The 133,443-nt window shown below is 50.5% G+C and overlaps 10 protein-coding genes across 11 annotated transcripts; 5 read left to right on the top strand and 5 right to left on the bottom strand.

Moving 5' to 3' along the window:
- The first annotated feature begins 14,766 nt into the window (after window positions 1–14,766).
- SCNN1B (sodium channel epithelial 1 subunit beta) lies at window positions 14,767–24,921 on the top strand. Of its 2 annotated transcripts, none has more exons than XM_074158387.1 (12): window positions 14,767–15,077; window positions 16,016–16,432; window positions 17,640–17,867; window positions 18,727–18,830; window positions 19,302–19,465; window positions 19,928–20,035; window positions 21,839–21,956; window positions 22,696–22,771; window positions 22,961–23,018; window positions 23,313–23,374; window positions 24,277–24,352; window positions 24,556–24,921. In XM_074158387.1, the coding sequence occupies exons 1-12, from the start codon at window positions 14,767–14,769 to the stop codon at window positions 24,919–24,921; spliced, it is 2,088 nt and encodes a 695-aa protein (XP_074014488.1). The 2 variants fall into 2 exon arrangements, with proteins under 2 accessions (XP_074014488.1, XP_074014489.1); XM_074158388.1 differs by having other exon boundaries at window positions 16,016–16,436; window positions 17,674–17,867.
- A 3,161-nt stretch (window positions 24,922–28,082) lies between these two features.
- COG7 (component of oligomeric golgi complex 7) lies at window positions 28,083–47,985 on the bottom strand. Its single transcript, XM_074158589.1, has 17 exons — window positions 47,634–47,985; window positions 46,871–47,019; window positions 46,262–46,378; window positions 45,919–46,087; window positions 44,375–44,457; window positions 43,473–43,595; window positions 42,298–42,496; window positions 40,090–40,217; window positions 39,358–39,512; window positions 38,094–38,210; window positions 37,499–37,564; window positions 36,553–36,739; window positions 35,402–35,542; window positions 34,852–34,935; window positions 32,760–32,874; window positions 30,357–30,500; window positions 28,083–28,893 (listed from the first exon to the last, which is right to left on the bottom strand). Exons 1-17 carry the CDS (start codon window positions 47,797–47,799, stop codon window positions 28,727–28,729), a joined length of 2,310 nt encoding a protein of 769 aa, XP_074014690.1. The 5' UTR covers window positions 47,800–47,985; the 3' UTR covers window positions 28,083–28,726.
- A 536-nt stretch (window positions 47,986–48,521) lies between these two features.
- Window positions 48,522–62,787, bottom strand: GGA2 (golgi associated, gamma adaptin ear containing, ARF binding protein 2). Its single transcript, XM_074158586.1, has 17 exons — window positions 62,728–62,787; window positions 61,874–61,958; window positions 60,893–60,968; window positions 60,306–60,404; window positions 58,353–58,476; window positions 57,058–57,161; window positions 56,487–56,567; window positions 55,533–55,670; window positions 54,380–54,461; window positions 53,333–53,452; window positions 52,920–53,087; window positions 52,607–52,662; window positions 52,179–52,330; window positions 51,201–51,370; window positions 50,129–50,298; window positions 49,572–49,682; window positions 48,522–48,951 (listed from the first exon to the last, which is right to left on the bottom strand). The coding sequence occupies exons 1-17, from the start codon at window positions 62,759–62,761 to the stop codon at window positions 48,841–48,843; spliced, it is 1,881 nt and encodes a 626-aa protein (XP_074014687.1). The 5' UTR covers window positions 62,762–62,787; the 3' UTR covers window positions 48,522–48,840.
- Window positions 62,788–63,020: 233 nt separating this feature from the next.
- Window positions 63,021–71,493, bottom strand: EARS2 (glutamyl-tRNA synthetase 2, mitochondrial). Its single transcript, XM_074158587.1, has 9 exons — window positions 71,388–71,493; window positions 70,685–70,840; window positions 69,717–69,906; window positions 68,957–69,429; window positions 68,016–68,124; window positions 67,380–67,533; window positions 65,868–65,998; window positions 64,370–64,505; window positions 63,021–63,785 (listed from the first exon to the last, which is right to left on the bottom strand). The coding sequence occupies exons 1-9, from the start codon at window positions 71,491–71,493 to the stop codon at window positions 63,702–63,704; spliced, it is 1,539 nt and encodes a 512-aa protein (XP_074014688.1). The 3' UTR covers window positions 63,021–63,701.
- Window positions 71,494–71,589: 96 nt separating this feature from the next.
- UBFD1 (ubiquitin family domain containing 1) lies at window positions 71,590–82,678 on the top strand. The gene is made up of 7 exons (XM_074158588.1): window positions 71,590–71,693; window positions 71,918–72,184; window positions 72,278–72,486; window positions 73,684–73,749; window positions 73,953–74,058; window positions 76,461–76,543; window positions 77,834–82,678. The coding sequence occupies exons 1-7, from the start codon at window positions 71,663–71,665 to the stop codon at window positions 77,942–77,944; spliced, it is 873 nt and encodes a 290-aa protein (XP_074014689.1). The 5' UTR covers window positions 71,590–71,662; the 3' UTR covers window positions 77,945–82,678.
- A 1,302-nt stretch (window positions 82,679–83,980) lies between these two features.
- Window positions 83,981–97,212, top strand: ERN2 (endoplasmic reticulum to nucleus signaling 2). The gene is made up of 22 exons (XM_074158473.1): window positions 83,981–84,076; window positions 86,817–86,934; window positions 87,264–87,297; window positions 87,904–87,976; window positions 88,279–88,351; window positions 88,520–88,642; window positions 88,729–88,830; window positions 89,109–89,370; window positions 89,477–89,555; window positions 89,645–89,795; window positions 90,493–90,614; window positions 90,817–90,993; window positions 91,286–91,535; window positions 91,804–91,894; window positions 92,531–92,720; window positions 93,484–93,583; window positions 93,779–93,978; window positions 94,678–94,825; window positions 94,946–95,073; window positions 95,309–95,432; window positions 95,740–95,807; window positions 95,878–97,212. Exons 1-22 carry the CDS (start codon window positions 83,981–83,983, stop codon window positions 96,067–96,069), a joined length of 2,901 nt encoding a protein of 966 aa, XP_074014574.1. The 3' UTR covers window positions 96,070–97,212.
- Window positions 97,213–98,163: 951 nt separating this feature from the next.
- On the bottom strand, window positions 98,164–104,085 carry PLK1 (polo like kinase 1). The gene is made up of 10 exons (XM_074158617.1): window positions 103,678–104,085; window positions 103,404–103,572; window positions 103,144–103,288; window positions 101,916–102,009; window positions 101,160–101,379; window positions 100,676–100,834; window positions 100,396–100,473; window positions 99,742–99,896; window positions 99,095–99,277; window positions 98,164–98,370 (listed from the first exon to the last, which is right to left on the bottom strand). The coding sequence occupies exons 1-10, from the start codon at window positions 104,083–104,085 to the stop codon at window positions 98,164–98,166; spliced, it is 1,818 nt and encodes a 605-aa protein (XP_074014718.1).
- Window positions 104,086–104,709: 624 nt separating this feature from the next.
- DCTN5 (dynactin subunit 5) lies at window positions 104,710–111,702 on the bottom strand. Its single transcript, XM_074158251.1, has 7 exons — window positions 111,632–111,702; window positions 111,437–111,505; window positions 110,821–110,939; window positions 110,243–110,354; window positions 109,509–109,611; window positions 108,696–108,787; window positions 104,710–106,115 (listed from the first exon to the last, which is right to left on the bottom strand). The coding sequence occupies exons 1-7, from the start codon at window positions 111,677–111,679 to the stop codon at window positions 106,095–106,097; spliced, it is 564 nt and encodes a 187-aa protein (XP_074014352.1). The 5' UTR covers window positions 111,680–111,702; the 3' UTR covers window positions 104,710–106,094.
- A 63-nt stretch (window positions 111,703–111,765) lies between these two features.
- Window positions 111,766–122,805, top strand: PALB2 (partner and localizer of BRCA2). The gene is made up of 13 exons (XM_074158250.1): window positions 111,766–112,021; window positions 112,126–112,207; window positions 112,539–112,564; window positions 112,679–114,601; window positions 115,323–116,134; window positions 116,760–116,843; window positions 118,482–118,643; window positions 119,132–119,217; window positions 119,498–119,659; window positions 119,823–119,939; window positions 120,301–120,388; window positions 121,387–121,535; window positions 122,403–122,805. Exons 1-13 carry the CDS (start codon window positions 111,766–111,768, stop codon window positions 122,632–122,634), a joined length of 4,179 nt encoding a protein of 1,392 aa, XP_074014351.1. The 3' UTR covers window positions 122,635–122,805.
- A 424-nt stretch (window positions 122,806–123,229) lies between these two features.
- On the top strand, window positions 123,230–126,291 carry NDUFAB1 (NADH:ubiquinone oxidoreductase subunit AB1). Its single transcript, XM_074158539.1, has 5 exons — window positions 123,230–123,400; window positions 123,469–123,591; window positions 123,788–123,875; window positions 125,183–125,294; window positions 126,079–126,291. The coding sequence occupies exons 1-4, from the start codon at window positions 123,257–123,259 to the stop codon at window positions 125,272–125,274; spliced, it is 447 nt and encodes a 148-aa protein (XP_074014640.1). The 5' UTR covers window positions 123,230–123,256; the 3' UTR covers window positions 125,275–125,294; window positions 126,079–126,291.
- The last annotated feature ends 7,152 nt before the right edge of the window (window positions 126,292–133,443 follow it).

Genomic DNA, 133,443 nt, shown 5'->3' with positions numbered 1-133,443 from the left:
TAAACCAAGTGGTGCCACATTCTGCAAGAAAGTAGGCATATTGACTGGTCAAACTATACCCGATAACTGCAGTTCTGATAAGGAAAATATTTGATTGAGAGCAAAGCGTAGCGTTCCCCTGCACCGTGCCTGTAAGGCCCCTCTGGGGGATAATACGGGACTGTGTCCTGATGGGTGCTTTTTGGCATGAACAGTCACTTTAAACTCTTTGGAAAAGCACAGATTTTATGCAGGTGCTTTTTGCATTTACTTCTCAGGGCAGGCACAGCACCTTTTACCCTCGTATGAATAATCCTTGGAAGGCAGAAAGGCATGGGGTAGCTACAGAAACGGATTACTCCATTTTGAATTAAATACCAAACTCTCTTGAACTCCTGAGTCATCTTAAACACACAAAACTACTTGGGACAGTGTGAGAATCGGGTCTGACACACACTAAACATCATAAAGCGTTTGAGAAACTCAGCTTGGAGTTTATGGGAACAACAGGCAATAAAATGTGTGGTTTGGTGATATCCCCTCCTCCACTGCTGCAGCAGCTGCTCCGAGTGTCAGGTGGGGACCCTGGTCTCTTCCCATGAGGACAGTATTCCCAGGAGACTCATGGTGCCCTGTGATAACTCGGCCAGCCCCAGGCAGGGCTCGGAGCCAGCAGCCCCCGGCTTGCCAGCAGCTCACACTCACCTCCCAGCCCTGGGATAGAGCTGCTTCTTGCTACTGGTCATGGCCATGGTCGTGGCGTCCAGGCGTTTGGGTGGGGATGATGATAGCCCCAGCTCCACAGACCCACAGCTTCGGCTTCCTGGCACCACGGGGCTGCAGGGGAGAGGCTGCGGTACCCAAAAACGCAGTGAAGGTGCAGGCAACTGAAGGATGGGCTGGGGAGAGGTATTGACACAAACCTGCAGCAGGCAGGTGCCGGTGACTCACAGGGAAAGGCTGCCTGCACGCCGGGACCAGCCCTTTGGAGCAGAGGAGGTGCAGCAGGAGAACCTCACTCAGCTCTTCCGCAGCTCCCAGCATCAGCCACTGCCGGAGGGGAGAAAGTTGCAGGTGGCAGAGGAGCTGCCGGGTGGTGGTGGGGGTGCTGAGGAGGAAAATCCGGTTGCACAGAGAAGGTTTGCCAGATGGCAGGAGAAGGCTGGTGCATCTCCCAGCAAGTGATGCCCAGACATAAATGGGCTTTGAAAACACACAGAGCCTGGTGGTCCTTCTCTGTCCTCCTTGGGAAAGGACACCTCGAGACATCACATTACAGAGTCTGCTGGACATACCCAGGACTACTTTTGTTTCACTTAATACACAATTGCCGTGTAACAGCCTTCAGGGCATGGACCAAATTGTTCTTTTCAGCTAAATCTTCCCAGCCAACCCTAACCCAAATAGCTCAGACGTTTTGCTTGTGAGGGTGCCCGATTTCTGCAGCTGCCCTGAGCTACCCCCCCAAAGGAGCACTGCAAAGGCTACACGGGCTCTCCTCCTGCCCCGAGGAGTTTGGAGACCGGTTTGTCTGAGCTGTTGTGGAAGCACTTACAGAGCAGGCATCACTCCTGCTGCTGGCCCTGCCTGCTGGTGGCTTTCCCCGTGCTCCCAGCTCCTTTGAGTCAACATCTGCCATGAAAACCATGGAGAGAAGGGCGAGCTGTGCAGACAAAGCCCAGTTGCAGTAGCAGAACTTGCTGCTGTAGTACTTCTGAGAATCAAAACTGCTGGGCAAAGGCTTTTCCTGGGTGGGAAACAAGACTCCCACCCTGACTCCTCCTGTTTCACTGCTCAACATGAACAGCCAGCACAAAAGTGACTTCAAGACAGGACAGCCTAATCTGGGAAGGATGCATGGTTTCCCTGTCAGACAAAATTTCATCTGGCAATCGAGAAAAGTGGGAGCATCCAGTCTCCTAGTCAACCGGGATGAAAATCTTGCCCAGAATGTGACAATGAACAATAATAAGTCATGGATTCCTTAGAAAACACATCTGAGACACAGCCCGGCCCCCTCCCGATCCCAGCTGGACAAGCACCACCGCCCCCAAGGCCCATGGGGTGCAGCAGCCTCGGGATGTCAGCCTGGAGGGGCAGCTCCAGCCTCCTCCAGAGCAAAGGGCTGGAGGCTCCAGGCTGCTCCCAGCAGATGCAACCAGGGAGCACCAATAGGGTTAAAGGCTGCCTGGGCCCCCTTCCATACTGGGTGACATTGCAGTGGTCCACAAACAGGTTTGGGACTTAAATGCCTCATTAATGTAAATGGGGCTGGGCTGGGGAAAGGCATCTCCAGCACATGCCTATGGAAAACCCTTTCAGGCTCTGAGCCTCCACTTGTGCCCTGCAATAAGGTGCAGCTCTGGGGAGGCTGGGACACAGGGCTGGAGATCTTGGGTGTCTGAATTTTACCCGCTGGAGATTGTGGGTGTCTGAATTTTACCCTTGCCCCTTCAGGGCAGGGTGAGCCAGCTCCATAACTATCAGCATCAAGAGGTTTCTCCTCCAGACACCCACGAAGGGACTCGTGAGGCTACAGCTGTTCACTAGTCAGACCACCCAGGAAACACCCGACAAGAGCCCACCCACCCATGCTTCCCACCATGCCAAAGCCCGGTGGGCCAGGGAATCAGTGCTACCTCACCTGCAGCAGCCGCAGCTGCCACCAGACCCCAGGCAGCCTATGAATGACACACTAAAGCAACAGGAGTTGTCAACACACAGCAGTGACTTCCCTTGGACTGGGTATGGAGGGTGCCAGCAGGAAGGTAATTTATTGTACAAAATCATTGCCTTGGCTTGAAAGTCCCACTGCCCATGTCAGGTGACACCACAGCGGTGAGCACCACATGGACCTGGTGCAACTTCCCACCACCAGACACCACCTCTGAGCCATCCCCACCAGCCCAGCCTGTGCTTGGTGCTTTGCGGACACATTTTCCAGCAACTGGGAGGGCTGATGACAGCCGGAGCATCCCAAGCCATGGCAGCGGTTTCAGGCAAGCGTGAGTCAGAGGCTGACCCACGATTGCAGCAGCTGCCTTCTGCGGTGACGTGCTGTGACACGGCTCTGGCACTAATCCCGACGCCAGCATCTCCCTGAGAACAGGACAGACCGGGAGGTGCGGAGTCATGACCGATTCCCCCCACTTCCACCGGCACACGCAGGTAACGCCATCGGCGGGGCTGGGCAGGCGGCGCTGGTCACGGCTGACGAACCCCAGGAAGAGTGAGAGTTGGGGCTGAGTGACCAGTGCTGGAGGAGGGGAAGGAGAGAAGAAATCCCAGGCCAGATTGGGCAACCCCACCAGAGAAATCGGATTTCCCTCCTGTGCTGGGGGAGCCTGGAGCAGCCGCTCCAGCCATGGGGTAGTGCCAGTCCCAGCTCTACCCACTGCTCCCAACATCTCCTATGGCTCAATGCCACGCTGTTCCCAAGGGCAGCGCCAGCAATGGCCATCTCCTCAGCCAGACGCCCACACACACCCGCCCAGCTCTGCCCATATGCCAGCGTACGCTTGCCAGCCCGGTCTGGCCGGCCCCGTGAGCCCCACGAGCCCTGGGTACACACCGGGCTCTGTCCAGCCACTCGCTAGGTGGGGGCTGCCAGGCATCAGGCTGTGCTTGCCAGCCCGCAGGCTCCCAAAATGAACTCTGGTCTGCAGCCCTCAGCACAGGACACTCGATGCTTTCTGGAGCAACAGCACAATTATCCAACCACATCACTCCTGAAGAGCTTTTCTCTTGGGACTGACACTTTCCAGCAGCAAAATTACCCCAATCCCTTGGGGGTTTTTTATGAAATCTCTTTCTCCATCTGTTCCCCTTCTTCCCCAAAGCAAAGGCTCTTCTCCCATCCTGCTCATCCCACCCATCCCCTCATCCCACTCCAGAGAACATGAGGGGGCATCCCACTCATCCCACCCATCCCATTCCTCCCTCTCCCTCTCCAGAGCAGCGGGGGCTCAGGACACCCCAGCCCCGGGGTGGAAGTGGTGGCAGTGGTGGGGGCAGTGGTGGTGGGGGCTGTGGGCAGGGGCTCTGCCGGCTGTCCCTGCGGCGCAGGGTGGAATGCTGTACAGCGGGTTCCCGCAGTCTGGCCATGCTGCACCGGGGCTCTTCCCCTCGGCCCGGGCGAGAGCAGCCGCAGGCTCGGGGCACTGACCCGGCAGCCGTGCCTGCTCCCCAGCCCGGTTACAACACAGCCCGAGGTATAAACAGGGAAACGCACCCGCCCTCGGGGCCGCGGACAACATGTTCCTGGGTTTTGTCCTCTCTCGTATCATCACCTATGCTTTGGCACTTTCCCGTAACACTCCTGCACCACCTTGACTCTCCCAGTCTTACGGTCCTGCTTCAGTTTCCCTTCCAGAAGGAGCTGGGTGGGTGCCGCATCCCCCCAGGGGGCCACATCCCCCCAAGGTGCCGTATCCCCCCGGCTGCCGTGCCCTGAGCCACCACAGTCGGCATTTTCACCCTGGCAGCCTTGCCGTCAGGCGGCGTTCTCAAAAGCAGCGGGATGCGAAGCGCAGGAGGGGACACTCTCCAGAAAATCCCCTGTCAGGCCAAGTGACACCAACCAGTGTCATCCCCAACCTGCCTGCCTCCTGCCCATCTGAGAGCAAACCTCCAGGCAGCTGAACGAGCCCGGCCCCATCCAGCATGCTGATACGGGATGGCCTCTGTCGCCTTCCACCTTCTACTTTGTCCAAATATATTTTTAGAGATGGAAAAACATGTGTGTTCACTAGATTTATTCACCTGCAATTTAAAACGTGCCGCAGTCCCAGGGAAGATGCGATCATGGCGAAGCGTGGCTGAATGCAGGTGCCGGCCCGAGCCACAGTGAATCACACTGTTTTCACAACGCCTCTTGCTGCAGCGCCTTCCTCCCTTGTGTTTTAAGACCTTCTCACCCAAGTTTACATAACGAATCCTGAAAGGTACAACCTGTTCCCCTGGATAATCACAAAGGGTAATCATCCCTGCTCTTGTTCTTGTTATAAAAAGTCATTAGTCAGAAAATATTTCACATTTCCCCCAGAACATGGGAGAGGACCATAAAGCACCGGTCCATGGGGATCTTTACAGTGGTCCGTCCCAGCCAGCGCCGTGCTGGCGCTCGCTGGCTTGTACTGGGACGACGTGGCATCCCCAGGACCTCAGCCCACCCACTGCTACCGCATCTTTAGATGCTGGAGTAATGGCAGGCTGGTTATTTCTCCCAGTAAACTTCTACGGCATAAAAGGCAAATGAGTGCAACTAATTCCCTGTCACACCAATTAGTTACGGAGCAGGCCTGGGGAAACCCCACCGATGACAAACCCGCTGCCTGCCGTGGTTCCACACCGAGATCCTGCTTGGATTCACCCCCCTGGAGGAGCGCAGCCTCGGCGGGAGGAGTCGGGACACGATGATCGATGCCATTAACACTCAGGCTGAAGGGAGCTGTGCCTGAGCTGGGGTTTGCCCCATCCCTCCCATTCTGGAGCCGACAGCGTGGCTCACAGAATGGCACGGAGCGATGGTACCCACACCCCAGAGACGTCGGCCCTGGCACAGACCAAGCCCTGCTCCCACTAGCCACGCCGTGGCCACGGGCTGACAGGACTGTGCCAGGCGTGCGGGAGCAGGGCCCATGGGGGGCCACTTCCCTCCCCTCTTCTGCTGCTTGTAAAACAAAACCAGTCTCCGTTTTACTGCCTGATCTTTGTAACGCAAACAGAGGTCAGTTAAAAAGGTTTTATACGCAGCGGTTACTGGTGTAGGTTGGCTGGTGAGATGCTCGCTATCGTTTGACTGTGATTTTACTGGCTACAACTAAATTACTCTATTTTGTTTAGTGACACCATGTCTCTGAAAGTGCAGCTGATAAACCCAGCAATTAAAGTGCTGCATGAGCCTGTTTGCACCCCGCATGGAACGGGTGATGGAGCAGGAACAGCCTCCCCTCTGCCGGGGCTGCAGCGCCGGCCACCAGCCCGGTGTGGGTGATGGCCATGGGGATCACTGGGCTCCTCCCTCTCAGCAGGGCAGCCGGCAAACCCCAGAGCCGTCCGACTGGAAGCCAGGCTGCAGACGTGACTAATATTTAGCACGTACATCTTGCAGCTCCTGCTAAATGGCAATCTAATTAGCGGGTGAGTGTGCGCTGGTGGTGCCTATCATCAGCCATAGGCAGGCTGGCTGGCCACCTGTCCCCTGGCACCAGAGGCCAGGCAGGCAATGCGGGACAGCAAATCCATGGCACCGCTCCCATTTCTGGAGCCCAAAGAACCTTTCCAAATCCTCATGAAGTCCCTGAGCACTGAGGAGTGACCTCAGGTCTGATGGCCACCACCATGGCTGCGCCAGACTGGGGCCTTCCACCAGGACCTCAGCCACCCACCATGCCAAGGGGCATAATTGGGCCAAAAGCAACGCAGATTCACACACAAACAGATATGAACCAGTCATATGGTTTTTCCCAGTGACCTGAATGCAGTCCTACCAACCGGGTTATAATTTGGGGGTGATTTTCTCCCCTCAGAACTGTTCTTGGGGACTCCATGTTGGGCTCCGGCACAAGCACTTCCACTTGTCTTCACCTAAAAACCAACCCAGAAACCTCTTCAGCCTTCTTTGTGTCCACTCCAGGCACCATTAAATATTTTCATTTTACCAGGTCAATTTAGGACTGGTTGATGTTTTCAAAACACTACAAATCAGATGGGTGGTGCCATTTTCTGGGCAGATTTACCCCGCGTATCCGATTTCTCAGCTGTATTTACCCACTCTCAGTGGTGCATCACGCCAGCACAACACCCTGACTCGGAACACAATGCCTGGGATGCAGAAGAGCTTTCCACAGTGTTTTTCAGCTGTATTTTTAGCAGGAGGTTTTTGCTTATGAAATAAACTTTCTCGTGAAGCAAGTGAGAGAGACAACGCAAAGTCAAGCCAAACTCAAGGTCATTTGGCTTCACCGGCTTCACAGCCGATGTTTCCAACCACTGAACAAGTGCAGCCTGCTCTATTTTCAGTGTCAGAGCTGCCAGTGCTGGTAACAGACATTGTTCTCCGGGGAAATAAGTAGCGATAGAAGGGCAATTATTTTGACAGGACAGCGGTTAGAAACTGGGTAAGTCCTGGTACTCACCATCAAACCTGTTCGTTCTAGCTTCACTTGGAAATACTATTTAAACGCAATCCCGCATTCCACTTCTGACATAATGGTAGGAGGTACACTTGTGCAATTTAAAAATAAAAATCCCTTTTGTTCCCAAACAACGAAACACGGGGACATTTGGGAAAGTCTGACTAAGTCCTGATTGAACCTGTGATTACTTTTCCTAGTAAGAGGCAATCGTTACCTTTTACAATGCTTTGTTGCTCTGTGGTGATTTATAGTTCCAAGGAGGTTTATACATGTTTACTGTTCTGTTGTGAGGAATTAACGTCTCCCACAGTCACTCAAGATGCTCAAGGTGTTGCCTGTAAACCGTGTTTATACAGTGTTGAATTCAGGGATCCCACCCCACAGCAGGCATGCGGTGCGCTGGCCCCAGTGTAGGAAAACACAGAAAATTGGGGTGGTGGTGGGCATCTCTCCAGCCTTGGAGATATTATCCTGTGGGATAACTGTGTGATCAACAGGAATCAGTGTGCAAGACACCTAAGATGATTGAGATTAAATCATAAAATGACTTAGGGCATGCTAATCACCATGAAAATCACAGACAACCGGGCTACGGGGCTGTTCATGAGGGCACCCAGCCGCATCTGAGCCACTCACATCCCATCCTCAGAAGCAAATAGAAGAGCTGCTTAGTCCTTTAATTCCCTCATCATTTTATGAAAGCAGAGCTCATTTCTCCTGGGAAGAGATCGGCACCTTTCAGGCTCAGGCTGCCACTGCCACCAAGGCAGAGTTCTGCCCCTTTTATTTAAGCATCAACATCTTCTGTAGTCTGCACTTGAAAGACACACAGTGTACAAAACACAGGCAGGAAAGTGTGCCCAGCAGCAGTCTTGATAGTAAACACAGCTGCTCAGGGAGACTTTTTTTTTAGGAAAAAATACTTTAAAACAATATTACAAAATCTTTTTTTAAAAAGGATGACAAAACTGTTTCAAAATACTAGTGCAGTTCACCTGCAGTTACTTCATCTGTGTCCAAGGCCTGTCATGGGTGATGGTTGGCACGAGGGAAGCCAGAGCAGCGAGGTGATGTCCTGGTGCCTAGGGCATTTCATAGAATCATAGAATCATCCAGGTTGGAAGAGACCCTTGGGCTCATCGAGTCCAACCATCTACCCTACACTACAAAGTTCTCCCCTATATCATATCCCCCAACACCACATCTAAACGGCTCTTAAACACATCCAGGGATGGTGACTCAACCCCCTCCCTGGGCAGCCTGTTCCAATGCCCGACCACTCTTTCTGTGAAAAATTCTTTCCTAATGTTCAGTCTAAACCTACCCTGTTGGAGCTTGAAGCCATTCCCTCTCGTTCTGTCATTACCTGTGCGGAGACCAGCACCAACCTCTCTACAGTGTCCTTTCAAGTAGTTGTAGAGAGTGATGAGGTCTCCCCTCAGCCTCCTCTTCCTCATACTAAACAGTCCCAGCTCCTTCAGCTGCTCTTCATATGATTTGTTTCAAACCAGAGTGAGAAACACACAGTAAGTTGCCGCAGCACAGGGGTCAGAGCAGTGGCCACAAGACCTGGTCCTGCTGTGAAAGTCTCCCTGCGCCTTCCAAGCGACTGCCTTGCTATGACTCAAGCGCTCCTTTCCTCCTGTCTGCCATTCTAATAGGACTTTTCCTTCTTTTGGGGAAAAAAAAAAATTAAAAACCCCCAAGACCAGGTGCTCATCTCTTAGCAGTGGGATGGAGGCACAGCTTCCTCAGCATCATGTGAAATGGGAGTGGGTAGTGTCATGGGGAGATTTGTGCCGCTGTGACCCCACGCCTCCTGTGTCCCATGGTCTTTTTAGGACCAGGACAGGAGCAGCAGAAGCGGCTGCAATTCTTTAGGGGAGGGGCGTTAGGAGAAAATTAAAATTGCTGGGGGAAAATCAAAGCAAGACTTCAACGGAAGCTGGACGAGCCACGACTCAACTGGGAGCGACTCCAGCCGAAGGGAGGGAGGGTTCGGATGCACCGTCGTGCAATGACAAGGGGCGGGATGGGGCGGGACTGGGGCGGGGGAGGCGGCGGGGCCGGTGCCGCTCTCAGCGGGGAGCGCTGCCGGAGCGGCGCCGGAGGCAGGTACGGGGGAACCGGGGGGACCGGGGGCGACCCCGCGGAGGGGGAGAGGGGTCGGGGCTGGTCAGTCCCTTCGGCCCCGAGCGGCCGCCGGAGGGATGCGGGCAGCGGACATCGCTCCGGCGGCCGCTCGGGGCCGAAGGGACCGGCTCGGTGGGGCAGGACCTGTGTGAATTAGATAAAACGTCAGCATTTAAATGTTATTACAGTTTTTTCACCCTGCTGTTTTCAGCGGTGGATGCGTTTTTAAGCCATGTTTATGAAGGGAGAAAAATAAGGGGAGCCCTTTGTTGACACTTTGTTTTTTGGAGGGGGAGAATTGGAATGTAATACTTCACGGTGCCTTTCTGCACTGATACAGACGTGGAGTCATCCGATCTTTGCTTGCTTTTGCAACAGCGGTGCAGGTTTTCGGGCCAGTCAGGTATTCTGTGTGCAGTCTGGTGTAGTTGTTCTTATTTAACCTCTGTTTACACAGGCTTTTCTTTAATCTCCCTGCTAAAAGGTGTGGAAGCAAACCGCAGCTTTCTGAATATTTGTGGGAAATGCGGCGTCCACCCCAGGCTGCTGCCTCCCGGGTGAGGGCAGAGGATGCTCCCTCTCCGGGACACTGGTCTTATTGCAGAATAAGAGATCTGTGGGTGGGGAGGGAGCTGCTGGGGGGGGGGTTTAGTCCTCTTACGCTCCAGGATTCACGTTTCTCATTGCACAAGCTGCAGAGTTAACTCTCAGCAATGTGACCTTACTGGCACACGAGGAGTAAGGCATCGTCCTGGGAGACAGGGACATCACAGGAGACACAGGCAGGGGAAGAAGGGACGGAGCGTCTAACATACAGTACAGAGAGTCAGGCAAATGCTATCTAAACTTTCAGACTGTAAATACTCTTTGAGTGCTGTACGCGTGCCTGTTGGGATTAGAGACCCGAAGGCGCCTGCGTCGGTCGGGACGGCCGTGGGTGTCTGAGCTCTCGTCACACAGAACAGCAAAGCAAAGCATCTGCTGGGCACTCTGTGACCCTGGGCTCAGGGAGGGCTTTCATTGCCCGCCGACACGTTACTGCTCCACCTCTTTTTCAACTGCCAGCCTGTAAACTGGTGATGTAATAAAAACATTTCCTCTAATTTGCAAAAATACCACTACATAGCATAAACGTCTTCCCTAGGAAAACAAAGTCTTTTCATCAGGCATTGGAGGAGATGGCAGATGAGCAGCATGTGATCAAAGAGGAGTGACTGTTGTGTGTCCCGGTAGAGAAAGTACTGAATAATTGCAGTATCAGGCCTGGTAGTGCTGGAGTGGTTTTGCAGCTGACGTACCACCCTGGAGCTTCCAGGAACGTGCTGAGTTTTGCATAGGTCTTTATTTCCTTTAAGTGGCAATTGCCCTAGGAAAACCCCAGAGGAGATTCAACACAGTCAACACAATCATTTCGTAATGTGGGAGTCTGATCTCACCCGTGAGGTGGAGGAGTTTCACCTGGGATGATGCTGGGATGATGCAGGGCTGGACTCATGGCTGCTGGGGGAAGGTGAGGACACATCCTTCACAGCACAATGCAAACCATGTTAGAACCAGGAGCAGGTTGCTTTTAGGACTGCTTCGGTCATCACTGGGATGCAAGTACAGCCAGGAGAGGGGTACGTGGCACCTGTGCACCGCAGGGGTCTCGTGTCCCTAGGGTCAGCTCCTGACAGTCATTTTAGATGACACCAGTGTGTGCACAAGGGGCAGCCCAGAGCAAAGCACAGCGGTGGGGAGGTGGCAAGGGAAGCAGCAGTGGTTCCCTGGAACTGTCTGCAAAGGAGACAAAGTCAGTTCCTATCTGCACAGTAAAGACCGGTTCTGCAAACAGAGCAGTGCGACAATAAAAAATGCCAAGAAGAAAGAGGAGTGAAGGAGCCTAACAGACATGTGTTCCCCTTCCCTGGCCGGGGCCTTGGAAATGGAGCAGCCAAACAAGAAATAAAACCAGTGAGTGGCAGCTGGGAGCTGCCAATGTCCAGGCCCTCAAGCATCACACGCTGTGGCAGCAGGGACAGGTTTTTGTAACCGTGAGACTGCCCTGCATGCCACAGACCAGCAGGAGCTGGGCTGTCTGTCCATCAAGGGGGAAGCACCTTCTGAGTCCCCAGCCCTGATCCCCTCCTCGGCCCCTGTCCCACCACAGCCTCCGCTCTCTTTCTCTGGAAAGGGTTTTGGGAAGAGGCAACGGTTGTCTGTGTACTGATGGGGGGTCGGTCTTGTCATCCCTCATTTGTCACTTCTCTGCTCCAGGTACAGCCTGCTGATGGGGGAGAGCAGGACAGGTTCCAGGCTGGCACCAAAACTGGTACCAAATCCCCTCCGAGCAGCTACGGCATCCAAGCACTGAGCCTCTGCAGCCCCCCCATAACGGGGGTTTTGGCTTCTGATTGGGGAAGGCACTTCGCACAGAGTAGCTTTCAGCGTTGAGAAAGAAACAAAAAGTCTATTTGGAAACATTCTGGGAACAAAGGTAAGAAGAAAACTATGAAACGGATGAAAAAAGATTGGGAAAAAGTCATCCAAGTATGGTCAAGCACAGCTTTTACTTAATGTCATTTCTTTTATAAAATGACCTGTTTAAAAGCACAGATAATGCCTAAAGGAAGAGTAAACCTGAGTCCTTCACCCTGCTGCTGTGTTAAGATGTCCCCAGCAAAACCTGTGACTGTCTGCTTGGTTGTATTGCCAGCACACCTTTGCTAGCTTGGCTTCTTAATTTTGGGATCTGTGTGTTTTCACAGCGCAGCGGGGATTCTGCAGGTATCCCACCTGAGGATGCTCTTCCAGCTGACCCCGTCCCCATCCCTGTCCCCATGCCTGTGTGCCTGCTGGCAGGTGTCCTGTGGGGCCACGGAATGGAGCAGCGCTTGCAAAGAACAGATCCAGTAGCTTTGACATTGGGGAAAAAACATTCTGAATCAGTTTAAAACATATCTAAAAAATAGTTTAGCCTTATTTTCCACAGTGTGGCCTGAATCTAACTTAAAAATGTGAAAATGCTGCCCTTTAGCATGGTGTTTTTACGGTTGTTGAGGTGAAGAGATAAAGCGAGCTAGAAGGCACTCCAATCTTTTCTTAAAAGTGATTTGGAGCTGGTCTTTCTTTCCAAGCACAGCATCTTCCCCTTGCTATCGCTGGCAATCATGCCATGACTTTGCAAAGACCACTCTCAGGTTAGGTGGTTAAATGGAAATGAATTCAAGGTGGAGAACAAGTGTGTTGATGACTCCTGCAAAGCTGTGAACAAAGATAAAACAGCATCAAAATTAGCCATTCAGTGTCTTTAGCTTCACTCAGATATGAGAGCAGAGCTTTTACTCCATGTGTGCTCCTCAACCTACAGGTATGAGTCTCATCATTGACATCAGGGAAAATAAAAGCTAAAATTCAGCCTCAGGAAACAATTTAAAAAGAAACAATAACTTCTTCCAGCAATGTCCTGTTGATGAGCAACCCACACAGATCTGTAGGACAAACCGGGATCCCCCCGTGGCAGGTCTCAGCCTCTCAGTAGGAGCCCACGCTCCGTGTTTGGCCGGGGTGGTCTGTAAGCAGCCGAGCAAACAGAGCCTGCAGGGCATGCGGCCAGTCAGGTCCAGCAGGGCTGGATTTTACCCAGTGCAGTGTAGGTGTGTTTTAAATTTTAATCTAATCTAAATCTTTTATTGGATTTCTTAAAAGGCGGAAAATATTTACTAGTTTGCCTTGCTAGTCTCTCAGGATTTAAATGTATTTTGTCGATACTGTCCTGAGGCTGTGCCTTGAGATGGGTTTGTGTTCACAGCCGGCAGCAGAAGGCTCAAGCAGAATGGTCGTGTGTGTGTTTCACATCTTCCCTTCAGCCGCCCGTAACTAAGCGGAGGCTAACAGCGTTCCTCCTGATTTCATTGTAGTCCTGCCCAAAAGGCAGCAAGCATCTGATGCAATGTAAGCTGCTTCTGTGAATAAATCCTTCTGCAGGCAGCTGGGGGTGGGAAACTCCGTGGCACAAGTTCACGGAGGATGAGCCAACGATGAGCTGGTGGGTCAGGGGTCCAGGAGGTCCATGAGGTTCTTGAGGTCCGAGTCCCAGGAAACGCATTCCTTGGGGAACAAAAGGCTTTCACCCGAGAGTGGAGCCTGCCCTCAGATCTGGAGTTTCTTCTTTCCAAAGCACTCTCCCATCGAGACCTCATGGTGTTAGGCTACAACTAACATCACATGCAATAGGGTGTGCAATGAAAATCACCGTCTCTCTTTGCGTCACGGAGTGAGACATCACAAAATCCATTGGTTTTATACTTTTATCAAACTGTATATACTACTCAGGAGATTTTGCAGATCTGGCCAATAAATCAATGAATCGGTATTACCTTTTTTTTTTTTTTTAATTATTTCTTGAAAAGTAAGAAGGACACAGTTGCTCCCACTCCGCAAGAGTGGGACCCTTCAGCTTCCTTTTGTACCTTTGGTAGTCGATCTACAAGTAACTCCATGTTAATCTAATTTCTGCATTGCTGAGCGCGGCTCATTATTGAAATATCGCTGTATTAGTTCAGCACTCTTTCTTCTAGGATGCTGAGTTACACGCAGCATTAATCTTTAATTCTGCTCTCCTGCAGTTTAAATCTGAAAAATGTTCTAAGCAGCTGACTCGGGTTTGTTTTGAAATCCCGCCTCAGGATATTAAGATTTAGTAACACAAATTCTCACCTTAAAATGGCAGCACAAAATGTTCTATTTACTCACAATATGAATGTAAAATATGCAGCATCCCTCACATGAGCCGCGGAAGCATACCGATAGTATCTGAAAGACAAAGGAATTTGGTGAAAAAAACCAACAATCCCTTTTCCTTCCTCTGGCGAGCAGCAGCAGCAGCTGCTGGTCCTGGGAAGGTGCTGCTGGTTCCAGATTCTCTTCTCCTGCCCTCTCTGATAGCCTGGTGCACTGTAATACTTTTTATTTTTAAGAAAAATTGTCTTAAGCCCTGTATTAACTTGAAACCTAAACACTGTTAGCCTGAATTCTACCTGAAACCAGCTCGTGTGTGTACTGCTTGATCCATCTAGCGTTGGCAAAGGTTTCAGATGATGTTAGAGATCTACCAGCTTGCACACAAAGCACCAACTTCCTAAAAAGTTGTCTTGTTATTTATTGCAACATCTGCAGGGCCCAGGGGCCAGTCCTCAGTAAGTCATGTCCAGCAGGGCCATGTCACTTAATTCCCATGAGGTCCGAACAGACCCCAGAAGGGATATGATGAAAAAATCTACCGCTTTTGGAACTGCAAAGCACAAACCTCCCCCTTGTACTCTCTCAGGAGGTGAGGGGCTCCATGTCCTTCCACTGCCATGGTGTGACCCTTCAGAACATCTGCTCTGAGTTTCTCCTGGCTTACAAAACCATGGTCGTACCATCACATAACTACTCCAGCTTTGCTTTGCTGATGATACAAGTGTACGTGGCGTAATACAAACACTGCCTCTCAAAATGTTTGATGTCTTTTCTCCCACCTGCAGGCAGCAGCATGAACCTGAAGAAGTACTTCATTCGGGCACTGCACCGCCTGCAGAAGGGCCCTGGCTACACCTACAAGGAGCTGCTGGTCTGGTACTGTGACAACACCAACACCCACGGCCCGAAGCGCATCATCAAAGAGGGGCCGAAGAAGAAATTAATCTGGTTCTTCCTAACGTTGCTCTTTGCGTCTCTGGTCTTCTGGCAGTGGGGTATCCTCATCAACACCTACCTCTCCTATAACGTCACGTCATCTCTCTCTATTGGCTTTAAGACCATGAAGTTCCCGGCAGTCACGGTCTGCAATGCCAACCCTTTCAAGTAAGTTTTTCTTCGCCTGGTTTACCCAGTCGTGCGTTAACACCCTCAGTTATATTGCTGGCATAAGGTAGCGTGGGTCCGTTCCCGTCTCGGATATCACATTAGGAGCATCAATGAAAACGATCCTTTGGCTCACAAAGTGGCACTAAAAACCAAATAAAGGAGAACAACGTGAGGGTGAACGGCTCAGGATCAGAGGAGGGTTCACGTGACTGTGAGTTTGCCTGGTTTTCCTTACTGTATCAGTTAATCTAATGATGGTTATTGCCTCCCTGCAAACTCTCCCTGGCTCAGGGAAAACTCGAAGTTCAGCTCGCTTGTCACCACCAAAATCAGTCTTTCGATCTTTCCCCACAATCCCTTTCTTCCTCCTTCCTCGCTGTGAATGTACCTCTTATCACTCACACTCTGGCCATTAAGAGCTGGTTAAACACTAGTATCTGCTGGGAGCTGCGGTGATATAACTCGATTGTAATTTCAGAGGTAACTGATTTTTGTTAGAGTTGCTTCAAATTTCCATGCAATATTGTAGCCATGGATATTCCAAATATCCATGCAATAGCATAGCCCAGGGCAAAATGCTCTCGACCAGCACACAGGAACCTGGTTCTTTTTCTCTCTGCTTGCTGCAGATATTTGGCATAAACTACAGTGAATTACTGAAATACAACCAATTCGGTTCTGCACTGACAGAACGCTGTTCACCACCGCAGCACTCTCTGTTTGTCCTCCTGCTGGTTCTCCACACGGTTGGAGACTACCGGGAAGCCTGTGTCTGAGCTGGCTGTGCTCTGCATGGGGGCTCCTGTTGTTCTCCCGTAAATCTTTAGGCAGCAGTCCAAGGTCCCCAGGAAGGTCCACACCAGTGGAGTGGCAGATGAGTTGTTGCACGTCCCCACTGCCTTGACGCCTCCTGGTAACTGCTCTTTGTTCTGCAGATACTCAGAGGTGAAGCATCTGCTGAAAGAACTGGACAGGCTCATTGAAGCAGCACTGGAGAGGATCCTGCAGCCCACACCAGGGAACAGCAGCGAGAACATCTCCCCGCCACTTGACTTGGAGCTCTGGCACCAGATACCCCTAGTCCTCATTGATGAGCACGACAAAGACAACCCCATCATCCTGGACATCTTTGAGAGCAACCAAAGCACTGTGGGCAACCAAACCACTGTGGGCAACCAAACCACTACAGGCAATGAAACCACTGTGGGCAACCAAACTGTTGCGGGCAACCAAACTGCTGTGGGCAATGAAACGGCTGTGGGCAACGAGACCACTGTGGGCAACCAAACGGCTCCTCCATCTGCCCCAGCCAACGTGACGTCAGAAGAAAAGAAGTACAAGCTGGCAGTGAAGCTGGTGAGAGGGGTCCTGCGGGAGGCAGCCGGTGAGGGGTGAGGGATGGGCAGTTCTGGGTGCTCCAGCAGGGATGCACCATGGAGATCGGTGTCTCTTCCCCACCAGCTGCCCATGGCTCCCCTGCTTCAGGGCTCTGCTCTGGCTGCATCGGGCCAGGGCTGCCCGTGCTCGGTACAGGGCACGTGGAGCCCATGGGCAGTTCACAAGTTACGGTGTGTTATTTCAGTGCTACAGAGCTGTTTGCTTGGTCTTTTGAGGAAGGCAGCACTGAAGTATTTTAAGATTTTTTTTTAAATTTCAGAGTGGTGTCTGATCCCCTGCAGGATACACAGCCAGACACCCAGCTGAAGCTGCTGGATTTCTACGTATGGGGCCTGCAGCAGGATCATACCCTAAATATACTTCCCTAAATGAAAGGAAACCCAGCAAAGAGGCGCGTTAAGTTAGTCTGTGATGACTTTTAGGTAGCTGCATAATATCAGTATGGCCAGCGGGTGCCTCATGGAAAAAGGGACCGACAGGGCATAGCAACCCAGTGCTGCATCAGAGGAACGGAGCAGATCCTGCCAGCAGGTCCACCAGCCTCTGGTGAGAGGGATGCTGGAAACGCTGGCTGGCAATGGGCAGTAATTGAGCTTTGCACAGTGTTGGTTGGTGGAGTCTGCCCGCAGAGCAGAGGACAATGCCGTACATCCTCTGGGGTCACCCAGCACAGCCAGGGCAGAGGTGTTTCACGCAGGCTCCTTGTCGCCTTCACCTCTTCCTTAGGTACAGCACCCAAAATTCCGGGGAGAGGCTGCGGCTGCTGCCCCTGCCCCTCTCCTGCTGCAGTCCTCAGTGCAGAGGCACATGGTCGTCTCACAACCCCACACCCTCTGCCCTCACAGAGGCTTCAAGGACCCTGCCTGACTAGATCTTGGAAGCTGGGGCAACTCCAGCCTTAAAGAATTGGCCAAAAAGTATCATTTTCTATAAGGTTGTGGAGGTAACGCTGGGACCGATGGAGAATCTGCCCAGCTGGGAAATCTCCCTGGGGAGGGACCCATCTGTAAGCACATACAGATGTGACAGCCGGCTCCGCAGATCCCATCTGGCCGTACCTCCTTCATTCCCCCGGGAGCAGCAGGCAGGGCTGGCACCAAGCTGAGCACACAGGGAGAGGGGGTGCACACCATATGTCCCTCCTGTGGTCCCCCCCCACAGGATGGGCTCAGACCCACCTGCTGTGTGTCCCCAGTGCAGCCATGAGGGCTCCGACAACTGCACCTACAGGAACTTCACCAGCGCAGCGCAGGCGGTGACCGAGTGGTACATCCTGCAGTCCACCAGCATCCTCTCCAAAGTCCCGCTGCAAGAGAGAATCAGGATGGGCTACCAGGCAGAAGACATGATCCTGGCATGTCTCTATGGGGCCGAACCCTGCAACTACAAGTAGGTACATACCAAGCTCCCTGCCCTTTTTTATCCCATCAGGAACGGTACAGGATGCTAAAGGCATGACTGCCTTTTTTCTTTTCTCTTTTCTAAGGTATATATCAGTTAATAAAGAGATTTCTGCTGATCTTTAACATTTCCCAGAGGGTTTCTGGATGTGATCATGGATGAAACGGGTTATTTTGGGATAGTGCTGGCTTGAGTTTTAGTTTTGGATGAGCTGTTTTGCTCATGACATATTGAGACTAAGAGCATCCTTGGGACCTCCCCATGGTATATTTAGTGATAAGCAGCTGCCAGCCCAGGTGCTGCATTAGGGTACCCCAGCACAACAGTGCAGCCTCCAGTTACAGCCCCCCCGCGCCTCCACTTTTTACACAAGACTGAGAAATGCATTTTAGCCATCACCATTTCTTGTGATCGCTCAATTTATATACCCAGTTTTGAGAAACGTGAGTGCGCAGCAGCACCCCAGGCTGCCCCGTCTGCAAAGAGAACAACAGAGAATTATTATCAAAGAACGAGATATAACACCAGCCAAAACCTGTTACCATAGCTCGGATCAAGCAATTATTTCTGTCTCATCCGTGTGACAGATGATTCCTTTACGTTCCGACAAAGCGCTGTCTCCAGTGGCTGTGTCTCAGCACACAGCAGTACCTTGCTTAGCTTTTTTTTCAACAGCAGATTGATTGAAATTATGTCAGCTGAAATTTCTATACAGGCATTCAACAAGCGAAGCAATTTAAAGTGAATCCCAGACCTACCCACCAAGCACTGGTCCCACCAGAGTAATTCTTTTATAACCCTTTAGTCCTGCTCCAGAGTCACATTTTTATGTGCATGATTCTTCCAGGAATTTCACTCAAATCTATCACCCAGACCACGGTAACTGCTACATCTTTAACTGGGGCATGGATGAAGAGGCTTTGAATTCTTCCAACCCCGGAGCCGAGTTTGGTGAGTGAGAGCTCTGCTGAGGAGGAAGGAGCTACAGGAGCAGAAGCGCTGGGAGTTATTCTGTCTCTCAGCGGCCATTTCTGTCAGATATAACAGATTTATGATTTCTGTGTCTCTGGAGCACTACAGCAGGGAGTACCCTTTCCAGGAGGGGATAAACCCCCGAAAGGGAAACGTGCCACGTAGAAACAAGTAATGTGACTACAGAGGTTATTTTGCAGAAGTGCAACATCTGGATAGCTGAAATATCTGAGGCAATGTCTGAATATTTAATCAGGTATTCCTATCCTGTGCATTCGCCATTGTGTGTATTTACGCACATGCAAGGCTGCTGTGACAGCCAGACTCCAGCTCTTCCTCAAGGAACACAGGTTTCCGTGCACAGAGAGAAGAAAATATACTCAATTTTTCTTTCCAAAGACTCGCATTTTGATACAAGTCCTGTTCTGAGTGGTTTTTCTGGTCTCCCAGGGCTGAAGTTAATTCTGGACATCAGCCAGCAGGACTACATCCCCTACCTGTCATCTGCTGCCGGGGCCAGGCTCATGCTGCATCAACAGAAGAGCTTCCCCTTCCTTAAGGATCAGGGTATCTATGCAATGGCTGGGACGGAAACCTCCATCGGTGTGTTGGTGGTATGTGTGGCATTCCTCTAGAGCAGATTGTCTGAGAATAATGTTATCTGATGGGACTGCAACCAAGTTTGTTTTAAGTCTTGGCTGAACTGGCTCAAACCAAAAGAGTCAAGGTATATGCTAGCTGTGGGCTGGAACAGTTTATGGAGACTTTTATGTAACTGTCCTGGCAAAGGGCTTTATTGAAGCCAAAATATTGAGCTCAGGTCATTGTTCCCTCTTCCTTTAGCCTGTCAGAAGGTGCCTTGCTAAAACATACTGCTCTTGAACACCCTCATCTGCCACGATCCAGCCCTGGGGAAGGGGCTGCATCTCATTCAGCTCTGCCACTTGTAATTCTTTGATATTTTTTTTTCAAAGCCAGCAGGGAATACAGGAATTACAGAGTCTCTAGAAAATGGGCACCAGGGACCTGGGGAGGAGCGTTAGCTACTGAAGTTTGCTGTTTCGGTTTTCTTTCAGGATGAACTGGAACGGATGGGCTATCCCTACAGCGACTGCACCATGAACGGGTCTGATGTCCCCGTGAAAAATCTCTATAGCCAATATAATACTTCCTATTCCATACAGGTAAAACACATTTTATTTTTTTTTTAAATCAAACAAGGCTGTTTAGGAAACATCATCAAGGCAGTTAAAATCTTTGACTAGAGTGCAGGATTACTGGAGCATCAGCAATGATGAAGTAGAAAGCATAACCCAAGTACAGGAACTTTCTTTTCTGGTAATAAATCGGCACTCGAGTCTGAACACTCAGTAGCCCCGGGTTTGGAAAGCAGCTTGTATTTTGTGTACACAAGTAATATTTATCCCTGACAGGAGAGGAAGATACAGGAGGGATTCCTCTCCTGAACACTCCTCTTTTTAATCTTTTTCTAAGTCATTTTTTCACCCTGAAAATGCCTGCCTGCTTTGCATAGGAAATGAAGCCAGACCTTTGCCTTTTCTTCACTTTAAAATTTGGATGAGAAAGTTGAGTGTTTGTAAACCTTGAATCTGTAAAAAAATACGGTGTAAACATTAAGCACTGGTTAATTTGTAACAGGCTATACCATAAGGGAGATGCATTTCTGGAGGGTGAGATCTGGCAATAAGGAAAACATCAAAACCATTTTGGGAGTTATTTGCAAAAGCCTGAAGAGTACACCCCAGACAGGGGTGGGAGGGCTTTGGTCCTAGCAGGGTTTTTTTATATATTTCTGCCTTTATATAACAATCGGACCACTTTACCCTACTTTTTAAGGTGCTTGTATAATGTTTCAGCAAATACTTGAAATGATTGCATTATTACTTAAAAGTTGCTAAATGCTGACCGGGGTTCTATGTCCACATAATTCACATCACTTCAGAGACCTCTCAGCAAAATCAGGCTTTTCCCTCCCTCCCTGATTGCAGCGAACTCTGTAAGCGTTTTGTATCACAGAGAAATTCTCTGGTTGTTCTACCTAGCTGGAGCTGTTAAATTTAATTATCTTTTCATAGACTTTGTTATTGCTTTGTGCACTGGTTCATCCAGAATCCCACTCCAATCTCAGATGATTAACTTCATGCCTCGCTGAGCTAATGGCAGCGCTGCAGCCCGGCTCGCACGCTGCCGAAGCTGCGCCTGCAACCCTTTCAAGGAGAGAAACAGATGCACAAATAGGATCATTCAGATTTCTAAAACCTGCTCTTTATGTTGAAGTATTTCTAGAGTCCTGGCTTCAAAGTGGAAACCAGCCCTTTTTTGGTATGCCATAAAAGCCTGGAGACAACAGCAGCGTCTATGGGTGTAAAAGAACGTTTTTATTCCTTTTTGGAAACTCCACATTACTTCCATGAATCCCTATATAGTTAAGAAATGAGCAGTTTCTTGTGTGACTGGGAGCAGGCACTGAGTTCCCTTCTGGTCCTGCGAGGTGACTTACCCACGGGCAGCTCACAACGGGGATGTACCTTAAAATCTGGAGGAGCAGCAGTAAAAATGCATCATAAATGAAACCCTAACTGCAGTGCAACTCTACACACGGCAGCTTATCCACCCGCTGCCTCTCACCGTTGTAAAGTCAATGTGACTTGTGCCAGGCTTCCAGAGCCCGCCATGTCACCTGGGATGCTCGATGCACACTGGAGGATGGGATCATGTCATTGCGCAGGGATGGGATGGGATGGGATGGGATGACATCATCCCATAGGGATGGGCTCTGGCAGCACCCGCTCCCTCTGTGGCTTCAGTCTTCTCTGTGAGCAGCCACAAAATCCTCTGTTCAATGCTAAAGAGAGAAAATACCTTGGAGCCGAGTAATTCTCATAGCCAGCATAGACTCCGGCAGCACAGAGGTGGGCGGGGGGGGTTCAGCCCGCATCTAAGCAGCTCCCTCTTCCCTTTTTCAGGCTTGCCTGCGCTCCTGTTTCCAAAATCACATGATTGAAATCTGTGGATGTGGTCACTATATGTTTCCTTTACCTGAAGGGGTAAATTATTGCAATAACGAAGATAACCCAGGTTGGGGTAAGAACATGAACAATTGCAGACCCTTCCCAGGGTCCTGGCAGGCAGGAGGGGCGGGAGCAGGCATGAGCTTTAGTGCTATTGTAAATGCAACAGGTGAATGGTTTTGGCCTATGCACAGTCTCCCCGTGGCCGCTGGGGTCATTTTTGGGGAGACGGGGTGAAATATTGGTCCTGGCCATGGGCTGAGGGGCCTCAGCTTCCGTGCTGCCCCAGGGCAGGTCTCTCCAGGATGGCTGCCTCCAGCCGGGGAAGGCAACGGGAGCCTCTGGGTATCAAAGGAAGATAAAAAGGGGTGATGCTCCAGGCCTCTACACCTGAAGAGTTTAGAGACAAACTGGCCTGAGCAGAAGCAATGGGGTCCTGTGAGGATGAGCATGGCGGGGGGTGATGGTGTTCCCCAGGCGAGCAGAGGTCGCAGCTCGGCTCTGCGCAGGCAGCTCCGGCAGCAGCCGCCCTCCTGCCCCTGCAGCTGGCCAGGGCTGTGCCAAAAACACTGACACCAGGCAAGGTGACTCTATAGAAACTGCCCGCAGGAAATTATAACGTATTTTTAATTTATTATTAAATTGTCTGGCCGCTTTGCCCGAGTTTCTCAAGGAGAGGAAGGTTAGAGGGGAAGAGAGCAAACCTGTGGAGCAGCCTCATACCTAAGCATTTATTTTATTAAATGAAATTGATATAATCAAGTAAGTGGTTATCTAAACAGATGCTTTGATTTTTTGTTTTCGCCAAACAGCATATTGCTATTCATCACTGAGATCAAGTATAAAACACAGGCAGATTTGTATTGACTCTTGTAAGGAAACGTGCAAGTAAGTACATACGGCATTTCCGGCAGCTGTAAAGGTGGAGGGGATCCTGCGTTTAATCTCCCATCAATTCTGACCTTTCTGAAATGGCAGCAAATCACGTGGGGCTGCTTTTCTGCATAAGAACTGAAGTTCCAGTGACTTCAGAGAAGGGGAAACTTCTGTACCAACGCTCTCCTTTCCTCTCTCCAGCGACACACAGTATAAGATGACCATCTCCATGGCAGACTGGCCCTCTGAAGCTTCGGAGGTAACACCGGGTTCTTGTTTTGAAATGTTCATTAGTAACTACCTGTTCTTAGCCATGTGAATCACTCGGTATTTTCAGAGCTAATGCCCATGTAGCAAGTGCCTCTTTGCTAAATTACACATTTTCAAACAAATGCTAGTGCCCGGGGACAGGAGGAGGGACACGGTGGTGCCTCCTCCCCAGGAGTCCTGCACCAACACCTGCATCTCCCTTGCAACTCCCTTGGGTTCCTGCCCCAGCGGGTACCCAGAGAGGATGCTTCTGCTCAGTTCTGAATAAATTTCATTTTCCCAGGACTGGATTTTCCATATTCTGTCTTATGAAAGGGATATGTCAACAAATGTGACTCTGGACAGGTAAGTGAAAGGAACAACCACTCCATCTTCTCTATTGAGCCTGTTAACATTAGATTAACATGAACCTTGGCGATGGGCCAGAGCACACGTGTGCTAATCCAAAGGGAGGACAAGATTTGGTGCATGTTTGCCTGGAAGATACATAAAGCAAACCTGAAACGCACTTCATGCATATCCTCTGCTCTCCGGAGTGACAAACTGGGTCAGGCAAATTCAAACATGCAGTTAAGTTAAAATCGACATTAACCGCAGCCCCCCTAATCAGTTACATGTAGGAGTCTGGAAGCTCTCGAGCTACGAACCGCCAGGGTCCAGCTCCTGGATCATAACGTTCATCCCTTCATACTTCTCTGGATCTGCCAACAGCAGTGGCACCAGGGGGGGTGCACAAAAATTAGGGTAACTGCTGAGAACCTAAACCCTGAATTAGGGGGGAAAAGCAAAGGTTTTTTCCCCCAAGGAAAAGAAAACCCTAGAGAAGCAGGAAATGGTTTCACAGCTCTTGGCTGATCCGTGCGCCTTAAGCCCCCTGTAACGTGGTCTGTCGCAACGCAGCCACTCTGTGTGTGCACACAGGAACATGAGGCGCAGAGCACTGAGGAGGGGTGATGGTCCCTCTAGACCAACCAGGGCAGTTGGGAAAAACAAAGCAAACAGCCCCAAAGAAGCCCCCAGGTGCCCAAATGCTTCTTCAGGAGGAACTCCTGGACTGCATCTCTCCCCTTTGCAGCCAGTGGCACTTTTAAACTTCTTCCACGTGCCCGGCAGAAGTTTGAGGGGACACCCATGAGCAGCTCCAGCTGGGCTGTGCCAGCCCTTCCTGCGGGCAGCCCTGGGAGCGGAGGCGCGGGATGCCTGTAGCCTGTTTGTCCCTGCACTGAGCTGCCATCTCTCCCTTACAGAAACGGGATCATCAAGCTGAACATTTACTTCCAGGAGTACAACTACCGCACCATCTCGGAGTCTGCCGCCACGACGGTGAGTGCCACCTCCCATCCCTAATTGCCAGTGCGGGGCAGGTCACTGAGAAGCAGCACCAGGGAGCACCCCAAGGCGAGGGAGTGAGCAGGCAGGTCCCGGGGACAGGGGCAGCACCCAGCTCCAGCACATCGGGTGATCGGTGGGGGCTGATCAGGGACCGGGCTCCACCACCTCGGCTCACTCTGCCCTCCTCCCCGCAGATCGTCTGGCTGCTGTCGAGCCTGGGAGGCCAGTTTGGGTTCTGGATGGGGGGCTCGGTGCTGTGCCTCATCGAGTTTGGGGAAATCATCATCGACTCGCTGTGGATCACCATTATTAACGTGATCGGCTGGTGTAAAGGCCTGAAGCAGAAGCGGGCGCAGGCACGGTACCCCGATGCGCCCCCGACGGTGTCGGAGCTGGTGGAGGCTCACACCAACCTGGGCTTCCAGCACGAGGATGAAGGGGCCCTCCCCAGGGACGAGGCGCTGCCCCCCGAGCCCGGCACCCCCCCGCCCAACTACGACTCGCTGCGTGTCCAGCCCCTCGACATCCTCGGTCCCGACAGCGACGCAGAAACCGAGTGAGCAGCGCACCCCGTTACCGCCCAACGGCTGCCATCACCGTGCTCAGTTTGGCACTTACTGAGCAATTTTATACTATCAAAATTAGGAAGGAACTAAGAATCCCTGGCTGTCCCCCCTTCCCCTCCCCGACTGCCCACTGTGAAGAAGCTCTGTCCAATAAACCCCGTAATAAACCTCATTAAGTCAGGCTCGGGCTTTAGCGTGCAGAGTTTGTATACGTCAATATTGCTATATAATCATTAGGCACCATTTCTTTTTAACACGTGGGTGGGAAAGCACTCCTTAGTGAGAAGAGTGGGGTGGTGGCAGCTGTGGGGGGCTGCGGTCGCGGTCCGAGGGAGGGCTGTGGCCACGCTGGCAGGTGGTGGTGGGGAGAAGCCAGGGCATCTTGACGGTGGGTGCTGAGACAAGGCACAACGTGTGCTGCACCGAGGGTCGGACCCCGGGGTTGGGACCCAAGCTACTTTTGACTTCTGAGGTCACAGTAATCCCACCCCTAAACAACTGCAACGGAAAAAGAGTGAAAGAAAACCCTTCCTTTGCTTCTGGAGCCCTGGATGCTCTGTTTGCGTTTGCTGCTGAGGGTTTGTTAACGCTCACGCCGCAGGTGGGCACGGGTGTTAATGTGCTGGAGAGAAATACTCCAGCCTCCATAGGGACTCAGGTGTGGGGAGGAAGTGCCCGGCCGTTTGACAGTACCACTCTCGGCGATAAATAAATTAAAAAGTTGCCTCTAAGTTTCCTGTTGGCAGCAGGTGCGGTTCAGCGCTGGCAAGAGGCTGATGGCAGCAGCTCGTGAGGAGGAGGTGCTGCGCTCGCCCCAATGTAGGGGTAGGTGTGGGGGTGGAATTCGGTGGTCCCCGTGGGGCTGGGCTGAGCAATGCAGTGAGCTCACCCAGCCCCGGCCGGTCCCGGCCCCCAGCTTTCCCAGGAGCCCATCACAACCCACCCGGACCTGCCTTAGTGAAGTACTTTTGCAAAACTTCAAGAGGAAACACGATCGTGTGGTTCAATCATGCGACCGGGAACACGATGTTCTGGGCACGGGGCCCAGCGTGGCGTGAGCATGGGGCGGCGGGGGCAGCCACGGCAGTGAGGGGGTCCCCGCTCCTTCTCTGCTTGAAGGTCCCCAAGTGCACAGTGCTCTGGGGCAGAGCGTGCCGAGGGTCTCTCCATCTCTCCTCAGTGGCGGTGGAAGTGGTGAGCCTAGTTGCTGGTGACCACCACAAGCAGGACCAAGGAACTGGGGGATGATCTGCCAGATGACACGCCACCAGCACGACCGATGCTGCCCCACGCGGGGGGACTTCTGTGTTCAAAACTCACTGAAAAAGTCAAACCCTCAGGGACCAGCATATAGCCGCTCTAACGCTGCCGCAGTAGCTGCGAGATAATAACGCTAGAATATCTGCAGCCTTAATTTTATGACTTGATTCATGAATTTTTTAAAATTTTATGACTGGCTACAAAAGTAATGGCAACTTAAAAGTTTTGGTTTTTTATTACTTCTGATACCTGAGTTTTTACTGACATTTTCCAATTTCACTTGGTGATCGTAAGAACAAGAAGCTTAACCACATTTTTAAAAGGAAATTCAGATTCTTAAATAACAAAATAGCTTTGGAAATCACATTCTGGTTGGGATGAAGAGAAAAATAGGGGTAATTTACAGTCATCTGCAGCAATACCTAATTTTAAAGAAATGTGGAATAAGAATCCAGATTCATGGAGCACCTTCTTAACAAGTCCACATGCTGCCCCCAGCCCCTTATCCCTCAGCTGGTTCTCGTTTGCAAGAGCAAACAACCAACAGCCCACGAAAACACTGCTCTGTAACAAAACCATCTAGCCCTGGGTACGGCATGAGCTCAGCAAGCACGTAAAACCAGCCAGAGCAGCGACAGGCAGTCAGGATGCTCGTAAAGAGAGAGGAATCCAGCTCTTACAAGTCATCCTAGACTTTTCCTGCCTGACTCCTCACTTCTCTTCTCCCTAAAGGGATGCTTCCCTCCCTGAGCATCACAAAACCTCAGCGCAGCCTCCTTTACCAAAAAGGAGAGTTCTTGTAAAGTGACAGCACTTCATCCCACATCGCAGCAGTCGGAAACAAGCACCTGACACCCTCCCCTCCCAATTCAGCGTTCAGTGTATGCATGAAAGCTAACACGTCTCTTGACAAAGACTTCCAAAGGATTTCACAACAGTGAAACAACACTGCTCCCTGCAAAAGACACAATAGAGCAGTTGCTTAAAACACTAGGAAAGCTGAGAACAAAAACCTGGGCCTCTATTCCCACGCTCTCACCATCAAACGCCACTGTCAACATCACTACCAATAAGTCCGGTTGTGCGGGAACCCAAATAGCTGTTCAAACATAAAGATACTGCAGAGACATCAGATGCTTTTCTGTGTGGCAAAATAACCACCCTGAGCCTGTTCCTCGTGCTGATGAAATAGCGAGGAGCTTGCTGCGACGAGACAGGCTGCGGAGAGAGGGGGAAGGCAGAGCTGTTTTCCCAGGACAGCCCTCTCCAAGGGTTTCTCCAAGCCCTGGGGGTGGGCTCCGGTGTCTGCTGCCACAGAGCTGGAAGGGACAGAAAGGGCAGCAGCAGGTTTCAGGCAGCCTGCACCTTCCAGCTCCTCAGACCTCCAGCGGGGTTCCTTCCCCGGGACCATTCGCCCTCGGAAACGCAACAGGAGCAGGCAAAGAACAGCATCAAAAACCCTCACCTTCTAGCGACGAGGCAGGGGGAGGATGGGAGAGGCACAGACAGTGAGATTCACCCGTCTCACACCAAGGGTAAGGTGGAACAGCATGTTCTTTGGCAGGACACAGACAGTTTACTGTTCCAGTTACTGCTGGTTTATAGAGGGCGTCTGACAACTAATAAAAGTGGAAAGTGTCTCCAGTACTTGACTGCGGCTCTTTACTGGCTGGGCTCTCTCCCCCAAAGCGACCGACTGCAGGGAAGTGCGTGTGCGCAAAGGGCTGAAGAGGGGAAAGCTGCAGAAGTAGATACAGATAAGGGGAAGAAAGATGTTTTTTCCTTTCCAAACCAGAAGAGTTCTGGCATTCCAGTTTTGGGCCCTCTTTGTATTTTGTCCAGTTTTCTCCTAAGAAACAGGCTGTGGGAGTGTTGGAAGCACACTCTGGCTGGACGAGTTGTTTTACAAGATCTATATACGAAGCTTTAATAAATTTACAAGAAAACAACGCTTTCATTAAATTTCTTACAAACTTCATAGCTTTCAGTAGAATACATTAATCGCACAAGGAACAACCTACAAAACTGGTTTTATTCTCAAGGCTGAGCTTGATCATGCCTCATCTACTAATTGATGAGACCCTCTTCTTGACTTTGTGAATAATGACAGACTTGAGCGATAATGATTGCTTCCAGGTAGAAGAGCTTCCAATCAGTCGATCTTTGTTGCACCTACCCCATAATTTTAGATTCAGAATTGATTAAATTTTCTGAAAAAGACAGTCATCTCACTGCCGTGAAGCATGACCTCCTCAGCAACAGGCAGAACATTTCTAGTCAGAAGCCAGCACTGCTCAGCCAACTCAAGGTCATCCAGATAGTTTTTGGTAAATTTGGCGTAGGACATCTTTCCTCATTTCTAAAGATGGAAAAAGGGAACAAGCTTTTCCTAGACAAAGACATTTATTAAAAATTATTGAGAAATAAATTCCCCTAATCCCCAGAGACATCTTCACTGTCCTTGCAAAGTTTATAGGGAAATAAAGCCAACCCAAACAGTTCGGCCCTCGACCAGTGTCCAGCAGCAGAGATGTCACAGCTAACACTCCAGGCCCCTCATTGCCGCGATGCTGCTGGCCATCCTGCGGGGGACGCTTTTTGCGGCTTGCCGGTAATCCTCTGGTTTTGCCTTCAACAGAGTTACAATATTCTGCAGTGTTCTTGATGGCTGAAGGCCAAGGGCATCCATCACGTTTATTAGATAATCTGTAAGATTAAGGATAAACACAGATTTGAACAGGCAACAGACACTCTTCATTCTCCATGGCAGCTGGAATCCTGTCACCGTTAGCTTAAAAACACAGAAAACGGCAGTGTGTTTGGAATTTAACTGTACTGACTGGTGTGTATTTTTGGCTTCCTGTGCACTGATTTAGACAACTGTCTGTTTTATTCAGAGGACTGAGAGACCTTCTGCCACGTTTCAGCACCTGCACACAGCACCCTCGGGGTGGTCAGTCACCACGGTCACAGAGAAAGGATCGCAATTGCACTTTCAATGGCTTGCAACAAAGCTGGGCAGTTCTGTAGAGGTGAACGGCTGTTCCAGCTCACCGAATCGAAGTCAGCTGGGGAATGAAGGATGGCAGGGAGTACGCTGAGCAACCAGCCTCTAATCCACTTGTTTGTTTTTAAATAATGCAAAAAAAAAAAAAAAAAAATCAAGCTGAGTTCCCTGGCATCAAAGCACACTTTCAGGTGAGCTGAGGAGGAGATATTGTCCGTATCCTTATTTTAAGCTTGGCCATAGGGAAGACAGCATCCATGATTTACAGCAGGGAAAGGACTAACTGGCACCTACAACAGCTGTAGCGGTTTCGAGGTGACGCTTTCATCAACTTTGGGTAAGAAAAACCCATCTCCTCCATATCATAGAATCATTTAGGTTGGAAAAGACCTTTAAGATCACCATGTCCTGCAGAAACACCTTCCCCAACACCTTCCCTCGGTCCTCTCTCAGTCACTCCCCACGGTGTGGGAGAAGGCAGAGATGACCAACGTGAGGCAGCTACATCCCACTTTGCTGCTGAAAATTTCTCCTTCTTGAAAGCACCTTCAGTCACCTTCAGAGCAGCAGGGCAATAAGTTAAACAGGGCAGGGGAGCTGATCCTATGCGTTATGTAAAAAAGGATGCTGGTCAAGTGCTCCACAACTTTTAGAAGGCCTTCAGTTGATCCTCCCTACTTGAGCTACCAAGTGAATGAAAGAAATCAACCAGCTGCCCCCTTCAGAATCCACTGGAGCACTTCCCAACAGGCTTGGTACATGCTATGTACCCCCTGTATGGCATATACTGGCAGTACACAGCACTCGATGAGAAGGGAAAGAGCAGTGCCACATTTGAAAAGATTATATGCGGATATTTCTTGCCGAGGCTGGCTTGTAAGGGAATTCTCTTAGTCCAGAAGAACTTTGACTTCTCCAGTCAGAAGCACAAAGCAGTAAAGGAGCAGGAGTCTACCAGACCATCACCCTTCCCTCAGAGAGGGATGTGACAGAACGCTGCAAAAGAGAAGCTGTGAACCACTGCACCGTGCCGGGTATCAGATCAACATGCTCATGATTAAAGGAGAAACCAAGCCTGCAGTTTCTCCAGATCTAACATAACAACAGAGGAGCCCGTGTGTTACAGCAACAGTTCTCAGGACAACGTGTGCATGGAGCTTACCAATGTCTGTAGCAAGCTGCTTTGTCGAATGTAGGGTGAGCTCTGGTATCTGCAGGATGACTTCGCAGTAAGTTTGCATGGTAGCTCTGGCGATGGAGCCCAGCCAGTAGTCAGCCATGTTGTCCAGCTCAGGCAATTCATCTCCTGGACAGAAAATTCTCATTAGCTGTCAGCAGTCTCATTCACCTGTGCTTGCTGGTTGGGTAACAAAGCATAATTCATAAGTGTTTAAGTGTTTCTTCAAAAAGACATTAAGGTATTCATTAGGAATCAGAGTTTATCAGCTGGTTTTGGAGTAATCAAAGCCATTACATATCCCCCCTGATCCTATACAACATCAAAAGTTAGCTCAAGACCCAAAATGCTTTACTTTCCTTTATTACTTCTCCAAGTTAAGTCATTTCCAAAGGGCTGGCAGGTGATCAGGGGCACTGCCTGGAGTGTTCTATAGGATCATCTCCCAGGAGCAGTTTACAAACTACTGCAACGACAACATGTTTTTTTCAAGCCTTAAAGGCATTCTGTGTCCATAAGTGTTTTGAAAATTAACAAGCTATTAAACATGTAAATGCTCTAAGGTGACAAAATAAGGCTATTCTCAGAAGAGCGTATTCTCGGAAGGCTACAGGAAGACTATAAATACCAAGTTTTACGCTTCCTTGATTGTCAGTGGAAATAAACACCAAGAAGAGATTAACCACAGCAAACCATGGCACGCTGCCAGCCTGTTGGGAAGCGTTATGTAGCTACTGTTGTTAACTGCAGCAGGATTAATGACACAACAGGTAAGGACAGCCACCTGAAGAACGAACATGAGCCAAAACTCAGCTTGCTGCAAGAAAATTAACGAACAACGTGCAGAAAGAACTCAGTGCATTCTGGGGAGAAAGTTCTGAAGAGGCACCTGGGCCGTGGCTGTCTCAGCAGCCACCGTCAGCAGCCACTGCACTTCCCTCAGCACAGGAGGTTTAATCATTGCGGCTGGGATCAAATCACTAAAGACTCCAGTGGCACTGGTAGTAGCAGTGGAGCTCTAATGATTTTTTCATCTGGAGTCAATGTATGATGAAAAAAGAACTTAAATGAAGCAGTCAGCATTCCAGGATTGTGTCCTTACTGAGCAAGAACCTGACTATGGAGACCACAAACATGCTTGAACCCTTAAGAAATTCCCAAAGATGGAAAACCTGTCCAAACCAAGACAGCCAACAGGCTAGTTTCTGGCCATGGGCTCCTAACCTTTGTCACAGATAGGCACAGGTTAGCACATCACACAGAGTGTAACAGTAGGTTTTCCTGGATTTACAGAAAAAAAGAGGCAGAGGAAAAAGTTGTTTACAAGAAAACAGCATTACTATCCTGCTTGAGAACAAATGTCTATTCCTGAAAAAAGGAACTCAGGGGCTCCTCTCTTTCTAGCAACAAATTAAGGGACTGTGATTCTCAGCAAGGTCATGGAGCGCTGCAGATTTTATACTACAAGTGATTAGTGTAAAATTAAGCTTATGAGACGTTCTCTCCGGATTTCACTAGGGTCTGAAGCTGGAAAGCTTCATGCTAGGTTAGTTCCTTGCAAGAATCCCAGCTTAGATACTGTCTGGGGATAAGAATACACTGTACGATCCCTGACGCAGGGCTGTTTCCTTCAGTAGATGGGGACATTACACGAGAGGGTCAGCCAACCAACAACTCACCGCTTCTAAACATGGTTACAAGCTTCCTCTTTGCTATTCCTTGCTGTGCACTCCCGCCAACCCTGTTGCATAGTAGACCTCTTAGGAAGTTGATTTAAATCACTTTATTGATAGAAAACTAGGCCAGAAAAAGTGAATACTTTTCTGTGGGGTTAATGAGTGGAAACGGCCCTACTATGGAATCAGCACAAAGGAGAGGGCAGGAGTGCAAAGCTGGAGCAAGACTCCCCCTTCAGCAAGCTGTTGAACAGTCCAAGCCGCTCCGTGAACTGTACTCCAATGGACAGGCTGACAAGGAGCAAAAGCCACAAAATCTAACTTGAGAAGTCTTTCAGGCAAGATTCTTCAACAGTTCCCTTCAGAGTTTGGGAACTGACCCCAGGTACCTCCTGTTCACTCTCTGCACCTGGATATTAAACGCTACTCCAACTCTGAAACAGTAATACTTGAGAACCTGCACCCCAAACCACAGCTTTAATGGACGCTAAACTTAAATAGACCAAGCTAAAACTTTTGGTTTGAATGAAACTGAAAAAGTTTGACTCATTATTTAGAGGCTCCTCCTAGGTATTACCAAGAGACTCCTGGAAGAAACAGCATGACTAGATGATAGGAAATGGATCTCAAACAGCTTTGTTACAATCACACCCATGTAATAGCAAAACATGAAGGTTTTCCCCCAGACACCTGGTCTTCGGTTTCACCCTACCTTGTTCTGGGGGGTAAGGCAGTTTTCCAGCGTGTAATGCCAGTTCCAAAGCAGAATCCTCTTGGGTGACAAATGGCTCAAGGTGAAGAGGAAGCGACATAATATATTGCCCAATCTAGAATAAAAGCACAAAGAGTTGAGTCACTGAACAAATGTAAAGCAAGTACTTTGCTAGAGAAAAAAAAGTCAACTGCAGCAATCCACACCTGAAAGCAGAAAGCTGAGCTTGACAGCAACTCACTAACCTACATTTATTAGAAACAAGTTGTCTCTTGCTCATTGTTACACTTTGTACAGGAAATAATTTTTCATGAGGTCAGAGAACCAACCATTGAAAAAAATCATGTAAAGAAAAAACTGTATAGAGAACTGTTACTCCAAGCAAATCTTTGATCTCTGGAGCTTTCCTGGCAATCTGTTTTCTAGAGCAGAATCTAACAGACTGAATCAAACACAACCATAGAAGAGGAAACATGGATTCAAGTGACAATACAATCACGAATTACAGAAATGTATTACTCCCCAACAGGGACTGTGTTCACAAATTCACACACATGAGCTACATAACTTAGGAATACAACAAATACTGCACTGTCTATAAAGTGATTACCTGCTGCTACAGAGAATCGTCCTAGGTGCAGCTACAGCTCAGAGTACTCTGCCTCCCCGTTATGGAGCGTGCTCATCAATAGCTTTTTTCCTGAGCTCACATCACCTGCCTTTTCTTCTACACAGCACATATGCCACATCAATTTCTCTTCCAAACTCTACTCTAGTTTTCAGTTTTCAATTTTACTGCACAATGTAGTAATGCTATTTCAAGACTACCTAAGACAAAGCCATGGCTCAGTCTTGGCCCCCCTATCTCTGAGCAGCAGGATAAAGGGTAGATCTGAAAAGATGTCAGAAAACAAATGCTTTGCATCTGAAATTTTCTGCAGTTCCTCTTTGCCTTGGACAGGCAGAAATGTCCTTTGATTCCTCACAGAATCAAGTAACAACCATACACGTCAGCTTTATCTTTCAATTAAAGTGGCAGAGGAGCACATTCAGCCTCTTACCAACCATGCATGTCTCTCCTAGTGAACTGTGTTCAGTAGAAAGCTACTTAGAAATTCAGTAGCAACCTTTCCCTGAAGTTTCACCTGATAAACGACCCATGAGCTTTCTAAACCTCACAAAAGTCTCTCAGTTAAATTCAAACTACCCATGATAAAACTATCCCACAAATTGAGTGACTACCTATTTCTATAAATTTATTTTTTAAAGCTTTAAAAGCAGAGTATAACAGTCTGTAGGCCACAAACCAGAGGAAACAAAAATATTAGAAGCTTTTGGTTGCAGCCTGTCCTTGAAAAATCCGTTCCCTGTGTGATGCCCAGAATGATAGTAATATAAAAAATTTGCTTATAAAATTATAGTTTGTAATGAGATAATAATAGCAGTTATTAATATCTGAACTGCAAATTTGGCATTGACTTGAAACACCAATGAGAACAATGGGAGAGCAATCTGAAGGCTGTTCAGCAGCACTGAACTGCGGCGTGCGTAGTCAGAAGGAACGAACAGCTCACTCTCCTTTTCTACTCAGACACCCCCCAGACACTGCCAGAAAGGTTTCATTGTTATTCCATCAGAAAGAGAAACCAGGGAGTCACATGGGGATTAGAAGGGTAAGAGCTGAAAACTTTTTAAACTTCACAGTGTGATTAAAATACTGCAATACACATTGCAGGAAACTCTAGGCTACACGGGCTGCATTATGAAGATATGGTCAGTATTCACCCCTGCAAACAAAAGTTGGCATTTCCCATCCTATGACGAGAGTTCCCACTGTAAACAGTGCAGTTCAATAGGGAAGAACCTCCCCTTGTGCTCCTGATGTTCTTTTGCTACTCCAGAACTTGACAGGGATTTCACAAAAGCTACAAAAAATGGCACAACCCAACTGATGAGGGCTGGACCACTGAGAGCATCTATCACCATTGTATAACAATTTTAACAAACACTACAAGTTTCCAAAAAAATGGGGAAATACAGAAGATATTCCCTCAGCACTGGGTTTCCAGTAACTACCCTCACATGCTCTTACATTGCTGATATATTCCAGAGGAGTCAGGCTGAAGTTTGGCAGGTCATCTGTCAGGGTCTCACCAATGCCACCAGAGCTCCAGCCCTGTAAGGCAAAAAGTGCAGAATGAATCTCTGACTTTCTGGAGCGTGAAGTGTATCCGTGTTCTAGGAAGGGATCACCCACAGACATGAACTGTGACTACCCAAGGACTTCTAGAAAGCAGAACACAGATGGTGAGAAAACTGCTACCCTCGTTCTCCCTCAGGCCCAAAACACTCCCCCCCTTTCCACACAGCTCCCTGTGGGAAATCCATGCTCACACAGGTTAGAAAAGCAACATCTCAAGCAAACATCAGAGCTTGCAAACACAGCAAACACAACTGCCTGTTGTGAATGCAGTGGCTGAAGGAAGGTAAACTTCTTCACTGACTGCAATTCCTGGAAGAAATGTGATACCAGAGGGAAACATTCTGAAAAGGAGAAAGAAAAAATCCCTTGTACTCCACCCCAAGGGATCCCGGGGGTAAACCTTGCCAGTTCAGAACAGGCTGATGTACCCATTACTCACCTCCATCTTTGGAACGAGTAAGAGTTGTTGTTTGATGCGAAGAAAAACCGAATCAAAAGCCAAGTGGTGTGCCAGCTGGTTGAGGCGGCTTAGGGCAGATCGAGATGAAGCCAACAGGTTGTGGTTACTCGTACCTTTTTCCTAACACACAGAGACACAGAAAAGTGTTTACACACAGAAGTCTGAGCACAGAGGAGCTATGTTAACATTTTTAAAGAGGTCTTTATTAGACCATCCTAATATAAAAGGGCTATCCCCTGCAATGGCACAGCTTGTTTCCTTTGGGATGCCCTATTCCAACCAGCTATTCAAGACAGAAACTGCGCACTGCTCCCCGAAACGTAGAACAAAGAATCAGCATCACATTCCAGCCACGCCAGGCACCAGTACAGGCCAGATACTGAGAAAACTTCAGGGAAGATGGCAAAACTGCCTTTTACTCAAAGGGCACAACTAACTGAGTCCCTGCATGGAATTAAGCAGAGGTTTTACATGAAGGGTACCAATGGAACTTGACTATTTGGCAAAGGTTTAAAGTCAAACATTTAACCCTGAAAGCAGAGCTGCACAAGTTGCAGGTAAATTAAGTGCAAAAGAAATCAAAACAATCTGAGGAAATAAGAGACAGAACTCATAACCTTGACTTCACTACTGCATGTGACCAACGATGGCAAACATAACTTAGATCCACAAGAAGATAACTAGAGCCATTCTACCCTGTTCACAGATGCATGCATGAACGATCTTGTAGAATTATATTTCAGAATGGATATGGCAGTAGAGCGTAAGTGGCAAAAAAAGTCTTTAGAAGCCAGTATGTGGGCTCCAGAATTTGAGACGGCTCCAACACAATCTTCCCAATGCTTTCTGCAACAAAATCTCCCTCACCTGAACTGATAAGGGCATGGTCACAAAACACAGCCAGGATCTGGGGAGAGATGGAATGAGCCCAGACTTCCTGGGTTTGGACATTTCATCTCTCAGCAGATCCACCGGTGTCTCTGTGGAAGACCTGGAACACAGCCCATCAAAAGGCTGCAGCTCAGGATGAAACGTAATCAGGCTGCAGGGGGAATCCAGGTCTCATCTCCCAAACGTAGGCCCAACAGCACCCTGTGACAGAGACAGGCTCTCGCAGGCACCAAAGCTACCTTTAGAGTGTAAAGCGTTTCCATAAGGCTCGCATACTCAGATGGATTCTCCTTCAAAAGATAATTGTATTCCTGCCAAGGATTCTTTACAGAGCTCTTCTTTTCTGCAGAACTGGTATCCTGGAAGCCAGAAAAACTACAAGGGCTGTAGGAGTCTGAGAGATACTTCCCAGCAGTTGATAAAATCCTGAAAATAAATACACAAAAGTCACCAGCAAAATCCTCCAAAATCAACACTGTTGCTCTCATGCTGGTCCAAGGACCAGCACTACCTTTATGTTACTTCAAGGGAAAAAGTATTTATTGGTAGCAGATACTAATTACAGTCTACTCTCACGTCTACTGTGCAACTCAAAACCTGCAAAAATAGTGAGATGAAAAAGAGAGGATTGTGCTCTCAGAATGTCTAGCAAATACGGAACAAACCTGGCCTCCTGTGCACTGCAGGCCACTGTGTCTTATACAAAGCACAGGCACTCGTCAGACTAAAGCATTTATTCGTACAATAGGCTGAACAGTGCACTGCTTACAAGCAACAAAAGACCTACGTGCTGCCTGTGCTTGGTGCTCCTCAAGTTACAAGAATCGATTAGTTAAGGCACACCTCGATTCATTTCAGCAAATGATTCATGCCCCATGTCACAAGGTGGGTGAGAATCTTGCCAATTGGATCTGGTGGAAAATTCCCCAATCTGGCAGTTCCATTCGACACCCAGCCAGGTATTCAAGAAAAAGGATTCTTGTGACTGTCGCAGGGCACACGACTGAGTGGAACAGTCTGTGACCCATCTCTGACATTTCAAAAGACGGGGAGAGGCCATGGGGTGAAATCACAATGGCTCTGCTTTCTCTCCATCATCTACGCAACAAAAGTACCTTGGGGTTTGTTTTCTTTCAACTTGGTACCTATGTTGACAGCTCATGAATTAAGTTCAGCAACACTTACCTGTTGGCCAGTTGCTGCTCAAAGTCTCCACACTGACGAAGGAGCTCACCACAAGTAGTAATTATCCTGGGAAAGAACAAGACAAAAACACATGTTGTGAGATGTGAGGTAGATAATACCAGACACCCCTCCAGACAATCCATCTCAGACACGTGTCAAGTAATGAAAAAGTGCAATAACCAAACCACAGCCCACAGGGGACACATCTGTCAAGAGTTAATTTAGCTATTAATTCTGCATCCATTTGATAACATACTGACTTTTTTTGCCCAACAGCCTCATCCACATGCTACTTCTTGTCATCATGGCTAAGGCCAGCTCAGTGTCACTGGGAAAAATTCTAAGAGCCACTGATATTTCAAGTGATATGACATGCAGTCTTGCTCCAGAGAGGGTGCGGAGCCTCACAGCACTTACTGTGCCGGCAGCAACCTGAAACCCAGTCTCTAGCACTAATGGTCCCAGCAGCACTGGAGCTAAGTGGGCACAGCCCTGCATCCTACGCTAAGAACTTGCGTAAACCGACCCCAAGTAATTCCCTTCCAACTTTGATACAAAAATCAGTTCTGAGCCAAGCAAAAAAAATCCCCTTTACCGGACAGAGTTTTGGAATGCAGTCCAGTCCTCCTGGAAAAGGGAATCTGATAGCACATCATCCAGTTTACATTTCTTTCGTATAGACTGCAATGTATTTGTAAAGTCAGATGTATACCTGTAATGAGAAACGGAGAAGAGATAAGTGCCAGCATAAGAGAATGCTATTTGCTCATTCAGTCCTCTACAAGGGTCAAATAAGAGACAGAAATATTAAAAGGAGTTCAGAAGAGACGCTGTTGTTCCAGTCCAAATACATGGATGTGAAGAACTGATCAGCCACAGCCCGCTCAAGCCTACACTAGAAAACAGGAAGAAACTCAGGGTGACAGATTATGTGTCGCTACTTCGATTTCCTGTTACTAGAAACTCTCCACTCCCATGCAAAGGTAGGAGTAAGACTTTTTTGTTATCACGACGCTAATCACATCTCCTAGGGAAGACCAGAAAAAGTTTATAAGGCTACTGCTACTACAACATCACTTGGCTCTTACTCCAGGAACACAGTGACAACACCTCATGAATTTGTTTTCTCAGCTACTCACCAGATGAGAACATGGATAAAAAGTAGAACATTTTGTTTTCCACACACCCTCTTTTTTTTTTTTTTTAAAATAATGCCCATAAGCTGGAGGCATGCACATTGCTATGTAATTGTCTATAAAGAAGGTGAGATCAGAAAAATGCACCTTCCTCTTCCCTCTTCTCCACAGGGCAGCAAGGTAAAAGTTTGATTCGTACCTTGTAAGCACCTCTTTTGATATCAGTAAAGAATAAGGAGGTAATCAGTACTGGAATATTATCTAAGCGGGCTGTCAGTGATACTTTAAGACAAGAACTTACAGTGAACCTCGCTCATTAGGGTATCTTGCACTTACAGGCAGATTCTGAATGTGAGGTCACTTGTCCCAGTAAGTATGTAGTTCCCCACCGAGTTCTACTTTCATCAGCCTAATTTGTCTTTGTCTTATTCTGTTTTGGGAAACATTTTCCAATCCAAAAGTATGTATTAAAATGAAAATTCAGCCCAACCAGAAAAACAACTGAGAAAAGTCTGCCATTTAGCCATAAAAAGCTTCCATTTTTCCCCCTAAGAAATAGTCACTGCCTGAAGTGGTAGGAGGGGGTATCACATGATGCCTACTACGGTTATAGATACTTTCCACTCTCAGTCATTTCTCATAAACTACAAAGTCCTTGGCCACAAACTGAATACTTGCTACTCCCTTGGGATAAATGCAGCAGCATAACTAAAAGCACCTTACTTTGTGAACAGAGCTTTCAGGGCCTTAAGGAGCCCACACACTCCCAGTCCATCAGTGAGTTTGATGCAGTTGTCGATGGCTCCAGAAGCCAGAATGAAGAGTTTGTTGACTGAATGGTTCAGTTCCTGGACACAGTCAATTACTTCCCAGTGCTCCTAAATAACAACAACAAGAAGTTGAGCCTGACTCTTCTTTTAGCGAGTGTCCAGCCATTAAAGACACCTTGTGTAACACACTGCTCTCTCAGTATCTCGTGACACACTTAATGGAGCACAATGACGGTTGCTTCCACCCTCCTGCACAGTGACTGTTAATAACAGTCAGGCTGACAAATCCCGTGTTTACCAAGTCTTCAAGGAAAAACCGTTCTGCCAACAAAAGAATCTTCCACAAAAAGGACTTCCCTCCCCCCAGTCTTCCTCTTAATAAATTCTATCGAACCTGAAGCAGGCTCTTGGTTGATAGCAATATTTTGGTAAAGTCTTTCTCCAGCAGATCCACACAGTGCCAGTTACTGGGTGAAGGAGCAGAAGAAAGGAGTTACCTCCAACCTGACAGTGCTGCTGGAATTAACTTTATTTCTTAAACAGAATTTGCTTAACAGCATCAAAATATACTGCAAATAGGAAATATAACAAAAAACACTAGAGGAGAAAAGAATAATTATGGCAAAGACCCTTGTAGATGCTCCAAGCCTCTCCCTGTGTAGTTGAACAAAGACTGCTACATTACCAAGGGCACTGCACTGATCTGAATGAGGAGATTTTCTTCTTCCAGGTCTCCATACTCAAGTTGATAGGGCTTGTATGGACCATACACCGCTTCCACCAGTTCCATCACTTTTACCAGGTTCTGCTCCTCTGCAAAGAATCAGACATTTAGTCTACAAAGAGACGAACCTGCTACTAAAAACCTTATTTCAAGCAACACGCAGTAGTTCTTCAATTAGAGCATGCTGCCTACACAGGCTTGGAATGTTGCCCAACAGCTTTTAGTTTCAACCACACAGATATTTTTTTTTTTTTTCATTTTTCTAAAAACAAGGTTATTATCTCTACCTGCTTCCTAAAACCAAGATGTTCTACCTCAACAAGTGCCTCAAGAAAATTATCACTCACTGCTCCAAAACAGCCTGGGTGACAAAAATCTAAGAAACGTTCTAACCTACAGTAGAAGGAGGGTATTGAAACCATTTGAGAAGTGAAACATGTTACTCCCACAACTTAAAACAGGGGCAACTCTCATTTACCAGAAAACCTGGTTCATACTTAAAATAATTGACACTAACTCAATTCACTTAGAACTATTACTTTATGGTGTTCATCAACCAGAGCTGAACATGAACCATGAACTCAGAATCTCGGTGCTATTGTGTTGAGCAGGGAGCTGAAAACCCAAGGTAAAAACAGGTCTGAATGATTATTTTTCAAATTGGAACTGGACACTTAGCTGTTATCATGAAGTTTTGCCAAACTTAAAAGCTTTTTCTTAAATCTGGGATTCAATGTAATTATGTTTTGCTGCTAGTTTATGCCCTAAGGACAGACAAGCAATAGAGCAGGTTGTACAAAGCCTGTGCTACCTCCATGCTTGGATGTTTTCAAGATCAGACTGGACAATACCCTGAGCAACATGGTCTGAACTCATAGTAGACCTTGCTTGGAGCAGGAGGTTGGACTAGATCTTCTCCCGAAGTCCCTTCCAACCTGAATTATCCTATGAATCATAACTGAACCCTTCCCTCACATACACATACGTAGGAACTGGTTTGACCCAGTTCTGCTGAGTCACCTGGCCTTCCCATTCTTGGGATACTTCTCTTCCCAAACGTCTCACCCCACAGCAGAAGAGATGGAAATAAAGGATTCTTTTTTTTTTTTTTAAACACAGTCAGTTAACAGTTCAGTAGCTGCCTTCCTATTCCATAATCTTCTAGAATTTGATATAATTTTTCAACTTATAATTTCTGTTACATAACACAAGGATAGAAAATGATTGACAAGAGTATGCAATCACAAAGACAACAAAAACAGACAGTCACACTCCTTGAAATTGCCCAATAATCATAATTTACATGATCAAGTAAGAATCTGGGCTTTAATAGCTCAAGACAATGTTATGAGGAACCAAGCACAGGGAAACACAGCATTAGGAATGTTCCATTAGTTTTAATTCAGGATTTTCCCACAGCCAGTCTTCGAAGGGGCCCTACCAGATTAATAAAGGACTATAAATAGTCAACAGTTCAAGTCAGGCATAAACCTAGGTAAACACAGCGCTGCACTACTTTGTGGTTTGTGGGAATTATTCATCAAGCCATGACCAAAACGAGATGACAAACATCATGAGGTAAGGAAAGCGTAGGTTACATTTTGAATCAAACACCGAGGATGCTGCTAGGGAATAACCTACCAATGATTAGAAATAATATTTAGACCTGCATTTTCACTTGCTTAAATCATAAGCCAGTAGCAACAGAAAAACCACAAAACAGAAATTAAGAATCCAACAAATGCAGCTTTCAAGCAGGTTCTCTCTTGTTTAGTGAGGTGCGACTTAATTCCAGGGAACTCCTTAACTTTTATGCTTTAGTGATCTTTTGCAATGGGTTTCACAGATAGCTTCCCTACAGACATTTCCTCATCCATTAGATGGAAGAAATACTAATGCTAGTAAAAGGAAAAGTGCTAATAATTATTTACTCTAGACAGCAAGCATACTCAGACAGCTCTGCTTCAGTAAGCTCACTCAGTATTGTGTCAATAGCTTTAGTGCAAGATATATATACACACGTACACAAAGGTGCAAATGCCATGTAACTGGTCAATATTGTAGAAGAGATAATCCCTTCCTCCATGTAAAACTAAACAAAATCCTACAACGGAACTTTACAAAGGAGTTGACCAAACAAAATGACAAAATTCAGTGCAAAAGCCTTACTCAGATTTGGCAGCATTGCTACTTCCAGCCCTTTTGCAAAGTGGATGGTGGCATCGTAGAGCTCCAGCAGCTTATTCAGCTTGGTTTCTTGGCCCGTTCTCTCCATGGCAGTGCTGAGGCAGACAGGGATGGAAGGCACCAACGCTCCCAGAGTTTGAATCAACAACACTGTCACAATTTCATGGGGGTTCTTGAAAACCTGTGGTAAGAGAAAAGCTATTAGCGAAAGCACTCGATCAACTCCACTAGCATAAAATATCTTACAGCCTTTTATTTTGACTTTTTTTGTCAACTATCCTTGCTCATTTGCTTTGAAAGCTGGGATCACCACGAGTCTCCTGCAAAAAGGTCACCATGGATACTGAATAGCATGAAGAAGGTCCAAGAATCCTTCAGAAAGTAGAACCGACACAAGAGATTGAGTGACACGAGCTTTATCCCACGTGCTATTTCTCTCTCGCAATCTCCAATTCAAAGAATATCTGCTAAAATGTAAGCTGACATCTGACCTGTAATTCACATCGAATCATTAGGCAGAAAAAATACATTTCAAGGAAACACTCAGCTCCTTTGCAGTACAGGCCTAGCAGTTGCACCAGGCTTCCTAACATGAAGATAAGAATCTCTTACCCTTCATGGATGAAAAACTCTTACAGGCTCAACAATATGAACTTTTTTCTTCATTTCACTAACGGACAATAACTTTTTTAGATCCTACATTATTCTTGGCAGGAAAAACAAGTACACAGACTCCAAGAGGTGACAGCAGAAGCCCTAAGATATATTACACAGAGTGACACAAATCAGTCCAATATGACCTTGAGGGCTTCCTCCAGGCCAAGTGATAAAGCAATCCAGGCATTTCAAATGTCTTGCAACAGAACACATTTGCAACACCGACAAATTAGATTTAACTTAAGATACAGATGAAAGTGATAGAGCAGCTTTAATGTCAATAACACGGCAACCTTGCTATCGGTAGAACACCAGAAATCAAATTTTGTCTGCAAGAGCTGGACAAGAAATAGAAAATAGGTTGCAAACCCTGTCCTGCATTGATAAGGCACAGACTATAACTCAAGTGTGAGCACCAATGAACTATTCTAAGCTTTACGAGAGCATGCTCAATCTCCTCCTCTCCCATACGCTGTACCAATACCAAACAGTCACCGCACCTGTGTAGCCCACTGAAGCTGCGAGTGCCATGTCCCGAGGAGCGTGTCATATAGTTCAGTCAACTGGCGATTTAAGCTTAAGTCACTCTGACAAAGATCCTGCCACACTGCCACCAGCTGCACCTGCAGGGGAAATAAGAACCATTCTGAGAGGAGAACTGACAGTCCACAAATCCAGCTTTTGTTATTTCAAACCAAGAACTTCCCATGCAAAGCACTTTTGCTAAAACACAATGCCCACCCTTGCTCCTCTCTCCAGATTTCAACATAACATTTTGTTATAATTCAGCACCACAGAAGGAAGAGACTTTCAGCATGAAGCTAGAGGCTTCTTAGTCGATTCAAAGATTTAATTAACATTGGTATTTTACTCATAAAATGAGATTGTAACTGATACCTCCACATAATAGTTGAAATACTTGGCAAGCTCTAGCCTTGAACTTAATCCTCAAAAGTCACAGTCATGAGAGAAATTTGAGGATCGGGTTATGGCTACAGAACTGTCTGGAATTCCAACTTTTAATCTTACCTGAAAAGAGTTTACAGAAGTCAGCAGCTGGCAAGTCACAGCAATAAAGTTATTGCTGACATAGCCACATCCAAGAAAAGCAAAGCAAAACTACAAGGCACAGAGAAATCAAGCAGAACGCACATATCCTATGTCTATTGCAGGAACGAACACAAAGCCCTGAATGGAGAAATACTCTTAAAACATGGGGGGTAACCAAAGCTCTAAGGACCAGAAAGAGAAGTCAGAGAATTAAGCATGGAAAAGAACAGGTTCCATCCTCCTTCGGACAGCAAAGGTAAAATACACGATGTATCAGCTCCCCCTAGAGTCCACACCAAGCAAGAATTCAAATTTTTATTCCTCCATATTAAAATGTTACCAAAATACTTACCTTGTGACATTTATAATAGTAAGCAAGAAGCTGGGGCATCCGATCAATTTCACTGAAGACTTTAACAAACGTTTTTGCCTGATCTAAACAAAACAAAATAACAGACAGTTAACAGTCAGTCTCGAAGCTGAGGGTGAGACATTAGTCTAATGGAGCAAGAGAATTCTTCTTTTAAGGGAGTATGCACAATGACCTACGCAGAAAGACACACTTTCCCCTTTTGTTTGCTTATCTTCTCAAATAGGAGCAGAACCACCCAAAACCCACGCTCGAACAAGAACAGGTAACAGACACAAGGAATTAATTTAACTTAACTAGCAAACATATCTAGTATTAAAGACAGGTAAAACCACAGCATTGCCTAGAAGGAAAACATTATTTTCCAGAAACAAGCCACTATCCACAAAACATGAACATACCTCACAAATTCCTCAGCTTTGCTTTCAGAACTCCTCAAACTGACACCTAAGGCAGCTGCCTCGAGACTAATGGCAGAGTTAGCTCTCACACAAAGCTCTGAAATCCAAGTTCCTCAAAAGTCTGTTCTGTACTGTAATAGGGGGGAGACACTATAGTTCTGTCCACAAAATACATCTCGGGTTAGAGAAATTAGTAATGAGACCTCGTTTTTCAAACAGGACCCAGAAGGCAGGTGAACTAGAATGCTAAGTAACTTGAAGTCTCTTCATCTCTGGAAGTCACGGAACACAGACCCTCTGGGGATACATTTACAGACTTGTATTACATTTATAGCAGCTGGACTTTAGGAAAAAACATGACTTCACAGTAAAAAGAAAAACTCTCTTCAATGGTAAAAAAGCTTATGTCTCCACATGCCCAGAACAGATTTTGAAAGAAAATGCAAACAGTGCTTAAAGTGAATTATTCTGAATGCTATGCCCATGCAAAGGACCTCGTACCATTAGACCTGCTGCCAGCAGCTTTGTTGCAGCTGTATGTCTTGTTCAGTGGAGAACTCAAGAGTATACGAATATTCAATCTACTTTCATTGGAAGGAGGAGCTCAAAGAACAGTCCAAAAAGTCAAATGTTCTAAAGCAGAGTTTATAAAACAGCTATAACAAGGCAGTAAGGAGTCAGAACACTTTCCTTCATGATTACAACACCAAGGTGTAAGAGAAATGCCCAGTAGCACTATGATAACACAAAACCAGAGGTCTTCTGCTTACTCGAGCAACAGTTTCCACTTGGAGAGCATCCATGGCATAACTAAACTATGACAGCAGGGCAGCCCTGCCTCAGCACCTCCATTTCACCCATCCACACGGCCTATAAAACCAGCTCACGTTTTCCTTATTTCCCTCAGCGGCCACAGGTACACCAAACTGTAGGAAAATCAAAGATGCACCAGACCACAGGCAGCTGGAAAGCCCAGAACACTTCATGGCATCTGGCTCCACCAGAAAAAGCACACAACCCAGCACCAGGAGCCTCCAGGACATAAACTCCCCACCCAAACGACATTTTACTTTTTAAAGAGGATAAACTCTGCCCTGATAGTAAACAACACCAAGAGTTACTGACCTACGGACTGGGAGTTAAAAGCAGCAACAATCTGAGGGCTGGCCATGGCCTCTAGTCGGTTCTTCAGAGCCTCAAGATGCACACACTTCTCAGAGTAATCCGGTGTATCCACAAGCATAGCCAGGCTGCTCTGCATGCTTGTGAGTTTGGATGAAATCACAGACACATCCTGTCACCAAGGAAAGGCAACCCGGTTACTGAACATGCCCTTAGAAAGCATTAATACCTGTTTCATAATGGCATTTTACAAACAGGTACATGTCACTTCAAAAATCTACTTTTAAACACAGTTTCCTTGGAAAGCTGAAGGTGCAAAGACCAAAAAGAATAATGGGGTATCTACCTGTGTTTTAAGAGTCTCTTCAATGTCTGCACTTAATGTGCTCCATTTGTCTGCTTCCTGAAGTGACTCGGCAGCCAACTGCATTCTAGATTTCACTCGGTCAATCTCTACCAGGACCTGAAGGAAAAAAAAATATAATGTTGCCTGTTGAAACAAAAGCTGACTGACACAGATATATTATGGGAGTTATTTTTGGCTTGAATTAAAAAAAAAAAAAAAAAAAGACCATGCCATTACAAGGAGGAAGGACTTGGTTGAAAGAGCTAGAGATGTTAAACCAACTTCCAAAGTCAAACAACAAAGGGTTAGTTTAAAATCTGGATTTGTACTTTTAATATCCACTTTATCTGAAAAATGCTACGCACCCCAGCTAACAGAAACCTGCGCAGAAATTAGCATCCCCAGTTAACAGCTACTCTGAAAGATGATCAGCTGTTCCTCAGGAAATGTGGATTGCACTAGGTTGTGTCACGCCCACTTTTCTACTATTAATGTTTAAAGGAGTGGTTTTGTCTACCTTGAGTTCAGGAGATTGTTTAACACAAACAAGCCTGGAAACTTGAAAATTTCACAAGTTGCACATAAACACTAAGTAAGACAAGAACCTGCCTGCATTGACTGAGCTGTGTCTTCTTCAAATTTCTTTATATCTTCTTTAACAAGGATCATTTGCTCCTTCAGGAATGTTGCCTCCTGTCTCAAGACTTCCACTTCCCGGAGGACCCTGGGCATGTTCTGGAGAGCCTGATGACTTGTTTCTACAGAAACACCAAGCAGTACAGTCAGGAGAGCCTGAGAACCCTTGCAGGGAAGAGGGAATATAATCTTCAATACTTGGGGAAAAAAAAAAAACAAACACAACCAAACAACAAAGCAAAAAGCCAAATAACAAAACTTTAGGTGTATCTTTAAAGTTTAAATATGTACTTTATTATAGAGTCATAGAACCATTTAGGTTGGAAAAGGTCTTTAAGGCCATCAAGTCCAACTGTTAACCTAACACCGGCAAGTTACCACTAAACCATGTCCCCAAGTGCCACATCTACACGTCTTTTAAACACCTCCAGGGATGACGACTCCACCCCTTCCCTGAGCAGCCTGTTCCGATGCTTGACAACCCTTTCGGGGAAGAAATTTTTCCCAATATCCAATCTAAACCTCCCCTGGCAGGGGCAGCTGCTTCTCAGTACTTAGAGCGGGTCAGTCAGGATACAGAAATTACAGAAACACACTAGTCAGTACTAGAGAGGGAGGAAAGGTTAATTGAAGTAATAAAACCCACATGGGATGCAGATGGACACGTTTACAGGCCAGCAAAGGGTCAGGCCGCCCGACGACGGAGCCGGCCGGTAGCCCCTGCATCCCACCTCACCTTCCACCGCGTTGTTGACCTCCTGGATGAAGAGCTGCAGCTTCATCACCAGGGTAGCGGCGTGGGCGTCCACCTTCCCGGGGGCCTCTTGCTGCACGGCCCGGAAAGCCGCGTTCACCCAGCTCTTCACCTCAAAGTCATCAGACAGGAACCGAGAGAAATCCATCGCCGCCCGCCGGGGCGGAGGCGGGGACGACACCGCCGGGGACAAGGCCCCACCACAGGCCGCCGCCGCCGCCTCACAGGCAACCAGGAAAAGCGCCCACAGGCCCTTACCGGCCACCGTACCCGCGGCGCGGAGGGCGGCCGCCGTTCAGCGGGGCCGGGCGAGCTTCCCCGTCGCCGCCGGCCCGGTCCTGCCCCGCCCGGTGGGCGGGGCAGGGCCGGGCCGGCGACGACGGGGAAGCTCGCCCGGCCCCAGGGCCTATTTCCCCCCACCCGGGGCCTGTCTCCCGCCCGGAGCGGCCTGGGCACCGGTTTAAAGGCGGGAAGGAGGCGACCCTCAGCGGCGTCTGTGGAGAAACGACGAGCGGGTAGTCCCAATAGAGGGCAAACTAACACCAAAATAAGGGGCCCGGGGCTGTCAGGGGCCACAGGCCGGCCTCATGGACCCCGGGGATGGCGGAGCTGGGGATGCTGGGCTGGTTTTTGTCCCAGGCTGGTTGCCAAGGATGCCTGTTATTTATTCTACACTCCCATTTTATACTTTTCCCCGTAAACCACATCCAGGGGAGTCCAGGTAGCCCAGCTCCCACCGTTCCTCCCGCAGTGAGGACAATGTGGGTAGGTCCCTGGACTACATCCTGGCTCCAAGCAGTCTGCCGCAAGGACTGATTGTTGGTATAGGTTTGCTTTATTTTTTTTTGTTTGTTTGTTTGTTTGTTTTTTAATTCAATAATTAAAAGTAAAAGGGAAGAGGGAAAATTGGCCCAGAAAAGCAGCAGGAAAGACTTGTATGGAAGAAGAATTAAGGCTCTTGGACTGCAAGTCTCTTCTGTAAAGCAGGGTCAGCTTCAGAAAAATGCCATGGCAGAAGCAGCCGGCTTACACTCCTCCTGCCAGACACCTGCACAGAAACCAAAAGGAAGAAGGAGATGGCGGATCTCAGGGAAAGGAGCCATTATGGAGTCCAGGCCGTCGTTGCTGGCACACAGTCCCTCTCCGTCCACCGCTAAGGCAATATGGCAATGTCCAAGCCTGCTGAACTTCAGCTGCTGCCCCAGAGCTCTGCTTCTGGGAAGCCAGTCACCTCTCCCACCTCGCTGAAGGGCTGCACACCTTGCGTGAACGCTAGTTTGTATCTCAGTCGGATGGGATCCTGTGAGAGAAAGGAGCAGAGAGAGGAGAATATCATGGTTGCAGATTCCTGGGCCCCCTTCAGCCCCACCCCTCACAGCCTTGCTGCAGTGAAAAACCCTCTGAAAAGGGAGAGTAACACTTCACCCATGCAGAAGCTCCACACAGAACAAGACCTGGATCTTCATAAGATATATAAGGAGTGACCAGGAGCCACCAGGAGACCTGTGCAAGCCACCCAGGGGCATGCTTGGCAATCCAGGTCTGGCCAACCTTCTCAGGGACGGAGGATTCCTTACACCAATCATTGGTCTCATCATTATTCATCAATGCAACAGAACTGCCACCCATCACTTGTGCCTTGGGTGGCCCTGTGTTCCATCAGTTGCAAACACCTGCGCAACGTCTACCAGGAGCCATCTCTGCAGGTTGACTGAAGCAGAACTGTGCAGGCCCCTGAAGCAACTGCCCATTCGATCCTTCAGATTATAGCTCTGAGAAGCTGTTTCAGTAGGAAAAATGTCTTCCCAGCACAGCCCAAACTGCTCTCTCTCCTGCACATCCCCACCTTTCATACAAATACCCCACCCACTACAGTGATGTTCAGAGCGCTCCACCAGCAGACTCAATCACTGCACATACCTTCTGCGGATTGGCAAGGAGCAGGACCTGCGATACCACTGCAGGGGGGAGAAAAGGGCTGAAGGCAGGCAGCTGAGAACCAGATGCTGGCTGTAACTTTATTTTCATGGTCTGAAAGAGAAAACAAAAGGAACGCTTGTTGATCCATGCCGGAAGAGGGCTAGGAGTATTACCAAGTCACAAAGCTGGTTAAAGATACGTCAGCCAGATTTTGTCATTTAATGAAAAACACGCCTTTCTACTGCCTGCATCTAAAGGCAGATCTTTCTAAATAGACAATTCCATGGTGCGCATACGCAGGCAGAACAAGTGCCTTACCCAAGAGGCTAAAGCAGTGTGTCTGGAGCTCTGTCTTATTGTCTCAAGGCTAGGGATACACTCTGTAAATCAGGCACTGGGGTGACAGGCACCACCCAACACCAGGTTCACCATTCAGAGAAAAGGAGCCATGCAACTTCCAATGAGCAAGGCAAATCCTAAGCAAGAAATGGTGAACCTTCTCCTCAGGACATCTCTGAGTAGTCCCCACTCTCTGCTACTTGTCATAGGCTTCTCACCTTTGGGACTGCAGCCTGGAAAGCTATGTCCTTAATTGGTTGAGCTGATGTGCTCAGCATGGAAAGAACCATCACCAGCACGTCTGGCTGGCCAGGAGCAGGGTCTCTGGAGAAGTGGAGCATAGCCTTGAAACCATTTCTGTCGTACACAGTAAGTGGACAGATACTGCCTGCCAGAGACAAAAGGAGAATCAGAAACAAAGCATGGATTCCCCTCCCTTCTGAGGGCAGAACAGCAAATATGGGATAAGCAAAAAGGAAACATGCGTACACACTTTTAGCTCCTCCAACAAACCCACAGACCAAGCAGCATATAGCACCTCCCTGTGACTCACATTTTACCTCAAAGGCGAATAAAGGAATCTGAACGTCTAGAGATGGAGAGACTAGCAGCTCAGATTTTAAGAGTCAACTAGAGATTTCAGGTATGAATCCCATACAGATACAATGGGAAAAGTAAAATATAACTCTTCAGCACATACAAGATTTAGCTCTTATTACCATTGACTGGTAAATCCACACCTGGCTATCGCCACCCAGCCCTTCCAAAAACTGGTAAATCCTTCACTTGAGACTGAAGTCAGGAGACAGTAAGGTCAGTATGTCTTTGCACCCGTCCTCTTCCAAAAGTAGCGATGGCCAAGGCTCTGCAGTTCTCTTAACAGGACGTGCCCTGCTCTGAGACACTGGGGGTACAACGCACCCCCACACACGCAGGGTAACACTCCATCAAGTGGTTGCAGGGCCAGGCCATACAGTGTTAAATCAAAAAGCAGAGGTGGAAAAACAGCTTTGCTTTAGCAAGCGATACAAATCCCAGCCATGGATATCTTTTAAGCCTCTGGAAAAGAACTGCTGGAAGCTTGATTAAAGGTGCTAAGACCATGGTACAATCTCTAGCACTTGCTCAGATCCTCAGATACATTAAGTCCTTCATAGAACAGTCATTAATTTTCTCCAGCCAACCCACACAGCATGAAGCTACTTTGGCTTGCTCCTCTGCAAAAATCACAGAAGAGCTCTAGTAAGCCCCTAGTAAGCAGAGCTGGGGCACAGAAATCATTGCACTTACTCGGTGTAATTGAAATTAAAGGGACAAAAAGGTTTTCTAGAGAAGCATCATGAGAAGCTGGATGCAAAGAGGCAGCAGGCTTCAGCTCGTAGCCTAGGCTGGAGAATGAAGTATCTGCCATTGAGCTATTTGGAGGATCTGGGAAGGGCAATTTCATTGGTGATAAATCCCTGGAAAGAAAAGCATGTAGAAAACTTGTATTAACTGGGGAGACTACATGGTATGTACCATCTTCTGCTGTGTCCATTTTGTGTTCCAAATCCCTAATCACTTTTAGGTATAAAGAAAGTACAAGCTTACGCTCTCTTGAGTTCTTGAGAAATTTGAAAACTGTCTCTATTTTATATGGAAAAAGCTGTTGTTTCATTCATTAAGGTGGACTTTGATTTCTGTTACTAACGTGAAATTCTTTCAGGGCTTTGGAAGTTTACTCTCCCTATGCACAGAATCTCTGGAGCTCTAGTCAGTGAGATTAAAATATGTTCTAGCTCAATGACAATGCAAGAAGCTGGGAATCTCCAGTAAAATTTCTTGGCCTATATTATGGCAGACTGGGTGAGTGTATCGTAATGGTCACCTGCTCTAAAGACCTGTGGGTGGCTAATTTGTTTCACAAACTGTTAGGCTCCCACTGAATGCCTGGAAACTACTTTGTCACAGCCTGAGAAAAGCTGGGTAAAGTGTTTTTTGAGTGACAGGTTATTATAAAAAGACCTGACTGTAAGGTTTTCATTCCTTTAGCTCAAGAACACCTTGTTACTAAGCCACGGGATTTGTCTTCCCAAGTTTCTGACTCTTGGAAGGTCCTAGTGTGCAACTACACAAAGTGCAATTAATAGGTGCATAACTGCTGCTTACGAGCGAGCGGATGGCTAGCTTGCCATCACTAACCAGTTGTAGCTGAAAGGCTTTCCTAAACCTCACTGCTGTGCAACACTCATCTCCAAAGTCAGACTGTATTATGCAGAGTTTGCTTACAAGGATAATGCCTTGGTCCCGGATGGTAGAGAGAGCTGATCAACCAGGCCCTGAAATTCATTCTTCTCTGAACAGCTGTCTTCCCAGCTCTCCTGCGGTCTCAGTGTTTGAACAGCACTTACGATTTCACCATATCCATTGTGTACAGCAGGCTGAAAAATACGGCACTTCTAGTTCATGCTATATAACATCAGCAAAAATCAGACCAGTTTTACTAAAAACAATTTAATTTTTAATAACACTAATTAAAGTAGAAATAAATATGAGTAATCTGGTTGCAAACTGCATTGCAGAGCAGGAGGATTCTTGTTTCCCTTCAGAACAAAGTGGCATTTAAAAAGGCTACCAGAAGAAGCTAGGAGATCAAGAATCCTGTCTGATTTTTGTTCTTCGTACCTTATGGACTAACATACTTGAGGATCACTCACCTCTGCTAAGGCAAAATCAGGTGGTGGTTTCTGTTCAACAGGAGAATTGATGAGACCTAAGAAAGATGCCAAAATGCCACCCATCAATTACAGAAAACAAGGGTTTTCCATAGGTTCTTCCTTTGTTGTCTAACAGCAGTTTGACTACAGTCTAACACCATTAAAGAAACTACATTCTTGAAAACTTATGACACTGGCTGAAAGGGTCTACTTTCTCTTAGGACTGACATTAAAGTCAAAGTTCTCCCATCTTTACTAAACTCCACGAGTCCTAGTAACGAAGGTAACACTGTAACGAACTGCACATACAAACCTAATGACTTGAACTCCTCATCAAGCAGACAGGTAGAGGTTGTGCTGCTGTGGCGGGAGGCGGTGGTTGTGTTTTCAGATTGGTCTGTAGGAGACTGAGATGTCGCCTCCAGTTCAGAGAAGTCAATGAGTGTATAGCTCTTCATGCGTCTTGGGGCTGGCCGGCAGGCTTTGGAAACAGGAGAAAGAGTTAAAGAGAAATACAGGCATGCTCAAAAGGACTCAGAGGCGAAGAACTTCAGCAATATTTTCTATCAACCATATGTAAAAGAAAATGATGGTTGAATAGTAGTTTTCCTGTGTTACAGGATTTTCTCCACATTTATTCTCTGAGAAGCACTTCCCTTCCAAACTCCACTCATACATGACATGCAGGAGCAGAGCTGTCGTGGAACACTGCAGGATGCTCTTTACCTGGTGCATCAGCAGAGCTGGTGGCTGAACCTTCTCCACCACCATTTTCATGGCTGGCTACAACCTGCCTGTACTGCCCAAGCGCCTGTGTGAGCTTGTCATTGGCCTGCAGTATCTCAGCTGGAAAACAAGAGAAGAAATAAAATATTGGTGTTCTAACATGAGGGTCAGTTCCACGGCGGTCTCCAAACTGCTCATAAGTAGGGTAGAGCACATCTAAGGACTCCCCTGGAGCAAAGTCGAGCGGGGCAATCTGCCTTAGGATCCTGACTAGTTTTTCATTCCGTTTTCTGAAGTGCAGCATTTTGCACATACATCTGCTGATTTCAGGCCTCTCTCTCATTTATCAAGACCACTTTGAAATCTGATCCTATCTCTAAAGCACTTACAGTTCCTGCCATCTCTTATGCACTTTGTTGTTCTCCACAAGTTTTACGAGTGTACTTGTGTCTATAATCCAGCACTCCCCAGCTGAAGAACCCTGGCTTTCACGGGTATGAATGAAATGTGTGAGGCACAGCTGAGCTCTTATGGTTGCTGTTTAAGATGTCTATTTAGCAAGGCATCACTTCAGTCAGGTCTTCAAGGCTGAAATGCAATCCTCTGGGAAGGGCTGAATTTCACAAGTGTGGAATGCAAAGATTCTGCTCATATGACCCTCCTCGGTGTTATACTTACAAAATTAAAAAAATATTCTGCCTTCTGTGTGTATAGACAGGTCTGTAGAAAAAAGACCACAAAAGCCTTCAGTTCTGTGAACACTAGAACTCCCCAAACTCTGAAAACCACCTTGGCTGAAAGAAACTGGATTCATTGTTTAATTTGGGTCTCCAAGTGAAAATTGATAGCTTCCTTGGAGAGAAGAGGAGGGAGGAGACTCTGCCAATTCCCATGGGCATGGCTTAAAGGTGAAAGTGGAAGGCTTTGCCAGCAGGGTAGCATGTTCCTGAACATTCCCCCTCTCAGAGGAAGGGAATGCCCCACTTGTCAAAGGAAGGGTAGACAAACTTAACCGCAAAGAAATCCAAGGACAGCATTGGCACTTACCTAGAGCCTCATCGTCATCAACTGTCTCACTGGCGAGGCGAAAGAGCAGTGGCCTGAGCTTCTCACAGCGTTGAAACAGAGTCTATAGAAGGAAATGTTTCACGTCATTGCTCAGGAGATCCCAGACACTCTCACGCTTCTCTGTCCCTGTGACCAACTGTAAGTGATACTACCTCTAGAAGATGCACTTTCTGCCAAGGTCCCGACAAAGGGTATCAATGCTACGTGTTGCTGCTCTCTTAAAAATCCACAGTGACCTGGAAGTACAGCCACTGGAACAAGGAGGGTTTGCTGGTGTCTCCTCTGCAATCACATCCTCTCCATGCATACAGGCGTAAGATAGATCAGTGTAACATTACTCAATTTAAAAGAGAAAGTATCCAGGAGTAAATTGCTCGATCACAGTATTCAGAGGGAACCATCAGTTGGAACTACCCTCAGAAAACGCAAAGCTGCTTACGCCTCTCTTCCTAGTGTTTTAGGAAGCAGAGAGGCACAGAGGCTTGTTCAGTCTGAAAGTAGAGTCTCTTCCATCTACAGTAGCAGCCCTCCTAAAGGACCTAACTCCAAACTCCGCCATCACACATAGCCACAGGAGAAGTTCTCACCTACAAAGCCTGGCAGGCATCCTAGTGCAGTTTCAGGTATTTGGAGGCCATAAAGCTATTCTGACAGCCCTGTCAAACATTAATTAATTTACTGATATTTATGAGCAGCAGCAGACCAGGGAACTCTGAGCAGAAGAAGGGGAATCACAGAAACGGTAGCACAAGCTGAAAAGCCCAGAGCTTTGAGTTTCTCTGGTCAGATCTCATGACACCCACCTAACCATGCCCGGGCTCAAGGGGATTCCCGTGTGTTATGCCACTGCTGGAGGAAGAACCATTTCCCCATGAGATACCACAAGAAGAGCTGCTAAACCAGACAGAAGCTCAAAACAGGCACAGCAGGAGATGGTTCCATTCCAACTTCCACCACACCACCGAGAGGGACTGTTATTTATCAAATATGTTAGAAACTATTTCTGCCATGGTAACACTCTTTCCCTGGCAGAAAACGAGTGCCCCATGCTGCCCTTTGAATCCTATTGCCCTGGGCCCTCCCAGCCATGGCCAGTCAAAAGAACCTCTTATGCAGGAAAAAGAGCATTTACCTGTAGGGTCTCATGGTCAGATTTGGATAGTTCTTGTTTCTTGTAGTTTTCCAGTAATTCATCCATACATTTGACATTCTCAGAAACCTCACTGATGGTATTCACTCTTCTGGACACCTTAGCTGACTTTTCTTGTTCCTTTGATGAAAAATGGAATAAAAGTAGATGATGATTGGGCTAATACAGCCAGCACATGTGCTTGGCTGGGTTGCTTTGACTCACACTTGTGGAGTTGCTTCCTATTAATATCTTATTATAGGTAGAGGAGGCACAAGGACTCACCCCCCAACAGCCCAGGATCAGTGCTGCATCACACCTCCCTGTCAAGGGTGAAGATGGAAACCTCTTGCCTTTCTCAGGGCACCCTGGACTGGGTGTTGGTGCATAAGAATTCATTTCACCACAGGGACGAGTAAGACTTCAAAATTAGAGTTGGGAGTTGGTGGCTTCTGCCATACAGAAGGGCACTCTCAAAATGACGGCAGGGATTTCATTAAAGCAAACCCAATCGCCGATTTCTGCAGAGAACTGGAGTGCCCTTTCAGATGGGAAATGAGAACAGACACACCAGACGCACACACACACTGTGTGCAGAAAAGAGGCAGTTCTGTACAGATGCGGCTTTTTTCCACCTGGGAACTGAGTTTCTTTTTGGAAACTTTCTATCATTAACGTAGTACTACTGCCAGGATCCCACTAACCTGGAAGTGTCCCACCATGCAGGCTCATGGGTATAAATATTCCCCTCTTCCTGGCAATGGCATATTTTAGGGAAACAAAACAAAACAATCCCACACTGTAACTTTGTAATAACAAATACTGAAAATAGTCCCTCCCCTGGGGCAGCATTATGGAGATCAGGTATTAAGGACCCACTGTCAAAAAATGAATTGCCAAGTCCCCTCCCACCCTCCCTGGCTGCAAACGTGGCTTCTGACCCAAGGAGCTGCCTACCTCTTTAATCATGCTCTTGATCAGACGGTTGGCAGCCTGCAGGTCCTCAGAGTGGTTGCTCTTTAAAAGCCTCGCTAAGAGCTGTTGAGGGGAGAGCATTGGGCAGCGGTGAGCAGCAGTCTCTGGGCACTATACTATGGGCAACACATCGCATGAGAGCAGATATTGAGACACCCACTGTTGTAATAGTTTCTATAATCCTGGAAATATGTGGGCTGATGTCCCATAATCTAATCCAGATTATATTGCTGCCTCTCACAGCTGCCTGCGCACACTGTTTGGCAATAGGAACTCTCTGGCTCTGCAGAACTTCTGTAAGACCTGCAGAAACCCTCCCTCAGGAAAGTTTAATAGAAACTGATGGTTTTCTGTAAAAAAGTTTCACTTTTTACTACACAGACATTTCTGACAAAGCATCAAAGAATTCTCTAGCTGTTATACAGTGAGAAGTATTAGCATTATTCTGCAGATATTCTGTCTGAAACAGCACAAGCCCTCAAACTATGACCGAGCCTGTTTTCTCATCAGTACAAATCAGAGGAGGGATAGGCATGAAAACCCTAAGGTTTACCTTGGATTTCTCTTCATCTGTGTCAAAAATAGAATTCTGAGGTCTCGGAGAAGGGGGAGGTAAAATTTTGTCTTCTGGCACTTTGGGGTCTTCTTTTACAATCCCTGGAATGGGTAACAATATTGGTTCAGTGACGCCTGAGCTGTTAAAACACTAGTCCTCAACAGAACATTGCATTTTGCACCTAGCTCCTTCACTCCTCCCCAGACCTTTACAGAATGAGACAGAGAAGCAAGGATTTGCCTTAGCACACACCCAGACAACAGAATTCCCTTTCTCCCTTGAATTAAGCACAGGCCAAATGAGATTTTCAGGGTAGAAAATAAAATTTGGATGTTCTGAGCTCCCTCTGGGTGAATTGCTAAAATCCCCCCATAGCAAGAGCACCAGGAGCACACCAGGATTGACCTCTGAGCGCGCAGGATCACCCCAATCACTACAGCTGTAAAATGTAGGGCACAAACCACACACAACGGAATGCCAAAGGAGCCCTTAACGTGAGCAATGATTCTGTGGAGGTCTCCCCTCCTGTCTCTCTGGCCAACACTCACAGCAGCAGCAGCAGCCGATCACTCAGGCGCTGGGTGGGCAGTGGACCCTGAGAGCTGCCTGGCAGGAGGGCACCGAGCACCCCAAGCCCCTGCCCAGCACCCCAGCCCAAAGCACGAAGGAAAGGCAGTGACGGCAGCAAAGCTTTCCACAGCAGGACTCGGGGGAAGGCTTGAAAAGCCATCTGATGCTCAAAGATGCACAAAGCAAATCTGGTTGGAAGCATCTAAACAAATTTCCTCATTTCCCTGAACTTCCACAAAAAGCGTTACGGCACTTTCTCAGTTATGAAGCTTATTACATGGGATATCGAGATGGAATTGGACAAATTTCTGGATGACAATACCAGCAAGGAGTATTAAATATGATGGAATAGATGAAAAACGCAGCTCAGGATCTCTCTGAACCCATCCCTCATAATCCTGGGAGAGGATTCCAGGGCAAAGATCTCTCTGAGTTTGTCCTGTACCTCTTCCCTGCACAACAGTGGTGAGCACTGTGTGAGCAGAGGCCACAAGGCTATCCTGATCTTTGACTCAATAAGGCTGTTTGGTAAATCTCTTTTAAACAGTTACATGCATCCTTAGGTACCCAAACAGCCTTGTAAGCGTGGCCTTTGTCCTTTTATCCTGACACACAACGTTTTACGAAAAAAGCTGAGTCACAAAGTGAAGAGGACAGATATCTGTGGTCTGAAACAATGTGACTTGAAGGCTAAAAAGGAAACTGAAATAACAGAACTAAACCTTGTTTCTTCAGCATCTGATAAGCATCCCGGATTTTAACTTCCTGAGGAAACCATACTGTCCAACTGAATATTACTTCTGTGACTCTTGACTTGACTTTTTCTGAAGACCAGGTTCCATAGTACTGAAAAGAAAGCAAAACAAGAAAGTAAAGTGAGACAAAAAAGATTAAAACCATAGAATTAGTGCCAGATACGGCATATGGGTCTAGCCCCAAGTTCTTTGGGTGCAGAGCCCAAGTAGCAAATGGATTCCTAACACTTTATTCGCAGTGTTGTCAACTGTGTATCTTGTGGTATAGGAAATCATGCCTAGACCTGTGGCTGTAAATAGAAGAAAAGCTATTAAGCATATGAGAATTTCCTAAATATCATAAGATAATCGAAATGAAACCATTTCAAAACTTCTCTGAAGCTGAATCTGAAACCAAAAGTAGGCTCTTTTATTTTAGGGAAAATAGTTCTGTGCTCGACTTTAAATACTTCCCTTAACTGCCTGCAGCGCAAGTAGCACCACTAGCCTCAGCCAGGCCCAGAAAAATGAAAAGCGAACAAAATGAGAAATGAAAGTTATTGTCTTTTTTCAGCATCTGGATGTTTTCTCTGATTTCTCTCATTATCGCCTACAAGCACTCACTTTAATGTATTATAAAACCATCAGGAAGAATGATAAAAGCCACACACAAACCTACAAAACACGAGGCATTTTATACTCATTAAATAATACCTGTTCTGTCAAAAGAGCAAACAAAACTCTCTGTGGTGATATATTCTTTAAACTTTGTTGTTTCACTGAAATACTTTTACCAAACCTGGGACTGAGAGAAGAGGTTTTCTTGTTTGGTTTAACATTTCTCCGAAATCAGCTTTTTGCACCTCTGCCATCAAGGTGATGTAATGGAAAATGAAGCCTGTGCAGGCGGTAAATGTGTGCAGGACCCGCTAAAAAGGGGAATCGATAAACTGAGTCGCTGAGAAGGGTATTTAAGAAAGTCCCAGGGCTGCTATTTGATGCAGAGAGGAGCGAAGCATGAAGATGACGCAGTCTCTGATAAAACAGGTCTCCATTTTTCATCATGAGAGGCACCGCCAGGGGACCCACTCTCAACTGGCAGCTCACTTCACTTCTCAAGCTAAACTTCTCATTTCTGACAGCTGCTTCCCTTCTCAGGAGGCAGCGACTGCACTCAGAAGCAAACTGCTCCACAGCAGGGAACAGGAATGAATATATTGAATGAATATATTGCAAGCCAGGGAAGCGGAGCAGCAGAAAGGGCCTTTGCAGCTTCCCCGTTAGCTACAGCTGACCCCTTCCAGCCTCCCCCTACCTCAGGCTGTCACCCCCCGGGGGCTGGGAGCCCTCTGCCCAGCTTTCAGGACATCCTCAGCAGGACCCCAAAGGAGCTGCGTGAATGCATGAGTGTCAGGCGATGGTGGAGCAATTGCTGCACAAGGGCTGCCCCAGTGCTGCTGAAATCCAGTCCCCTGCTGCTGCTACTTCAGCTGAACCTGCCCGTTGAACAGGACCCAAAGCCAGGCTAACCTTTGGCAGGAGAAAGCAAGAAGGAGAGCAAACGGACAAGTGTTTGAGGGTAGAGCATAAGAAAACATGGGAGAGGCTCTGGGCAGCTCCTGGCATCTCTGTCCTCTGTCATGTCCCTTCCTTTCTGTAAATCATTGAGAGGCAAAAGGGCCACAGGAAAAATTTCAAGCTCTCCTAGAGTCCTTGACTATCCCAGCAGAGTTGTGAGAAACCAACAAGGAAAGAGCTTTTCACAGAAAGAGCTCCTGGCTTCTGTCTTTTACAGTGGGATTCACATCCAGTCCTTATGCTTGGAGGCACGGAATGGATTCTGCTCTACTTCTGTGTGAGATTAATTCTAAGTTTTCACATCCAGCATGAAGTAAACACTGTGTCCCACCTGCGATACCCAGCGTAACCACAACCACCTACCTTTGGAGAAAGCACTTTGATCAGCTCGTTCAGAAACCTGAATTTCGCTATTTCATGGTGAAATCTTTCACCGCAGTTATTCACACAGGTCTCTAGCACCTGCAGAAAACAAAACAGTACAAAACAGAAACTGTACACACAAGTCTTGGGGAATTTTTAAAACCTTTGCCATTACAATACTAAATCTAAGAATTTTCTGACACTGCATTCACAAATACAATACTGAGAAAGTTTTACAGCAAGAACATGCAATTTTCCTTCATCCAGCCTTCCTTAGCAGCATGTTTAAGACCGTCAGCTCTGTTGTACTCATCACTAATAACTTTTGGGCCACTGACCCTGTGGTGGGACCACGGGTCAAACAGCAAGAGCTTCAGACCACTGAAACTCCTCAGCAGAGCGACGTGCAAAGGAACAACAGCAGTTACTCCCTCTGTTATACCCTGGTTTCTGTATTCCTTGTGCAATGGAAAGTTAAAAGGGAGAGACATCTAAGAGAAAAAGAATAGACAGCTATACTCTCTACCCCCAAAACTCTATCTCCAAGTTACTGCTGCCTCTCTTTGCATGCGGATGAAAGCACTTACTGTGAGAGCATGGAGAGCTTCCTTCTCCTGAGGTGACTGTATTTTATGTGCCAGCAGTCTTGGTGCAAGCGATGGGCTGGGGAGTAGCAGAAGCAAGTCAGATAATGCACAAGTTCCCAAGAAAAAAACAACCTGTTGATTTTGCCCTGCAGAGAAGAGCAACTGCCAGAATCACAATCCGCTACATCAGAGAGACCCTTCCTCTGGCCAGAGCGCTGGCCTGGGGCACATGCACAAGGGGCGAGAGATGAATTGAAGCAGCTTGTGCCACCCCAGTGCTGATCTCCAGCCATGTCCAAAGGCTGCCCTCTGGGGGGGAGCCAGCTGGGAGAGGCTGGGGGCTCTCCCTGGGGGCAAATTCCAGGACAACTGGCTCTCTGCAGTCACAGGAGCTCTGATGCGTGGCCCGAGACAGCTTGCTGACTGGTCCTGTGCACGCACGCTGCTGGGGGAGACACTGCCAGGCTACAGGCTCTGAATGCACAGGGGTCTGCTCTAAAGAAAGAGATGATCACTAAGCTTTGACAGATCATTGGCTTAATTAGTTCCTGCTCCTTCCCACAGAGGCAAGACTGTCAGCTGGAAGGTGGCGGAGTCCCAGCAGAGATCTCCCACCTCCCTGAAAGGAAAAGTCAAGGCTGAGCTCACTCAGGGCTTCCCTGCAGAACCCCCACAGTGGGTGTCCTTGGCCAATCTCCCAAGAGGTAAGGACACAGCAGGCAGGACCTGCTGCCTTGTGGGTGGCAGCAATGGATGTCAGAGCCCATTCCTAGACATCAGCCTCCACCACAATGGCATAAAGTATCTTTGCAACTTATTTGCATTCTCGGGAGAAGCAGAGCCCAGCGAGCACTCCTTGCTGTCTCTCCAGGCTCCCCACACCGTGGCTTACAGGTCCCATTCCCCCCCACAGCCACGAGAGGAGCTCAGAGCCAGACACCCAGCCCAGAGTGAGCACAAAGAGCTGTCTGTCTGCCTTACCCTTCTATGTCGGCGTTCACCTGGTCACAGAACTGCTGGATGCATTCCCAGTTTTCCTCGGGGATACTTGGGTCAGTGGCCTTATCTTACATAAGGGAAAAAAAAAAAAAAGAAAGAAAGAAAGAAAGAAAGAAAAAACAGCCTCAGTGGGAGAGGCGTGCAAGTGAGCGGCACAAGGCAGGAAGCAGCTCAGACCTCGCGCTGCTACCAGCAGCTTTAGGACTTTTTGTAAAAGAGGCAGAAATGGAAGACGCAGGAGGAGCAGGAAACAGCTGTTACTAAAATCTGCCTAAAAATACAGTCCTGAGTACACACTCTTAAAGAGTCAAAATCAGGCATAAACTGAGGCGTTGAAAGCAGCAACAGCACGATGTTGCTGTTAGCACAGAGCATGAGAAACTGCTAAAAAGCATTTACGGGCAGCTCTCCCAGGACCAGACTGAAACCCTCACTGTGCTGGAACATGGGCAGGGTTTAACCTTTTGCAACAGGGCTGCAGGAGTGCCCATCCCAAAGCTCTGCCTGCGTGGCTGAATCGAGCAAAACCATCTTTTTCGGCTCTGTTTACTCCCCGGTCCAGCACACAAACAGCAGTGGCCGGACTGGGGCTGAGGATGAACGGGAGAGATGGGAAGCAGGAGAGATGCAGAAGGTTAAGACAGCACCCCACGAACATCACCCTGAAGGGACTCCATGGAGGAGATGGACCCTTGTCCTCAGAGATGAAGCTGCTCGTGCCCACCCAGTTGGGGCTGGGAGTCGGGGGTGGCTTCGCCGCTGGCTCCGGTGCCGCCCAGCGGCACCGGAGCCAGCGGCGAAGCCACCCCCGACCCCCAGCCCCCAGCCCCACTTACTGAGCCACCGCTCCAGCTCCCCGGTGCCGGCCATGGACTCTCGCTCTGCTCCGCCCAGCCGTCAGCAGGAAGCGGATCCACCCGCCGTGGCTCCTTGGCGTGCCGGACGCTCGCCCCCCGTGGAAAGCCCACGCGAGTTTTTGGTGGCGTGGAAGCGTAACGCTGTGGGTGTGGGCTGGTAAAACACCCCCCCCCTCTCCCGCTGCTGCCACCACCACCACCCACCACCCCCACTCCGGCTGCTCCTCCCCTCCCGGGCGTGCAGAGCGAGCGTGCATTAGCGAGAACGAAATCAAAAGTCACCACGTTAATTTAATAATTAAAAGGTCACCATCCAAAAGAGGAAAAAACATCCCAATCTCCTGGTCGGGGATATTTTTAGCAGAACCACATGCATGATACAGTACACACGGAGGAGAGTCCCTCCTCTCCGAGCAGCTCACTCAGCCTGGCGGGACACCAGGGCAGCAACTATAATACATGTATTTTATCTCTCATATATATATATTTATATTTATAAAAATAGCCTCCCCACGGTGTTTGTTGGGGACCTGTGTAGTCGTAGCTGTATGCACCCTGATTGCGATGCCTTCTCCAAAAAGGGACCAATCACTTGAGAAGAGCCATGCTGGTATCACAAATAGCATTACTTTCTGTCCACACGGTCTGAATTTAAATGCTGATAAACGCCTCTTTATCCCAACCTGAAAACCAGGCTATTTTCACAAGATGAAAGCAGAAGGAAGGACCTAAGTCTGTATCTTGTTCTTCTCCCAGACAAACTGGCTTATGCTTAGTGCAGATACATACAGACCCGAAAACAGCATGGTTAACACCTGCCTTGTCCAAAGTCCAGCTTATCTGATCAAAGCTAATCATGTTGAGATCAAAAAACACAGGTCTAGGACAACGACACATGCTGCCTACACCATCTGAGTCCACGGGCTGGCTGTCGGTATCATTTCTGTCTCATATTAGCTAGATAGTGCTTTGTGTATTCTTCCACACACTTCTTTGGGTCCCAAAGTCACCATCATCTCAGCAACGCTCGGTCCATGCTGAAAACACAGAAGAAGTCATTGCACAAATGGAAACTTACACTTTTCAGCACGTGCTTACGATATGCATCATCACGGCGGAAATGACAGAGTGATTAGCTATCAGATTGCTGTTAGACCAAGGTAGGGGTTTTATTAGCAATCTCGAAACAAGGGTTGGTTTTTTTTGTCTCCTAAAGTGCTAAGAATGGTCAAACTGACCCAGAAGCATTGATGCCAGAGCCTAAGCCAGGATAAAGCTTTGCAAAACTTTGGTAGAACTTGGTTTTGAACTTTACAAAAGCAGATTGCACATAAAAGCCTGGTTTTTGCCCAAAACCTACAACCTTGCCAACACTCCTTATAGCTGGTCCAGAGGTTTTTCTAATGTCAGGTTTGTGACCAGCATATTCGTGCTTTGACAATTTCTGCCTTTCTGAAACTTCCAGAACGGCTTTTACTTCCAGAATTGCTGGGTATCGGTACATTCACTCATAATAGAAACTGATGTCAATTCTTGCAAATACTAGAATCTTGCTATGAGAGAGAAGATAGGTGTTTAAAAAAAAACCAAAGGGCCCAGTCTAAGAATTTTTATTTTTTACCTGCTGACCACTGAGAGCCAAGCGAAGGAGCTTCATCAAGCTGCTGTACTTAGTCTCTTTGGTTTGCTTCTGAAGGCTTCTCAAGTCTTTGTTCAGCTCCTCCACAGTCAAAACTGCTGCCTGCCTTGTCATAAGCCTTTAGGAAAGAAAATGTCCTTACAATGTGGGGACATACAAAACACAGAATTCCTACCCAGAAATGACTAATGACTCTGGTGAGCGCCAGCTGCCTCAGACTGGTTTTGCAAAATCTTCTGGCAACAGCAGCAGCCCAAAGTAAACTCTCTTGCCCTTCACCAGGGCACTCCCTCTGCTCACTGCAGCATTGCTGGTGTTCACAGGTACCCTCTGAGGTGGGGCTGCTTTACCTGGATACTGCTGCTAAGACTCTGCTTTGCAAAACCATGCCTTTACTTCAACAGCACCAGAAGCAGAGCTTGTTCAGAAAAACAAGCATCAAGTTTTAAATTACAAAATCCCGCCAAAGACCAGAAAAAACACTGCGAAAGCAGTAAGTCTGATTTCTTTTTTAATAATATGATTTTTAGAGATGCAGGAGCCATCGCTGATACTACTCAGCTGTAGGTATTATCCCTCCAGGATAGCAAGTGTTCTGACATTTAAATTACCATCACTTGGATTCAGTTCCCACTCAGCTGTGAGAAACGACTGAGGTCAACAAGGTTTACAAATAGCTGGAAATAATAGCTCAATTTATAGATACTGCCACCTTAATTACTGCCAAAACTGGTTTTCAGGGCTCATTTTAGTCCAGAGGTGAGATCTGAACTGGAAAGGCAACTGACATACCACCCTGTCTCGCTGCAAGGCATGGAGTAGCAGAGAGACACAGGGCAGCAGTGAAACTCCTTGGAAAACCCCCCCAAAACTCACTGGGGAGTAGAAGGGAGGTCCTAGACCGGGCAGACTGTCTGCCATTCCAGCAACGTTTCTGAGCAGTCAGAACTGCAGGCTGCTAGCCAGGGACAAAGAAATGGAAGCAGGAAAAGCCCCCCAGGGACGAGCTCTTCAGAAGTGACAGTGATTCTGGCTGGGCACAAACTGGGTTCATTCCAGAGACCCAGAAGTCTCATTATATAAACTCAATACACGTTGACCAAAACCACCTTGGACTTCTCCAGTTCAATGCTACAGCAGACAAAAGCACAGGAGATGTAGTGGCGTGGGAACATCCTCCTAACACCACTGCTTCGTTAGCACCGTGCTGGCACACAAACTCGGCTGTGCTTGGTTTTTTGCTTTACAAAATTCAGATGTGATAATTCTTGCTTGAGAGCATTGATATGAGCTTTCCTGCTGGCAAGCTGCTTTTCAATTAAAAACACAGAATTTCTCACTGATTATTAACTACTGCACATTCCAAAGTAGAGGAAATTAAATAAGAATTATAAGCACGTCCAACATCAATACAGCAGCCAAGAGCAACGCTCTGGGGCGGGCAAGGTGGGTGTCTACAGGGCTGGGAAGAGACACTTACCCTAAGACTAGTTTTCCTATTTCATCTACTTCTGCAGAAATAGCCTGTAGCTGCTCTCGGGACACCGAGGGCCTAACCCATAAGTAAGAATAATCAGATGACACCAGATTCTTCAGGAAGCTTATGTGACCCTGGAGAAAGAAAGCAAAGCTGTCAAGGCTGTGGGTTAAGCTGGGGGGATCAAACACATCCTCTCTGGACTTCACAAAGAGTTAAAGTGGGTCCAAACGCAACACTGTCCCATACTTCGTACTGCTCAGAGGAAATGTGAATGGCTGACATTTAGGTGGCTGAGTTTTTCACACCCAGAACCAGCTGCTGTGGGCAGGGACGCAGAAGAAGCCCGAAGGGCCACGGCTGTGCTCGTGCTGCAGAGCCGCGTGTGAGCTGAGTCACAGTAAGCCCAGGGAAGTGGCTCCCCATGTTCATCTGCTGCCTTGCCACAGACAGTGGGAAGTCACATGAGTCACTGACCCGATGCCACAGCAAAGCCTTCATGCTGGAACTGTCGGGTCTCTTCCTGCCCTTATAAAGAAGGCTTTATTCTTCACAAGCAAGTCCTCAAATTACTACAGCAGCATCCCAGGGGCAGACTGGGAAACAGCGGGGCTCACCCTCCTTCCTGGCATTGGGAAGAGACACAATATCTTCTGTCCCCCTTACAGCTGGCACTCTGTCACTTAGCTGAGACCAGGGCTCCCAATGCACAAACCCCACTAGTCTAAATCAAGAGCTTCATCCACCTCTGCAAGGAGGTTGCTTTGACTTTGCTTCCAAAGCGTGGAGCAGTGGCAAAGCAGAAGCACCTTATGCTGCCCTGTCAGCAGAAGCTAGAGGTGAGCAGTCTCCTGGCACAAGGGGCCCCAAGCGCTGGACCTTCCCACCTCAAGCCAGCCGCATCCTGGGCTTCAGGAGGAGAAGCGCAGCTCGGAGCTTGTCACCACTCATCTAGACAAAGCCACAGCTGACCTGATCCCACACCACTGACAGTCCTGCTCTGAGCAGGAACCAGAGATTTCTTCAAGAAATATCCTACAAGTCTATGATTCGCTTCCACGGCAGGGACATGTCTTCCCTCTGCTGAGGGAGCTCTCTGCTGGCTCGGCAAAGTATGGATGAGCTTACGACTCTGCAAAGACCACCAAGGTATTTACCATGCCTGTTCCTACAGGTCAGCTAACTATATCATTGCAGGTGTTCAAGGCCAGGCTGGACGGGGCTTTGAGCAACCTGGTCTAGCAGGAGGTGTCCCTTGCCCAGGGCAGGGGGGTTGGAATTCGATGATCTTTAAGGTCCCTTCCAACCCAAACCATTCTATGATTCTATGATTCCACGATTTTGGCATTCAGCACACACACAACCCCTTGAGCTGGCAGCAACAACCGTTTGCAGGCTGTGGAGCTTCAGAGCTCAGATCAAAGCAGTGCCCAGGACTCAGCCGAGTATTCGTCCAGGAATGCCACAAAACCTCGGCTCCCCAGAATGGTGACACAATGCTATCCCTGGTCATACTTTTCTCAGCAGAAGGACTCGCTCCACATACTCCTTTTCTAGAACCTCTTGATCCACTTGTTGATCTCCATAGACGTGCTCCACCAGCAACTGCACTTCTCTAATTAGCTTCTGTCGCAGCCCTTCATTCTCAATATGACGGGTGAGGTGAATCCTGTAACAAAGAAGAAAACTGCTTTTGGACTGGTTTTGGATTAGATGGGATCTAATCATCCCAACCTCACAAAATTAACCAATTAAAACTATTAGAAAAGCAACATTAAACCCCAGACAGACATAGATGTGGTCACTCTCAGTAGCACAACATCCCTGTAGCGTATGAATGTAGAAGTTCCCTCTGGAAGTGTTGCCTCTTTTTAGATGTTATTTTGAATCTATACTTAAAACCTTGCATCCTCCTAGCTACACACCATCTGCCCAGGCTTTTACAGTGCACCCAACACCGGTGTCCAAGCGCAGGATGGGAGAGGAGACAGGAACAGTGTAAACTTACACTTTGCTCTAATACAGCCAAAAAGCCGCTGCGCTAGGACCACGCTTGAGCCAATAAACAAAATTGCCAGACAAAGCCAAGTGCTAGGAAAAATTCTCACTAATGAGAATTATTAATTTTAAAATTGCCACTGATATTTATACCTGTTGAATTCTGGGAGTTTTTCAAGATCCAGGAGGGCAGAATGGGTTGTGATTCTGCCTATTTCAAACTGCGGGATCAGCTCCTCCAAAGTCCTCCCCATCTGTTTCTCTGCAAAATAACCCAACAAGGGAATGATACACACCCACTCCCCTGCAAGGAACTAGCGTCGCTGCTTTTCATTGCAAGCCTCAGGCTCCAGGCTGGGGCAGCAGCACAGCCAAGGAAGAAGTGACACAGGAGAGAGACTTTTCGCTGTGTTAACAGGGACGTATCCCGACAAATAGGAGGGAACAGCAGGCACGCACAGGAAGCTGCCCTCTCCCTAACAGCAGGCTCTAACTACTGGCGAGGAACTGGAAACTGGGACACTCTGCTTGGCTCTTCAGTGGAACACCCCTTGCATCAGTCACCCAAAAAGCAGTAACACTCAGCCAGGAGGCTCCACTGCCCAAGAGAGGTTTCATTCCCAAGCAGAGTTCCCAAAGCACGAGTTAATTTGTGATCCCCACACAGCAAGAGCAACAAAAGGAGTCATTGACTCAACTTCACATGGTCTTTCAGGTTAAACAAGAAGCGTGACCAATGTAATACACGACATTGCAATTATTAACCATAGAATACAAGTTTTCCCAAGAGTTCACAGACAGTTTCTTCTCCTTGAGATGAATGTTGTCCCAGGTGGGAACCCATTAAGCATCGGACTCAATTTAAATGGCTGCAGAGGCAGAAAGATTCCCACCATTCCAGCACACCACCCAGTCTTTCACGGGAGCTCTGCAGATGCCCCGGTGGCATTTCAGTGACAGATTGGTCACCTGACACTCATTTCCTGATCCCTTCAAACACTTTCAGAGATCTTGGCTAATAAAATAAACCTAACCCATTCCCGAAAGTCAGCATCAAGAAGTGTCCTAGCAAGTATCAAGCCTGTTGTTGTTACCTGCAAATCCAGAGCCACAGTTGGTGATGATGTCCAGCAGAGCCTCTGGCAAGTAGCCATCCCGAGCAAAACGCTCCAGAAAGATGTCCCCCTGCCTTTTTGACAACTTGCCACCGTCTTTGTTCAGAAGCAGCGGGAGGTGACCAAAGTGAGGGGGATCCCAGCCAAAGGCTTTGTAGAGAAGGAGATGCTTGGACGTGGAAGTCAGCCACTCAGTTCCGCGCAGAACATGGCTGATGCCCATGTGATGGTCATCCACCACATTCGCCAGGTGGTAAGTGGGGAAGCCGTCCCCCTTGAGAATCACTGGGTCACCTTCCACATCAGCCACTTCGTGCTTGTTCCAGCCATAGACCAGGTCCTGAAAGGGTTCCACCCCCTTCTCCAGCCGGAAGCGGACTACCCAGTCAAGGCCCTGCGACAGCTTCTCAGCCACTTCTGTGGGCGTCAGGTGCCGACACCGGTTGTCGTATCTTTGAGAAAGGAGAACGAAGGTCTCAGTTCAATACAGGCCAACCCCACCAACCATTTCCACATTCCCAAAACTCTAAATCAATTGCTGAATTTTAGCTGTAACCTGCCCACTACGTCTCCAACCAAACTACCTCATCTCTGGGGGTCGCTCCCCTAAGTGTGTAAGGGTTATGCTGGCTTCTCTCTACAGGCAGTGAGATGACAATCCTAGTGCCGTGTACATTGTTGTAAGTTTTTGCGAGCGTGCAGCACAGAGGGAACCACACAGGGGACAAGGAATCCCTACCGTGGGGTCTGCTGGCTCCGCAAAGCCTCCTTCTTCAGCAGTTCCAGGCGCTGAGGGGTACAAAAGCAGCGATACGCTGCCCCTCTCTCCAAAAGCACGTCGCTGGCGCTCCTATAAAGCTCAAGCCTGTGTGACTGCTGGTAGGGTCCAAAGGAACCACCGCGGCGAGGACTCTCATCGGGGGGAATACCTGAAATATCAGCACAATGGGACTTAGAAAGGCCGTAAAAAGGCAGAGTGAAACCCATCAACGGAGCACAATGAATGAAGATGAAACAGGGACGAAGGAAGATGAAACAAAGACAGTTTCTGCTCCAGGGAAGCCAGCTGATGGCATCTGTCTAGCACAGGACTCCGATTCCCCCAGACTCAGAAGGTAAACAGCAGCCAACATCATCAGAGTTTAGAGTGCTGTGTGTGAATCAACAAGCAGAAAAAACCCAAAACCTCATAAAAAGCTGAGCAGCTCTGATACACCACTTAAAGCAAAATGCAGTCAGGTGTACACATATAAAGTAGCATCTACCCTTTTTATAGTAAAGAACACTCATACCACAAAAATACAGTCGAGACCATAGCCAATTATTTTACCTACTTCAAAGTTATTGCTCAACAGCAGAGCCCTAGTCCCTTGAAGCTCACCTACCCATTAATGGCAGCATCTGCAGGATCTGGCTCTAACTTTATGACAACTGTTCATTCTAAAATCACCCTCGCTTCTAGTCCTTAAGCTCAAAAAGAAGCAGAGGATTTAAAATGCAAACTGACACCCTCAGATCCCCTTTTAGCAAGCGCTCCGTATACGATTTCCCGTTTACAGGGAGGTCTGCGAGCTCCAGCTTCTGACCTTTCCGTCAGGCCCCTCGCGCAGCCTTTGTTAGAGCTGCACCTTGGGCCACTTTCACAAAGGTTCGATCTTTCTGCCTGTTGGCTTCAGCAAGTAAGATATGACAGACGTTTGTAGATACCTGCCCAATCCAGCATATCTTCTATTCCCTCTGCAGCTCCAGGCACCACTCGGTTTTGATCTGTGTCCTCCACTCTCAAAATAAAGGTCCCTTGGTGCTTTTTGGCAAAAATGTAATTGTACAAAGCAGTGCGAAGGCCACCCAAATGCAGAAAACCTGTTATCGTGTGGAAATCAGAGGAGATAATAATCATTAAGGCCCAATAAAGAGATTTTAAAATACGAACTGGAAGGGGGAAAGCTACCTGTCGTGGAAATCGGTACCAAACGCTAACGGGGGGGACAGGGGGGTGTGCTGCACAGGCACTAATTGGCTTTGCAGGTCTTTGCTATGGAACTAACGTATCGGTAACCGCCTTCCAAGAACGTATTCCCTGAAGCGAACTGGAAACCAGCTCCAAGCTGGCACGCGGCAGGAAATACCGTTTCCGCGGTCTTTCACGAGAAGGGACCGAACAACGTTCCCTTATTTCTGACAGGACGCGACACGCTGCAGCTGCTTCTGAGCCGCGCTTATTTCCACACTGACGGGGCGGCTCCAACCCGGGGAGCTCCCGGCAGGGGCTCCGTTCCCTCGGCAGAGCGAGCGGGTACCTCAGCGGAGCGCCCGGCACCGGCAGCCCCCCGCTCCTGAAGTGTTTCAATTCACGTTTTCCAACCCAAAACCCGCAGGGGGGGGGGGCGGGGGCGGTGCCGGGGGTTACCTGTGGGGCTGGGCCCGAACCGCACCCGCGGTCCCCGCTCCGGGCCCAGCCCCGGGCCCCGCTCCGGCCCCGCCGCGCCCCGCAGCGCCCGCAGCGCGCGCGCCATCCCACCGCCGCCCCGCCCACGTGCCCGCGGGAGCTACTTCCGCCTAGGCTCTCCCAGCCAATCCCCTAGCCCGGGGTGGGCGGGGCGTTTACGGCAACCGGCGCGGCCCAAAAGGAGGCAGCGGCGCGCGTTTCCCGGCGTGCCCCGCAGCGGATTGTACACAATCATCATGGCCGCCGCCGCCTCCGCCGCTGCCGATGGTAGGAGCCCGCGGTCCCGGCGGCAGGGCGAGGCGCGGCGAGGCGGCGGGCGGCAGCGCGGGGTGGGGTGGGGCGGGGCGGGGAAACGGGGAGGCGCCGGGGCGGGGAGCCGGCCCCGGGGCGGTCTGTGAGCGGCGCTCCGGGGCTGGAGTGCGGCCGGGCCGGGCCGAGCGGGCCGGGGCAGCTTCCCGCTGGCCAGGCTCTTCCTGTCCGCTCGCCCGCAGGTGCCGAGGAGCCGGGCATGGAGGCGGAGGTGCAGGAGCTGCCGCTGGGCTGCGGCGGAGAGGGCGGCTCGCCGGCGGCGGGGAGGTCTCCGGAGGGCGACGAGCGCCGGGATCCCCCACAGGCGTCTGTCAGTAACGGCGGCGACGCGGAGAGCGGGAAGGAGCTGGTGGAGCTGAAGGTTATCTGGAACAAGAACAAGTACGACGTGAAGTTTTGCCTGGACAGCACGGGGGCCGAGCTGAAGCAGAAGATCCACTCCCTCACAGGTCTGTCAGGGCCACCGCCGCCTCTCCTGCCTCAGCCCCTACCTCCTCTTGCCCCTGTCAGGCCGTCTCGTAATCCTTATTCTTGCCTCTTAGGCCTTCCACCTGCTATGCAGAAAGTTATGTTCAAGGGACTTCTACCAGAGGAGAAAACGTTGCGGGAAATCAAAGTAACAAACGGAGCAAAAATAATGGTTGTTGGCTCTACTATCAACGATGTCTTAGCAGTAAATACGCCCAAAGAAGCTGCTCAACAGGAGGTCAAAGCTGAAGAAAATAAAAAGGAGCCGCTTTGCAGACAAAAGGTTATTGATGTCTCTGTAATTCGTGGTGTGGGGGACCTGTCAGATTTACGCGGTTCTCTTTTCATACTCTGCAGTCCCCTTTCGTCCTCTGCCTCCTCAAGCAGGCTGGGGTTTCTCTTCTCACAACTAAGCAATAGATGAATGGCTCCGTGCAGGGGAGTTCTAGCAGCAGGAAAATAGCCCAGCAGAGGCTGGGGCTTTGCAAGACACCATTTGTGCTGGTGCCAGGCACAGCCTAGCATTTCAGACAAGAAGTGGTAAATAATAGGAATATTTCACGGCTATTAGCTCAGATGCAGTCTAAATTAGTTACATCTAAAAACTAACTAATTTTTGTTGGCATAAAAGAACTTGATCTCCAAAACCTGCCTTTTAAATGAACACCAAGAGAGCAGTTCTTTTAGCTGTCCCAGCACTGAAGGGGACCAGGGTGTTGAATTCTCCTCCTGCATGTTGTGCTGCCTCCAAGTAGGAAGTGAAGTACAGTGCAGTGAGGCTTGCTCTGCTGGCAGCGCTGCAGTCTTGTGGGGCTGATAAAGGATTTTCAGCTCAAGGTATTACCAGCCCCGTACCTTCCTCAAAATAAATTTGATAAAAAAAAATTTAGGGCATCATTGAACTGCAATCTTTATGAAATGTGCTTTTGTTTTTCTATAATTTATCATAGTTCACGTTCACTGTAAGTTCCATCATTGCTTAAAGGTACTTGGCAACTTACAAGCTGTGAGCATGGTTTTCTTAGTTACTACTGCTCTAATCTGGTCTGGTTTGTTGCTGTGTTGCGGTATGTTGCACTGTCAAATGTGGAGGGTTTTCTGCCATTCACTGGATATAACACTTGACTGTTAAAACTGTCTTGCCAAATGCCAACTGTGATTCAGCATGTACAGTATTAAAGTGGGACTCAGGGTTCTTTAATTTTTTTTATAGATACGTATTTATGTGTATGTATATTCTAGAAGGGATGTCACCCTTTGCATTATACTGGGGTTCTAGTTATTTATATAATTTCTTTAGACTGTCATAGAAAGTCTCATTTAACTTTGAAAATTAACCATTTCCTGTGTGATAAATGACTGTGAATAGTTCTTAACTGTCTCTTAATGCTATTGGGATATGGTCATGGGTGCAGCTGGAAGTAAATTGAAAAGCTCTGTTGTGTTTGTGGAAATTCTAATTTCTGGTTTTATATTGTAGCAACACAGGAAAGTATTGGATAAAGGAAAACCTGATGATGTGATGCCTTCTGTTAAAGGTGTTCAGGTAAGTAAATAAATGCTTGAGGCATTGTCATAATCAGGAGAGAGAGAGATGTTTTTTGTGGTCTGAGACCTTTCTTTGCTGGTTCAATTATTCCTTGCTATCTTGGTGGAAAGATGGATCGTCTTTATGCTTTAAAAGTTAAGAGGATATGTTTTTTCCTTTTAAAGTCCTTGTCTGTGACTTCCTGTGTTATTACTTTGCAGGAGCGCCTGCCAACAGTGCCATTATCTGGCATGTACAACAAGTCAGGGGGGAAAGTAAGATTGACCTTTAAACTTGAGCAAGACCAACTATGGATTGGTACAAAAGGTGAGCAACTCCAAAACTCTGTGATGAATAAATGGTACTTGGGCTATAAGTGATTTGTGTGACCTAGAAATAGCTTCTGGTGTGACTAAATTGTGTTTAGGTAATAGTGTTGGTATTGTAATACTTCAAAACTAAATTTTGCTTCCTCTTCTCAAATGCCATTTTCCCAGATCATTGAATATTACTTGATGTTTTACTTCTGTTCTTGAAAAACTCGAGTTCAGTTGTGCCAGTAGACTAATGTTCCAATCTGCTATTCATAGCTCCAAATGTAAATTATAATGTTTGGCATTTCTAGCATATCTCAAAAGCACTTCATAAACATTGGTCTGGTGCCAGCATCACGTAGAGGCTCAATGACTTGGCTGGGACTCGAAAGGGAATCTTAGAACTGGGATTAAAACGTAGGAGTGCTGGCATCTCTGTCATTATCTGTCCTTTCAACCAAAATTAGTTGGGTGTCTTGTTTCAGTGATGTACAACTGCAGAAACTATGGCATGTGTTGCTGTGCAGAGGAATCAGTTTACCGTCTTGAGTGGTGCCAGGAGGAACTGAAAGTGCCGTGGTGATAACGTGCATTGCTGAGGACGTCTCAGATAACCTCCTGCCTCCAAAGGAAGCTCTGCTCCTTTAGTTTGACCGGGATGGGGCAATATTATAGTGATGGGCAAGAAGAATATCAGTGCGTGCTCACTGTCCCAGTAAAGTAACCTAATTGGATGGTAATATTAGCTTTGGATGGCACGTTCAGCTGCTACACTATTTCCAAAGTAAGCAGAAATCTCAGGAGTTTTTGACCTTTCCTTTGTAGGACTTGATTGTGAAGTTTTTTCTGGCTTTAAAACCTCTGTTGGTACTAGTTGAGTGACTTTTTTTTTCCTGTTCTCCTGGGCTATGTGATGGGGTTCTCTTTCCTCTATAGGCTGGGCAGCCAGATCTTTTTGTTATTGATAGTGTGTTCTAAATGCAGGGTTAATATTTAGGCATTTAATCCTTTTTCTTCACCTTCTAGATGAGTTTCAAATTTAGTATTTCTGAAGTTTTCTAGATTAATGTTTCTTAAGCTGTGAAATTTGACTCTTCTTGTAGTCATCTGTCTTTCATGTAACCTGTTTCCCTACTTCCCCAAATTAGCAGCGCTTGCTTCCTTTAGGGAATGGTTGTAATTGCTGACTGTTGTTGGGAAAAACTCCCATCTGCTCAGAGAGATTCACGGCAGATGCCAGCACGGAAAGGCTAGAATAAAACCAACTGGGTGCTAATGCAGTTTTTCACTTGCCTAGTCCTGGAAAGCTGGAACTGATTCTTCCCCCACACAGCCTTCCTGTGCTTCACAGATCGCTTTGTGTGGTTTTGTAGTCTAAGGTTTGGTGTAGGCAGGTGTTTCATGGTTGCTCTGTGTCGTTTTCGTAGAGGCATTGATAATATGGATTGGTTTATTGGTGCAATACTGTGAAGAGTAACTTTTTTTGCACTTGTTTAGCATCCTGCAAACCTGCAAAGTGAAGGTTCCAAGTCTGACTGGGGTAGTTTGGTTTAGCTACTGCACTGAGGTAGAGCGTTCTTGTCTTTAAGTTTGTCTCCCTGTGTGCCTTTTTTAGGTAGGTGCTTTTTTTCTGGATCACACAAATTCCTTAGATATATCTAAGGAATTAATAGTTCAGTTCCTCTTTTGCAGAGTGTTTATGGTTTTCTCTTTCTGTATCCGAGAAGATAATTTTAGGCTGTCACTGAAAGGAAGGATCTTGGAGTTAAGTCTTCAGAAAGAATGAGGACAGAACTGAGACAGAAAAAGTCTGCATGAACCACGTGCTCTGTCATTCTTGTTGGTTACCTCTGCCTGGCTGACGTTACTCTGTTGTGTAATTGTAGTCATAATTTCTTTTTCGGTTTCTCTTTTTGTGTCTTTTCCTGTTTACTCATTAATATTTCCTTCCCTGTACTTTTATAGTATAATTCAACCCTGCCTCAGGGTAAAACCAGGATGAGGTTTTCAAAGAGCTAATTAGTCAATCTTCATTCAGCTTTCAGCCTTGTCCTTTCTGTTGAGCCTAGCTTACCGATCCTTGGTAGCCAGTCCTGAGTATTCCTACACCTGGACCGGCTTTCACTACGGTGAGTGATTCTGCTGGTCCAAGTGGAGTCCCTTATGGGAAGATGTAAAATGCGAGGAACTGTGTGATGCAGTTTTGGATTCCTTTTAAGTATTAGTGTTCCAGCTGTGGGGTATGTGGTAATGTGGAAAACAGGCTTCTCAGCAGCAGGTATCCAAAGCTCACCCAAAGAGGAGGTTGCTGATGTGAAGAGCATTTGGAAGTAATGGAGGTGGTATTTGAAATGAATATGAAATACTACTCCCTCATATATCAGAAATAATACCTTTTGATCAATTTTAATGTAGAGAGAACAGAAAAGTTACCCATGGGGTCCATTAAAAATGTGGTGAGTGAACCTATTGAAGGACATGAGGATTATCACATGATGGTAAGTAATGTCTCTACTTTAATAATATCAATGTAATTGCTTCATGCCAATACACAGAAGTAAGGCTTTAAAACGGAACAAGTTGGAGGCCGATAGTAATGCCAGCCTCATGGGCTGTGGAAGATGGGAATGTGGACATGGTCTGCTGTCACGGTGTAAATATTTTGAGCAGCATATTGAGTATCTGCTGTTAGGGAAATCTGGACTGGTTTCACACGAAAATTAGTGCTTAAGTAATATTTCATACCTTCTGCTGTCTTGTGACAGTGTTAAAACAGCAAAAATACCCATGATATAGCTCATGATTTCTTAATATTAGTGATATTTTCCTATATCTAGTTTAATTTCTGGTTTCTGTTGTACTTATATAAACAAGAGTCCTTGCTGGAAGTTTAAAGAAAAAAAACAGTGATTTGATACTGTAAATTTTTTTCGTATGTGACTTTCTGAAAAACCGGTATTGGGTCTGGAAAAGTAACACATTTAAGAAGGGAGTGGTGCTAATTCTACTGAATTTTTGGCTGTTTCTTTCAATGTTTTTTTTTTGACATCAAGATTAAATTTAACTACTGTACTTTGGAAAGCAAGAAGTAAGTTTCTCGTATAAGTCTGCTCCCTTCTTTGGAGGAAGAAAGGGGAGATTTTATACCTTACAGTTACTGTCTGCAGGAGGGCGCTGATCTAATATTTGTCCAAATACTTGACTTTTGATTCCCCCATGTAAGAAACTGTCCTCTTCAGAATATGATACGATAAACTCTTATCCTGCAACAACAACAGAGGTTATTGGCATGCCATGGTGCTCCTCTCCTATTTATACCGACATAAGTTGAGAATAGGACATTATGTCTAAATATAAAATTCCATGAAATTTTATGACTATGAAAACATAGTCATTGTCTTATTTAGTTCCTGTTTGGCTTCTCAGCTCTGTGCACATTACTCATTTCTTTAGAGACTTCGAATTATGCTTCAGATTCTGTCTGCCAAAATAATTTCCTCATGTTCTTGAAACTGGCCAAGAGGTTTTGTTGCTGCTATGATATCTTGAAAGGAAAGAGCTTGTCATTTTAATTTATACCTTGCAGTTCTTGTCTCTCTGAGGAATGGTTGTGTTTTGTTTTCTAATTGCTTACCAAATATATATATATATAGTGTGCACCAAGGGTTTGAAGAAGGCAGTAGGTATAAGAGACTTGACTGATTTTTGTAGTGGATAAGCTGTATCTGTCCACTGGTGTAAGCTGTTCTGTTTCCCGTTTGTAAATGTTGTCATTTTTAACTTTGCAGGCATTTCAGCTGGGCCCAACAGAAGCATCTTACTACTGGGTCTATTGGGTACCAACTCAATATGTCGATGCAATCAAAGACACGGTGCTGGGAAAGTGGCAGTATTTTTGAAAGCACGCTCACCTCTGGCACAGGAAAATGACACAAAGCTAAGGACACTGCTGGGAGAGGCCTCCAACATCCCTGGATGTGATAGTCCTGGAACTTATTAATAAAATATGATAAACGAGGCATTGATGGAAGCCAGAGGTGATGTTCTTTCACCATTAGTTTACTTTTAACTTAAAAATTTCACCATCCCTTTTCTGCAGTCAGCTTCAACCATATTTAAAGCAAATACAATGGAAATCAATAAATCTGAATTCACAAAATATTGTGTGTAATACACTTAAATCTGCTGAGAGTTGATCTTCCAATTTAGTTTTAAAAAGAAAATATTACAATGTATTATTGAGGATTTTTTACATGGTTTGAACAAAAACAAATATTTTCATAATCTTTCAGTTATAAGCGTTAGACTTAATTTAGTTACTTGGTTGTGACTGAGAATTTCAGAAACAGTTTTTTAAAAATAAACTTTAAACGGTATGCAAAATTGATGTTTAGTAAGCCATATTCTGCTGGCCCTTTTATTTCAGGTTGGAATCATTGGTAGCAAAACTCTAATTTTGTTGTGTGGGTTTTTTTTAACCCAAAGATGCCCTACTTTGTTTTGTGTGGTTTTTTTTTTCCTCTCCTTTTTTTTTTTCCCCCGATACTAGAAGCTCTGGGTTGGTACTCTGTGTAGCATGTTTGGAGCAGACGAATACCACTGTGGATGTTCTGTAATCGCGATGACCCAGTGCTGCTCATTGTCCCCTTTCGTGCCACGTTTGCTATTCTCCTCCCACCCGCATACCTCTCTGCTCCTGCTCTGCCTCCTGCCCCGGGGGGTGCTACATTTCTCGGGGCATTTTCTTCATCATGCATGTTGCAGCCCAGAATCATTTTGCAGCCGCTGTGATGACACTTATCTGTTTGACTAAGAAAAGAAAGCCGGAGTGCGCTGCGTAATGCTGTCCGGTGTGAACGGGGTGGAAGCAGTGACACAGGTCTCGCAAAGGGTGAACCAAAGAGACCTTCCTGCCTTGTTAGGGTTTGGTTGGGGGGAGCAGGGAAGAGAGAAGCTCAGATGCAGCTTTGGATCCAAAATAACTGCAGTAGTCTTTTGTCACCTGGATTTGAAAAGTTAGAGTTATCTTATTCAGTCGATCTTAACCAAATTTAGGATATATATCCAGCAACTGATCTTTTTAAATTGAAATTGCCTTTCAGCTTTTCTCTTGCTTGAGTTTGCGGGAAGTTCTTGCATCTCGTCCTGTCTGAAATAATGCTCCTTGCCTTTGGTTTGTGACTTTCTGCGTGTCATCTCAGCAATCCATGTGCCATTTATCTCAGGTTTTCCAAATGGACCTTTCAGTCCTGAAACGGTGCACACCCTTAACAGATTGTATTGTGCAGTCAGACTGAATCAGTCTTGCTGGGTGTTAAACTGCATCTAACAGATCGCTGTTCTTTTTGAAACACTGTAGGCTTGATACGGCTCAATGCAAGTAGCCCAACAGTTTGGGAAACTCATGGAGAAAGAGCCTTGTAGGAATAGCTGATCTTAATATATTCCATGTCCATTTTTCACAGCCCAGTTGAAACTCAGCAGGTGCAGATTCCCAAATGAGTATTTATTTTATTTTAATTTTATTTTAGAGACTGGGAAAAGCGTTCACTTTATGGTATATGTTAAGAATACGTATTTACCTGTAGACTCTTGTTAGCAACATAAGCAGCTTTTGTTTTGTATTTTCAGTTAGGAAATTCATGCAGTATGAATTTTAAAGGTGTTTCATATCCTACCTATAATCTAGTGATGTGCTTGTTACTGTTGTAGCCTGAGATACTTCCTTTCTGTATACAAGCCACCAGCAGTCTGTCTTGACGTAAATGCATTGGGAGAGGAGCGCTCCCTGCAGCCGTGCTGCGGCAGCTCCCTGGAAGAGCCTCTGCCGACGCTCGGAGCAGGCCGGTGCCGGCGGTGGAGTTGGCGTGAGTTAATTAGAGATGTCATTGCAACTGAAATGCAGCTATCGCACTTCTTATTTTCTAGTTGCCAGTCCTGGCGTTGAGGCTTAAAGTTTAAAAATTCAGTACCTGGTGGACAGTGTACACACTACAGTATAATGGAAATGGGTGACGTTAGCTTTTTCTGTCACTTGGGGTCACCTTTGCACTTGCTGTCTTCTTGGTTCTGTGATTATCAGCTCCCACTTGCTACTTGACTTGCTTGGACCTGTCTGTGCAGCCATTCATATTCCATTTTCCTTTCCTGTTCTCTCGTTTCCTTGCTCCTTGAAAGGACTTGTACCTTAGTTCCAGCTCCTCCCCAGAGTTCCTGCGGCTTCTGTGCTGGAGGCAGTGACCCGGGTGAGTAGCTCTGCTGCTGGTGCTGGGGGTGGGGGCAGGTCCCCCACCTACCGCTGCCCAGGCAAGGAGGGCACCTTGGGCAGGGAGTCCAGGGCAGTATTGAACATTCCTCTCTGCTCCTTTCCCGAGGACACCATTATTCCGCATCCTGTGCCAGGTACAACAACCATCTCAAAAGAAACTGAATCTAAAAAAACATTGGTTACAAAGCAGTTTTAAACGCGGAGAAGAATATAGTATAAACAAAGAAAATGTGATCCTATTTAGGTGCTTTTTTTCGAGTTGGATTTGATTTGAAAAATGGAATTGTTTCACTTTTTTGTTCTATGTGCAAAGTTTGAATTAAAATACAGGAAAGTGATACTTATATAAAATGCTTTGATTGGTGTTTGTTGGCTTAATATAGTAGATTTCTTGGGAGTTCTTTGAAGGGAATATTCCAGTTGAACTCAACAATGCCACTTTTAAGATCCTTTCTCTTTCAGAATGATGTGGAGCTTTATCTTCTGGTGTATACCATTTTTCCAAGGCAATTATTGACATTAATGGTCATTAACATCTAAAAAAACACCATCTTTCTAGTTCGATAGTGTCACAGCTTGCCTAACTGGGGAGCTATTTGCTAGCCTCTCTCTTGACTTTGGATTTTACTCTCTTGATATCTCTGATCGTCTGCAGGGCAGGTTCAGTGTAACAAACGGTCCTGTGGAGGAATTCAGCGATTAGTCCTCAGTCAGACACAAGCGTTGTGAGTAAAGTAAATGTAATCAGTATTTGTGAGTTGGCTGATAAAGGTTGCTTTGGGATCCAACATGTCATCTTCCGTAGGAAGTTGATGGTAATATCTGGTGATTCTTGTGCAAAAGTTATTTCGGTTAAATTGCAATTCAACGATCTCCTTTCAACAGAGATGGGTTCCCTACTGTAGATGTGTGTGATTCCCCATGAACACTTTGGGGTATGAAGTTGTATTAAGTGCTTTGCTGGATTTACTAAGCGGGGATTACAGCGTCTGTAACGCAAACATGGGTTTCCACAGGACAAAGCCGGCGTTTCCCACGGTGGTGGGGCAGTGTCCCCCTCCTCGCTGCCGTCCTGCCGGGGGGGGAGCCCCGCTGTGCTCCCAGCTCTCCATACCCCACTTGCTGGCGTTGAGTCTCTCCGCTCAACTATATGCCATTCCTTTCCCTTCTTCATGCCCAACACTGTGGGTTTCTTCTTCTCTCCTTGTCCTGAGCCGCGTATTCCTTCCTTCTCTATCTGTGCATCCCAAGCATAAACAGTTCCTGGATTAGTATTGCATTAGGAATGTAAAAGTTTATCCCTAAACCTTGTCTGGGTTTGAGCGGAGACAATATCTTGCATGAAAATCTTGTATTACTCACAAGTTTTTCAAATCAAGTTTAAGATTAAAGTAAATCATTCACTTCCGTTAATGACACTGTTTGATGAGAAACATGTAACTCAAATAAGGGTGTTACGATGATGAAAGAGGAAAAAGTGATCTGAATTTGAAGAACTAGATGAGAAACCGTTAACACGCAATACTTTATAAGGTAACACACGCACACAACCTGCTAGATCTCGTACTTGATGCAGCTCGTATCTGTTGCTTTTTCATACTTTTAAGGGCCAAAGAGAAACAATTCCCTTGCAGTGACGCTGTCAAGGTGCCATAGTGTGGTGGTCTGTTCTGTGCTCTCCCCTTCCCCACCACGGTGTTCCCTTAAAACCAACCGCTGGCGATGCAGCCCTGTGGGCACGGGATGCTCCTGGCTCCGGCTGCTCCCTCTGCCAACTCAGTGGAGCAAGGTTTGTTTCCAAACTTCCCTTCTTCTGTTTACTTTTCTTTTTTCTTCCTCTGTAACTTGATTTTTTTTTTTTTTAATTTTTTTTTCCAATGGAGCTGTTTTCATCTTAAGTTTTATACTCTAGCCTTTTGCCACCTTGTTAGGATTAGATTGTTAGCGTCTTGTTTTGTTAATTAATGTCCTTGTCACTCGGGAGTGGGAGGAGGGGGGACCAGGAGAGCTGTGGCAAGTCTTGTATGAAACATAGAGCCGTTTTACCTTCTAGCCAAGGATCCGCTTTCTGTGGCTCATGGAAGTTCACTGTGTCTTATCCATATTCTAATGAATTCATTCTTTGGTTTTATATATTTAAAAAAAAAAAGTCTTAGATGTTTGTGTCCATTGCAGATTTATTTTAAATGGAATATGTAAGTACCATGTATTATGGTATTTTTAAATAATCTATTGCCTATTTCAGGGGAGGGGGAGATGACAAATATTTAGTCTTAGATTTGCACTGCTGGATTTTTTAAGTGTAACCTTGACTGGTTATCCTATTGTTTTATTCTGTAAGATTAGTCTTATGAATTAAAGTTTGATAATTAAATATTTCTGCGTTTGAGTGTTGCAATGTTGTATGTACTAAGCTACTTCCTACCGCAGGAACAACTGTCAGCAAATGGTTTGTAGTTAGTTTCTTTGTAGAAAGCTGGACACAGGTGGAAATCCGTAGGAACCCGTGCTCATGGTCACATCTGATGCCATCAGTGCCTTCTCCCCAGGTGGGGATTTGGGTATCCTGCTGCCATGTACCACTTCATGCATGTGAGTTACGGGGAAATTATCTATCTCCCTCTCCAAAACCAGGTTTAATCTTGTTTTGAACTGGAGATGTCCCTGTGCTGAGCGTGCCCAGCTGTAAGTTTGATGTGCAGAAAGCTTGTTGCGATGTCAGAAATCCCACTTGTGTGTAGCAGCCTACAGAAAAGCTCAGGAGAAGCCTCTGTATCGGGTCTTACAGCAGGCTGCTTTATAACACTTAGCAGGTGCTGCTCCTGTTTCTTACTGGCTTTAGAAACTTTCTCTACCCCACCCATTAAAAAAAATAATTGGTTGAGACAGTTCAATAGTGTTATCGCTGAAGTAAAGCTTAAAATATGTCATATATAGTCCACTTAATGTGTACAAATTGACAAGTTCTTGTTAGTTTAATATCGAGGTGTCCCTCCCCATCCTTCCTGCAGCCCCTTTAGGTACTGGAAGGGGCTCCGAGGTCTCCCCAGAGCCTTCTCTTCTCCAGGCTGAACAGCCCCTGTCCTCACAGCAGAGGGGCTCCAGCCCTCTGGCCACCTTTGTGGCCTCCTCTAGACCTGCTCCAACAGGTCTATGCCCTTCTTATGTTGGGGGCCCCAGAGCTGGACGCAGCACTGCGGGGGGTGGAAGGGGACGACGGCGATGACTCTCATCAGAGCGAGCAGAGGGGCGGAATCCGCCCCCTCCCCCCCCCCCCCCCCCCCCCCCGTGCCCCTACGGGTTACCCGTGAGAGGAATTTTTCCCAGAATGGTGTTAAAACCGCTGTGCTGGGGACGGTGCCCACGAGTGTGTGTGAGCGGGGAGGGGGACGGGGGGGTCTGATGCTGAAGACGAGATTCCGGCTCCTTGTGCTCATGCGAAGGGATCGCCAAACCGACGGGGGGTACCGGGCCCTCCGGGGATGCTCTCTGCCGCCGCCCGGTGCCGCCGAGCTCCGCCGCTCTGCCGGGGGAGGGTACGGGGCCGGGCCGGGCGGGGGGGCAGGAAGCCGCATCCTGGATCCGCCCCGGCCCCGCTGACTCACGGCGCGGCGATAAGCCCGGCCCGGTCCGGCCCTGCCCGCCGCGGCCCCGGCATGTCCGGGACATGGGCGGCCCCGCCGCGCCGCTGCTGTGCCCGGGGCTGCTCCGGGGGGTGCTCCCGGCTCTGCTCCTGCTGCTGCTCCCGCCGCCACCGGCACAGGTACGGCCGCCACGCTGCCCGCGGGTGGGGGTGCGACAGTGCCCGCGGGTGGGAGCGGGTGCGTGGGGGTGCGAGTGCCTGTGCGTGACGGTGCCCCGAGTGTGCGTGGACGTGTGTCCTGCGGAGGGGAGCGCGTGGTGGTACCGGCACAAGTGAGTACGTGTGCCCTGGGTGCGCACACAAGCACCTGTGAGCGTGCAGGCGCTGCGCTCCGCTCCACGGGTGTGTGAGCGCCCCGTCCCGCGGGTGGGAGTGGGTGCACAGGCAGGCACAGCCCCCTTGAGTGGGGGTGACACCCGTTGGTGAGAGCGCGTGGCCGCGCAGGCAGGAGTGTCCCGCTTGTGGCAGCCTGTGAGTGAAGGGCTTGAGCACCCGCCTTGGGATTGTGTGGGTCTGGGGGGCCCGGCACCCAGAAGAGCGTGGTTTGGGGGGTTGGGTGGGGAGCTGTTGCGTGTGGGGTCCTGTGGCCATACGTTAATGGTGTCCATGGGTGCGTGATGGAGATCCGCGCTGCTCACCCTGGGTGAGGGGCCACACGCAGTGCCCGAGGTAGAGGTTGTCCTCTGCTCAGAAAAGCATCTCCACCCTTGGGCCTTCCTGGGAAGCCCTCGGCACCTTCCTGTCCGCTCCTGCCTGGCAGGGTGGTGCCCTCGGGAGCCCAGTGGCATCTGCCACAGCTGGTGGCATTTCAAGGAGAGAGCAGTGTGCCAGGATGGTTTTGGCAGATGTCAGCAGCCCAACTGGTGTTGGGCAGGGGGACAGAATGTGCCTCAACCCCGTGGCTGAACTCTGGCCCCAGTGGCATCATCGCTGCAGGCTCCACACTGGCGTGGTGGGAGCCTCGGGAAAGCACGGGTCCTGCAGACATCCCACGGGAACAGCAGCCGCGCTTCTGGGCTAGGACTGGCCGGAATGGCTGCTGTGGGAGCCAGGGCTGGGAGCAGAAGAGGTAGCAGCTCCTGGGCACCCAGTGCTTCCAGTTGTGTCCATGGTGGTGTGTGGGGAGCAAGCTGGGCAGCCTGGCCTTTGTTTGAGTGCCCTGTCACCGAAAAAATAGTAGTTGCAGAAGAGATGGAAGAAACTGCAGAGCATCGGGGGGAGGGAAAAGCAGAGCCCAGGAGCGCAGAGCTGCTGTGGCTCTGACATCTGGGACGGCTCAGAGGTCTCGGTTCTATTTCCTTCATGCAGGTGGTCACACCACAAGAGCTGTGTCTGCTGGCCTGGCTTGTTGTCACAGCCAGCAGCAAGCCTGCCCGCGTGGCCACAGGGTGCTGGAGAAGCAGTGGTGGGGAGCAGTCACCTTTCTCTGCCTCCCCCACCACGTCCCCTGGACAAAGCAAGAGCTGGGAAGCTCGCTCTGACGTCACTTAAAAATTAAAGAAGAAGAAGGGCAAATAAAAGCATTGGGCTCGGAGAAGAGGGGTTGATGTGAGGTGCGTTGGGAGGGAGCTGGTGTGTGCTCCTGGCAGGAGGTGCAGCTGGAGAACAGGCGACCTGGCACCCATCGGGGCTGCTTTCTGTGTTGTTGGAGCTGGAGGAATTTCAGTGACTCAAGGGAGAATGTGTCTCCTGGCCCCGCCGTGCCATGGCTGGTCTGTCACCACCAACAGGTTCTGCTCCACAGACGGGCGTGTGCTCACACGGAGGGCACAGGCTTGGCACAGACTTCTGGTCCTCGCTGCTCTTTAGTCTGGCCAGGTCCCCAGGCCGGGCTCTCTGCCCGGCTCAGGCTCCAGGAGCTGGTACAGAGGAGGAGAGAGGCAGCGAGGAGGCTGCCGGGGGGACAGCATGCCAAGGACATCCCTTGGGCCACCCCCCACGAGTGACCACGGCGGCAGCAGCTTGCTCGATCTGCTGCTGCGTGGCGGCCGGCGGTGAGAGCCTGGGAGCTGCTCTGGCTCCTTGGCATCGGGGACGGCCACGCTGGCCCGTTTGGGTCCCCGTGCTGTTTGCTGATCCCTGTTTGCTGACGGGGTGAGGCTGGCGTGTGGCTGAGCTGGCCCTGGCTGTATGGATGCCGTACACGGAAGCAGCAGCTCCTCTTCCCAGCGTGAACGTGCAATTACTCCCTGCACGTCAGGGTAGCTGAAACCTGCAGCTTTGAAGGTCTGTGTGAGCACTGATTGCGTTTCTGGCATGAAAAGTCACCCAACTCGTTTGTTTCTGGAAGGGGCCGGTAGCTGGGCTGTTTGTGTCACCTTTAGAAAGGCACCTCGGAGTTGTGGCTGGGAGCAGCCCGTGCTGCAGCTCATCCCCTCCGGCAGGAATGCCGGCTCCGGGGGAGAGGAGAGGAGAGGCTGCACCAGTCCTGGGACTGGAATAGTGCTGGGACTGCACCGCGGGGATGTGACCTGTGCTGCAGGAGCCGGGGACCGCGGGTGACACATGCTGCCAGCAGTGCCACTCACTGCGAGCGCAGCTACCTTAGTGCTGGGCTTCTTGCCACGGATCTGTAAAACACAGCACCTCCAAACAGCCGTTAGCGATTCTGGGGTGTCCTGTGGGGGGGGAGCCTGGAGGAAAGAGCAGATTTCACGTGCCAGTGCAAGGAAATACATTATTTTCCTTCCCAGTCTCGCCTCACTGGGAACCAGAAGGGACCTTGGGGCTCTTCCCCGCAGTCTGCTGCTGCGGTGTGCTGGGTGCGGGGGGGCTGCTGGGTGGTGTGAGACAGGCTGGGCTGCCGGGGCTCGTCCCCAAGTCTGGCCCTGCTCTCTAAGGACAGTGTTTCTGTCCTTAGGCCCTCAAAGGCGGTGCTGTCACCGTCCCAGAAACACTGCTCTTCGTATCCACTCTGGATGGAAACCTTCACGCAGTGAGTAAAAGCACAGGTGACATCAAGTGGACCCTGAAGGATGGTGAGTACCGACCTGGGGGGTGCTCGCTCTCAGCCTGGCTCCCTGGGCTTGTCACTAGCCGGGGTTTGGGGGATGCACCCACCAGCCCGGCTCTGGGCCGGCGGTTCCTCCAGCCCTGGGGGACGCTGCCAGCTCCAGCCCCAGGCACAGCCGTGCACGGAGCGGAACATCTCGGGGGGGCCAGACCCTCACTGCCGGCGGTGCCTATTCTGGGTCTGAGATGCAAATGGGCTGCGGACCTGGGCACGGCTGCACTTGGTAAACACTGCCACGTTGTCCCCGCTCGCAGGGAGAGGCTGCTGACGTCTGCGTTTCGCTCTCTTTTTCAGATCCTATTCTGCAGGTGCCGGTGTATGTGGCAGAGTGAGTGTCACCCCCCCTCCCGCCGCAGGCAGTGTCCCCTCCGCAGGGCAGGCAGCCTGCGGGCTGGGCAGGAGCCTTTTGAAAGGGCACGACCGCCCTGGTGTGGTTCTCAGCAAGAAAGGGGAACCTCAGAGAAATGACCCTCCCAGCCCATGCCACAGCCGTGCCTTAAACCTACCCTCTGTGCTGGCGCTTCGTGCCTGATGATGAGGAATAGCTGCTCCCTGCTGGTGAACTGTAGCCTTTCTACAGACAGCCCAGAAGCTCTCAGCTGCACCACGCACAAAAGCATAGGAGAGAAATTGAGGAAAATCTACCTGAAAGTGCAAGGGGAAGGCAGGACAGCAGGGAGCTCCCCTGGGGCAGGCAGGGCACCGCGCCAGCACAGCTGGTAGGCGCCAGGAGGCCATATGGAGTTACGGTGCTGACCCAGAGCAGCAGGTCATCTCCTACCAAATCCAGTGCTGCAGATTTCCAGGAAAGCTCAAGCCCTGTAGTGAATCACCTTAGAGCAAACTACTGAAGGGGTTTCTTAAGCACAGCTCCTCTTTAGCCCTTGGCGTGAGGGACAACTCGTGTTTCATCCTCCTCTCTCCTCCTTTCCAGACCAGCGTTCCTTCCAGACCCCAATGATGGCAGCCTGTATATCCTGGGAGGAAAAAACAAAGAAGGCTTGATGGTCAGTGGGGCTGGGGGACTGGGTGAACCTGTGGGGCAGGGAGAGCCCCGGGGCCATCAGTTGCTCCAGTTTGTCCTTGGTACCTGAAAGATGTCAGCCGAGTGGGTGTGGGGCAAATACAGCTGGGACCCTTTCATGCCCTGCCACTCCGTGCTGCTTTGGGGTTGAGCAGCGGAGGCAGGTGAGGAGGAGGGGGCTGTCCCGGGGGACCTCTCCTGCCCACCCTGCTTCTGCAGGCAGGAAGGCTGCTGCTCGGGGAGGCGTTTCTCTGCCCCTCCATCCTTCTGCTCTCTGTGTTGCAGAAACTCCCGTTCACCATCCCGGAGCTGGTCCAGTCCTCGCCATGCCGCAGCTCGGACGGCGTGCTCTACACCGGTATGCAGACCCCGGCCGCTCCGTCAGACCTGGGGCAGGGGGAGGAGGAGAGGCTGCGTGGGGACCTCCTCCAAAAATGCCCGTGCATAGGAGGCAGCCTGGCGAGCAGCTCTTGGGGACGGACAGAAGGGCTGCAGAGACTTACGGAAAATGTATTTTCATTCTCAGGGAAGAAGCAGGACACCTGGTTCATCGTGGACCCCAAGTCAGGAGAGAAGCAGACCACTCTTTCCACAGAGGCCTGGGATGGTGTGTGCCCGTCAAGTCCCCTGCTCTACATCGGCCGTACCCGTAAGCCAGTCCTGCTTCCCGTTTGTCCCTCCAGTGCCAGGAGCAGGGTGCTGGGCAGTGGACTCATGCCGTGCCCTCATCCCCAGAGTATGTCATCACCATGTATGACACCAAGACACGGGAACTGCGCTGGAACGCCACCTTCTCTGACTACTCGGCGCCGCTCTGCGAGGAGTCCTACCACTACAGTGAGTGGCCACCGCAGGAGCCAGCTGCCCCCATGCTCTGCATACAGTGGGATCCTGGCTGTGCAGGGACCCCGGGGAGATGCCACCATGGCCAGCAGGTCTCGGCTGTGCTGATTGCTGGGAATAATGGCTACTGCACTGGCTGCAGCTCTCATGGGAGCAGAGCAGCAGGTGACAGCCCACAGCCAGTGGCAGGACCAAGTGGAGGCAGAAGAGGACAAAAAGTCCCACAGCCAGCCAACACTGCTACATCATCTCCTCCTTCTGGTTCTGCCTAGAAATGGCACACTTCGCCTCGAGCGGGGACGGGCTGGTGGTGACGCTGGACAAGGAGAGTGGGGAGGTGCTGTGGGCGCAGAACTATGGCTCTCCCGTGGTCGGCATCTATGTGTGGCACCAGGACAGCCTCCGCCGCATCCCCCACCTCAACCTGGCCATGGAGACCCTGCGCTACCTGACCTTTCACTCGCAGGACATCCCTCTCCTCAAGTGGAGCTACCAGTCTGTGAAGGACTTTGCTGCCACCAAGACCCAGCTGCTGTAGGTGGTTGCTGTGCTGTGGCAGCTGGTGGCATTTGGGTTGCTTGTGCTCAGCCACTCTGATCCCATGATGGATGGAAGGCTGATGCTTGTCCCTGCCTTGCAGGCCAGCGCTCTACGTGGGGAAGTACGCAACCAGCTTCTACGCCTTGACCTCCCTGGTCCACAGCAGCGTGGCTCTGGTGGTGAGTCTCCCTGCTGGCCCCTTTTGGGTTGAGCCCTGGCAGGTGCACGTCCCTGCTATGTGGTGCTCCACGAGCTGTTGGACCCCCAGCCGCAGGGCATCACGCTGGCCAGGATCGACGGCCCCACCACAGATGATGTGACCATGAGAGAGTCGGGGGAATGTGAGATTACGCCCAGCACCGACGTCAAGTACCCGCAGGGCAGCATCACTGCGCTCCACAACCAGTGGCTCCTAATAGGTGCGGAACCATAAGGGGCATGGGCTTTCCCTGCGCCCTCGCTCCTGGAGGGTGTCCTGGGGAGGGGCAGCCCGAGCTGCTGGTGTGTTTTGGGGGGGCAGCCCAACTTGCTTTGTTCAGTGGGGCAAGTGGGGCTGAGGCTGTGACTCACCCTTCGGGACTGTGGTGACTCTGTCTTGGGGCTGGTTGCAGCCAGCCCTTGTCCCCTCCCCAGGAGGGGCCATCTGCGTGGTGGGTGGGCAGGGGCCCTTTGAAGCGGGGCTCACAATTACCCGTGCTGGAGGGTGTGCCATTGTGCACTGAGCCCTGCACACAGATGCTGGGTTAATTAGCCTGCTCTGTGTTTGCTCACAGGTGCGATGGCTGTGTAGCATGTTTGGAAATGAGGGTGGTGTCTCTAGGCCGTGGCAGGGGAGGCACAAAGGAGCAGGGTCAGGCCCCCCGCTGCACGCTGAGAGACGGAGACCTTGCCCTCTGCCTTTCTCCTCTGGCTGCTGCTGTTCCAGGTCCCCCTCTCTGGGGACAGACCCAGCAGGTTGTAGCTGTGATGGTTTTTGAGCCTCCCATGGGATGCAACACCCCTTCCCCTGAAGAACCAAAGCTGTCTGGCCAGCCCACGTCAACAATGGGGAGATGAGGGACTGATGCTGTGACCAGAGACCAGCTGATGGTTGACTCCATTCTCCTCCCACTACAGGGCACCATGAGCTGCCTCCTGTGGTCCACACTACGATGCTGCGAGCCTTCCCCGAGAACCTGAGGAAGACAACAGAAACCATCATCCCCAGGGCTCCTCCTGCCAGGACCGTGTTTGATGACGTGAGTGGTGAAGCTCTGCTGGGTCCCACCTCTGCACTGGGGAGAACCTCATGCAGTGCTGGGACGCCGAAGGGTCTGGGCTGTCTGGGGCAGGGTGGTGGGTCCCCAGCGTGGGGTAGCACAGGAAAGGGTCATGCATACAGGGTTGTAGTGGGGAGGGCGTCCCAAACCCGAGTGCCGAGTGCCTGGGCATGTGTTGCAGTTTCTGGCCCCAAGCAGCCCGCAGGAACCAGCTGTCCGCAGTGAGGGGCCGTTCCAGCCGGACCCCGCGCTGAGGGAGCAGGTGGAGGTGTACCCTGAGACTGGCACCTGGGACCTGGTGATGGCTGGTGTCGGCACAGCCCTGCTGGGTGGGGGAGTCCTGCTCCTGCTGCTCACGGTAAGTGGTGGCCTCTGGATGAGCCCCTGCCTGCCACAGAAATGCCACTTCTGAAAGGCTGGGGACTCCCTTTTTTCTTGTCCTTGTGGTACAAGCAGCGGGTGCCGTGGCTGCGATGGGCCATGCAGCTCCCACACTGTCCTGTACGCACTCGTAACGAGCCAAGGTGGTGGGTGGCATTCTGCCGGCTGGGCAGGGGACAGATGGTGCCCATGGCTTGTGCCCAGCCCTGCCAGTGCCCCGGCCCTGCTCTGGGCGCTGGAGCTGAGCACTGCTGTGGTTTGTGTTCCAGAAACTGCAGAAGCAGCATGCAGTGCAGCAGCAGCAGCTGGAGAAGCAGATTCAGCTCCTGCAGCAGCAGCAGGAGATGCTGCTCCCAGGCCGGGTCTCCGGGGAGGGTGTTCTTGCAGAGCCCAGGGAGCCAGGGCTGAGCCAGGGAAGCACGTCACAGCTCTCACAGAGTTCCAGCCCCTCGTCCCACCTGAAGGACCTGGCTAATGGCATGGTCAGCCTGGATCCAGCTGTCCCAGTGGCTGCTGAAGGTGTGTGCAGGTGGGAATGGCTGAGGTGTGAGGCTCGCTCTCTGTAGATGTTGTCACCCAAAGCAGGAGCCAAGATGCCCCACAGCTGAGAGAGCTGCAGACCAGCTGAGGTGGGACGAGATACAAGACCTGCTGTTGGATAAGCATGGGCTACAAAAGCAATTGCCAGAGTAGTAGGGCCAAAGAAAAGGCCAGGTGGTCAAGAACTGGATGTCCTTCATATAGGACTAAGGCTCATAGGCTGAAGGACGGCTGTCTTCCTCTGCAGATGCAGAACCAGATGTGATTGTAGTTGGGAAAGTTTCTTTCAACCCCAAGGATGTGCTGGGCCATGGAGCTGGAGGAACCTTCGTCTTCAGGTGGGTGGCATGCGGGGGTGCTTGCCCTCATTCCTCTCATTCTTCCCGGGAGCCACATGTACAGCACCAAGGCAGCTCCTTCCCTGGGTGGTGGCCGCTGGTTCAGAGGCCTTTGGGAATGGGTTGGCACCTTCCCTTTCTTGTTGCCCTCATCAAACCTATGTGGAGAACTGAGCTTAGTGCCTTTGGTAACCAGGTACTGGGTTTGCAGGGCAGGTCTCCCCCTCACACCACCGCCCTGTGCTCTTCTCTCCCTCCTACCTGCACCAGGCATCAGGCAGCTGGGCTGTGCCTTGCTCCAGGCAGCCCTCAGCAGTGGCAAGTCTGGTCCCTGGTGAGGTTCTCCTGGGTCTGGCAGAGCCCCTTTCCCCAGCACCAGACACAACAAAAACCAAGTTACTTTCCTACAAAAAGGGGAACATGAGCCCCCAGTTTCCAGCTTGCTGCAGAGATTTCTGCCTATCTATGGCTTTGAGAAGTCTTTGGGAGTCACTCCAAGGTGACCTATGCTGAGGACCCCAAGGGGCGAGTTTCCAGCATCAGCCAGAGCCTGGCTGGGCTGTGCATCTGCGGGGCTGGGCTCTGCTCTGGCTGGGGAGGGTTGTTTATGGAGGCCGCCATTGACTCTCTGTACAGGGGACAGTTTGATGGCCGGAATGTGGCTGTGAAGCGCCTCCTGCCCGAGTGTTTCCATCTCGTGGACCGCGAGGTCCAGCTGCTCCGTGAGTCGGACGAGCACCCCCACGTCGTCCGCTACTTCTGCACCGAGAAGGACAAGCAGTTCCACTACATCGCCATCGAGCTCTGCTCTGCCACACTGCAGGAGGTGAGCCTGGTCCTGGGGGGCACGGGGCTGACTGCAAGAGGCTGCTGCTGGGGGGCTGTCGATCAATACTGGGTGTCCCCATCCCCATGTTCACAGACTGGTCCCCAGGAGTTTTGTCTGTGCTGTTGGGGAGGTCCTGCAGTGCTTCTGCAGGAGCAGAGCACTGTGCATGCCTGAGCGCAGGGTTGGCTCCTGGGTTCAGAGTACTCTTTGGGGCTCCTGCCTGGCCACGGGCAAACAGCCCTGCTCCAAACCTGCTTCCCAGGAGTCAGAGGGAACAGGGGTCGGACTGGGCACGGATAGGCTGTGAGGCGCTTAGGAGAGGTAGAGCAGCCAGCAGCAGCACTGGCTCTGCCAGTCCACTCCTGTGTCAGTCCAGCCCCTGCCCTTGTTCTCCTGCCAATTTACCCTCTCGCGAGGTGTCAGGGCAGCTCCGAGCCTTGGCATCAGTCGGGGCAGTTGTTCACGTGCTGGGAAGAGACTTGGTGTGGGGGAGGAGAAGCGTCCTTTTACCCCTGTGTAAAGCATGAGTGTTGCTGAAGCTGTGGAGGTCCAAGGACACCAGTGAGGGCAGTTTGCTTGCAGAAAGAATAGATGCCAACTGGTAGACCTGGAAATGGCAAGCCTTGGGCACAAATGGCCTCTGCATGGGCTTGTCTCCTGCCACCTCTGTCAACCTAGTCTCTCTCCTAGCAAGCCTTGACGTGGTTGTCCCAGTAAATCAGGCCTCAGTTCATCTCTTTGTACTTCTGTATGATTCCAGTACGTGGAAAACCCCAGCTTCAATCGTCGCAGCCTGGACCCAGTGTCTCTGCTGCATCAGACCATGTCCGGGCTGGCCCACCTCCACTCCCTCAGCATCGGTAAGGACAGCGGGCAGGAAGGCAGTGTATCCTGTCCCGGTCCCATCCTCAGCCGAGCCTGCGGGGTTCAGGCAGCAGCTATCGGGGTCGGCAGCATGCGGGGATGCAGGCAGAGCCCTGCTCCTGGCAGCAGCACTGGCCCCACTTCAACCTCACTGTGCATTGGCAGGTGACACTGCGCACTCTCTCTTCCAGTCCATCGTGACCTGAAGCCCTGTAACATCCTCATCTCTGTCCCGAATCGCCACGGGCAGATCCGAGCCGTCATCTCTGATTTTGGCCTCTGCAAGAAGCTTCAGGGGGGACGACAGAGCTTCAGCCTCCGCTCCGGCATCCCTGGCACCGAGGGCTGGATTGCGCCCGAGGTGCTGCAGGAGGCTCCGAAGGAGAACCCTGTCAGTGAGCCATGGATGCCTCCCTCACCTAGGGTGCTCCTGTAGTCCATCATGACAGAGTCCCCCGTGCTGGCAGTGGCACAATTAAGACAAAAGCTCTGAGAGCCCAAGCTAGCCCAGATGCAGAGCACTGGTGCTCCTCATCAGGATCTCCTAGTCAGCAGCTGCCCCTGCCCTCGCAGGGACGGTGCCCGGCTGTGCTCAGCACAGGGCATCTCATCTGGCTACAGTTCTTGGAAATTTGGGGTGGGGAGGCCGGAGGGGGCCATGGCTTGCTGCGAAGATTACACTTCTGCTCATCTGTTTTGCCCAGGGAATCTTGTTCCTGCCAGAAGCCAGTTGCTGTACTGGTCCCTGGCAGGGCACATACTGGTGCTGGCAACATGCCCCATATAACCTCATACTGGGCTCAGTTTGCACAGCTGGGTGAGACACCAGCAGCCCTGACGCATCTCTCTGGCTGAGAAGTCCCAACTTCTGTCTCTGCCTCTGAAAACCTCTTCCCTGATAAGGACCCGGTGTGATGGGCACTTCACCGGCTCCAGGAAGCACAGCAGGCAGGAGCCCTGGTGCAATGCATTTTCCTGCAGCTCTGTAGCAAACGACCATCTTTCACATAAAAGAATGGAAAAGTGGGGAGGCAGAAGCTTTCCTCACCCTTTGCTGCAAGAGCCCCATCTCCCTCCTCGTGTTTTGCAGACGTGTGCCGTGGACATCTTCTCAGCCGGCTGCATCTTTTACTACGTGGTGTCAGGAGGGCAGCACCCATTTGGGGACAGCTTGCGGCGACAAGCCAACATCTTGTCAGGCTCTTACCACCTGAGCTGCCTACAGGAAGAAGCTCATGGTGAGACCCTTCCCCGGGGCACGTCTCCGTGGGAAAGCCCTGAGCCGAGGGGCACGGCTCCCGGTCCTTCTCAGGGGAGTGTTAGTTCTCCATTGTAGTTCTCCCTCTCTCACCTACCAGACAAGCTTGTTGCAAAAGAGCTGATCGTGGCAATGATCGACCCTGAGCCCCAGCGCCGACCCCCGGCCTCCGTGGTCCTTGTGCACCCCTTTTTCTGGAGTCAGGAGAAGCAGCTGCAGTTCTTCCAGGTGAGTGCGCGCCATCCCACCGGGCAGCGAACACAGGTGTGCTCTGAAAAACAAGTGCTGGAAACAGCCTTGTTTAGGTCAATGTGCTCATTTTGAGTTACTTTTGCAAGGGGTCAGGGGTCTCTGGTTTTAGGGTCAGGTCCAAACCCTTTTCATCCCCCCCCGGCGCTGGACGGGGTGGTGTGGGGTAAGGGCAGTGCCATAACCCACCCTGTCCCCACTCTTGGGCACGCAGGATGTCAGCGACCGCATTGAGAAGGAGCCTGCTGAGGGGCCCATCGTCTCGGCCCTGGAGGCGGGGGGACGTTTGGTGGTGAGGACCAACTGGAGGATGCACATCTCCCTCCCGCTGCAGACAGGTGAGCGCGCGGGGGACATGCTCACCACTGTGACCTGAGCAGAATTGGTTAGGGAATGGGGCTCCCAGGTCCAGTGGCCTTTACTGGGCAGGAGGCACCTGCTCATGCTTGGGAGCCAAAAACCAGGGTGGGTAAATCTGCCTTCCCAAGACGCTAGCCCTTCCTTGGGAGGGCAGAGCAGAGCATTGCCCTGGTTTGCCACAGGCTGCAGTGCTCGCTGGGGCTTGGGGCGGTGCTGGCACCGCAGGGGGCTGTGGCACCCCCAGCCATGTCCCACCTCGCTCAGCATCTGTCCTGCTCTCTCCAGACCTGAGGAAGTTCCGCACCTACAAGGGGGCCTCCGTGCGTGACCTCCTGCGGGCCATGAGGAACAAGGTATGGCCGTCCCATCTCCCCCATGCCCCTGCTGCCCACCATCCCTCTCACCTCACCCTCTCTCCTGCAGAAGCATCACTACCACGAGCTGCCAGCTGACGTCCGGGCAGCCCTGGGCTCCGTCCCCGATGGCTTTGTGCAGTATTTCACCTCCCGCTTCCCACGGCTGCTGCTTCACACACATGGGGCCATGAGGGTCTGTGCCCACGAGCGGCTCTTCCACTCCTACTACAGCCGGGGGCCAGAAGGTGACAGCAAGTGACAGGGACACGCACCAGGATGGCACCCACAGTGCCAGGCTGCTGCAGCCGCTCCTCCCTGCCCTGCCTGTACCCGCAACGCCATCTTGCAGCAGCCCTGAGGGCTCTCCAGCGTCCTTCTCCCCCTCCCTGGGGGTCCCAGGACCGGCTGGTCACCCAACGTACATGTAGGTTACAAGCAGCAAGGTGCAGACATGAGCATAGGGCGGCACTGGGATCTCACCTGGGGTCTCCTGAGCCCAAGAAGGACCCTCTGGACACTCACCTTTTCAAACGTTCACAGTCAGACTCAGTGGCCTGAAGGCAAAAAAAAATATCTCTGTTGCGGATGTGGTGTTTGAGAAGAAGGAAGAAAATGTATGTTGGGTGTTCCTGAGGGCAGCCAGCAGAGCGAGGCACTGGCAGAGTGATGCAGCCGAGCTGGAGCCATGTCCCAACAGGATGTTCACCAGGGATCAGTGCACTTTGTCCTCCCATGCTACATGCCTGGGAAAACTGCTCTGAGTGTGTGTCCAGCATGGCTGTCACCAGGACTGGTACACCAGCCTTGACACTGGAAAGGGTCCTTCAGCAGCCACTCCAGAGCTCAGACCTGCTCTGTGTATCGGGGCTGCTGAGGGCAAGGTGCCACCAGCCCAAGGGAGGCATGGAGCCTCCAGCACAATCCCAATAATGAAGTTTTTAATCTCAGCTGGGCTGAGAAAAAGGGTTTTTTTTCTCCCTTTTGGTCACCAGCAGCCTGTCCTTATGCCAGGCTAGAGATGGCCCTGACAGTTCAGGAACAGTTGTCTCAGGACACAAAGGCAGGGACACCCTTTCTCCCCAGGGATCCTTTCACATGCCAGCGCCTGCAGCTCCCACAGCCTCTCCAGCTATCCCAGGACAGGTTTCCTAGGGATGTTCTACTTTACAGCATTCCCCTGTATTTCATATGAGCCAGCCTCCAAGTACAGCACCCACTAAGGCCATGGCCCTCAGCAAGGCTTCCTCCCCAGAACAGCAATATTTTTTGTACAGATTGATTCTCCTGTGTGTTGGGGTGTTGGGTTTTGTTAGAGTGGTAACAAGAAGGTTTGACCTGGTTTATTTTGAAAATACTGTATGGTCTAGAGCATTTTATAGAAAATGTTATTAAAAAAAACCACCAAACTAAAAAGCTTGTCCTGTTTAAAAATAAACTAACCTAAGAGCACCAGTAGGTGCTGGCAGTTAGCAATGGTGGAAAAAAACCCCAGCATACCTTACTGGGCTGCTACATCTACTACAGTAGATGACTTTTCCTAATTCTAAAGATGATGAAAAATGTGACTATAATGTAGTAAAGAGAGCCAATGAAATGGGAAATAAGAAGGTAGGGCTGTTAGCCTCCAGATTAAGGCACATCTCTTGTCATAGCCCAAAGGACTCCCCCCAGGCTGTGGGGGTCAGCGCAATCCAGCAGATAGCATGAGCTCACGAAGAGGACAGCTCTTGCTTGGAGGGGAAGCCAGAGGCAAGATGCTGCCCCCTCCCTCACAGCAAACCAAAGGGAACCACAACAGGCTTGGACACTGCAGCAAACAATCTTTAATCAAGTTATGCAATATACAAAAGTTTAGGTTTCATGTAGGTTAATTTCAGTATTAAAAGGCTGATTGCTCAGTCGCACCCTGGGCATGTTAAATATCTTACCTGAATTTCTACAAGAGGAAACAAAAGCCTGGAGCATCAGCACAGACATGTACAAATAACTTACATGATAGTTCTGCTCTCCCCCTGCTTTTTTCCCCTCAAGAGAAGGCCCAGGAGCCTCAAACAAGAGGGCTGGTTTTTGAGTCAGGCTTTTGGCTTCGGGAAGTTAGGCAAAACCCTAGGTATGCCGTTAAAAAATAGACTTTCTATTAGGAGTGGGGAGCAAGAAACCTTTGGGTACCAGTCAGAGTGAACAACGCCGTTCCCACAACATCAGGGGCTTCCTTGTGGCAACTAGGCCATACCCAGGAGTGGTAGCCCAGCTACGCCATGGGAGGTTACAGTGCGAGCAGGGATGCTACGAGACCTCCCCATCCACAGCTGCGACAGTTTGGCACAGATGTTGAGTCCATTGAAAACAAGGCCTAAGCAGAGGGTTTCACACGGGCTGAGCCAGACTTTGAACTGAGGAGCTTCTCCACCATGGTGCGAGCGTAGCGGAGCCGGCTGGCCAGCTCCTTGCAGCACCCGTGTTCCTCGATGAGGCTCAGCTTGTACGTGCGGAAGTCCCTTTTCTCATCTATGTATGAGACAGCAGCCATGAGAGGGCACAAGATGACCTTGGTGTGGTCCTGTGGGGAGAGAATACACCATCACCCTAAGCACTCTGCTCCTTGGGGACTGCATTTTATCATAGAATGGTTAGAGTTGGAAGGGACCTTAAAGATCATCGAGTTCCAACCCCCCTGCCATGGGCAGGGACACCTCCCACTAGACCAAGTTGCTCAAAGCCCCATCCAGCCTGGCCTTGAACACTTCCAGGGATGGGGCATCCACAACTTCCCTGGGCAACCTGTTCCGGTGCTTCACCACCCTCACAGTAAAGAATTTCTTTCTGGTATCTAATCTAAATTTCCCCTCTTTCAATTTAAAACCATTACCCCTTGTCCTGTCACTACACTTCCTGACAAAGAGTCCCTCAGGACGAACCATCTCTAAAGTAGCTGGGCCATCCCAGCTACACACCGACAAAGCCCCGTGCTGCAGCATCCATCTATAGCTTGCAGAGAAGGGGAACAAACCAATCTGGCCAGTCAGCTCAAGGCCACTGCACCCAAGACTGTACAGCAATCTCGCTCCTGCTAAGGGACACAGCCCCTTCATAAGCAGGGAGTGTCTGGGTGGTTTAGGTAACCACCAAGGTGGGGTAAAGAGCTTCCCAGTGCTGGGTTCACTGGGCAAAGTTTCAGCTGGGGTTATACCCGCCTTGCTGCCCTGCACACAGCACTGCCTGTGGTGGGGGCTCCTTCAGCAGCTGGAGCCGCAGCCCTGGAAAAAGCCAAGCAGTAGTCTCACCTGGAAGAAGTTGATCTGCACGGTGCCGTTGCTGAGGTGCAGGATGATGGCGCTGCGGGTCCGGAACCACGTGCAGAGGTAGGGTAAACGGGCCAGCTCGTCTCCTTCCCGTGGCGTGATGTTAGCACCCGCCTTTAGCAAGTGCTCGCTCATATAGTTCCGGAAGTATTTCAATAGTGTTATCTGCAGGGGAGAAAGGCCGTGAGCAGACAGGCCGAGGATGGATGACCCCTGCTATTTGGGAAGCACGGGGGCTGCTCTCAGTCCCAGAGTCTCCTGACGTCTTTCAGAGCTCGAGGTGTCACTGCACAAACTTGTGCAAATTCTCATACTCAAAGTTAACTCAGTCTGTGATACTTGAGACTCACTTTGCTGAACGCTTCGGTACATGCAAGTCTTGCGAGCACTTATTTCTGCTGTTCATAAATGAGCCTCAGATAGCAACTAGAGATCAACAGTTAGAGCTGCTAGTGACTGTCCTCGTGGCCATGTTTTACCAGCCAAGAGGAATCCAGCAGAATGCCAGTGATGCCAAGTTACAGATATTTCTCCCTGGAACCCACCCTGCTAACAAAGCCCAACGAGGCTGGCAGAAGTCTCACTGGGAGAAGCCACTCCCAGCAAGGGCTCCTGTCCCCAGGACTGACCTTCTTGTTCAAGGCCGAGGGGTAGGATCTCACAGTGAAGTAGGACTCGGTGCTGTTTTGCTCAATGTACTGCAAGCTGTCCCCATCGCTGTACATAATAAGGCGAGTGGAGTCATTGAAGAGAACTCCAACACTGTTGTCACACAGCTGGTAACCTAGTTCAGAAGGGAGCACGTTAAACCTTCAAATACAAGGGACCACCAGTTGTGTGAAATACAAAGGCAGAAGGTTGTATCATCTAGGGGTTCCCTGACAGTGACCCCACCAAGTCCCTGCCAGGTCTTAAGAATCTCCTCTTTGTGGAGGTCTGGGTGGCACTTTTCCTCCCCTGTATTTGTCATTCTCCCTCATTGCATCACCTGCTGCAGGAGCAGCTTTAACTGTCACAGTAGGTACATGCGCTCACTGCAGGGCAAGGGCAGCCATTTCATGCAGCAGGTAGCCATTTTCCACCTTAAAGTGGCCAGGGCTGGTGTTCAGTGACTGCTACTCTGGATTCACTGGGTATTTGATAGTGTTCCTGGTGGTGGTCTTGGACATGTGGACTGAAATACTGTGATTAAAGAATCAGACCTATGCAATGCTCAAATCAAAACTTCCCCCAGCTTCTTTAGGAACTAAAAAAGGCTGAAGCATTGCCCCCATATTATTTACCTAGACCGTATTTATCCGAGTAGTCCACCCATTTGCTAACCCAGAAGATGGGAATGCAGGCTGGGTCTTCAGCTTCTTCTGCAAAGAGGAAAGGAGCTTGTTAGAAGACAGTTCACAGCATCCTGTGCACCCCAGCCAGCAAGGTCAAAAGGCTTCTCAAGCCTTCCAGTTTGATATTGAGGTGGTCAGCTGGTCTCCCACTTCAGACAACAGCACCAGAGTGACAGAGAAGCAAGTTATCCAGGAAGGCCAGCGCCTGTGGGATTGCCCCCAGACTCACCTTGTCTTATTGCCACTCTCTCAGAGGGCTTGGACGAGTTGACTGCAGTCAGCTGCTGTAACATGTCAGCTAAGTGACCATCAACAGCATCTCCCAGCTCCCGCAGCCCAGCTCCATCTTCCTTTTCAGGCAAGTTCTCTAGTGCAGGGCTGTCTGGTCCTGGGCCAGGAAAGAGAAGAGCATGGAGGCGTGACCAGAGAGTAGGTTTCTAAAGGCACCAGATTTACATTCTTGCCTAGCTATAGCAAACACATGATATATCGTATAGCTAAAGCTAGTACTGGTACTTCCTGCCCGCTTTGGTTCTGGGCAAAGAGCAAGGAGTCCTCTCTCTCCCACTCACAAAACACTCCAGGTTTTCATAAGAATTAGGAGAAGAGGTGAGGGAGCACCATGTTCCCCATCGATGGTTCTGGATGTTACTGGAGGCCAGGCAGGCTCTCATCCAACCTGTCCAGTCTCACCTCCGGACACTTGCACTTACCTTTGTTGAGTGCGGTCAGCGGCTTTCGCCCATTCAGTTCAAGTCCACTGGGAGCAAGGGAAAATCTAGGTGCAACGGTGAGACAGCTGGTGGGCAAGCGGGTGGGGATGTATCCCGACGTGAAGAACTCGTCATTCAGCAACTCGTCGATAGTTGGGCGCGTGGCAGGGTCAGACCTCAGCATCTTCCGGATGAGGTTAGCAGCTACAGGGTTGATGTGCTAAGAGGAGACAGGCAGAGTCCGCAGACAAGGGTCAGGGGACAAGGCACACTAGCAGCAAACACATTGGATACATAAGCCAGGGGAAGTTCTGCTTGGACCAGAGCTCCCGTGCTGTGTCTGGCAAGCAGGATGCAAGCCTGGGGAAACTGAATTGGGCAGGTGTGGAGAGCTGTCTCCTATCAGCATGCAAAGCCTAAAGTCAACTGACTTTAGCAAGACCGAATCACCAGCAGCAGGATGAGCCAGGGACCTGGCCCTAGACCTCATGGACTTGAGCATGTCCATGTAACTCCAACTGTCCAGCTGGGATTTTTGCTGGATTATGGGGAAGCTGATGGCTCCCCTCAGGAGGAAGCTGGCCCTACAGATTCACTCCACCACCAACTGAAACATCCCCTTCCCAGCTCTCTGTAATAAAAGCAGTTCCACCATTCCACGAGAGCCCATTAAGCGCCAGAACCAGGACAGTGCAGCAAAAGGCTGACCAAGAGCTGCTGGGAGGTGAATGGGTCCACCCACGGGAAGCACCATACCTTGGGAATGGTGTACTCGTTCTTCTTGATTCGGATGTACGTTTCTTTTAGACAAGAAGTTTCAAAAGGTGGTTTCCCCACCAGCAGAGTGTACCTGCGTGTTTACAGACAAAAGGGTGTCAGTTTTGCATGGGGCAATTTGCGGAACAGACTTGTGTGCAGAAGTGACCCCATCCTAAGCACACCCTAGGGCTTTCCTGGCAGAGGGAACACACTTGGCATCAGACATGCAGTAGCACAAACATTTACGTGTACTGTGCCCAGTTCCTGTCCCCTCTTCACGGTTTGAGTGACAGGATTAATTTCTCTTTCAGTAACTTCTCTTTTCAGTAAGATCTCTTCTAATGCTTGAGAAAACTTCTAAAAATGAAGACTCTAGTATCTGAATTTGTGAAAATATTTACTTTATAGCCAGCTATGATATGTGGGTTTCAAGGTCTCAGCGTTTTTCAAGCCTACCCCAGTGCAAGGATGAGGAGGAGCGAGACCTGGGCGCTTGACCCAAGCTGGCCAAAAGGATAATTTCGTATCATGAACGTCACATTCAATATAAATTAGAAAGTTTGCTGAGAAGTTCTCTCTTCCTTGATGGCTGTGATCTTGAGAACTTCTCACCCCAGTGCCGGACCCCTGAGCCCTTCCCTTCCTCCTGAAGCCGCGGTGCTCAGTGTCCGACATTTGCTGTCCCCTGCTGGGAGTGGACAGCTTCCTGCTGATGGAATGGGCTGAGTATAATTCTTGTATATTTTATATAAGTAGAGGGATCAATATTGGTTCTTTGGTATTATTAATGTTACTTATTTAGTCTTATTCTATTAAATCTGTTTGTATTTCAACCCTCAGGTTTCCTTGTTTTTCCCCAATTGCTCTTCCTGGGTGGGGGAGGGGTCATCAGGTAATAGAATAATTGTCTAAATGACAATAAGTTGTTTGGGTTCCTCAAACCTGAAAAGAGAGGCTGGGATCTAGAACCCTCTGGGGAAATTTCCAGTTGGGCAACGCAGGCTTTTTGGGAAACACCTTGAGACAGCCATGCTGTGCAGCAGATCAGCCTGCAGACACATAGACCAGTGTGTGCAGAGCACGGGGGAGGCTGTGAACTGGCTGGCAGCAGGGCTCAGCCAGGGCAGGTCCTCTGGAGACAGCACAGACAAAGTTTTGGCTCACACCAAAACCCAGAGGGGCCCCTGTCTGGCCCCACAATCATGCAAGAGACATTTTGACTCACATGATGCAGCCGATGGACCAGATATCCACCTCGAAGCTATGCCCCTTCTTGCCCAACACCTCCGGGGCAATGTAGTTGGGGGTCCCACACAGGGTCTTCTTGCGTTCACCATCATACTCCACTTTGGTGGCCAGGCCAAAGTCACCTTAGAGAGACAGGGAGATGGGATATGACTGGAGATGCCCTGGATGGCTGGTCCCCAGGGTGATGGGGGTCCTTGCTGTGGGGGGCTGATGGGGCACTGCATCACAGGCACCTACCGATCTTCACCTCCATGTCGTCGCTGAGGAAGAGGTTGCCCAGCTTGAGGTCCCGGTGAATGACGCGTTGGCTGTGGAGGTACTGGCAGCCCAGGATGGTCTGGCGCAGGTAGTACCGCACCTCGGGCTCGCTCAGCGCCTTCCGCCGCTTGTGCAGCTCCAGCAGCGACTGTGGGGAACGGTCAGTACCGGGCGACACCGACACCCTCCATCACCACCACCACCCCCCCCCCCCCCCCCATCCCGGCCAGTTCCCCTCCACCCCGCCCCTCACCCTGCGGCGGCAGAGCTCCAGCACGACATAGACGAAGTCCCCGTCCTCGAAGAAGCCCTGGAAGCCGACGACGTGGCGGTGGGACAGGCTGCGGTGGATGGCGATCTCCATAGACATCTTCTCCTTCTGCTGGGGCTTCACCAGCAGCGACTTGGGCACTACCTTGCCGGCGAACACCTCCCGGCTCTCCGACTCCGCCAGCTCGTAGCACCGCGCGAAGCCGCCTTTCCCCAGGAACCGCCCGCGCACGAAGCTGCGCCGGGTCCGCGGATCCACCAGCACCTTCGGTACCTCCTTCCCGCCGGAGGCTGCCGCCGCCGCCACCGAGCCGCCCGCCCGGGCGGGCTCCACTCGAGCCGGCTCCACTCGGGCCGCCGGTCTGGCCGCCTTCCCGCCTACCGCGCTCATGCTGTAGCCGGTGCCGCCGCTGCGGGTGCTGGAGGAGCGGAGGGAAGCGGAGCGGAGGTTCTCTAGGCCGGGCCGGTGGGAGAGAGGAGGCGGCGGCAGGAACGGGGGGGGCAGGCGCTGCCCGATTCAAACGCGGCCCCGGAGCGTTACGCGCCCGCGGCCGCTCCCCATTGGCCCAGAGGATTTAAAATCCACGCCGCCCGCCGCGGGGCACCATGGGAGCGCCCCCTCCCCCCCTCCCCGCTCTTAAAGAGACAGGACCGCCCCCAGCACCACCCCTCCCCAATGTGGGGCGGGACGGGAAACGGCACCGGCGGCCGTTGGTGGCGGCGGCCACGCGTGGGGTGTGCGGGCGCTCATTCCCCACGGGCACGCGTTTCCCCGGCCCGATGGGTGCCCGCGGGTGGTGGGTACCGGCAGAAGCACCCGCAGGACGGACCCGGGGCGGCGGCGGCGGCGGCGGGGACCCCCGAGTGCACGGGGCACCGAGGGTTTCGTGAGGGGAAATTCGTCTTGAGGTGTGTACCCGACGTGGGTTTTTTCGTGGAAAAACCTGCGACTGGACAGTTCGCTTCCCTGCAGATTTTTGTGACAATTTTCCAAACCCAGACACGGCTCATTTATCGATTTCCACATTTCCTCATTTTTTTATTGTGTAAAATCCCACCCGCTCCCGGTGGCACCTTCTGCCTCTCCCTCACCTCAGGTGACATTCTGGCAGTTGAGTGTAGCTATTCCTGACCTTGTTAATGAGTTTTTCACTCTCCCCATGGACACGCTCTCACCCCTCAACCTGCTCTTGCTGGTACAGAACAAAATGCCAATAAAAAAAAAAAAATAATCACCAAAACCAGCACAAAACCCACCCACAGCACCTCAGCCCACCCTCCTGCCTCCTCCCTCCAGGCACGAACGGTCCCATCCTGGGGGACAGTGACTTTACCTCCTATGGCTTCCCATCAGCGACAGCTGGTTCTTCAGCCCTGGCTAACAAAGAATAGATGGTCCCGACCAGCACATTCACAGGATCATAGAATGGTTTGGGTTGGAAAGGACCTTAAAGATCATCTATTTCCAACCCCCTGCCATGGGCAGGGACACCTCCCACCAGACCACGTTGCTCAAAGGCCCGTCCAGCCTGGCCTTGAACACCTCCAGGGATGGGGCATCCACAGCTTCTCCGGGCAACCTGTTCCAGTGTCTCGCCACCCCCAGAGCAAAAAATTTTTTTCCTGTATCTAATCTAAATCTTCCCTCTTCCAGTTTGAAGCCATTACCCCTCCTCTTATCACTACATGCCCTTGTAAAAAGTCCCTCTCCAGCTTTCTTGTAGGCCCCCTTTAGGTACTGGAAGGGGCTATAAGGTCTCCCTGGAGTCTACTCTTCTCCAGGCTGAACAACCCCATCTCTCTCAGCCTGTCCTCACAGCAGAGGGGCTGATCATCTTTGTGGCCTCCTCTGGACCCGCTCCAACAGGTGCAATTCTGAGGAACCATTGGCACCAGCGCCTGTTGCGGTGGTTACAGGGTGAAAGAGGGAAGGGTTCTGCAGCTCCCGCTGTCCCCGAGGTCTCCACATGCCCTGGCCGGCCAGTTTTGGTCAGAGCAAACTGGGGTAAAGCATATAGGAATAATGAAGCAATACAGCGACTTAGTGTTTGAAGTGATCACTGTTTGTACAAGATTCCTGAAAGAAGGAACTTCCCTCCCTGGAGGGCATGCTTCCCCATGCACCTACACCTCCACTGTGGCTACGCAGCAAAGCCCTCCCTTGGAAGTTCCCTTTTATTGCACTGGGCTAGACTGAACGTTGTCCATCAGAAACTCGTAATTCCCTGGGGCGGTGGTAGCACGCCGCAACCTACTGACGCTCCATCTTTCCAGAGCTGGCAGAGGCGAAGAGGTGAGCCCAGGTCAGAGGGACGCTTCAGAGGACAGGAAGACAAAGTGGCCAAATCTAAGGAATGTTAACAGTGCTGAGTGTTTGAGATCTTCAGTGGAGACTTGATTTTAGACCCTGGCAGAGGCCACCTTAACAGAGACAATAAAAGAGGTTTTAATTAAGGCAGAAGGGTCGGCTCAACCTGCTAGAAGGAAGAGGCGGCCAAGAAACGCCTAGCTGTGCAGTGACGTGTCCCTCCGTGCTATACAGCTGTGCTGTTCAAGGGATTGTGGACTTTTCCGGCTGCCATCCCATTCCCGCTCTCAAACTGACATCCCTCCATCCGGCAGCTGCCCCTTCCCACCCCTCTCCCACGCCAGCAGCCTGGCTTCACGCTGCCCGACGGCGGCCATTAATCAAGCGATCCCAGTGAAACGTACTATGTGGTGTTGAAACTTTGAAGTGACACCATGGCAACACAGCACACACAGCCTCCCCGCCACCCCGACCGAATACAGCACGGCTTCCCACGCTTCCAGAGACAGCTGACGGCAAGTTAACAGGGCAAAGTAGTACTAGAGTGGCAGCATAAACTCCTAAACATCTGACTTGCAGGAAATCTTGCAAGAACCTCTGAATCTGTCAGGTCTCGTGACGTGGGAGGCCTCCTACAGCCCCTCACTGCAAATGGCTTCTGCAAGGTCTAGTCAGGTTCTGGACAGCAGGAACCAACCATTTTTGGAAGAAGACGACAATTAGGAAGCTGTCAGCTTCAACACAGAACCTCATCTTGTCCCAGCTGTGCTCCCTGCCATGAGAAGCTGGCTCCAGCTCCTGCTTTTTTTGTACAGATGCAAAAGGAGTCATGCCATCTGGGATGGCTAGATCCAAAAAGCGGGCCATTTCCAAGGGCTTGAAGCAACACTGTGGGAGCTACTGCTGTACCAAATAGGTGTGCCTGATGTTTCAGTGCTGAAGAGAGGGTTTTACAGTCACCCTGGTGGATTCTCACTTCAGCACAAAGAACAGAAGCAGAGATGTCAGAGCCATCATAAAACAACAAAGTTGGTATCATTTGCGGGTGAAAGTCATCAGCTCAGAGGCATGAAGAAGCAGCTGTTTCACACTGTACTTCACTTTTTAAACATACTGACACTGTAATAGTCAGTAATAGCCTGTAACAGTCACAGAACAAGAGACTGCAGCTCACATGCCCAGGAGAAACCTCACTCTAGTTTCAAGTTTGATTTGAAGAGTCACAACCTCGAGTCACTTGAACAACTGAAGAGGCTTTAATTTATGTACAGTAAAAATACAAGCAAACCAGACAGTGGTTTTACATTTGATTAACAGCAGTTACTACACACTTTAGTACTTGTACAGCTGTTGGCTATTTAAGGTGTATCAGTACTTTGCACTACACAGAACAGCTGAAGGCTCCAGGGCTGCTGATCTCACAGCCATACACCATGTAACTAATGTGTGTCCTGGCCCCCAGCTGCTACACTACAACACGCGGGAGCCCCGATTTTAACAGCTAGAGAAGGACGATGCTAAGCTTTAATATAACACAACCAGAGCAGGCAGATTCATTTTTAGCCAGTTGTCTGGTACTGAGTCAGGTACATGCAAGTGTCAGCTCTCTCCAGCTTTCACAGAGCTGCTCCCAGCAAGAATTATTCCTGCTCTAATTACATGACCAAAAAGAAATGTTCACTCTTTCCAAGAAGTCTGAATCTCCTTCGTAAGTTTTATAATGCAGAAAAGCACCAAAGGGCTTTCTGCAAATATACATAGTGGGTAATAAGTGGGGACAATTGCAGCATTCTCTCACCCACCTCCGGTTTCTGCTTTTAATTACCCACTTTCTGCTGCACTGAATTCTGTGAGTGACCCAGCAATCCTCTTTCCGAAGCCCTTTGGCTCTTTAAGGTCTGCAATGTTCAGGAAGTAGAACACGCATCAGCCATGACAGTCCTAACCCCGTGTGACGGGTGAGAGCACAGGACTGATGTCTGCTTCAAGAGCTAAAAGCTAAGAAGCAGCCTGTCAGGCAAGGCACTGGAAGACAGGTTTCAATGTCAGCCAGAAGTCCTAAAGCCAATCCCAAGATGATGAATAATATTCTATCCCTACAGGAGAGAATCTTGGTCCACAGGGACATAAGGAAGAGGCCATTCAACTCAACAAGCAGGCCTACAGAGCAGCAAATATTTTTCCAAAGGAAAACACTGGGTCTAATGAAGCCTTGTAGGTAACTGCCCATAACACATACATCAGCCGCACAGCGCTTCTGTTCTAGGATGGAGATCGCTTCTAGTGACCGTAAACCCACTTGCTTTGGGTTAGGAACAGAACTGACATGAAAGACAGGCTTAGGCTGCAGAGTGTGCCCCGTCAAGTCTGCCTTGTTCCCTAGCTGCAACGAGGAGATGTGCCCTAAAGGGAATTCTATCAGCTTTCCTAGGTCCAGAACAGTTAATGACACAATTCAGACAACATGGAATGAAATACATTTAAATGAGCATACAAAGTTTAAACAACATGACACAGCAGCTTTCACAAGGGACTGCTTGGCCAGACCATTAGTGTCGAGGAACACTCACAGAAGTGCTCAGGAACAGCAGAGGGCCATGCCCTGGTCTTGCTGAACAATATCCCTCTCCCTGCCCCCGGAATACTCCTGCGTGCCTTTACTGCTCTGAAACATGGTAAATAGGCTACTAGACCTGAGTGAGTGGCAAGAACTTCTGGTAATAGCTCTTTGTAACGTCAATCATGAGTTCCTGGGTACATTCCGGGAGTTCCCCAGAGAAGAGTCCTGGAAGAAGAAGAAGAATATGACCATCAGTGCTCTTGCAGGAGAAAACAGAAATAAGCTTGTATTCAATTGTAAATAAATACAGCAAAGGGCTCTTCTCTCATACTGAGCAATACAGTAGGATTGTTCCCATCGTACGCCCTGGGATGAACATCAGCCAGAATGCAGAAGCTGTGTCCCCAACAGCTTTTGCTGTTCCCCATAAAACACTCTCAGAAGATAAATGACAGGGTGTGCAATTTGTACAATGAGATCTCCAGCACAGCCATCTCGATGGGCAAGAACTAAACATTCATAGACCTCAGTTTAATGTACCTAACTCCCTACTAACACGAATAATGAGCAAGTGGACTTCCTACAGTTTGAACCACTGAAATACTTGCAAAACCAGAAGCCATGGAAGGAGGAGTGCTCCCTCTGGCAGGACCTAATGCCTGCTGGGTCCTAGAGGCCCGAAAAGCTGTGCTGCTTGTGGTACAGGATGGCCACAGATGACATCGTAGTAACACTGTTCTGAGTAAACATATACTACCTACCTAACATATACTAAAGCAGCAAGTTTCACAGTTAAAATTGTTACTTTTCAGTTCACCAAGTGCCCTGTACCTTTATTTCTATGCACTAAATGCTAATAGGCAACTTTGTCATAGCAATCTCAGCTTAAAATAAGAATATCCACGTTATCCACACTTCTGTGCAAGTAAAATCAGAGGGATCATACCTGGGCAGCCCGAGAAGACTGTGAAAGGTGGGACTACTGTTTCAGGAGGTAGTACCGTGTTGTCTAAGATTTTGCAGCAGTCTTTCAAAACACATCTACGACCCTAAAACACAGATTAGGTAAAGTTTATACTTAAAATACTATATGCTTTTGTTTATTCCTAATAAGTTACCTAAACTTCAACAAATTTAACTGCTCGAAACTCATTCTGTATAAGGGACAATGGGAATAAATCTTTACCGTGAATGAATGCTCCTCCCAACAGAATTAACTTTTTCCTTTTTTGAGGAAAAAAAAGTTTGCTGTTGACTAACACATGTTCGGGCAGCTGCATATTAACACATCAATGCACAAACTGGAAAGTACGACCTGAATCATGCAGTAACGAAGCAAGGCCTTCTCTAACTCAGCAGACAGCAACCTCGACTATTTTGTGTTATTTGTGTTGAAACACAATTCCACTTGTGCTTTGTGGAAAGGCTGTCTTTCCTGGACAGTCCCATTAGCCATAATATTGTTGGAAGGGATTTTCCAAACGGCAGTCAGCTGAACCCACTATCCTCAGAACAGCAAAACTAAAAGCACCACTTTTTGTGGAGAAGGAAGAGGAGAAAGGAACAGCACACAGCGAGCATGCTCGCTTCAGTCTGTTGGCGCAGATACCTTTCCTCTGTTGTTAAAAAGCCTCAACAGTACTCAAGAGTTTAAAGAAAAGACTAAGAAATGGCACTTACAATGACACAGTTCTTGCCTATGTGGACATAGGAGCCAATCTGGGCTGCATTGACAACGCAGTCCTCTTCTATGAAGACATGATCACCAATGTGGAGAGGGAAAAAAGCCACCCTGTGACACGAGAGTCATTTGTTCAGGTGTACAATACACAGACTGATCTGCAACACTGTTAGACCCAAAATCACACTGTGGAGTCTCCCATCTCCAACTGTATTACCATACTAAGGAAGATTAAACAACTGATCTTTTCTCATCTTCTTCTAAAGGATGGCACAAACGAGCAACAGGAAGATGTTGTGAATAAACAAAGAACTAGTGAAACACATTCTTCACTTAGCCATTTTAATATATCCCAGCCTTTCCATATTGTGGTCTGAAGGGAACACCAGCCCTCAAGGCAAAGGTGAAAATCTGAGGAAAAAGCAGGTTTTCAGGGACATATTTCTGCAAATTACTGCAAAAGGACCACAGCCCTCTGAATACAGATCTTGGCCAAGATGATATATTTTATATAGGTTTTTAACTTCAGATTTTAGATTTAAAATTTCAGCCTCCCTAAAGGAAGGGGACCTCTTACCCTTTACTAAACTTCTTGAAGGGTGGTCTAATGACACTGCGGCTTTTCACCACACAGTGTCGTCCAACCCGTACATTTGCCAGGTCACCGCGGATGATGCAGTCATTCATAACTATGGTCTGGAGAAGAAAAGAGAGATAAATGAGCTCTGATTTCTGTGTTACCAGTTATTATACAGACTCATGCATCAGTCAGGCCATTCCAGCGAGATTATGTTACCTTACAGAGGATTATTTTAGTCAAAAAAGTGAGAACAAAGTAAATGACACAGGGGCCTGGAACCACCAGTTGTGCTCCCATCATGTCAGCGAGCTGCACAAAGCGAGCCAATAAACGAAGCGAGGTTTAAACACAAACACAAACATGTTGTCACATGGATAAAAGCCCCACGATCTTCTCACAAGCAGAAGCAGCTCTGTTTGCGTTCTCAGTGAGCAGATCTCTGGTACCACGGGGCCGACAGCGGTTGTCAGGGGACAACAGAGCAGCGGGGGTGCTGCTGCAGTGGTGACAGGGACCCCGCGGCTTGGCTGCGCCCCCGGCTCCCAGCCCAGCTGCTGGGCCGAACGAGGCACCGGAGCGGGGGGGACACCGCAGCCCCCTCCCCTCCGCCTACCTTGCCGTTGAGAACGATGTTCTGGCTGCCGCACAGCACGGACTGTCGGCTCACCTTGTTGCCGGACGCCTGCAGGGAGAAGGGAGGGGTCACTGCGGCCGCTCGGAACCCCAGGCCCCGCCGCCGTCGGGATACCCCAGCGCCTCAGAGAGCCCGCCTCAGCCGACCCGCCCCCCCCCCCGATCCCCCTCGCACCGTCTCGATGTACTCGGACTTGTTGTAGAGCATCTCGCTCAGCTCCATGGCGCCGCCACTTCCGCACAGCCACTCCCGGCTTCCGCCGCGTCACTTCCTCCCGCCAGCCGGCGCTTCCGGCGCGGACGCGGCCTATGGCGGCCCGGTTGCCATGGCCACGCGCTTCCCGCGGGAGTCGGCCATGGAGGGACCAGAGGAGGCGGCGGCCGGCGAGGGAGCTCTCAGCGGCGCCCAGAAGGAGAAGGTGCGGTGGCCGGGGCGGGACAGAGCGGAGTCCGGGGCGGCAGGCGCGGCGGTGCCAGCCCCAGCCCGGTGCGTTGTGTCTTGCAGCTGAGGGAGAAGCTGGCGCTGCTGAGGAGAGAGTACAGCGAGACCGTCAGCCGGCTGCGGGTGAGCGGGCCGGGCCGGGGCCGGCGGCGGGGCTTGGCCCGGCCGAGCGCGGGAGGAGGTACCGGGAAGCCGGTCCCAGCCCTCCGCCGGTGTTGTGTCCGCAGCGGGCGCGGCGAGCCGAGCGAGCTCGGAGCCACTGCCGGGGCACGGCGGAGGAAGGAGGCCGGTGGGAGCGGAGCCCCGCAGGTAGGAACCGACTGACGGCTTCCCGCTTCGGGGCCGGGGGTGGGAGGGCCCGGAGGGTCCCGCCAACCGCCGTGTGCTGCCCAGTGTCCTTGCCCCGCGGGTGATGGCGGGGGGGCCCAGCCCAGCCCAGCCCAGCCCAGCCCAGCCCAGCCCAGCCACTGTCACCCTTCTGTGCCCCCGTGGCCTGTCCTGCCGATCTGGGGATGGACCCCAGCTCTGCTGTCCCCCTCTCTGCAGCTGCTGCCACATCCACTGCCCCCCACACCCAGCCTTTCCAGTGCCACTGAACTGTGATCTACAATAACATCTCCTCTCCTTTCCTCCTCACCAGGTCTGCAGCACTCTCTGATCCCGACTGTGAGATCACACTCTTTTTCTCCTAACAAAGTCGTCTAGTTTTACTGTGTGATGTTTTTACTGGATGGGACTTTGCTGGGAGTACTTTACACATATGAGATTTTTTCCCCACAGGTTCTAGAGATAATGTATCTCCTAGTGCTGACAAACACAAAACGTCTCAGGTACAGACTAAAACCTGCTCTAATCCTGATGCAGAGAAGAAAACATCTGTCACATTTAAGCACGTTCCCAAATTCTCTGATAATGAGGTTAGCTTGCCAGACAGCTCACAGACAGAAAGCGTGCGGGCTAGCCAGGAAAACCTGTGCTCTGGAATTGTCAGGCCTGCCCCTGAGGAGAAAAAACCCCAAACCTCCAGATGCTTGATGAAGCTGAGGAGACGGGCAAAGGCTCTGGTATCGGAGGAAAGGGAATCAGTGCATGATGGGTGTCTAATCAACACGGATGAAACAGTGAAGAATCAAATTGCCAATACAGGGGAATTTCGGTCACCAGTCTTCAGGCGAAGCAGTGTCTTGAACATTGAGGAAAACGCTCAAAGAGCATCCAGACCAGCACTTGTAGGGAGAGAAGAAAACAGTTTCACTCCTCCCAGTGCAGCGTTAGGAGTTGTACAAGACATGCTTGAAGACAGTGTCCCTCCAGGAGTTCCTGAGCTGTTTCCGAGTGCACTGAGGGACAGCAGCAGTGTCTGGCAGCCTGAGTTCCCAGGTGCTGAGGCCACATCTGATAACCATGAGACTGCACAGCCGTGTTCAGAGAACAGTGACTCTCTTTTGCTTGACATCAGTGGTGATGGAGGAAAAGAATCTTCCAGTATAATAAGACAATCAGACGGTGAGAGTATGTGTGAAGATCAGGGAGAGTTACGTAGACTCTTGGATTTCATGTCAGAAAATGAAGTATTGCCTGCTGATGGAAATAACACTGTAACTAATGAGAGCAAAAGCTGTGAAGGAAATCAAAGTGACGCTAGTAGCTTAAATCCCTTTCCTACAGATCTTGCTCTGGGCAATGTTGAAGAACTGTTGGAGAATCAACAGCCTGAAATTCAGTCAAGACTTTCTGATCCAGAAAAGGTGACAGCTCCTGAAAGCGCATTGAACTCTTGCACTGTGGTTGAAGGGCTTCTCTTTCCTGTAGAGTACTACATCAGGACAACTCGACGCATGTCTAATTGCCAGAGGAAAGTGGATCTCGATGCTGTAATTCTCAGCCAGCTGGGCAGAAGCAAGAAAGCTCAGCGAAGTAAGTGTAAGCAGAAAGATGCAAATTCAGATCAGCCCTCCCAAGAAAGAGTTGAAAATGATTTGGAGTCAGAGGTCATGCCGTTCCCTTCTTTTGGTGCGGAAAATGATCCAGCAAATTCAAGTAGTCCTCAGAAATCTCTTCCTGCGTCCAGTGGTAGCAGCATGTCACTTGGATCAATTTCTCAAAGCAGTATCACTAGCACAAAGAGAGATCGGAGACGATTGCAGAGGAAACAAAAGGGAAGAAGAAAGTCTACCTGCAAGCCCTCTGTGCATCAAGTATCGCAGGAACTTATAGAAAGTTTGGATCTCATACCACCGAGGGACAGCAGTAGTCTGCTGTCAAATGAGTGTCAGAGTGAAAAGGAAAACTGTGAGGCTAATCTTGAAAAATCATCTCCAGAGGAGAGGAAGTTTTCTGCTGCTGCAGCTCTTGGGTCTGGAGAGCCAGAAGCGACTGGTGCTGTACAGCCGACACGTGCTGATCCTCCTCCTGGAGGAAGCCAAGTGCTTGGCAAATGCCATAAGACTCTGTTAGAACAGGTTCAAAATCCAGTTCAGAACATGGATTCTCTGAACCCAGGAAATGAGACTTTTGACAGCCGTACAGGAGATCTGGAAGCCAACTCAAGTGTGTGTCAAGCTGATAAACATCCAGTGGAGCGTGTTAAGAATAGGCGCGCGCAAGGAGCCTGCAGGGCTGAGCAGCCCCTAGCAATTAATGTCCCTCCGCGCCGCTCCCTGCGTTCCTCTGCAAGACAGAGCGCCAGTCAAATCTCAAAAGGTACTTCATCAAATACAGCTACTTCCTAAAACTAGAACCTGAGAACAAGGCAGGGAAACGTCCCAGTAAGTGCATGCACTGCTGTTCTTGCCCTGCCACATTTTATTATTCAAGAAAATCTCATATGGGTTAACTATATTTTTTTTTAAAATAAGAGGGTTTTTTAAAAATAGAGATCATTATGGTGCTCACGTTCCTTGCACAATTCCAGAAACTTCTTCAGCACAGTGATGGGGAGTGAACAGCCGTGCATGGATGAGGAGCAGGGCTGAGAATTCCTTAAGCTGCCTTTGCTGTTAGAGGGAATGTTATGTGCACTGGACCTGATTTTCCAGCAAATGGATGTAAATATGTTTCTCCGACTGAGTCTGCGTATTAATGATTTTTTTTTTTTTTAGTATTGACAATTGTGAAGCACAAAGAGCAGCATTATAGTTTGAGAGTCTGTGAATATTGTAAAAAGAGAATGTGGTGGGAGAAAATCAAAACAAACTGGCCAAGCGCTCAGTCAATTCTGGCAGTCTTTGGCAATGATATTTTTGCTGAAGGCTTGATGTAGAGCAATTGAGGAGTGTAATGTCTTTCCAGAAAAGTGCCACTTCCACATGTTAAGATGCGTATGGCTTGGTTTTGTTTTTAATAGGTTAGAGTGACACTCTGGATGAGAGATTCTGGTTATTTTATGATGTGGTGTTCTTGTATTGTGTTTTTCTTTGTCTAGATGAAAGCAAAAGAGGACGTAGCTACCCAAGGGGTTCAGAGGATCCTGCTTCTCTTGGCCTCCCTGCTATGGATCCCGACACTTGCAGCTCTCTCTTCTCCTTTCGTAGTCTCCAGTGGCTGGTCCCCAAACTGGGTATCAGAGACTTTCACTTACCAGATGAGGAATTTGGAGTACTAAAACTTGAGAAATTAGAATCTTCCCCTGTGAATGACTTGGAGGTTTTTGTTCCTACTGTGTTTGGAGATGGTGCAGCCTTGGAGAACACACAAGATGTACAAATGAATCCAGAAGAAAAAGGACTCAAAAGTAATTTGATTTCGCCTTTCAAAAATGGATCACCCAAGCTACCTCATGTAGAAAGCCCAGCTTCCAAGAAAGAACTTTCCACCCATGCGTTGTTCTTTACTCCCACAGGGACTGTCTTAGGTGGGGCTCCTACTCAGCCTGAGTCTCTGAATTCCTCATATGTTTTCCCTGTTGTGGGTGCAACCCCAGCTGTTTTACCATCAGTGTGCAGTGAGGTCTTCCCCAGTACACCTTCCGTACCTCCCTCGCAAGCGAGCCTGCATCCCTCCAAAGGAGCATCTGCCCAGGTGGTGGATGATGGGGAATGCAAAGACTCTGCCGTTCCACTGCACTCGGACAGCTGTGGTGCAGGATCTGCTAGAAAAGAGAAGGAACAAAGTACAACGTTTCATTTAGAAGCTGAAAGAGTTCCCCATAATAAATCTGATGAGATTGTGGCCTTGGAGAAGCGTCAGCAATCAGAGAGCAAACAGCAGAGATCCTGCAGGGCTTCTCCTGAGCAGGTAACAAGCTGGCCACTTTGCCAAGGGTACTAAGCCAGTGGTTTTGTGGGCAAATCCCCTTTTCCAGAGTCTCACCTGACTTCAGGGGAAGGACCTCTTTGCGAGCTAGCCCTGCATGTTGTCATTTAACTGACTTGGTAAATGTTTGGTTTTCACCTGTTGCCTCAGGTCTTTTGACCTCAAGAGCAAATTCTTTAAAATCCTGTTTGATGAAACTGGAGATGTGGGTTTCAGTGCTTATTGCAGGTATGTGTTTGAAACATGTATATGACCAAAAAGTTTCTGGTACCCGCGTAATGTTGGTCTACCCTGAGGAAAAATTTCAGCTAGGATTTGGTAAAGGAGATTAAATGACTCAAATGCAGGATGGGTACTGAGAGAATGACTTGTTTCTGAAGGCTGAAAGATGCAGAGTGGTGATAAAAGACAATTTTCAGGTGAAACCAGGAAATAATCCATCTCAGATCTCCTGTTTTTCAAAGGCATGCAAGTACAAAAAGAGATGCTCCTACCATAGCTCTCCAACAACTGCATGCAGAATGAATTCGTGCTTCTACCTCATTCTTGCAGGTGCTGAATGTAATTTCAAAGTTGAATTATCCTCATTCTTTACTTGTTTGTGCAGAGGAAAGATGAAGCAGAACAGTTGACTCCGGTACTGCTCGATGGCCTGAGAGAAGAGAGCTTGCAGCTTGTGTCAAAGCTAAAGGTGGGATAACATCAGATAATTGTTTACCGACTCAGTAGCAGCTGTTTAACACTAAGTTTAACAAAAATGCAATCAAAAATGCAGGTCTTGTTGAACAAAATAGATTGCTGTCTAATTTAATCAGTTCTGTTTAGTTTAATCACTTGTAGTAAAGCGTGCTTTAGAAGGGCAACGAAGCTGGTGAGGGGTCTGGAGCACAAGTCTTACGAAGAGAGGCTGAGGGAGCTGGGGTTGTTCAGTCTGGGGAAGAGGAGACTGAGGGGAGACCTTATTGCTCTCTACAAGTACCTGAAAGGAGGCTGTAGAGAGGCGGGGGTCGGTCTCTTCTCCCAAGTTACAGATGATAGGACAAGAGGCAATGGCCTCAAGTTGCGCCAGGGGAAGTTCAGGTTAGATATTAGGAAATATTTCTTTACTGAAAGGGTTGTCAGGCATTGGAATGGGCTGCCCAGGGAGGTGGTTGAGGCACCATCCCTGGAGGTATTCAAGAGAGGAGTTGACATAGTGCTTGGGAATATGGATTAGTGTTGGGTGGTGTGGTGGTGTGTGTGTGGGTTGCGTGTGTGGTGGTTTTTGTTTTTGTTTTTTTGTGTTGTGTTTGTTTGTTTTGTTTTGTTTTGGTTTTTTTTTTTTTTTTTTTTTTTTTTTTTTTTTTTCTTCATTGGTTGGACTAGATGATCTTAAAAGGTCCCTTCCAACCTCTGTGATTCTGTGATTCTGTGATTCTGTGCTGAAAGGTTAGATTGCTGTATATCTCCTTCTGACTGATAAAGGATTTCAGTGCTTGTTTCTAAATAATGAATGTCTAAACATACAAACGTCTTAACAAGCGTTTTTCTTCAGCCCCAGGTAAAATGATCTCAGCCCTTGTACACCCTTCTGGAAGGGAGCCTTGAGTGCACATGCAGTGACCAAGGCGAATCTTGCCTGGGACTGTTTGCACAGCTGAACCATGGGCTCTTCCTCCTGCAGTGGTGTCTGTCCTTCCTCTGTCCTCTGTCTCGCAGCGGGTAGGGAAGGGTTGGCAGGCAAGGAAGCAACATCTGTGGGAAAGCCCGTTGAACTCCAGATGAGCTTGCTGGGGGCTGGGTCACCTCTAGCTTTTCCAAACCAAAGTGCAGAGTTTTTCTCAAGAAGCAAGCCTGGGGGGGTTAGCGTAACCAGCCAACAATAATATGGCTGAAGCTGAAAACTTTTTTACAAGGGACAAGAGAAGGCCCTTGCTTTGTTCAGCTTTAAACTCAGTCTTTGCTACTGCAAATCTCCCCTCCCATTTGTGCAACAAGGGAAGCAAGTGCATGACAGCAAGTATGTGGCACTTGGGCTTTGTTGTGGCCGTGCCGTGGTACCCGTAGGCCTGTCCCAGCTCTCGGTTCTGCTGGGTCCCTGTCGTTTCAAATGACAAACGATTTTTGTGATGTGAGCCAATATATTTGCTGCTTTAAGGGTAAAACCTACCAGGCTTGTTTTCTTTTGTGCCTTACTGACTCCTTGCTCAAAATTAAACTTTTTGTGTGCATGAAGTTTTAGCCTTAAATTCTCATCCCACTGAATGTCAAGCATTTTTCTCAGTCTGAACCCCCAGGTTAGATCAGCATGTCTATCAGAAGAAAACCAGTGCTGCTTTGTTTTGGACAGGATTGTTCCAGTTCCTGCGCTGTGGATGTGAGTACCATGTGGTGGGACGCAGCTGGCTGCAGAGAGCTGTGCGTGGTGACTGCTTGTGAGAATTCTGTCTCCTTGTGGAAGCCTCTGGCATCTGACCGCTGGGGAAAAGTCTGTACTTGGCAGATTGGAAAGGTATGAACACCATCCTTATTTCTAGAATTTAGGGCAACTTTCTTGTCCCAGTGTGTTAGTTCCCAAGATAAAAGGAGCTTGCAGTCTTGGGTGCAAGGTAAGTTCTTTAGGTGCCATGAATTTTTCATTCCATCAGGAGACAGAGGAGAATGATTTGCACTGGTGATGGAGAAGGCCAATAGCTTCTATGGTTGCGTGTTGTCTGCTGGAATTTGATACTTCATGTGCCAAATGAATGGTGGCTGCAGCCACTGACTTAGGTTCTTTCCCCTTATGCCCGCTGGAGACGCTTTTTGTCTCTTATATCAACAGGGATTGTTTAATTAGGTAAACAGCAGAGAGTTCAGCTGTTAATCTAAGTTTGCTTCTTCAGAAGGATCTGAAAATCAGTTGTGCTCCATGTCATTTTACTTGAAACACTCTAGAAAATGGGAGTAAAGTCAAAGGGACATTGTGGGTGACACTGAATTCTTGTTTTGCTGTCCTAGATTCCTGTAATACAGATTGTTCCTCTGCCGGACACCTGTAATCTTGTGTGTATAGCATTGGGAGATTTGGAGATCGGAGAAATAAGGTGGTGTATTTATTTCTTACTAGTGCTTTGCACCCTGGATAGCTGCAGCTTAACTCTCCTCTTGTGTAGTTGTTGAAATTATCTCTTACTAATGTGTCACTTTCTCAGTTGCTTTAACAGTTGGAAAATATGGAAGGCATTTCTAAAAATCAACTATAAAAACGTGCTTATTCACCCCTAGAAGTGGTAGACTGTTTAAACATATGCTTATTTTTCTACGCTATGGCATGTTTGAATTGTGCTGCCTTCTGTCATTATGTGTACTTTTCTCTTAATTTAGGCTCTTGCTTTATTCCTCTGAGAATGATTCATTCAAGCAGTCACTAGTAAAAAATGGAAATATAAAAGCTGTTCTTGGGCTAAAGGATAGGAGGCTGGTCAGCAGCAGCAGGACCGTGCAAGAGCAGCAAGTGGAATTAATATCGCTTTCAGAGACAGGAAGGTGAGTCTGATGGTTTTGGGGTCATCTCAGTGTGGAAGCAAAGGAAGGAAACATCTCAGATGTAGAAAAGTGTCAGGTTCCTCTCCTTCTGGAGGCGTGCTGAGAACAGAACACATACTTATTATTTTGACTACCTTTTCTCACTTGCTAATCTGCTGTTCAGGAGCAAGGATGGACAAACTTTGATGCCCCCTGAAGAAACTGTTTTAGCTTTTGCTGAAGTAGAAGGAATGCACGACGCCTTGGTTGGCACCACTGCAGTGAACAGCATTGTTGTTTGGTCAGTGTTTCCTTTGCCATCAAATGATTTCGCGTGCAGGTGTAGGTGGGGGCTGTAGCTGCTGGCTGCAGACATTGTATAGGGGTGTTGGTTGGCTGCTGATTTGCCTATGAAATGATAATTGTCAAAGGGCCTACAGTCTGGCAGTCTGACTTCTGTACAGTCAGATAGCAAATGAACTATGCTGCTGTAATCCCACTCACTTTTGCATCATATTCATTACATCTCTTCCTGTGGCCTCTTAGTTTGGTTTATGTGAAACCAAAAATGTGTCTGACTTGCATAGTGGTGTAACTGTGATTAGAAAATAGCAGATAGAGGATGGAAATGCAGTCAGAATTTGTATTTTCACCAACTGCAGGAATTTGAAAACAGGCCAGCTCCTGAAGAAGATGCACGTTGGTTATTCCTACCCGGCTTCCATCTGCCATCGAGCATATTCCGACTCTGTACGTATGTGAAACGTGACACGCGGTTTATGCGTGGACTGCCTGGCTGACTGTGGTGGGGACTTAAAGGATTAGTGTTTCTAGAGTGGATTGAAATATCAGCTCTATTTAGATACACTGAAGGAATGTCAAAGGAAAATAGGTTAACTAGGAGAAATAAGCCTCCCTGAGTACCTTCAATTCTTGGCTTTCTGCAGCGTACTAATAAAATGAGTGTGATGCATCAAAGTGTATTCCAAAGCAGTAGCATCCTGCAGGTGGGGAGCAGAAGTGGTGGTGCTTGGGAAATCTCTTCCGTTTCACAAGTGGGCAGCTGCCAGCCTGGCGATGGGAAACCATGTGAAGTGGCTGTTATTTACATACGCCCCCAAGGATATTAACTGTTTAAACCCAAGATTCGTACTGACGATTCTTTCCCACTTGCTTCCACCTGTGCTGTGTTTCCAGATGGGTTTTTGTAGTTTATCAAGGATTGATAGTTCTCAGTGAGCATTTAAGAATGTTTCATCCGATAACGGTGGCTTGAGTCAGACTCGTTGTAGACTTCCTCGGAATATCTATCCCAGCATATTTCATGCTGGGCTTGTGGCTGTTTCGAGAGCCACTGTTTTCAGCTGTGCTGGTTTGCATTCTTCTTAAATTTTAAGCTCCTAGGGGTTAAAATGAGGCCCAGAAATTTTACTTTAAATATCACGTCATCCTACAGCAAGTTTAGTTTTTTTCAGGCAGAAAGATAAGTGCATAAATCCATGGGGTCACTGAGCTGTCATTCTCCTGTATTGCATCAGCCCTTATCAGTCAGCAGCTGCTTCGGCTTTTATCTAATTTGATAAGGAAAGTAAACCACTTCTATTTTATTCAGTAAAAATCATGCATCACTGTTCATGGGGCTTTGATTATGGAGAGAATGTAGCAATTAATTTTTGGAAAATTCTTTGGGTTTTTTTTTTTCCCTCTTGCTGTTGTTTTTAGTGATGTATTTTTCCTCTGTGTATCAGGGCCTTCTGTTTGTTGTTTTAAGTCATCCCCATGCCAAAGAGAGCCAGTCCTGTGGAAACCCCGCCTTCCGCGTGGTAGCGTTCAACCCCAAAACAGCCAGGAGCACGGGGGTGATGTTCTCTTCCCTCCCACCTGGCCATGCTGGAAGGCAAGTACCTCGGGGGGGGGGGCTCCTCGTGGTGGCTGCATGGCTCCTTCGAGCTGGTTTTTGGGGGCGGGCAATCAGTTAATGAGCTGAGTTGCGCCGCTGGCAGGGATCCATTTGCCATCTTGCCGATGATAAGGAGGCTTGCATCCGTCGCTGCCGTTTGTCCTGTGCGTTGGGACAAACGCCCCTGGAATGGGGTGAGGGTGTTGGCTGTTTCCTGCCCGTTTCCTGCGCCAGTCTGTGCGCTGACCCCTGCGCTCCCGGCGTCACCGCGCGGCCGGGGGCTCCGCTCACCGACGGGAGCGGTGATTTTCTGTGGGCTGTACCTTTTGGTCTTCCCCCCCTCCCACAAAGTGATTGTGGAAATGCTGTCACTGGGTTCATCAGGCAAAACCCCCTCGAGAAAACATCTCATTTGTAATGATTTTAATGAGCCGCTCTGAGCCGTTGTGGTGCTAAAGAGCACTTTGCTGGGTTTATTTGTGTTAAGCAGCTGTTTGCAGTCAGATGACCTTTCCCTTCCTCACGTCTTGCGTTTTGAAGACTAAAGCTGTTTTAAGACTCGTTCTTGCAACGCGCTTACGTAGGACAGGCTATGATGGATGCGCACAGATATTAGGGGGTTGAGATCTGGGCTCACTGGGCAAATTCCAAGCGCGTGCTGAGGCTGGGGAAGGGTTGTCTTGACACCCTTTGTTCTCAGGTGCACTGGAGATAGAACACGTGACATAACCTGGCCTCCTACAGTCGGCTTAAATTCCCTTATTAATTTTCTATGTGAGAAACTAGCTAATTTTAAAAAAATGATGCGATGAGTGTTTTGACAAGCAAACTGCAGCACTGTGACCTTCCCGTGTATGACCGTAGGTACCTGGAAGGTGACGTGAAGGATGCTTCGGCCGCAGCCGTGCTGACGTCGGGAGCCATCGCCGTGTGGGACCTGGTGCTGGGGCAGTGCACGGCCCTGCTGCCCCCGGACCCGGAGGGGAGCTGGGCGCTGGCCCGCTGGGCCACCACCAGTGCCTGCCTGCTGGCCGGGCAGCGGGACGGGACCGTCTGCCTCTACCGGTACCAGCAACCCCAGCCAGGAGCGGCCTGACAGAGGACCGGGGTGGGGGGCGATAGCCCCCATCACCGGCAGTACCGGCAGAGCCTGGTGCTTCTGCCGCCTTAACGGGCGCTGTGCGTGCGGTCGGGACGGGCACCGGGCGGGTGACGCCGGGCCACCGGGTGTGTGAAACGCCATTAAACCTGTTTGCTTTGGAACTGCTCCGTGACTGCTGCAGTGCCGGGGAGGGGCGGGAGGGCTCTGCCCGGGGCTGGCTGGCTCTGCCCAGGGGTCGGCTCTGCCCGGGGCTGGCTCTGCCCGGGGCTGGCTGTGGCCGGGCCGGGGGGCTCTGCCCGGCGCTGGCTGTGCCCGGGGTGGGGGGGCTCTGCCCGGGGGTCGGCTCTGCCCGGGGCTGGCTGTGGCCGGGGCTGGCTGTGGCCGAGGTAGGGGGCTCTGCCCGGGGCTGGCTGTGGCCGAGGTAGGGGGCTCTGCCCGGGGCTCGGCTCTGCCCGGGGCTCGGCTCTGCCCGGGGCTCGGCTCTGCCCGGGCACGGCTCTGCGCGGCCGCCGACCGCCAGGGGGCGCTGCCGCCCCCGTTCCCCGCCAGCGCCGGCCCCGCCCCGCGGCGCGCGGTGCGTCGGGAGCGGCGCGGTGCCCGCTGGGAACAGGTCACCATGGCGGCCCGTGTCCTCTCGGCCTGCGTCCGCCGCCTCCTGTCCCGGCCGCCCCCCGCCGCCCCGCGGCCCGCCGCGCTCGGCACCCTCTGTCCCCGCCGGCCGCTGGCCCCGGCTTCGGCGCTGCCGCAGCCGCTGGCGCAGGTAAGGCCCGGAGCGGGAGGGCGGGCGGGGGGCCCGGCGCTGCCCGCTGACCCCCCGCTCTCTTGCAGGTACCGCGGGTGGCCTGGCCGCCGTGCCGCCGGTTCTCCGACCTGCCGCCGCTGACCTTGGCGGACATCAAGGAGCGCGTCCTCTACGTCCTTAAGCTGTACGACAAGATCGACCCGGAGAAGGTGAGTGGGGCAGCGGCGGGCGGTGGATCTGGCCGCCGGGGCCGCTGGCAGCTCTGGGCAGGCTGGGGAGGGGGGCTGCCGGCCCCGCCATGGCCGAGCTGGGGGGGCCAGGGAGGCCAAAAGCTCCTGTCCTGCGCCAGGTTCTGTCAGACTGAAATGGTCGCGGCCAAATGATCTTTGATTTTTCTCCCCCCAGCTCACAGCTGAGTCCCACTTCATGAAAGACCTGGGTTTAGACAGTTTGGACCAAGTGGAAATCATCATGGCTATGGAAGACGAATTTGGTAATTCAGAGCTGTGCATGCTTGGGTGCATTGCTGCCTCTTTTTGGCTAATCCTGAAGTGCAGCTGCAGCAAATCAATATCAGTTCTTTTATGCGAATAGTAACATTGACTTTTCTCTGATGTAATTCAAAGAAAATCATAGAATCATACGGTCATGCAGTGCTCTGTCAGTGAGAGCATGCGCTCATCGCTGGTGGCACCAGCAGGAGCCAGAAGGCATCTGCCCGTCTGCTTCTGAGCTCAGTCCCTCTGGGAGCATAGAATCATAGAATCCTACAACGGTTCGGGTTGGAAGGGACCTTAAAGCTCATCTAGTTCCAAACCCCTGCCGTGGGCAGGGACACCTCCCACTAGACCAGGTTGCCTGCTCCTCTCTCCGTGCCCCTCCTGGGCACCACCCGTCCTGTTGCTGGAGAACGGGATAGTGAGGGACAGCAGTGTGTAAGTGAGGGCAGCGGATATTACATTTAACATGAAGGCTGCATCTGGAGCTGATCTTGGCTCCTGCTTGGGAAATCACAGATATTTCAAATTTTTCCTCACTGGAGTTTTTTTCATCCTCAACACTTGATACTGCTAGGGAAAAAAGAGAGTTTTTTCCTTACTAGTTTGTATTCCAAGTTTCTTTTTACCTCGTTTTGGACTTCTTTGTGCTTTCATTTAAAGCTTATAAATTCTGGAGTATCTCCCAGGGGTTTGGTCATCCTCTAAAGCCTAGGCAGATGTCTCACTTTCAGAGCATTTGCTAATGCTGTATCTTTATTCCACTGACTCCGTACCGCGGGTGGAGTGTTAGTGTGGGGACTAGAAAGAAGAATGTACATTTTCTGGAATGTGTTTGTGACCAGTTCCACGGCCGAGAGCCCTCGTGCTCCCTGCCCCCGGCTGCGGCGCTGTACGAGCTGCTGGTTGTATGAGCACCCAACAGCGGACTCGGAACCTGAGGGGTTTCAGGCCCTGGCTTGCCTGGAGTTACCGAGATCACCCCCCTCCCGTCACACACCAGTGGCTCTGGGAGCTCTGGGAAGGCCTTGGTGGCTTTAATGAGGTGTGAGGGGCACTCGCCAGCTGGCTCGGCCACTTCCCTCCCTGCGGTGTCTGCCCTGTCCCTTATCCTGAGCGTTGTGGAAGGCAGGACGCAGCTTGAAACTCGGCATAGTCATGAAGTGCTGGTTCTGACTGACACAGCAGCCGCTGCCTGTTTGTCCCCTGCCAAGCTGCAGCCATCTGAGCCAGCAGTAATTGCTTCCTTTAGCCTTGCTCCCATTTCCGTTGTTTTGAGCTAAATTTGTGCACTTTCTTCCAGGATTTGAAATTCCTGATGGAGATGCAGAAAAGTTAATGTGTCCACAAGAAATTGTAGATTACATTGCAGATAAGAAGGATGTTTATGAATAAAAGCAGTTCTTCAATGCCTGGTGAGTAGAGACGTCCTCCTGCGAGTGTCTCGGGTGACGATGGCGTGCACAGGGTACACGTGCACGTGTGACACTTGTGATGACAATGTATGGCTGTATGGCAGGCAGGAGTCTGGCAAGCCTGGGAGGGAGCTGGCAGCAGCTGACTGCTCTGAGCTTGGGGGGTAAAGTGTATGTGTTTTCCTGAGGCATCTGCTGTTGGAGGGAGGATGTGGGGCTCGGCGACCTGTCATCTCGCCCTGCGTGGCACTTCAAGCGCTCAGATTATCCACAGATCTGGCAAATTGACTTTAGTCATGCAAGTCCATCTTTCCGGTGCTCCTCGGCCACGCGCAGGGCATGTGGAGTGGGCACCTCCAGAGGTGTGTGACACCACAGCTCCCAGCTGCCCGTAGCCAGCGTTTCCTCCTCACCAGCCGCAGCGGGAGAGGAGCAGGAAAGGAAATGGACAGGAAAGGGTTATTGGAGCCACTGCCCTGAGGTGCTCTGGGGCTGCAGGGGAAATGAGCTGGTGGCCTCAGGCCAGCCTGCAGCAGATCATTTTGCGTTCCTATTTGTTCCTGTGTGGCCTCCCCCCACACTCTCCTCCTGGGTCAGTGCGGGGGCTGCGCCCCTTCGCCGCTCTCTTTCAAATCTCGGCGATTCGAAAGACCTGTGGACTCATTTCATGCCTGCTTTTGGTATTCGGCTTGTCTTCTCTCTGCCTGACCCACTTCTTTTGTGCCTTAAAATGGTAGTTCTCGGTTGATGAAATATTAAATATGTGGATTTTTATTTTTAACAGGAGATGTCTCTACCACTAGGACTGGGCTGGTGTCAGCGGGTATGAATATAAGCGCACATGCTGCACCCTTGCTGCTTTCATCGGAAAGTCGTACTTGGACGTTGTATTTAAACCTGTCTGGTGGATGTGTTGTCCTTTAAAACCAAGAAAAATAGAAAAAGGAATAAATATATAAGACCATCATTGCGTCGATGGCTTTTCCATTTCACACTGTCGGTGGCTCGCTGTGTTCGTGTTCAGTGTGTGAGGGACGCTTCGGGGATGCGTGAAGGACTTCTGGAAATGCCAGGCTTTGACCAGCGGCTCTGCCTCTGCTCAGCTGGGCCCCTTCACCCACGGGAGGATAAAACCAGCATGTGCCGAGCGCGGGGGGAGGTGTTTGTGGGTCTTGGTGGGCTCTGAGCGTGTCTCGCTGAGAGTTCCTCCTCCCTGCATGCGTGAAAGCCCCAGCAGCACCCGTAGGGCTTGTGCCGCTCTGCACAAAGCTGTGTGATCGCTCCTCCCCTCATCTCACTGCGTTGTCTGCTCTTTCCAAACCACCCCCCCTTGCCCTTCTGCTGCTTATTACTGTTTATTTCACCAGTGTGGGTAAAAACCAAGCAATTTCTATTTGAAAGGCTCCCCTTTTCCTGATGGGGGGGAAAAAAAAAAGGGGGGGGGAGATAGGGGGGAATGACTTTCCTGCTGCTGCAAAGCAAAATCGCGTCAGTGTTTCTGTAAGCCCGGCTAATCTCGGAGCACGGGAACCTTGCCTTAAATCTCTCCTGAGGCAGAAACAAGTTATTTCTGGACACTACACAGTTTTTCCTTTGAGCCAAGAAACACTTTCGTATGTCAGAAGAGGCACCACTGGGCTGTGAGCCAAGGAAGTGTCACTGGGTAACGTATCCTCCTCTGGCAATCCAGGGTGGCGGAGGATGGAAAATAGCCCCGTGTCCGTTGGTGCTGCACGTGGTGCCCGAGCGCGGTGGGGCTGTTCCCGGGAATCCCTCTCCAGCTGCATTTTGCTCTTAAAATGGCAGGGTGCTGAGTCCTGGAGCAGCCAGGTGACCCTCTGCCCTCCGGGCCCTGCTTTCGCCTTCGTTGTGTGCGAGGCCAGTGCCTTTGGAAATTCCTCCATCGCTCCCTCACCCCAAATCTGTTCTGAGATCTGTTCTGAGCAGTGGAACTGGCGAGAAATGGTCGTTTTGGCCACTGCATCCGTGGGGGTTTCCTCCATCTTCCCCCGGTGTGGGCACGAGGTACCTGCTCGCAGGCGGGATGGTGGCTGCAGAACCATCCCAGTGTGACCCAGGTGTGCTGGTTGCTGGTTTCCCTTGGTGGTGGTTGCCCTGAGTGATTTGGTGAGGGAGCCACGGCCAGATGCGCCCTCAAGGAGCCTTTGACCTGACCTACCCGAGGCAGAGCCGGGCATGGCTGGAGGTGGCCCTGGGGACAGCCCGGGGCGGGGGCAGAGCCCTGGCAGCTCCTAACGCGCCTTTTCTGGACCGAAGCCGTTAGAGGAGGGCGGGTAGGAACCGTGTGCCCGCGGAGGAGCCGTGCCCGTCCTGTCCCTGGGCACCGGCACGGCGGTGTAGCTCACGGCAGGGCGTCGGGGCGACGAACCGGGGTCCTGTCCCCGCAGCCCCCAGCCCTGCCCGTGGTCCCCCCCCGGGGGTCCCGCAGCCCCGGCTCAGCCCTTCCGCGGCCGAGCCCTGATCCGCCCGCCCCGATGCTCCTCCGGGCACCGCGTCCCGGGGGTCCCGCACGCGTTACCGGGCCCGGGTCCGCCCCGAGGGATGGAGCGGCGGTGCCGGTGCCGGTGGGGCGGGACCGGGCCGGGGGGCTGCGGCTCCCCGGCGCCTCCGCCCCGCCGCAGCGGGGGCGGGCGGGGGCTTCCTGCCGCCGCCTCGGCAGAGCCGCCAGCGCCATGGAGCGGCTCCGGTTCCCGCGGCTCCTGGCCGCCGCAGGTGAGAGCCGGGGGCCGCCGCCGCCGCTTCCCGACGCGGTGGCCGGTGGGCGAGAGGGGGCGGGCGGGGGCACGGCCGGGAGGGCGGCGGGCACGGTCGGGCAGAGTCCCCTCGCCCCGCGGCCCCGGGCCGGCACCCCGGGACCCGCCGCTGGTCCCTCGGCGGGGGATGGCGTGCGCGGGGGGGGGGGTGGCCGTGGGTGCGGTGCAGCCCGGCGGGCGCGGGGGTCTTGCAGCGGGACCGGGACCGGTACCAGCATGGGGCTCGGGCGGGTCTGGGCTCCCCGGCTGCACTGGGGGGGGGGGATGGTGGCTGCTCGGGTGTCACCGGGACCCGCCTGGGGTGGGCTCAGCCGCGGTGTCCAGGGGGCACATGGCGGTGGGTGGTGGGGATGGACACCCAGGATGTGCCCAGCGAGAGCAGGGGCCATGTGCCGTGCCACCGGCCCGGGCTGCTCCGAGGCATCGAAGGCAGCGGGTGCCGTGTCTATGGGAAGAGGAGCAGGAGCCCCAGCGAGGCACTGGCGGAGAGCAGGGCCCGAGGGGCTCACGGTGACCACACACCACCAAGGTGGGCGACCATCCACCCTGATGCTGGTGAGCCGCCCGCTCCCTCCGGAGAGCAGCCACTGCCACAGCAGGGCAATGGCTGGCCTGGCGCTGGCGGGGTGCTCTGCCCGGGGACCCAGTGGTGCCAGTGTTGGCACCTGGTGACCCTGCCGGAGGGTGGTTTGGGTCTGGGAAAAACAGGCATTTCCAGCGTGTGGCTGAGTGTGGGCAGGTGGGGCAGGATTTGTTTTTGTTTGCTGAGACAAAGGCAGATGGTTTCCAGCTGGGTTTGGGTTGAAGGCAGGTGGTTTCCAGATGGGTTTGGGTCATTCCAAAGTGTCTCCTTCGGCAGCGCTGCCCACGGTTAATGGAGGGGAGGCACCGAGCTCCCGTTAGCAGCTCCCGGGGGCAGTGGGGGCACAGTTCTGATGCCCGATGCTGGTGCACGATGCCTGATGCCCTTTGTGCTGCTCTCTCCCTTCTCTCCCCAGTGATCGTGGAGTGCTGTGCGCGGCTCTGCCCCAGTCTCGGCAGTGGGACGGGCTCCACGTTGGGCACTGCTGTCCCCTGCGCCCACCCAGGGACCGTGGCGGGGGAGCGCTGCCAGACAGGTACTGCTGGGGCTGGGACCATCCTGCTCGTGGCCCTCTGTCTGTGGCACCCTGTGTTGGCCACATGCACCAGTGCCACGCTGGGGCCCACGGTGCCAAGTTGGTGGCTGCGGGGTGCTGTCTGTGGGTCAGCCCTGCTCAGCGCCTCCCTACTTCTGCCTCTGCCCGTAGATCCGGAGCGAGGAACTGGCACGAGGCAGGCTCCAACGTCAGAGGCTGCAGGGCAGCTGCGGACAGAGGCTGAGCTGCTGCCCTTCCCTGGGACCCCCGTCAGGACTGCTGAGCCCCCCATCCCCCAGGGGAGCCCTGCAGGCCCCCGGACAGGTGGGGAGGGTACAGGGCCTGTGGTGCAGGATGGAGCAGCCACCGAGCACCCGGAGACCCCGCTCTCTGCAGGCACCGCTGAGGAGGCAGCTGCAGGCAGCGAGTGGCCATCTGCCCGCCTGGGGGTGACCAGTGTGGGGACCCCAGCCCCCATGGAGCCAGACACAACTCCTACCACTAGATACCCCTCCGGGACTGACTCTGTAGGAAATGCGATGGTGGAAGGTGCCACGACCACACAGGGGACACGATCCTCCGTAACGGTCCCCGGCTCTGCCAGGGGACAGCGGGGGTCTCCCAGCACCCTGCTGGGATGGACCCCCATGGGGACAGCACTTGTTCAGAGCCAGAGGGGCTCACACAGCCCCTTGTCTGTAGAGCTGTGGGCTGGGGAGGGCCCAGGAGCCACCATCCCAGTGGGTGACAGCAGCCCAGGGACACGGTCGAGCATCGCACTGGCCACAGACAGACCAGTGCTGGGGACAATTGGGACATCACCCTTTGCAGGGGGGCTGCAGAGGCTTCTGACCCCCATGGGGCCACTGGGGGGGCCACTGGGGCCAGCAGGAAGAGGGGGCTCTGACTCCCACTCGTGGCATGGAATGGACGTTGCCTGGCAGGGTCCTCGCTCTGCCCCTCACCCCTCTCCATCACCCCATGGGGGGTCTGTGGCCAGCACAGCCCAGCTAGCCATAGGGAAGGGCCCAACCTTGCTGCCTGCTGCAGACAAGGGATCGAGTCTGCCTGTCCCCACCACCACAGCTGGCACCCAAGGGGTGACATCCCCTGGCCCAGGGGGAGCCCTGGATCTGCCCACCCAGGTCTTAGGGCCACCTGACAAGGAGGATCCCCCTGAGCACAGCCACATCCCCCTGGACCAGACCTGGCACCCGCCAGCCGTGCCAGGGCAGCCCCCCACCTCCATGGCCCCAGGCAGCTCCACCGTGGTGCAGAGCAGGGTGCCAGGATCCCCTCACGTCCCCCTCTCCTCGCAGCCTGCCCCAACCGGTGGCTCTGCAGTGCCCACGTTGCCGACATCTCAGCCCTCCCCAGGGACCAAATGGGGTATCCTGGGGCTCGGCCCCACTGCGGGCACCCTCCCAGGAAGCCCATCGCCAAGGGTCCAGCTGCCCCACACTGGCTCAGGAAGGGATCCTACTGAGGTCCCCCAAATCCTAGGGGGGACCCCTGTGGGGGTGGGCGATGCGGGGTCCTGGGCAGCGACTGCCCGGCCAAGCTGGCAGCCGGGCAGCCTAGCCCCCCCCTTAGCCTCTGGGCCCCCTCAGCAGTCAGCTCTGTCCCAGCCTGCCTCTTCCCTGGAGCCAACCACCGCTACTGGCATCACCGCCACCGCTGTCACCGCCACCGCTGTCACCGCCACCGCTGTCACCACCACCACCACCATCAAATCTGCCACCGCCAGCCCAGCACTGCTCGGGGACATGGGCACCGTCACACCAGAGCCTGGTGCTGCTGTATTGCAGAGTGATGTGGTGGGGGTGACGGGGGGGTCCCCAAATCATCTGCCCACCGTGACGCTGGGGCCCTCTGAGAAGGCCGCTGATCCTCCTGGGACACTGGGCCGTCGTGGGGGCCCTGGGTCCCCTCCAGCTGCCACTGACACAGACCTGGTCGAGCCGTCGAGCAGCCCCAGAGGGTGGCCAGATGCTGACATCCCCCAAGTGATGCCGGCCGCAGCAGGCAAGGCCCCCCGGGTGTTCATCGTGGAGGACCAGCCACCCCTCCTGAGAGGTGGGTCTGGGGGTTTGGGACCCTCTGCTGGGGCACAGCGGGAGGAGGAGGAGAGGCCCCAGGAGCCATCAGCATGGGGGGGGAGGGAGGGGGGGGAAGATCAGTGGTGGGTGGGTAGTAGGCAGTGCTGGTCCATATCATGCTGACCCCCATCTCCTCCCGCAGCATCCCTCCTCCGCATCCCCTGCGAGCTGGTGCTGGACATGGGGTTCATCCCCGCCCTGCAGGACCCGGGGTCCCGTGAGCGCCGGGGTCTGCTGCACAGCTTCAACCGGACGGTGAGTGCGGGATGGGGCCATCTGGGGGGATCTGCTGCTGGGGGGGGCATCTTGGATGGCACTCAGCTTCCTCCCTGCACAGGTCACACCCCTCTTCATGTCGGTGCCCGGGTTCCTGCGGCTGGAGGTGACGGGGATCAGGTAGGTGCTTGCGCAGCCCCGCAGCGTGGGATGCTCCCTGGCGTGGGGGACACACACACACAGAGAGTGTCAGAGGCTGCGGAGCAAACAGCGGTGCGGGGGTGCGGGACTGGCCCTGGGGGTCGCAGCCACCCCCGGGCTGGTCGTGGGGTGTCCCCGCAGGGAGGGCAGCGTGGTGCTGGAGTACGACGCGCTGTTCGCGGCGGAGCGGGTACCGGCGCCGGGGCTGGGCGCTCTGCTCGACGCCGCGCTGGGCTCCGGCGGTGCCCGGGAGGGGCTGGCGGTGGGCTCTGCCCCCGTCCTGCGCAACGTGGCTCTGGGTGAGTGCGGGGACGTGCCGCGGGGGGTGTGTGTGTGTGGGGGGGGGGCTGTCCCATCATCACCCCCTCCCGGGGTCCGGTGCCGGCCCCCCCCGGGCTCTCCGCTTGGCGGGGACGGGGTGGGGGGGGTGTGGCACAGCCGGACACCCCCCCCCCCCCCCCCCCCCCCCCCCCCCCCCCGTCTCTACAGAGCGGCCGCTGGACCCCTGCGCCGTGCTCTTCGCCTGCCGGGCCGGCTTCGCCTGCGTGTCCGGGGCGGACGGGAACGCCACCTGCACCTCCCTCTGCCACCGCGACTACTGCAAGAACCACGGCATCTGCACCCACCCCCGCGACCGCGGGCCCCTCTGCCAGTGAGTGCCCCCGCCCCTGGGGTGACGGCTGATGTCCCCCCTTCCCCCGGAGGATGATGATGTCTGTGCGTGTCCCCGTCCCCCCCCCGCCCTCCCCAGCCCCGCACCCCCGGCGGCTGACGTCCCCCCTCCTTGTCACAGGTGCCCCGTCGGCAGCGATTTCTGGTTCATGGGGCTGCGCTGCGACTACCGGGTGACGCAGCAGAGCCTGCTGGGGGTGGCGGCGGGGGTCCTGCTCAGCATCCTCCTCCTGGCCGCCGTCGTCGCCGCCGTCGCCATCCGCCGGTTCAAGGCGCTGCTGCTGGAAGCCAGGGCCGACCAGACCCGCAGCAGGTGGGGGGCGCGGGCGGGGGATAGCCCTAGAAGGGGGGTTGATACCCCTATCCCCCCCCCCCCCCCCCCCCGGGGGGGACAGCTGCGGCCCCGCGGGTGGGTGCCCGGGGGCAGCGCAGCCCATCCGGGGGTGCGGGGGGGCCGCGGCTCGGCCGGGCTGGGCTGGGGCTGAGCTCTGCCAAGAAAAACACTCTGCGGCGGCTGATAGCGGCGGGCGGGGGGGGCCGGGGGACCGGGAGCGGTCGGTCCCGGCTTCCCGCAGAGACCCCCGCCCCCCCTCTTCCCCCCCCACCCCGCCTCGCCATTTGGATGCGGGTGTCTGTGTGCGTGTGGCCGTGGCGGCGATGCCCGGGGGATGCAGGCAGGAGCGCCGGAGGCTGCGGGGCTGGATGAGGCCGCCGTTGCACCGAGCGATGCATGAGATGTGCTGATGAGTTGTGTCCTCCCCCCAGCCCTCAAAATATATGGTCCTAGGGACCCAACCTCCCCCCCCCACAGTGCCCCCAGTGCTGCGGATGGGGAGCCAGCACAGCCTGGCCAAAGCAGCTCCTCTGGGAGCACTGGGGGTGTGTGTGTGTGTGTGTGTGGGGGGGGGGGGGGGGGGTAGGGTGGTGGCCACGTTGTCCCGGCCCTGCTGCCCTCCCGGACAGGGTTTCATCATGTGCCCCTGGGAAAGGTGGGGGGAATGTTCCCGAGGAAACCACCCCAACAGCTGTGGGGCTGCAGCCAGATGTTGTTGGGTGTCACAGGCTCTGT

The sequence above is a fragment of the Numenius arquata genome, chromosome 14, assembly GCF_964106895.1.
Source record: "Numenius arquata chromosome 14, bNumArq3.hap1.1, whole genome shotgun sequence".
Taxonomy (NCBI): Eukaryota; Metazoa; Chordata; class Aves; order Charadriiformes; family Scolopacidae; genus Numenius; species Numenius arquata.
The sequence above is the reverse complement of the archived record's forward strand: the minus strand, read 5'-3'. Positions and strand labels throughout refer to the sequence as shown.

Coding starts and splice junctions, on each gene's coding strand:
- PALB2 (XM_074158250.1), top strand. CDS start 111,766: ATGGCGGCCCGGTTGCCATGGCCACGCGCTTCCCGCGGGAGTCGGCCA. Junction 116,844..118,481: donor AGCTTGTGTCAAAGCTAAAG/GTGGGATAACAT, acceptor TGTTTTGGACAG/GATTGTTCCAGTTCCTGCGC. Junction 118,644..119,131: donor GTACTTGGCAGATTGGAAAG/GTATGAACACCA, acceptor TTGCTGTCCTAG/ATTCCTGTAATACAGATTGT.
- ERN2 (XM_074158473.1), top strand. CDS start 83,981: ATGGGCGGCCCCGCCGCGCCGCTGCTGTGCCCGGGGCTGCTCCGGGGG. Junction 89,796..90,492: donor CAACCAGTGGCTCCTAATAG/GTGCGGAACCAT, acceptor CTCCCACTACAG/GGCACCATGAGCTGCCTCCT. Junction 92,721..93,483: donor GCTCTGCCACACTGCAGGAG/GTGAGCCTGGTC, acceptor GTATGATTCCAG/TACGTGGAAAACCCCAGCTT.
- EARS2 (XM_074158587.1), bottom strand. CDS start 71,493: ATGGCGCGCGCGCTGCGGGCGCTGCGGGGCGCGGCGGGGCCGGAGCGG. Junction 69,430..69,716: donor CGGAGCCAGCAGACCCCACG/GTAGGGATTCCT, acceptor CCTTTCTCAAAG/ATACGACAACCGGTGTCGGC. Junction 65,999..67,379: donor GAGTCCTTCTGCTGAGAAAA/GTATGACCAGGG, acceptor TTCTTTCTCCAG/GGTCACATAAGCTTCCTGAA.
- UBFD1 (XM_074158588.1), top strand. CDS start 71,663: ATGGCCGCCGCCGCCTCCGCCGCTGCCGATG. Junction 71,694..71,917: donor CGCCTCCGCCGCTGCCGATG/GTAGGAGCCCGC, acceptor GCTCGCCCGCAG/GTGCCGAGGAGCCGGGCATG. Junction 72,185..72,277: donor GAAGATCCACTCCCTCACAG/GTCTGTCAGGGC, acceptor CTTGCCTCTTAG/GCCTTCCACCTGCTATGCAG.
- SCNN1B (XM_074158387.1), top strand. CDS start 14,767: ATGAACCTGAAGAAGTACTTCATTCGGGCACTGCACCGCCTGCAGAAG. Junction 15,078..16,015: donor TGCAATGCCAACCCTTTCAA/GTAAGTTTTTCT, acceptor TTTGTTCTGCAG/ATACTCAGAGGTGAAGCATC. Junction 23,019..23,312: donor GGCCCTCTGAAGCTTCGGAG/GTAACACCGGGT, acceptor TCATTTTCCCAG/GACTGGATTTTCCATATTCT.
- NDUFAB1 (XM_074158539.1), top strand. CDS start 123,257: ATGGCGGCCCGTGTCCTCTCGGCCTGCGTCCGCCGCCTCCTGTCCCGG. Junction 123,401..123,468: donor TGCCGCAGCCGCTGGCGCAG/GTAAGGCCCGGA, acceptor GCTCTCTTGCAG/GTACCGCGGGTGGCCTGGCC. Junction 123,876..125,182: donor GGCTATGGAAGACGAATTTG/GTAATTCAGAGC, acceptor ACTTTCTTCCAG/GATTTGAAATTCCTGATGGA.
- COG7 (XM_074158589.1), bottom strand. CDS start 47,799: ATGGATTTCTCTCGGTTCCTGTCTGATGACTTTGAGGTGAAGAGCTGG. Junction 42,497..43,472: donor AGCTTCAGTGGGCTACACAG/GTGCGGTGACTG, acceptor CTCTTACCACAG/GTTTTCAAGAACCCCCATGA. Junction 30,501..32,759: donor GCCTTACCCCCCAGAACAAG/GTAGGGTGAAAC, acceptor TTTTCTGTCCAG/GAGATGAATTGCCTGAGCTG.
- DCTN5 (XM_074158251.1), bottom strand. CDS start 111,679: ATGGAGCTGAGCGAGATGCTCTACAACAAGTCCGAGTACATCGAGACG. Junction 110,940..111,436: donor ACATCGTTCTCAACGGCAAG/GTAGGCGGAGGG, acceptor TTTCTTCTCCAG/ACCATAGTTATGAATGACTG. Junction 110,355..110,820: donor TTCAAGAAGTTTAGTAAAGG/GTAAGAGGTCCC, acceptor CTCGTGTCACAG/GGTGGCTTTTTTCCCTCTCC.
- GGA2 (XM_074158586.1), bottom strand. CDS start 62,761: ATGGCCGGCACCGGGGAGCTGGAGCGGTGGCTCA. Junction 51,371..52,178: donor GGGACCAAGGCATTATCCTT/GTAAGCAAACTC, acceptor TTTTCTTTCCAG/GGATTTATCACCAATGAAAT. Junction 50,299..51,200: donor TTTAATTTCAATTACACCGA/GTAAGTGCAATG, acceptor TGTCTCTGGCAG/GCAGTATCTGTCCACTTACT.
- PLK1 (XM_074158617.1), bottom strand. CDS start 104,085: ATGAGCGCGGTAGGCGGGAAGGCGGCCAGACCGGCGGCCCGAGTGGAG. Junction 103,573..103,677: donor TGGAGCTCTGCCGCCGCAGG/GTGAGGGGCGGG, acceptor CGTTCCCCACAG/TCGCTGCTGGAGCTGCACAA. Junction 100,474..100,675: donor GAGAGTGGCAATAAGACAAG/GTGAGTCTGGGG, acceptor TCCTCTTTGCAG/AAGAAGCTGAAGACCCAGCC.